Consider the following 103,774-nt stretch of genomic DNA (forward strand, 5'->3'; position numbering starts at 1 on the left):
AGCCCGGATTTGCTGCTGTTTGCTCAGCCTCCCCTTCAGAGTGGATGGCTGATGTTTTGTGCTTCTGACAGCTCCCAGAACAAGGCCAGAGAGATTCTCCGAATTCCCCTTTGATTGTTTTTAATTCCATTACAGCTTGTCCTCGTGTATGAACAAGGTAATCTTGTCTTCCCCTCATTTTACTGTTCTGACCTTTCACGGGAAATGTGATTTTAAAATTGGACACCATCCAAAGATGAGGCCAGCACAACAAAGGATGTTACTGTTGCAGGCAGTGTCATTCCAAAGACACGGTCTGAGCTGGAGGTCTCTGCCTGTCTTTGAAAGGGTGAAACACGGGCCAGCAACATGGTATCCTCTGGGTGCATGTTAGAAATGCAGGATTTGGGGCTCCTCCCGAGACCTGCTCAGCCAGAATCTGCATTGCAACGTTGGCCCACACATTCCTTGAGCTGCCACTGTTTGGTGGAGCTTCTCTTCCCGTGCCCTGAGCCTAGGCTGTACTTGCTGCTCATGGCAGAATACCCAAGACTAAGTGCTTTGTAAAGAAACGGGGTTTGGGTCCTGCTTCTTGTGGCTGGGCAGTCTAACCAGCGTGGCAATAGCATCTTGCAAGGGCTCCCTGGCTGTGTCACAGCAGCAGCTGGCATCACGCGCCAGGACTGCGTGGTGGGAGCGTGTGCGGGAAAACTCAAGAGGCCCAGGAGGAGCCACCTGCTCTCAAGGTGGGAACTAACCCACTCCTGAGAGACCTGCCTTAGCCCCTTCACAAGGGCAGTCATGACCCCATCACCTCCCAGCAGGCCCCAACTCTTACGGGTTCACCACCTTGGGGCTGGCTTGCGGTGCAGCAGGCTAAGCCACCACTTGCCATACCAGCATCCCATATTGGAGCACTGGTTGGAGTCGTGGGCACTCTGCTTCCTATCCAGCTCCCTACTAAAGTGCCTGGGAAGGCAACAGAACATGGCCCAAGTGCTTGGGCCCTGCCACCATGTGGGAGAGCTGAATGGAGTCCCGGGCTCCTGGCTTTGGCCTGGCCCAGTCCTAGTCATTGTAGCCATTTGTAGAGTGAATCAGCATTGGAAGATTCTCTCTTTCTCTGTCTCTGTCTCTCTCTCTCTCAATGCCTTTCAAATAAATAAAAACAAAGCTTAAGAACAAAAGGTTCCACCACCTTTGAACATCATCACACTGGGGACCAAGCTTCTAGCACATGGACCTTTGCAAGGACAAATCACATCCAAGCCGTAAAAGACGATGCAGCATCCACTTTTCCTTCTAAGGTCACTCGGGGAGGCCAGCTGTCATGCGGTGAAAATGTCCAAGTAATCCTCAGAGAGGCTCACAAGGCCGGAGCTGAGGCCTCCTGCCCACTGCCATGTGAGGGCGCCGTCTCAGAGGGGAAGCCTGCAGATGACGGCAACCTCGGGAGAGACCCTACTCCGGAATCTCCTACTGGTGTCATTTCTGAAGTCCCGCCCCTTGGAACTACTGGATAAGAAATGTCTTTTTTTTTTTTTTTTTTTTAAAGATGTATTTATTTGAAAGGCAGAATTACAGAGCAAGAGAAAGGGAGAGACAGAGAGAGAGATCCCCCTCCCGCTGGTTCACTCCCCAAATGGCCACAATGGCCAGAGCTGGGCTGATCTGAAGCCAGGATCCAGGAGCTTCTTCCTGGTCTCCTACATGGGTGCAGGGGCCCAAGGACTTGGACCATCTTCAACTGCTTTCCAGGAACACTAGTAGGTGGCTGGATCGCAAGTGGAGCATCCAGAACTTGAACCGGTCCCCATGTGGGATGCTGGTGCTGCAGGCCGGGCTTAACCAGTTAAGGTTCTGCCACAGCGCCGGCCCCTGAGTGTTTCAGCTAGTGTGCAGCGATAGGTGTCCAGCACACAGCACACAGGTGATCTCGAACACATCAGTCTGAGGCCACAAACTCCTGGAGGGCAGAAGCCAGCTTGCTCACATCTGTGTCCTCAGAACTCAGCACAGGACCTGACACTCAGGAAATCTAAGGTTTTCTAATTTTCATCGTAGAGATCCTTAACATCCTTGGGTTAAGTTTATTCCAAGGTATTTGATTGTTTTGTAGCTATTGTGAATGGGATTGATCTTAGAAGTTCTTCCTCAGCCGTGGCATTGCCTGTGTATACAAAGGCTGTTGATTTTTGTGCATTGATTTTATACCCTGCTACTTTGCCAAAATCTTCTATGAGTTCCAGTAGTCTCTTAGTAGAGTTCTTTGGGTCCCCTAAATAAAGAATCATATCATCTGAAAAGTGGGATAGTTTGAGTTCTTCCTTCCCAATTTGTATCCCTTTAATTTCTTTTTCTTGCCTAATAGCTCTGGCTAGAACTTCCAGAACTATATTGAATAGCAGTGGTGAGAGTGGACATCCCTGTCTGGTACCAGATCTCAGTGGGAATGCTTCCAACTTTTCCCCATTCAATAGGATGTTGGCTGTGGGTTTTTCATAGATTGCTTTGATTGTATTGAGGAATGTTCCTTCCAAACCCAGTTTGCTTTAGTGTTTTCATCATGAAAGGGTGTTGTATTTTATCAAATGCTTTTCTCTGCGTCTATTGAGATAATCATATGTTGTTTTTTTTTTTTCTGCAGTCTGTTAATGTGGTGTATCACATTGATTGTTTTGTGCACATTAAACCATCCCTGCATACCAGGGATAAATCCCACTTGGTCTGGGTGGATGATCTTTCTGATGTGTTGCTGCATTCTATTGGCGAGAATTTTATTGAGGATTTTTGCATCTATGTTCATCAGGGATATTGGTCTGTAATTCTCTTTCAGTGCTGCATCATTTTCCGGCTTAGGAATTAAGGTGATGTTGGCTTCATAGAAAGAATTTGGGAGGACTCCCTCTTTTTCGATTGTTCTGAATAGTTTGAGAAGAATTGGAGTCAGTCTTCTTTAATGTCTGGTAGAATTCAGCAGTGATCCATCTGGGCCTGGGCTTCTCTTTGTTGGGAGAGCCTTTATTACTGTTTCAATTTCTGTCTCAGTTTATGGGTCCTGTTTAGGTTTTCTATGTCTTCCTGGTTCAATTTAGGTAGGTTGCATGTGTCCAGGGAATCTCCATTTCAGATAGGTTTCCTGTTTGCTGGCATACAAGTCCTTGTAGTAATTTCTGATGATTCTTTTTATTTCTGTGGTGTCTGTTGTTACATTTCCTTTTTCATCTCTGATTTTATTGATTTGGGTCTTTTCTCTTCTTTTTTTAGTTAGTTGGGCCAACGGGGTGTCAATTTTGTTTATTTTTTCAAAAAACCAGCTCCTCGTTTGGCTGATTTTTTGTAATATTTTTTTTTGTATTCAATCCTGTTGATTTCTTCTCTGATTTTAATTATTTCTCTTCTCCTACTAGATTTGGGTCTGGTTTGCTGTAGGTTTTCTACGTCCTTGAGGTGAATTGAAAGCTCATCTATTTGGTGCCTTTCCAATTTCTTGATGTAGGCACCTATTGATATAAACTTTCCTCTTAATACTGCTTTTGCTGCGTCCCATAAGTTTTGGTATGTTGTGCTGTTATCCTCATTTACTTGCAGAAAAATTTTGATTTATCTTTTAATTTTCTTCTATGACCCATTGTTCATTCAGGAGCTTGTTGTTCAATCTCCATGTGTTTGCGTATGCTCTAGGATTCCTAAGTTGCTAATTTCCACCTTCATTCCTTTATGGTCTGAGAAGCTGCATGGTATGATTCTAATTCTTTTGAATTTGCTGAGACTTGCTTTATGACCTAGTATGTGGTCATTCCTAGAGAAGGTTCCATGTACTGCTGAGAAGAATGTAAAATCTTTAGTTGTAGGATTGAAAGTTCTGTATTATCTGTTAGATCCATTGGGCTATAGTGTCATTTAAATCTACTGTCTCCTTGTTGATCTTCTGTCCTGTTTGATCCGTCTATTTCTGAGAGTGGAGTATTGAAGTCCCCCAGTACTATTGTATTGGGGTCTAAGTCTCCCTTTAAGTCCCTTAACAAATCTTTTAGATAAACTGGTGCCCTGTAGTTAGGTGCATATACATTGATAATTGTTATATCTTCTTGTTGAATTGATCCCTTAATCATTATATAGTGTCCCTCTTTGTCTCTCTTAACAGTTTTTGTGGTAAAGTTTATGTTGTCCGGATATTAAGATGGCTACACCCGCTCTTTTTTCATTTCTGTTGGCATGGTATATCCTTTTTCCAGCCTTTCACTTTCAGTCCTGTGTGTATCTTTTTTGGAAAGATGTGTTTCTTGTAAGCAGCAAATAGATGGGTTTGTTCCATAATGCCAGTCAGCCAATCGGTGTCTTTTAACTGGACAGTTCAGGCCATTATTGTTCAATGTGACTAATGATAAGTGGTAACTTTGCCCTGCCATTTGCCAAAGATAAGTTCTAATATATGCTTTGAATTCCCTGTGAACTGTTGCTGTGGGGTTTCCTTCCTTTACCTTCTTTCATATTGATGACCGTGTTTCTGTGTTTCTGTGTGTAACACATCTTTAAGCCATCTTTTGCAGGGCTGGACGAGTGGCGACAAATTCTTTCAATTTCTGTTTGCTATGAAAAAGTCTTTTATTTCACCTTAATTTCACAAATGATAGCTTTGCAGGATATAATATTCTGGGCTGGCAGTTTTTCTCTCTTAGTACCTGGGCTATATTCATCATTCCCTCCTAGCTTGTAGGGTTTCTGATGAGAAGTCAGCTGTGAGTCTGATTGGAGATCCTCTGAGAGTAATCTGACATTTCTCTCTTGCACATTTTAGGATCTTTTCTTTCTGTTTCACTGTGGTGAGTTTAATTACAACGTGTTGTGGTGAGGATCTCTTTTGGTCATGTTATTAGGGGTTCTATGAGCTTCCTGTACTAGGATTTCTCTGTGCTTCTCCAAACCTGGGAAATTTTCTGCTAATATCTCACTTAAAAGGCCTTCTAATCCTTTCTCCCTCTCCATGCCTTCAGGAACTCCTAGAACCCGAATGTTGGGTTTTTTAATAGTATCCTGAAGATTCCCGACAATATGTTTTAGATTTCTAATTTCCTCTTCTTTTCTTTGGTCTGACTGTATCCTTTCCTCTTCTCTGTCTTCTAAGTCTGATATTGACTCTTCTGCTTCACTCATTCTGTTGTAAGGCTCTCTAATGTGTTTTTCATTTGATCTATTGAATTCTTCACTTCATTATGATTTCTCGTCACTGTCACAGTTTCATGTTCTACTAGTTGTTTCATTTCATTTTGATTCCTCCTTAATATTTCATTTTCACCAGAGAGATTTTCTATCTTGTCCATTAAGGATTTCTGTAGTTCAAGAATTTGTTTATGAGAACTTCTTAATGTTCTTATCAATTTTTTGAGATCTGCTTCTTGCATTTCTTCTATCTCATCATCTTCATAATCTTGAGTTGGGGTGTCTTTTTCATTTGGGGGCATCATAGTGACTTCCTTGTTTTAGTACCTCGGTTTTTGTGTTTGTTATTTAGCATATTGGAGATATTTGGTTTCTTCACTGTGGTGCTTTTTCTTGGTTATACTATGACTCTAGATTAAGTGGACTGTCTGTTTTTTGATGGAGCCTTAGAGGCTTGAGATGGGTGTGGCCTGAGAGCTCTGTTTGGTGTGCCAAAGGTGACACTCCCAGGTTAGGCGTGGTAGATCTCTTTCTTTATTTTTTTGATTCAAAAGGGAAGTAATTCCGCACAGCTGAACGAAGTTGGAGGTAGTTAGCAGGCAAATTATATACCCACAGGAGCCAGAGATCAGAAGCTCTTTCCCAAGGACCACACAGGGAATCTGTTCTGCCCTCAGAGTGGGCTCAGATTCTCCTTCCCGTCAAAGTTATGGAATTGTAGCATCTCTGGAGAGTACTCACGTGAATTCTGTGATTTCTCTCCCCCACCGTCTCTTTTTTTCACAGTCTCAGTTCAGTAGCACCACAAATTCACTAGGTCCTAATCTCCTGTTAATTCACCCCGCCCAGAGTCAGGGTTTTTCTGCTAGGCTCAGGGCCGATGCAGACCTGAGGTCGCTCTGCTTATGACGTACGTCCAAGTTGGTGCCTGCTTTTTGTCTTGCTCGCCTTTAAGAGGTGAGTGGAGAGAAACCCGTGTCCGTATCGGTCACTTTTTTTTTTCTCTCTCTCTTCTAGTTAGCCTGGTGAACTTTTCCCCCCGGGGTCGTTCCCTCTAGTCTCCTCTTTCCGCTTGCCTGCCGGTGTCTCGGGCTATTGTGGTTCGGCTCACCTCGCATTCCAGCACTGGTGTGTTGAGTGTGCCGCTGGTGTCCCGAACTGTGGGCTCCCACGCTCTCCAGCTCTCCATGCAGGTCCACTGTGAATCACTCGTTCCGGAAGACTTTCTTCTGCTGTTTCTTCCCCTACTCTTCCTTGAACCTGCAGTATCTCCACTTTTATTACACTGTCTCTCCCCGGACTGTCAGTGTGCTCCCTTCCTATTCTGCCATCTTGCCTGCCCGATCTCTTTCCTGGTGATAGCAGAGTGAGAAATTTGAAATTTATGGTGAAAATCTGTTTTAGCCATAACAATTTTACTCATTAGATCTGCTTATCAAATTAACAGATTCGGCTGGTGCCGCAGCTCACTTACCTAATCCTCTGCCTGCAGCGCTGCACCCCAGGTTCTAGTCCCAGTTGGGGAGCCAGATTCTGTCCCGGTTGCTTCTCTTCCAGTCCACCTCTCTGCTGTAGCCCAGGAAGACAGTGAAGGATGGCCCAAGTGCTTGGGCCCTGCACCCGCATGGGAGACCAGGAGGAAGTACCTGGCTCCTGGCTTTGGATCAGCGCAGCGCTCCGGCCTTAGCGGCCATTTGTGAGTGAACCAACGGGAAGGAAGACCTTTCTCTCTGTCTCTCTCTCTCTTTCACTGTCTAAATCTGCCTGTCAAAAAAATGAACAGATTCAAAATAATATTTAATTTTAACATTTAAAAAAATTCCTGGTCAGTCATATAATGAAACATTGATAGTCTGAACAAGGTATTAGAGTGTATAGAAACGATAATGAAAATATATCAAGAGAAACGTTAGTATTAATACTGGTTAGGATGATGACATATACCCTAAGGAGAGTCAATAATACCAGAAAAATACATCCCATCCTTCTTTACACACCAAGTAGCTGTTACTTGCAGAACATAATGACGAGTGTCATTATTTATGTACAAGGACTGATAGAAATCCAGCGCAAGCTTTCAATAGGACATGCTGTATCCTGATCAAGTGAATGAGAAGTGCAATAACGTTAAATTCACTGTTCTCTTACCTTCTCAAACACAGCAATGGCCCAGAGTTCACATGAAGTGCACAAGATACATTACTTATTTAACATATGTGAATATTAATTCAAAGATCTAAAAATGTGATTTCCTGTTGATTTTAAATAATTCACCCTCACCCATCCAAGAAACATCTTAAGATCCCTAGGTTTTAACTTTCTATTTCTGCATCACATTGCAGAAAGAATGTAAAAGTACTAATTAGGATTTTAAAAAAAAAAGTCTAGGATCCTAAAGTTATGCGAAGAACCAAGTTTATGACATTACACTTATTTTATAATAAAGATATCACAGGAAATCCAAGAACTTGGTTGCTTATATACAACTACTTCTGCTCTTACATTTAAAGAAGGCTGGGCTCAAAGCAAAAGACTGGCAAGGAAGAAGTAATGGGAGAAATGTGGCAGTACTGTAAATAAGGAGCAAGTCTCATGCTCAGCACCCCCAGAAGTGGATCATCAAAAAGCTATGCATTTTCCTCATTTCTTGTCAAAGAACAACAAGAACTCTCTATCTGCAAATTTTAAGCTATCATTTTAGGTTTTCCCTCGAGATTGATTACAGTATATAGGCTGATTAGTCAATAAAAGATAAGGGAACTTTATTAAAGACTTGACTGCTCTCTTGTGGCAGAAACGTGTCTTCCTGAATGTTATTAATTTGGCTGCTGCTTCAGCATGCTCCCTTTGCATTAGCACTACCAAGGTTCTGAGAATTCTGCACAATCACTTTCTCAGAGGACAGCCTGCTGCTCTTGTTAGTGGGAAAATCAAGCTCTGCCTCATCATTCAGCTTTTATTGCTAGGAATGAACTTGACAGGTAAGCCAGGTCAAAAATAAAGCGAAGACCTGGATGCCATCAGACTTGTTTCCCTGGGCCTTACATACACACTGAACTCTCATCTTCACCTATGTGTCCTTTCTTCATTTTGACTCTTCAGTAATTCCTACTTGCTCCTGAGCTAGACCCATCATTCAAGTAGATTATTTTATTTATTTGAAAGACAGAGTTGCAGAAGAGATGTAGAGCCAGAGAAAGAAAGGTCTTCCAACCACTGGTTCATTCTCCAAATGGCTGCAATGGCCAGAGCTGAGCTGGTCTGAAGCCAGGAGCCAAAAGCTTCTTCCAGGTCTCCCACACAGATGCAGGTGCCCAAGGATGTCTGTTTTTCCAAGCAATAGCAGAGAGCTGGATCAGAAGTAGAGCAGCCAAGACTCGAACCGGCGTCCATATGGCTTAACTCACTGTACAACATCACCGGCCCCTATGAGTTCTTATTCTTACAATTAAAATATCCATTTTATTTTGCATTTTTAGTCTTTAGTTATGTAGGAGACAAAAAATTCTACCACACTGACTTGATTTCAAGGTAATTCTTCCTGGTGGTCATTTTGTTTCCTGCAGGCATTTCTAGGTTAATGGTGGTTTTATTTATTTATTTTTTTAACAAAGAGAATCAAATCACCCTTTTCAATAAATAAAAATCTGAAGTCTTTATCTTAGCATGGTATTTTTAGACTGATTCAGAAAATTATTGTAATAGTTACAAAACATCTCTTTTTACAGAATCAGTAAAAAATACTCGATTTCTCCATAATTGTCAGACTTATTTATACTTGAAGTGTTGGCTAGATGGAGCTGAAACCAACAAAAAGTCTATTACTGTTGTTTCAGCTATCATCTTAGGAACCCCGCCCTGTTGATCTTGGTCATGCTTAGCTCTCATGAGATGACCCAGTAGCTAAAATGCATCTTTCTTTATTCATTCTTTGAAGGATTGAACTGAATTTTGTAGCATTTATTAAACATCTTCCAGTTCCTGTTATCTACCACTTCCTAAACATCTAGTTCTGACTGCATTAATTTCTTATCTGTTCTATTCTAAGTTGGTTTAGTAATGTTATATCATCCAGGTTCTTTTCTCTGTTTTTGAAGGTTTTTTACTACTTCTGAGGTCTGGGTTATACAGTTTTATATGACTCTGTCTTCAGTGGCATGAACTGACAGAAAAGACTCATAAAGTTGTTTACAGGTTTGGCTGGCATCAATTTTCCCTACAAAGGAAGCTGTTGGAACTATAGTGCTAAATTCATGAACTATTCTGTCATCATTGTCCTCACCACCTTAAGTAATTCTTGGAACTTGGTAAATTCCTCACAATTCACACAGCCAATGGCCACTGGTATTAAATTAAAGTGGTATTAAATTAAAAATCAATGTTCTACTTTTCAAAATTATTTGAAACCCTCCTGCTAGTTTTATTCCCACAAGACAAAGTTGCATGAGAACAGACTTCTAATTGATTATATGTGGCATCCATAGTTCTTTTTTAAAAGGATTTCACTTAAAAGGCAAAGCGACAAAGAGAGGGAGAGACAGGGAGAGAAAGAGATCTTTCACCTCTCTGATTCATCTCCCCCACCCCACCCCACAATCTGCAATAGCCTGAAGTTGGCCAGCATGAAGACAGGAGCCAAGAATTCCATTTAGTTTCTCACATAGGTGGCAGGGTTCCAAGTACTTGGGCCGTATTCTGCTGCTTTCCCAGAACATTAACAGGAAGTGAATGAGAAACAGAGAAGCTAGGACTTGAAACAGTGCTTGTATATGGAGTGTTGGCATTGCCAAGATCCAGAATATGGTTACTGAAAAAATTTGAAATGATTTTATTAGAAGAAAAACACCTTGTGGATCTAGCCTACAAATTTATTTCATTATGCTATTTATTTCTTAATTACAAATAAAGAATCTTCAAATTTATGAAAAACACTTTTATGAAAGTATCTTTGGGTACTACTTTTAATAATTCTAAGAACTCCGGATATTCTCTAAAATGTATATTAGAAATAGTAGAAAATTACAACATTTAATAATCATGATAAGCTACAATTATTTAAATTAATATTTCTCTAAGGAAATGAGCAGAGCATAATTATAAGTTTCACAACGCCCTAGCTCACATGTGACAAACCAAAAAGCAAGACACATAGCAGCTTATTACTCAGAAGGAAATTGAAGCTTGAAGCACATGTATTAAATCTGTGCAGTCTTGGTGAAAATGAGAACTGGTTTTTGCATTACACAATCTGACAACCTTCATCTAAAACCAAATGAGATAATAAAGTAAGAGAAATGAGATATATTTTCTGCATAAAGAACCATATAATCCTCTACCTCATTTAAATAATACATCCATAATTTTATTCCAACTAAACTCTTCTGTGAAACATAAACATACCCAATAATGTGACATGCTCAAAAACATAATTGATATTTCTGTATGAATATTATCTGCACAAGTACTCATTTGTTGTGTAGTCATTTTTGTGGATTTTTTCATGTGCCATTTACTATACACTAAAATAATCTAAAAAGATAATTTTTTCAAAAATAGGATGACAAACTACTTTTAATATAAAAACTGAGCCAACGAAACTGCCATAACAATATTTGATGTACCCAAGGGCATTAAAAATATAGTGTCATCTTTCCTAGAATATTCCATTCATAAATAGGACCTTTTAAAATTGTTTTATTTATTTGACAGGCAGATATAAAGACAGAGAGTGACAGACAGATAGACAGTTTACATGTACTGATTTCACTTTTGAAATACCCAACAGCTGGAGCCAGCCTAGGTCAAAATCAGGAGCCTGGAACTCAGTCTAGGTTTCATAGGTGGGTGACAGGGAAGCAACCACTTGAGCCATTACCTGTAGCTACCCAGGGAGCATGTTAGTAGGAAGCTAGAATCACGAGCTGAGCCAGAAACCTGAACCTAGCTGCTCCAGTATGGGATGTGGGCATCCTAGTTGGTGTCCTAACCACTAGGCTGAACACCCACTCAGAAGCAGCATTTTTAAATTTCTATAGAGAGAGTTAACTAAAAACAGTCAATTAAAATTTGTGAGGTTTTCACAAAAACAGGGCATATAATTGTATATTAAAATGAGTTATTTTGCTTTTTCATGTTTAATTTTTTTTCCAAATTCTGTGTTTATTTATTTAACAAATGGGTACAGCACTCCCTCTGTAGCCATGTGCTGTTCTTTACCAGCTCTACATGCTTTACACACCAACCATTCAGTTGTTGCTACTGTGATGCTATAAATTCTTATCCCTATTTGTAAATGGTGGCAACTGAAGCACAGAGAATCTAAGTCGCCTAACATCACATCCCTGATGAGTTTAAGCAACATCTGTTGCACTAGAAGACAGCACCACGAGAGCATCAGCTCCACCTGCAGCTGCCTTGTTCCCCACTAGTAGCCCTGTCCCCACAAAGGTATGCCACACGTGGCATGATGATGAGAAACGTGCATGGGAGAGCAGATCAGGCCACACAGCAGAAGGAACAGGAAACGGCTTGGAGAAGAGCTGTGAGGAGTTAACAGAAGGCCCAGAAAGACCCCCGAAGATGGAAGAGCTGGTCGGGGGCCAGCAGTGGCAGAGGCAGGAGTGTGGTGGCCTGCAATAGTACCAATAAGAAATGGAACATCTCTCTGACAGAACTAATGAACGAGAAATTGCCCAAAACTCAGCATCGTCACACTTGATGCCTCTTTCCTCTGTGGTATGTATCCAAAGCACCAACAGAACCTGCTGATTTTTCCAAAATACATCCAGAACCCAACTCTCATCAGCTCTCCTCTGCTCTCACTCAGCCCAGGCCTCTATCCTGATTACTCTGGTTCCTGCACTAGCTTCCACCAGAGAGATCTGTCTGCGTTCACCCTGTCCTCTTTGCTCACACGGCAGCAGGGGAATCCTGATAAAATTAAGTCAGTTTATGTTACTCACTGGGGCAAAACCTGCCACCATGTTCCAGAGTGACAAAGAACTCTGTCCTTTTGGCCCTGTTCCCTCCTCAGTTCCTGCCATCCTGGTCTCCCCAAGGCTTTTGCATTTACTACTCCTCTGACTGCAGGGCTTTTCCTGTATCTCCATGAATCACACTTGCTCACTTTCTTCATCTTTTTCTTTAAGATTTTAGCTTCTAACTGGAGTTTGTCCTGGGCCTCCCTACTGAAAATGTAACACTATCTCCTCCTCCAACCTCCTTTCATCCCTTCCCGTTGTTTTTCTACATAACACTTAAAACACACTGTAAACTTAAAACTTTTCATTTTAACTTGGGTGGGTACTAGCAAGTATTTATTACTAGCATTTAGTTTTGCTTATTGTGTTTTCCCCAGAACAGCCCACAACTACACCTAACACATGATTGGATGTTTGATGATATTTGGCCAATTGATAAGTGTTTACCTGTGGCAAAAAGTGATCCACACGAAGGATCTCTGTGAGTGAGATCCCAGTGGAAAGAAGGGGCCATCCAAGAAAGATGTACTTTTCTCTTAACGGAGAAGAGAACTCCCACTTTGATTATGGCCCTGTCTAAATACTGACAGAGTTTGTGGACTCAAAAGGCTTCCATTGTCTTGAGAGCTCATAACAAAAGCCTCAGGTGATCACTGATGTCATAAATAAGAGTGTCAATTCTTAAATCAACAACAGGAGTCACTGTGCACTTGCTCCACATGTAGGATCTGTGTCCTTAATGAGTTGTACTATGAGAATTAACAGTAAAACTTGTCTTCAAACAGTACTTTATATTTTGTGTGTCTGTGTGGGTGAAAACTGTTGAAATCTTTACTCAGTATAGAGTTGATCATCTGTATATAAAAATAATTGAAAATAAATCTTAATGCAAAATGGGAGTGTAGGAGGTGGGACAGGAGTGGGGGTGGGAGGGCAGGTATGGGGGAAGAACAGCTATGTTCCAAAAGCTGTACCTATTAAATTTATATTTATTAAATAAAAGCTTTATAAAAAATGTTTACTATGGTCTAGACACTGGGAAAAATGCACCAAGTACATGAAGATAAATGAGAAGACACAAGGCCCTCCTGGAACTCACAGAGTACAGCACTGATACCAAAGTCACTCATCTGAAGCATGCAAAGCCCAGTGCTATTAAAGCAATTTAATAGGTGAATAGAAATTATAATACTTGCTGGGAGCAGCTGTTGAGAACCTTGATAGGGTGCTATAACATCAAAAATAGCATGCTAACTTGGCAGAGTTGGGTGGAAGAGGGAACAACAGGGGGATCATAGTGAGGGGCCAGCCTAGTTCAAGGAGTAGTCAGTGCACTGCCGTTTGTTGTTGAAGGTGGCAGAAACAAGTGAGGAACAGCTAAAGAGTCAAGCATGAAGCCTCATTTGATAGCCTGCAAGAGTTTTAAATCAGGGAGGGGACTACCAGGTATGCGGATGGACCTGCTGTAGGAACTGCAGTGTCAGAACGGGTGAGAGACAGCTGGGATGCAAGAGGCAGTAGAGACAAGCTACTGGCACAAAGAGTATTTTAACATTTTTTTTCTTTTTTGAGAGACAGCAAGAGAGTGCCTATATGCTGCTTAACTCCCCAAATACCCTTATAGCCAGGACTGAGCCAGGCTAAAGCTGGAAGCCTGTAACTCAATCCAGGTCTCCCACACGGGTGGCAGAGATCCAGGTACTTGAGATACCGCCTGCTGCCTCCCAGGTACACATTAGCAGGAAGCTGGAATCAAGAAGTGCAGCAGGGACTCAAAGCAGACACTCCTGATGTGGTTTGCAGCAGCCTAAAAGACATTTTAACTGTGCACCAAATTCCTGCAGAGCGGTTCTACTCAGATGGTGGTAAAACAAGGACACAGCGGGGCCTCCGAGCTTTCTCACAGACCCTCCCAAACCCAGCATGTGGCTCCTCTGGTCCAGGAACCACACACAGACCCTGGAAGCAAAAGCATCTACTGAGCCTGGGGCCCTCTCGTTTACCCTTTGGCCTCTTCCTGGTGCCTGCTGTCCTGCATTTGGTGCTGGATGGTAAGACCCTACCGTGTCACAGATAGGCCATGGGTGTCACCTACCTCAGACAGCGGTTCCCTTTACCCTTTACATCTAAAGAACTGGGGCTGCTTCTTCCTGTCCAGAGTCTTCACAGCCACCAGCACTTTTGGAACACCAAGAACCTAACAAGCGGAATTCAGGGAAAGCCAGGGCTGGAAGCCAGAGGGCTGGCACCTGGCGGTCACAGGCCAAGGGGCTCTCCTGGGCTGGCACAAATGGTCACAACAATGACTGGGCCCCAAACCCACCACACACTGAAGGTCAGTCCTTGGGCTGCTGAAGAGGAGAAGGTCATAGCCGTGAGAGACAGCTGCAAAGCAAGGGAGGTGGCAGCCATGGTCCAACAAGCCCTGAAGCCCCTGGAGCCTCAGGGACAGAGGGAGTGGGCAGCCATGGACTCTTCTAATTAGGTGGTGGTCACAAGGATGTTCATCATATCATTCTCTAGCTCTGTGCTATTATTGTATTATTGAATTCTTCTCTGTATACTTTAAACACTTTAAAATTTTTCATTCCTCAAATATCAATAAATTTTCTGAAACTTGTAATTTAAAAATGATTATACTTACATATTCAAATATTTAATGTAAAAGGTACAAATTCACACAACACTATAGTAGGCTTAGTATGATATTATACTTTTAAGTACATACAAGTAGACATTTCCCAGCTCAATCAACCTTACCAACTTCTACCTAAGATTTTTCAAAGCAGATGAAAACTGTATCAGTCATCTTTCTAAGACTGAGTGACAAAGCTCCTAGTAGTTTAGTTTTTCCCTATTTCATAAACCCTTTTTGAAGTTATATAACATGAATATCACAATTTATTTCAACAGTGAATAAAGATAGGGATCTTCCTTTAGAACTTCAAATTCTAGTGGATCCAAATTAATATTGTGCCAGCTGATACTATGGAAGTATTTTTATTAAAGTTTATATGTACCAACTCATGTAAAATAGAGTGCACTTGTGGTGAGCTATCAAAAATACCTATCTCCAAATCCAAAGTATGGAGGGAAATGGAGCTCTGGATTTACCAAAAGCTTAGTTGTGACTGTGTGAATTGTAGGCATCAGCAGAGGACAGAAAACACTATCTCCTTTCCTCTTCAAGCTCAGTTGGGACCACTGTAACAATCTGTAAAATAAATTCTTCTGTACTCAAAAATATCTAGTATGATTTCTCTAGCTGGACATTATCTACTGAGGGCATGAATCCATCTGCCTATTACTTTATTTTCAATGTAGTTTTGTAATGGGGTATGTAAATGAGTAGAAAAATATCAAATGCATTACAATTATAGATTATTCTTGTTGTCATTATTTTATGAAACCTTCATGAATATAAATGTAAGATTGAGATGTCAAAAAAGTGAAATCTGGGATAAAAGGCAATTGTACAATATACTATATTCCAAGCAATTTATCTTCATATTCATAACCAGTGGTCTCATCACCTAATGGGTGAAGCGAAAGCAATGAGCTCTGGGGAACTGTTTTCTAAAATGAGTCTTGGATGGAGGTCCACTGAACAGCCCTTTGAGCAAATTTCCTGTCAACCTGAGTAACTGCAAAATACTCAGGACCTCAAAAGCTGATAAATAGCTCTCAGGAGTGAACAAAATAACACATCCAAACATACTAACATATATGTAATAAAATTTCATGATATAAGTAGGAAATAATAAGTAATACTATATTTGAAAGTGAAGTAGGCAAACACTGGCCACATTGCAATTACAAGGGGTCTTCAGAAAATACACAGAAGATCCGTATTAAGAGAACGGTATAGGCTTCAAACATTTTTGCATCAAAATAAATTCATATCAACATGCCATAATATATTTGAACAGATGTAGTTTAAGTTACTAAGAAGGATAAGACATCAGTTTGAAAAGATCCCTTATCAGAGCAACATAAATTTGTCTAGATTTAAAACAAGAACAAAATAATAAATTTATGGTAAAACTTGAGTGGAAGAATGGTAAAATCATTGATTCATTCTGAAAAGTTTGTGAAGAGAATATCTCAAAGGCATCAGTAATTCACAACAGGATACTTCATTCCAGGAAGGACAAGAGGATATAGAAGATAAAGCCTACAGCAGCAGACCACCTTTTTTTTAAGCAAAAAAACTAATTGTATCCATTCACTAATTCAAGAGAGGGGAATCTTTTTTCTGCCAAGGATCATTTGGGTATTTATAACATCATTCATGGGCCATACAAAATTATCAACTTAAAAATCAGCCTGCAATAGATTTCTGGAACTTCAAGTCCCACCTTCGGTTGCATTGGCAGGGCCAAACCAAAAGATTTTGCAGACCTTTATATGGCACAAGCAGGATGTCACCCATCCCTGCAAAACTGCAAAGGACCAGAGATTAACAGCAGAGACAAAAGCCAATACCACAGACATTCCAATTGGTTCAGCTTTTACAATTCTGACTGAAAATTAAAATAAAGCAAATTTTTTTCCCTGGTTAGCATCAACACTGTTGCTGCCATATAAGCTGCAGTACAGGAGCAGAGTTTTCAGTGGACATTTTAATAAAGTGGAATTCTCAGCATTTTTTCGAAAAATTCTTCACAATCCTTTGGTATTAGAATCCTGGAGACAAAGCACAATCCTTTAAAGCAAGGGCTATCATGAGGGGGGAGTGGTTTAGTCAAAAGAAGTGACCTGGTCAAGCAAAAGTCGTGGCAACAATTCTGAGGGATGCAAAAAGGCAGTTTGCTGGTTGCTCTGGAGAGCCCAAAACCGTAACATCTACTTATTATGAGATTCTTCTGAGAAAGCAAAGCTTTAGCAGGAAAATGCTCAGAAAATTTTCACCAGAGACTCCTTCTCTGTCACAACAGTGTTCCTGTTCATTACTGTCATTAAATAAGAGCAACTTTGCAATAGTTTCAGTTGAAAATCCTTAGGTATCTATCTTACAGCCCTGATTTGGTTCTTCTGACTTATTTTTTGATTTGTAATGTTAAAAAATCTTTTGAAGATAATGATTTTTCTCCAGTTAATAATGTAAAAAGACTGCACTGACATGGTTAAATTCCAAAGATCCTCAGTTCTTCAGGGATGGACTAGATGGCTGGAATCATCAATTTAAAAATCATCTTGAACTTGATGAAGCATATGTTGAAAAAGAAAGTTTATGTTTTCAATTTTTATCTTCAAATCCATTTCTCCTTGAATTTTTTCAAGTCCGCTCACAGTCTGAATTTTTTTTTTTTTTTTTTGACAGGCAGAGTGGACAGTGAGAGAGAGAGACAGAGAGAAAGGTCTTCCTTTTCTGTTGGTTCACCCCCCAGTGGCCGCTGTGGCAGGCGCGCTGTGCTGATCCGAAGTCAGGAGCCAGGTGCTTCTCCTGGTCTCCCATGGGGTGCAGGGCCCAAGGACTTGGGCCATCCTCCACTGCACTCCCTGGCCAGAACAGAGAGCTGGACAGGAAGAGGAGCAACCAGGACAGAATCCGGCGCCCCGCCCGGGACTAAAACCCAGTGTGCCGGCACTGCAGGTGGAGGATTAGCCTATTGAGCCATGGTGCCAGCCACAGTCTGAATTTTTTTAAAGATTTATTTTATTTTGGCTGGCACCACGGCTCAATAGGCTAATCCTCCGCCTTGAGGCGCTGACACACCGGGTTCTAGTCCCGGTGGGGGCTCCGGATTCTGTCCCAGTTGCCCCTCTTCCGGGCCAGCTCTCTGCTGTGGCCAGGGTGTGCAGTGGAGGATGGCCCAAGTGCTTGGGCCCTGCACCCCATGGGAGACCAGGATAAGTACCTGGCTCCTGCCATTGGATCAGCGTGGTGCTCCAGCCGCAGTGCACTGGCCGCGGTGGCCATTGGAGGGTGAACCAACAGCAAAGGAAGAGCTTTCTCTCTGTCTCTCTCTCTCACTGTCCACTCTGCCTGCAAAAAATAAAAATAAAAAAAGGTTTAAAAAAGATTTATTTTATTTTAATTACTTAAAAAGCAGAATTATCCAAAGGCAGAGACAGGGAGAGAGCTTCCATACACTGGTTCACTCCCTACATGACTGCAATGAAAAGCGCTGGGACAACCTGAAGCTATAAGTTTGGAATCCCATCTGTGTCTACCTTGTAGATGGTAGTGGACCAACTACTTGGCCAACTTCTACTGCTTTCCCATGTACATTAGCAAGGAGTTGGATTGGAAGTGGAGGAGCTGGGACTCCAGCTGGAGCTCATGTGAGATGTTGGCATCATGGTAGCTTAACCTGCTGCACCACAATGCCAGCAACTAGTTTGAATTTTTGATTGACAGTTCATTAGCTAAGAAATATTAGAATTATATTTTATATTAGTAACATTTTAATACCTTGGAATTCAGTTTTCATTTATTTAACTCAATATTTACTGATTCCTTACCATATACTATAAATTTCAAATATAAAAGCAATGAGAATAATATATTCATCACCTTAAGAATATGAGAATACCACCATTTTACTTTTAAACAATGGTCTCCCCTAGTTATACTTCATTTTTTTTGCAAACTTCATATACTTCATAATTACAGCTTTAGGAACATGGTGATTCTTCCCACTGTGCCTTCCCTCCCATCCATACTCCCATCCTTCTTCCTCCTCCTCCCTCTCTTATTCCCATTCTTATTTTTTACTGAGATCTATTTTCAATAGACTTTATACATATATGATTAACTCTATACAATGTAAAGAGTTCAACAAATAGTATTAGAAAAAAAAACCCTGTTCAGCAACAGTCAAAACAAGGGCTGTTCAAGTCACTGCTTCTTAAAATGTCAATTGCACTTCTACATATTGCCTTTTAGGTGCTCTATTAGTTATCACAGGTCAGGGAGAACATATGGTATTTGTCCCTTTGGGACTGGCTTATTTCACTAAGTATGTTTTCCAGATTCATCCATTTTGTTGCAAATGACTGAATTTACCACTGTGTAGTATTGCATGATGTCAATATCACATAATTTCTTAATCTTGTCTTCAGTTGATGGGCATTTAGGTTGATTCCATGTCTTAGCTATTGTGCATTGAACTGCAATAAACATGGGGTGCAGATAACTCTTTCATATGCTGATTTCATTGCTCTTGGACAACTTCCCAGGAGTGGGAAGGCTGGGTCATACTGTAGGTCCATATTCAGATTTCTGAGGTATCTCCATAATGATTTCTGCAGTGGCTGTACCACTTTACATTCCCAGCAATATTGGATTAGGGTAACTTCTTCCCCACATCATCCCTAGCATTTGTTGTTTGTTGATTTCTGTATGAAAACCATTCTAACCAGGGTGAGGTGAAACCTCATTATGGCTTAGATTTGCATTTTTCTGATGGCTAGTGATCCTGAGCATTTTTTTCATGTGTCTGTTGGCCATTTGGATTTCCTTATTTGGAAAATGTTTGTTTAAGTCCTTTGACCATTTCTTAACTAACTGGGTTGTTGTGGAGTTTCTTAATCTCTTTATATATTCTGATTATTAATCCTTTATCAGTTGTATAGTTTGCAAATAATTTCTCCCATTCTGTTGGTTGCCTCTTCACTTTCCTGAGTGTTTCTTTTGCAGGACAGAAACTTCTCAATTTGATGTAATCCCAATTGTTAATTTTGAGTATGATTGCTTGTGCCTCTGGTGTCTTTTCTAAGAAGTCTCTGCCTATGCCAGGGTCTTTCAGGGTTTCTCCAGTGCTCTCTAATAATTTGATGATATTGCTTCATAGAATGTCTTTAATCCATTTTGAATGGATTTTTGTGTAAGGTGTAAGGTAGGGGTCTTGCTTCGTACTTCTGCAAGTAGAAATCAGTTTTCCCAGTACCATTTGTTGAAGTGACTCCTTGTTCCAGAGATTGGTTTTGACTCCTTTGTCAAATTTAAATTGGTTTTAAATGGTTGGACTGAGTTCTAGTATTTCTGTTCTGTTCCACTGGTCTACCTATCTGTTTTTGGAGCAGTACCAGGCTGTTTTGATTATAACTGCCCTATGGTATGTCTTGAAATCTGGTATTGTGATGCCTTGGCTTCATTTTTCTTGTCTAAGATTGCTTTAGCTATTCTGGGTTTCCTTTGTTTCCACAGGAATTTCAGCATCATTTTTTTCTATATCTGAGAAGAATATTCTTGAAATTTTGATTGGTATAGCATTAAATCTGTAAATTGCTATTGGAAGTATGGAAATTTTGATGATACTGATTCTTCTAACGCATAAACATGGAAGATTTTTCTCATTTTTTTGTATCTTCTTTTTTTGATGTTTTGTAATTCAAATTATAGAGATCTTTGACATTCTTGTTTAAATTTATTCCAAGGTATTTGATTTTTTTGTAGCTATTGTGAATGGGATTGATCTTAGAAGTTCTTTCTCAGCCATGGCATAGTCTGTGTATATGAAAGCTATTGATTTTTGTGTATTGATTTTATATCCTGCTACTTTACCAAATTCTTATAAGAATTCCAATAGTCTCTTAGTGGAGTATTTTGGATCCTCTCTCTATATAGAATCATGTCATCTGCAAATATGGATATTTTGACTTCCTCCTTCCCAATTTTACCCTTTGGTTATTTTACTTGCATAATAGCTCTAGTTAAAAGTTTGAGAACTATATTGAATAGCAATTGTGACAGTGCATCCTTACTAAATCTCAATGAGAATGCTTCCATCTTTTCCCCATTCAATATTATGCTGGCCGTGGGTTTCTCATAAATTGCCTTGATTGTGTTGAGGAATGTTCCTTCTTTTTTTAAATATTAATGTATCTGAAAGTCAGAGTTACACACTGAGAAAAGGAGAGGCAGAGAGAGAGAGGTCTTCCATCTGCTGGTTTACTCCCCAGTTGGCCACAATGGCCAGAGTTTCACTGATCCAAAGGCAGGAGCCAGGAGCTTCTTTCAGGTCTCCCATGTGGGTGCAAGAGCCCAAGGATTTGTGCCATCTTCTACTGCTTTCCCAGGCCATAGCAGATAGCTGGATTGGAAGTGGAGCAGTCAGGACTCGAACCAGTGCCCATATGGGATGCTGACACTGCAGGCAGCAGTTTTACCTGCTACACTATAGCGCCAGCCCTGGAATTTTCCTTCTATACCCAATTTGCTTAGAGTTTTTTTTTTTTTATCATAAAAGGGTGTTGTATTTTGTCAAATGCTTTCTATGCATCTATTGAGATAACCATATGGTTTTTCTTTTGCAGTTTGTTAATGTGGTGTATCACATTGATTGGTTTGCGAATGTTGAACCATCCCTGCATTCCAGGGATAAATTCCACTTGTTCTGGGTAGAGGATCTTTCTGGTGTGTTGTTGGATTCAATTGGCTAGAATTTTGTTGAGGATTTTTGCATCTATGCTAATCAGGGAAATTGTTCTGAGTGTTCTCTTTTTCTGTTGCATCTTTTTCAAGTTTAGGTATTAAGATGATGCTGGCTTCATAGAAAAAAAATCTAGGAGGATTCCCTCCCTGTCAATTGTCTTGAATAGCTTTACCAAAATGGAGTTAGTTCTTCTTTAAATGTCTGGTAGAATTCAGCAATGAATCCATCTGGTCCTGGGCTTTTCTTTTTTGGGAGGATCTTTTTTACTGACTCAATTTCCACCTATGTTATGGGTCTCTTTAGGTTTTCTACATCTTCATTGATCAATATTGTAGGTTGTATATGTCCAGGAATGTATCCATTTCTTCTAGGTTTCCTAATTTGTTGGCATACAGCTTTTTGTAGTAGTTTATAATGATTCTATTTATTTCTCTGGTATCTGTTGTTACATTTCCTTTTTCATCTATAATTTTTTAATTTGGGTCCTCTCCTTTTTTTGGTTAGGCCAATGGTATTTCAATTTTCTTTATTTTTTAAAAAAAACTAGCTCTTCATTCTGCTGAAATTATGTATTTTTTGTTTCAATTTTTTTGGATTTCTTCTCTAATTTTAATCATTTCTTTCCTCCTACTAGTATTGGGTTTGGTTTGCTGTTGTTTCTTGTTGTCCTTGAGATGCACTGATAGCTAATTTATTTGGTGTCTTTCTTCCAATTTCTTGATGTAGGCACCAATTGCTACAAATTTTCCTCTTAACACTAGTTTTGCTGTATCCCATAAGTTTTGATATGTTGTATTTTCATTTGTTTTCAGAAATTTTTTGATTTCTCTTTGATTTCTTCAATGTCCCATTGTTTATTGAGGAACATTTTTTCAATCTCCATGTGTTTGCATATGATCTAGAGATTTCTAAGTTACTGATCTCCAGCTTCATTCCATTGTGGTCTAAGATGATGAATTGTATTATTTCCATGTTTTTGAATTTACTGAGACTTGCTTTATGGCCTAGCATGTGATCAATCCTAGAGAAAGCTTCAGGTACTGGTGAAAAGAATGTGTATTCTGCAGCTGTAGCATGAAATGTTCTGCAGATATCTGCTAGGTCCATTTGCTCTATAGTGTCAGTTAACCCAGTTGTTTCCTTGCTGACTTTCTGTCTGATTGATCTATCCGTTGCTAAAAGTGGGGTATTGAAGTCTTCCATTACTATTATACTAGTTTATGTCCCCCTTTAGAATCCTTAACATTTCTTTTAAATAGCCACGTGTCCTGTAATTAGATGCAAATACATTTATAATAGTTATTTCTTCCTATTGAATTGATCCTGTAATTATGTAATTCTTTTTTTTCTCTTTGTACTGCTTTTGTGCTAAAGTCTATTTTGTCTTAATTAGGATGGCTACATCAGCTCTTGTTAGGTTTCTTTCAGCATGGAATATATTTTGCTTTTTCTTTCTTTTCTTTTCTTTTTTTTTTTTTTACATGCAGACTTAGACAGTGAGAGAGAGAGAGAGAGAGAGAGAGAGAGAGAGAAAGGTCTTCCTTTTTCCATTTGTTCACCCCTCAAATGGCTGCTACAGCCAGAGCACTGCAGCCAGTGCACTGTGCTGATCCAAAGCCAGGAGCCAGGATCTTCCTCCTGGTCTCCTATGCGGGTGCAGGGCCCAAGCACTTGGGCCATCCTCCACTGCCCTCTCTGGCCACAGCAGAGAGCTGAACTGGAAGAGGAGAATCCGGGACAGAATCCGATGCCCCAACCAGTACTAGAACCCAAGGTGCTGGCGCCACAGGGGGAGGATTAGCCAAGTGAGCTGTGGTGCTGGCCCTGGAATATCTTTCTCCATACTTTCACTTTCAATCTGTGTGCATCTTTGTTGATGAGTTGTGTTTCTTGTAGGCAAAAAATAGATGAATTTTCTTTGTAATTCATTCAGCTAGTTTGTGCCTTTTAACTGGATAGTTGACGCCATTTACATTCAAGGTGATTATTGATAACTTTGCCCTACCATTTTCCCATGAATATTCTTATTGTTTACTTTGGATTTCCTTTGTACTTTAACTGGGAAATTTTCTGCCTTTAAATTCTTTTGTAGGGATGACCATGTTTCTGTGTTTCTGTGTGCAGCACATCCTTAAGCATGTTTTACAAGGCTGGATGGGTCGTGACAAATCCTTTTACTTTCTGTTTTTTTTTTTTTAAGGTTTATTTATTTATTTGAAAGTCAGAGTTACACAGAGAGAGGAGAGGCTGAGAGAGATCTTCCATCTGATGGTTCACTCTCCAATTGGCCACAATGGTTGTAGCTGATCCGATCCAAAGCCAGGAGCCAGGAGCTTCTTCCAGGTCTCCCACATGGGTGCAGGGGCCCAAGGACTTGGGCCATCTTCTACTGCTTTCCCAGGCTATAGCAGAGAGCTGGATTGGAAGTGGAGCAGCCGGGTTTCAAACTGGTGCCCAAATGGGATGCTGGCGCTTTAGGCCAAGGCGTTAACCTGTTGCACCACAGTACTGGCTCCTTACTTTCTGTTTTAATGGAAGGTCTTTATTTCACCTTCATTCATAACTGAGAGCCTTGCAGAATACAGTATTTTGTGTTGACAATTTTTTCCTCTTAAGACTTGGAATATATCTCGCCATTCTCTCCTAGCCTGTAGGGTTTCTGATGAGAAGTCCACTGTAAGTCTAATTGGAAAGCCTCTGAAAATTATCTAGTGTTTCTCATGCACATTTTAGAATATTTTCTTCCTGTTTTAGTGTGGAGAGTTTAGTTACCATGTGTTGTAGTGATGATCTTTTCTGGTCATGTCTCTTAGAAGTTCTATGTCTTCTTGTACTTGGATGTCTTTTTCTTTCTCCAAATTATGGAAATTTTCTTGTTATTATTTCAGTAAAAAGGCCTTCTAATCCTTTCTCTTTTTCCACTCCCTCAGGAATATCTAAGACCTGTATGTTAGGCCATTTGATTATGTCCTATAGATTCCCAATAGTGTTTATTAGTTTTCTAATTTCTCTTTCTAGTTTTTGGTCTGACTGTATAATTTCCTACAATTTGTCTTCTAAGTTGGATATTCTCTTTTCTGCTTGTTTCACAGATTGTGTTGCTGAGACTTTCCACTGAATTTTATTTGATCTACTCAATTCTTCATTTTCAAAATTTCATTTTGATTTCTTTTTAAGATCTCAATTTTGTGGGAGTAATTTTCTTTCATGTCATGTCAAGATTTCATTAGTTCATGCATTTGCTTCTGATTACTTCTAAGTAATCCTACGATCAATTTTTTGAATTCCTTTTTGTCATTTCTTCAATCTCTTCATCTTCAAAATCCAGTATTGAAGTGTTGTGTTCTTATGGGGTGTCATTTTGTCTTCCTTATTCTTGTTTTTTTGAATTGGTGCATTTATTATTCTGAATTTGTGGGGATACTCATTGGTTGGTTTCTTTTTTTTTTTTTCTGTGGTGGCTTTTATCTTTGGACTATGTGGATTAGTGGAGTGTCTATTTTTTCAGTAAATACCTAGATACATGTGGTGGGTTTGGCCAGGGAGCTCTGTTAATTGTTCCAGAGTGAAGAGAGTGTCCAAAGTGACACCGAAGTTGGGCGTGGTAAATCTTTTTTTTTTTTCTTCAGTTAGAAGGGAGGTTTGTTCTGCTCTGTTGGTGTACACTCAGCTAACCTCCTCTCCTCAAAGGAGTCTAGTGCCTGGGCTCTATCCCCAGTTGGTATAATATTCATCCAAGGCCACATGAACCACACAAAGGATCTGTGCAGTGCCGGACGCTCGCCCGTGAGAGTCCAGCGTAGTAAAGACACGATCGCTGCTTACTCGGTTCTCATGGAACTTTATTCATCCAGATGCAAGGCTAAAGAAAAGAAGCCAAGCCCTCACTCCTACACAATCCTATCCCCATTATATAGCCTAGGTTCCCCTAGCAGGATGCTCCCAGCCAATGGCAAGTCTGTTCACATGCAGTCCATGCAGGCACAGTCCAATCAAGTTGAAGGGCACATAGTGCCTCAGGACGAAAGTTCATCTTGCTCCATTGGGGTTGTTTGTGTCTTCAGGACATCCTGTGGTTAGCACTTCCTTGACTTGTTTTTCTCAGCAGCCAGCACTTCCTTAACTTGTTTTGCACAAGTTGTTACAACAGGCCATGCAAACAGCAAAGTGAGGAAGTTCCCAAGGGTGGCCAGCCTGCGGTTCCCCACAGTGCAGTCCTCATTGTAAACAGATTCCACAGCTATGTCCCTCACCAGGCAATCAGGGAGCCCGGAGCTTGTGGTGCTTCCCACAGTGACTGACCAAAGTCCCAGCCACACCCTGAGCCCTCCCACACAGTCTCAGTGCTTTCAGTCTTGGCATACATGCCTCTTACAGTCATGAGCACCCAGCCCTCTGTCAGGTCTCACCACCAGACTCAGGAGTCTCTGTTGGGCTGGTTGCTGGGTGTGGACATAAGCTGGTGTAGCTGTTATGTATGTCGAACGTGGTGCCTGCTCTCTTTCGGGTTGTTATAGGATGCTATTGCAGGGTGATCAGGGAGAGAGAAACATGCCCTCCCCACCCCTTATCTTCTATTCCAATTTGGCAGGTACACTAACTCCTACAAGGCCCCAAGCTGGGATTCCCTCCAGGCTCTTCCTGCAGCTTTATTGCCAGTGGTTTGGACTGCTGAAGTCTGGTCTCTTCTCACTCTCCAAAGCTTGTGTGGAGGCTCTCACCTGCTGGGGTCCTGAGTTGTACATGTCCACACCCTTCAGTTAAGGCCTATAGTGTCCGTCTAATTTGCATGGAGTTTACTCTGCTGTTTTTTCTCTAATGCTTCCCTGAGACTGCACGCTCTCCACTTTTTTTAAACTATCTTCTCCTAAGTAGAGCAGTAAACTCCCTCCCTACTCCACCATCTTAATCCAATCCTTCTACTTGATTTTTAAATTATGAAAATTCAACCATCATTTGGGAAGCAAAAGATCGTAATCTGTTTTCTAAAGTGAATACTTCACATGAACCATACAGTTTTTATTTACCCCACCTCTTGGGTTTTTAAACTATGAGTTAGACACTGTATTAGACACAGGAGTACAAAGAACTACAATGTAGCTCTGCTTCCAAGGCACTGATAGCTTATTCTACTTTTATAGGTAAAACCAGTCATTTTAAGGCACTTTAGAAAGAAGAATGCAATATTTTTATTAAAAATGATAATAACTAGAGTGTGTATTTGGTGAAGTGATTAAGTGCCTGCATCCCACAACAGAGTGTCTGGGTTTAATTTCTGGCTCCACTGATGAGGCCTGCTTCCTCTAGCATACCCTGGGAGGCAGAATGTAATGATTCGAATACTTGGGTCCCGTCTACCCATGTGATAGACCCATATTGATTTCCCAGCTTCTGGCTTCAACCTGTTCCAACCTCAGCAATTGAGGTTATTTGGGGGAATGAATCAACAGATGAAGAATATCTTTCTATATCCATCTTTCTCTGGCTCTCTCTCTCTCTCACTCTCCTTCCCTCACTCTTCTTTCTTTCTGTGCCTTCCAAATAAATAAAATGATTTAAAATATTTTAATGATAATGATTTACTACAAGTATTACCATTTCTCACACAAAGCCCATACCTAATATATCTAAAACATTTACATTTGCTATTCTTGTTTTTTTTTTTTTCCATATCATATTTTCAATTTAATGAAAAAATAATGACTCTTTACTCTGGTCATCCATTTTTTTCAACAGATACATATAATGAAACTGATTTTATAAAAATTATAGCCTTTTTATCAGGAAAGGTAAAGAAGAAAAAGAGTAATATAAAAAAAGAACAGAATGTCACCTTGAATTCCTCCCAGTTCTCTATTATTGCCAAATTTTAATTGGCTTCAGTGACAAAAAGAAATAATTTGTCATTTTAATCAGCTGTTTTCAATTACTTTTACCTATACTTATAGCTTCACATAACTAAGTGTTTTCAAATAAAGCAAGTTGCTGGCATTGTGGTACAGTGGGTTAAGCCACAGGCCGGGATGCTAGCATTCCTATATAGGAGTACCAGTTCTAGTCTCACCTGCTCAGTTTCTGTTCCAGCTCCATGATAATGCACCTGAGAAATCAGAAGCAGCTAGTATTGGGTCCTGCAACCTCTATGGGAAGCCCAGGTGGTGTTCCTGGCTCTGGGTAATCATTTTTGAAGTAAACCAACAGATGGATGATCTCTTTCTCTCTGCCTCTCCCTGTCACTCTGCCACTGAAATAAATAAATTGCAAAAATCTGCACACACATTCCTAATACTGATTTTCCATACTTTGTGGCCCTTGACACTTCTTTTATGCACGACTTATTGATTAATCAGCTGTCAAATTTACATGTAAATCCAACCATTGATAAACTGAGTACTAACCACAATGATCAGCTTTACTATAAATTCATTGATCAGCATTTTCTGGATACTACTATGTCTTCAGCAGAAATTGGATTTGGCAAAAAGCCAGACTATCTGCACTTGATTTATTTAACAATGTGAATTACATGGGTTAGAAACAGAGAGCATTTATTGTTTGATGGATTATTCTTCTTTTCAAAATAGAAAATATTTTTGATTTTTCTTTCCCAAGATACCATAAGAGATATTATAATTTATTGTTCTCTTAACTTATTAAAATACATACAGATTCATTTCCAGGAATAGTAAAGTGGCTGACTCTCTTACATATATACTTCTAACCTCGAGACAATAATTGAACAAAAATGAACTCTGTGAGGCACTGAAGAGTGAATAAACCTCACAAAACTAGAGGGAGAGTAAATGTATTAGGTAAAATTTACATATTTATATTTTTTTCTATACTGGTACATTTTAGTTCAAGGATGTAAGAGGACTGCGAATACAGAGGATTGAGTTCAGATTTGAGGAAGAAGAGTGCTACAAAATAAGGGGACTAAGGCAGTGCACTGTGGTGCAGCAGGTTGGCTACTTGGGATGCCCATGTCTCATATCATAGTGTTAAGTTCTAGTCCCAGATACTGCACTTCTGATCTAGCTTCCTGCTAATGTGCCTGGGAAGGTAGTGAATGATGCTCAAATACTTGAGTTTCTGCCACCCATGGCGGGGCCTTGGATGGAGTTCCTAGCTCCTGGCTTCCATGGGCATCTGGAGACTGAACCAGGAGATGGGAGAACACTTTCTTCTTGTTTCTTCCTTTCTCTGTCACTCTTCCTTTCAAGTAAAAATAAATCTTAATAATGAAGGTAATAACAAAGGAAGTTTGCAAATGAGTTTACAAATGCTACCCAAGTACTTGGGAAATCCTTTAACTATTTATACTTCAAGAGTCCAGGTAAGAAAAATAATGGGAAGTTCAAAAAGCTGAGGGAAATTTTCAACTTCTTTCTCACCACAGGTATACCAGAATTAGGGCTGAAATTTAGTTAACTTAACAATCTGCTAGAACAAAGATTCAGGATTTTTCATTAAAGGTAACTAAATCCAGAGCCTCTACAATATACTACACACAAAGTACACTAAACAACAAAAAAAAATTTGTCATTTAAAAAGACAAAGGAATCATCAAAATGTCCATTCTCCCAAAAGCAATTTAGAGATTCAATGCAATGCCAATCATTATACCAAAGACATTCTTCTCAGATCTAGAAAAAATGATGCTGAAATTCATATGGAGACGCAGGAGACTTCGAATAGCTAAAGCAATCTTGTACAACAAAAACAAAGCCAGAGGCATCACAATACCAGATTTCAGGACATACTACAGGGCAGTTGTAATCAAAACAGCATGGTACTGGTACAGAAACAGATGGATAGACCAATGGAACAGAATAGAAACACCAGAAACCAACCCAAACATCTACAGCCAACTTATATTTGATCAAGGATCTAAAACCAATTCCTGGAGCAAGGACAGTCTATTCAATAAATGGTGCTGGGAAAACTGGATTTCCACGTGCATAATCATGAAGCAAGACCCCTACCTTACACCTTACACAAAAATCCACTCAGCATGTGTTAAAGACCTAAATCTACGACCCGACACCATCAAATTATTAGAGAACATTGGAGAAACCCTTCAAGATATTGGCACAGGCAAAGAGTTTCTGGAAAAGACCCTTGAGGCGCAGGCAGTCTAAGCCAAAATCAACTATTGGGATTGCATCAAATTGAGAAGTTTCTGTACTGCAAAAGAAACAGTCAGGAGAGTGAAAAGGCAACCGTCAGAATGGGAAAAAATATTTTCAAACTATACAACAGATAAAGGGTTAATAACCAGAATCTACAAAGAGATCAAGAAACTCCACAACAACAAAACCAACAACCCACTTAAGAGATGGGCCAAGGACCTCAATAGACATTTTTCAAAAGAGGAAATCCAAATGGCCAACAGACACATGAAAAAATGTTCAGCATCACTAGCCATCAGGGAAATGCAAATCAAAAGCACAATGAGGTTTCACCTCACCCCGGTTAGAATGGCTCACATCCAGAAATGTACCAACAATAGATGCTGGAGAGGAGGTGGGGAAAAAGGGACACTAACCCACTGTTGGTGGGAATGCAAACTGGTCAAGCCACTATGGAAGTCAGTCTGGAGATTCCTCAGAAACCTGAATATCACCTTACCATTCAACCCAGCCATCCCACTCCTTGGAATTTACCCAAAGGAAAGTAAATTGGCAAACAAGCAAGCTGTCTGCACCTTAATGTTTATTGCAGCTCAATTCACAATAGCTAAGACCTGGAACCAACCTAAATGCCCATCAACGGTAGACTGGATAAAGAAATTATGGGGTATGTACTCTTTAGAATACTATACTACAGAAAAAAAAAAATGAAATCCGGTCATTTGCAACAAAATGGAGGAATCTGGAACACATCATATGAGTGAAATAAGCCAGTCCCAAAATATCATTTGTTCTCCCTGATCGGTGACAACTGACTGAACACCAAAAAGGAAACCTGTTGAAGTGAAATGGACACTATGAGATACGGTGACTTGATCAGCCATAGCCCTGACTGTTAATGAACAACTTAATACGTTATCCCTCTTAGTATTTTTTTTTTGTCTGTGCCACATAATACTATTGGTTTAATTCTGTAATTATCACACAGTTATTCTTAAGTGTTGAAATTTAACTGAAATGTGATCGCTGTTAAATATAAGAGTGGGAATAAGAGAGGGAAGAGATGTACACAATTTGGGACATGCTCAAGCTGACATGCCCCAAACGGTAGTTAGAAACATACCAGGGGATTCCAATTCAATCCCATCAAGGTGGCATGTACCAATGCCATCTCACTAGTCCAAGTGATCAATTTCTGTTCACAATTGATCATAATGAAAGGACTCAGAGTCAAAGGGATCACATAAACAAGACTAGTGTCTGCTAATACTGATAGAATAAAAAAGGGGATAACGATCCAACATGGGAAGCGAGATAAAGTGACACAAAGGTATTTGATTATTGCAGTTAGCCTCAGTGTAGTGAATACAGGCAGTGCTGTGTGCTGAGTCTGACACTTTTGTACTAAGTAGAACGCAGTTTGTTTCCCAAAAGCAGATACCCTCGCTTTGTTCCTTACTCCTACCTCTATCCAGTGACATTCATCCCACCGTTCCGTGAAGTACTTGCTGCCCAGTCACCAAAAGGAATCAGGAAGACACGGTCGTTTCCGTTTGGGATTAATGGAGGAACGGGTCTAGGGAACTCCATGCATGTTTGCATGGGGTTATTGAGATAGTGGCCGTGTGATTCTGGGCTTAAGAAATGCATGTTTCTGTCTAGGAAGAATGCTCTCTCTTCTGAGCAGGAAGGAGGAGTGCTTGCAATAGATGCTGCAGGCGGGGAGGGTTGTGGGGCGGGGGGAGCCTGGTGCTTATGAGATGACCAGCTTTGTCTGGACTACCGTAAGGTGGAGGAAAAGCCCAGGTGCACTCAGCTGGGTGGAAGGAATGGCTCTTCTGTGCTTTGGCCTGATTTCACTGCTGTGACACCACACGTTCCTGTGTAGGATACTAATGGTCGTGAGGAAACCGACTGTTTTTTAAAGGTTACAACTGAATTGTTGTCTATGCGTTGCTCCCCACCCCACCCCCCAGAGGCATCTATAGAACCACAGAAACCTCAGTCTCATGGGTGTGTGTGTCACACAAATGCAATCATCATGTTCATCTCCTTTTAAATGAGTATATGGTTGCCCCAGAAGAGAACACTTACGTTATATAAAATTCTTTGTCAGGGCTGGCAGTATGGAGGGTAAGCCACCGCTTGTGATGCCAGAATCCCATATCCCACCTCCCGTGCAAAAGTCCTGGGTGCTCAGCGTTCGATCCAGCTCCTTGCTGAATGTGCCTGGAAAGGCAGCAGGTGATGGCCAAGTACTTGGGCCCTTACCTCCTGTATGGGAGACCAGGATGGAGTTCTTGGCTCCAGGCTTTGGCATGGCTCAGACCTGCAGTTGTGGCTATCTGGAGAGTGACCCAGCAGATGAAAATCTGTGCATGTGTGTGTCTGTCACTCTGTCTCAAATAAATATGGGTTTTTAAATTCTTTTTCTAATATATTGGAGCTCTACAAAGTGCTGAAAGAAAAAATAAAATATTGGTTAGAGCAACTTCACATGCTAATGGTGTTAAACTGTGCTTAGTTGAATTTAATTTCCTACTTTAAAAGTGTTCATGTATGAAAGTTGACCAAAAATACATAAAAGGCTACCTGTTCATGTGATGACAGACTCACTTCTCTATCATGTGCTTCCAGATGTAGTTCCTGTTTTCCGTCTCCCCACTTCCCCTAAAAAAGCAAATAAAAAATATAGTAATAGTCTCATTTTTAGTTCTTAAAATTATTAGGGAATTATTTTACAGCATAAAATTATTAGATTGTTATATAAAATGAAATATTCATGTTATTTCTGAAAAGTTGGGTAGTAGGGAAGGCTCATGTGCATGACAACACAGTGCCCTATAATCCTCCTACCCAGAAACAATATCTATCAATATTTCGGTTTTTGTTCTTTGTTTTTTTTTTACTTTGTTTTTCAATGGGTAGCTATTCACTTATATTTTTAAAAAAGCAATCCTACTCTACATTGTTTCATGGTCTGCTCTATATATTATATACATTTTCCATATGAAATATTATGCATTTTAAAAAAGTTGTAGAATATGTATTTCAAAATATACCAAAACTTTTTTTAATAATTATTTAAAAAAAATTTTTTTTGACAGGCATAGTGGACAGTGAGAGAGAGAGACAGAGAGAAAGGTCTTCCTTTTGCCATTGGTTCACCCTCTAATGGCCGCTGCGACTGGCGCCCTGCGGCCGGCGCTCTGCGGCCGGCGCACCGCGCTGATCCGATGGCAGGAGCCAGGTACTTCTCCTGGTCTCCCATGGGGTGCAGGGCCCAAGGACATGGACCATCCTCCACTGCACTCCCTGGCCACAGCAGAGAGCTGGCCTAGAAGAGGGGCAACCGGGACAGAATCCAGCGCCCCGACCGGGACTAGAACCCGGTGTGCCGGCTCGCAGGCGGAGGATTAGCCTAGTGAGCTGCGGCACCGGCCTTAATAATTATTTTTTTGACAGGCAGAGTTAGTAAGAGAGAGAGACAGAGAGAAAGGTTTCCCTTTTTCTGTTGGTTCACCCCCAAAATGGCCGCTATGGCCAGTGCACTGTGTCGATCCAAAGCCAGAAGCCAGGAGCTTCCTCCTGGTCTCCCATGCGGGTTCAGGGCCCAAGGACTTGGGCCATCCTCCACTGCCTTCCCGGGCCACAGCAGAGAGCTGGACTTGAAGAGTAGCAACCAGGACTAGTACCTGGCACCCCAGCTAGGACTAGAACCCAGGGTGCCGGCGCTGCAGGCAGAGGATTAGCCTAATGAGCCCCATCGCCAGTGATATACCAAACCTTTTTTTTTTAATTTTTTTAACTTTATTTAATGAATGTAAATTTCCAAAGTACAGCTTATGGATTACAATGGCTCTCCCCCCCCATAACGTCCCTCCCACCCGCAACCCTCCCCTTTCCCACTCCCTCTTCCCTTCCATTCACATCAAGATTCATTTTCGATTCTCTTTATATACAGAAGATCAGTTTAGCATATATTAAGTAAAGATTTCAACAGTTTGCTCCCACACAGAAACTAAAGTGAAAAATACTGTTTGAGTACTAGTTATAGCATTAAATCACAATGTACAGCACACTAAGGACAGAGATCCTACAGGAAGAGTAAGTGCACAGTGACTCCTGTTGTTGACTTTACAAATTGACACTCTTGCTTATGGCATCAGTAATCACCCTAGGCTCTTGTCATGAGCTGCCAAGGCTATGGAAGCCCCCTGAGTTCACTGACTCTGATCATATTTAGACAAAGTCATGGTCAAAGTGGAAGTTCTCTCCTCCCTTCAGAGAAAGGTACCTCCTTCTTTGATGACCCGTTCTTTCCACTGGGATCTCACTCGCGGAGATCTTTCATTTAGTTTTTGTTTTTCCAGAATGTCTTAGATTTCCATGCCTGAAATACTCTCATGGGATTTTCAGCCAGATCCAAATGCCTTAAGGGCTGATTCTGAGGCCAGAGTGCTGTTTAGGACATCTGCCATTCTATGGGTCTGCTGTGTATCTCACTTCCCATGTTGGATCATTCTCTCTCTTTTTGATTCTATCAGCTAGTATTTGCAGACACTATTCTTGTTTCTGTGATCCCTTTGGTTCTTAGTCCTATCATTATGATCAATTGTGAACAGAAATTGATCACTGGGACTAGTGAGATGACATTGGTACATGCCACCTTGATGGGATTGAATTGGAATCCCCTGGTATGTTTCTAACTCTACCGTTTGAGGTAAGTCAGCTTGAGCATGTCCCGAATTGCACATCTCTTCCCCCTCTTATTCCCACTCTTATATTTAACAGGGATCACTTTTCAGTTAAGTTTCAGCACTTAAGAAGAATTGTGTATTGATTACAGTATTCAACCAAAAGTATTAAGTAGAACAAACAAACAAAAAATACTAAGAGGGATAACATATCATGTTATTCATCAACAGTCAGGGCAAGGGCTGCTCAAGTCACTGTTTCTCATAGTGTTCATTTCACTTTAACAGCTTTCCTTTTTGGTGCTCAGTTAGTTGTCACCGATCAGGGAGAACATATGGTATTTGTCCCTTTGGGATTGGCTTATTTCACTCAGCATAATGTTTTCCAAATTCCTAACAGGGATCACTTTTCAGTTAAAATTTAAACACCTAAGAATAATTGTGTGTTAGTTAGAGAGTTCACCCAATGGTACTAGAACAAAAACAGTACTAAAATGGATAAAGTATTACATTGTACATCAACAGTCAGGACAAGAGCTGATCAAGTCACCGCTTCTCATAGTGTCCATTTCACTTCAACAGGTTTTCCCTTTGGTGCTGAGTTAGTTGTCGCCAATCAGGGAGAACATATGATATTTGTCTGTCTGGGACAGGCTTAATTCACTCAGCATGATGTTTTCCAAATTCCTCCATCTTGTTGCAAATGACCACCTTTCATTGTTTTTGACTGCTGTATAGTATTTTATAAAGTACATGACCCATAATTTCTTTATCCAGTCTACCGTTGATGGGCATTTAGGTTGGTTCCAGGTCTTAGCTATTGTGAATTGAGCTGCAATAAACATTAAGGTGCAGACAGCTTGCTTGTTTGCCAATTTACTTTCCTTTGGGTAAATTCCAAGGAGTGGGATGGCTGGGTTGAATGGTAAGGTGATATTCAGGTTTCTGAGGAATCTCCAGACTGACTTCCATAGTGGCTTGACCAGTTTGCATTCCCACCAACAGTGGGTTAGTGTCCCTTTTTCCCCACCTCCTCTCCAGCATCTATTGTTGGTACATTTCTGGATGTGAGCCATTCTAACCGGGGTGAGGTGAAACCTCATTGTGCTTTTGATTTGCATTTCCCTGATGGCTAGTGATGCTGAACATTTTTTCATGTGTCTGTTGGCCATTTGGATTTCCTCTTTTGATAAATGTCTATTGAGATCCTTGGCCCATTGTGGGGAGCAACCTGGACTAGACTGAGTTACTGGAATTAAGACTTATTCTATGCATCTGCTCTCCCACAATATGGCGCTGGGAGAGAAGTAAACAGCTTCCGCACAGCTGCCTCCAGTTCAACCAATTAACTGTAGGACTTGCTCCTGATTGGAGAGCAGCGTACTCGGCGTGTGGGCAGCCGAGTTGGGATTGGCGGAGGAGGACTATAAAGGAGGAGAGAGACGGCATGCACCAGGAACATCTATGGGGAACATCTAAGGGAACCCGTGCAGCCCCCGAGAAAGCTGGCCGGCGGTGTGCCGCTCCCCTGCGGAAGTGGGGAATGTGGCCAGGGGGAACTGCCCTTCCACGGAGGTGGAAGGGATAGTAGCCAACCCGGGAAGAACCAGCAGCAAACCTGGGGAGGGCCGAGCAGACGAAAGAACAGCGCAGGGTTTAGTGTCGTTCCTCCACGAAGAGGGGGAGCGACATAATGGTGCCGTGACTCGGATAGGAAACCTAGAACGGATAGCAAACTTAGGAGGGAAGAAATGGGAAGAAGTGGGAAATTACCGGAGAGAGAGACTAGCAAACAGCCTAGGGAAAAGCCGGACGAAAAAGGAGCCGGAAGAAGCTATTGAAAGCCTAGGCATAGACTCAGATACGGACTACGGGGGGAAGCTGGGAGAAATCTCTAAGGTCGAAAGCGAAAGTGAAAGCTAGAACAAACAGACTCGGACGCGGACTGTGGGGAGAGGCCAGGAGAAATGAGGGAGGAATATTGTTGGAAGAAAACTTAGGGAAACATACCGAGTAGAGAAAAGTGGTAGGGAAATTGAAGCCGTGGGGGGCAGGCCAAGGCGGACACGAAAGCCACTTTGGGGTTCTCAAGTTAGCCCGGGAATAGGGGGCGAAAAGTTGAAACCAGAAGCTGAAACGTAAGCCAGATTGGGATCCGTCTGATTAGCCCGGGGAGTGAAGGACGGGAAGCCAGATCGTGGGGGCGGAGACGTATGCTGGGTTGAATTCGCCAGGCTAGCCCGGGGAACTTAGATTGAATGCTAGTGGCGGACACGTAAGCTACGCTGTGTTACTCGCGGTAGCCGCCGCGTGCAGAGAGAGCACGGGGCGTGAATAGATAGGGAACGGGGCTGGCGCGAGGCCGTGGTGCAGACGCGAAGGGCGTGGAGACCGCGGAGCGCGCGAAGCCAAGCCGCGCAAAGCCGGGAAGCTGCGCAGATGAAAGAGGCGCGGGCTGAAGCGGCTCAGCCGGGAAGCCGCCGAGAAGTAGCCTCGGGGCGGGCAGCGGGAAGCTGCGGGGATAAGAGAAAAGTGGAGTGAGAGAAATGGGAATGTTGGCAGACAGAAGTAAAATGGGAGAAATAGGAATGCCCGGAGATAGAGAAATAGAGAAATAGAAAGGCCTCCCTACAACACTCCAATGTGAGAGCTTGGATTCGGTCTGCCTGATTAAGTGAGGCGATGAGCACGATGAGCACCTGCGGCGGCTAGCAGCTTATGCGCCGCAGGTCAGCGAAGACAGGCACGAATTAACATCAGTAAGGCCTCCCCACAAAAAGGCAATGAGAAGGCTTGGATTCGGTTTGCCTGATAGGGCTTGTAAGCCCCTGCAGGCAGAGCAGAGCATGTGCTGCAGGGCACCGAACACAGGCACGCATCAGCGCCTAAAAACCTCCTCACAACATGGCGAAGAGAGGACCCGGATTCGGTTTGCCTGATTGATAGGACTTGTAAGAGCCTGTGGCAACTCTAGCAAGTAGAGCAGAGTGTGTGCCGCGGGACACCGAAGACAGGCGCGTATCAACGCCAAAAAATAAAAAGAAAGGGGGATCTGTGGGGAGCAACCCGGACTAGACTGAGTTACTGGAATTAAGACTTATTCTATGCATCTGCTCTCCCACAATATGGCGCTGGGAGAGAAGTAAACAGCTTCCGCACAGCTGCCTCCAGTTCAACCAATTAACTGTAGGACTTGCTCCTGATTGGAGAGCAGCGTACTCGGCGTGTGGGCAGCCGAGTTGGGATTGGCGGAGGAGGACTATAAAGGAGGAGAGAGACGGCATGCACCAGGAACATCTATGGGGAACATCTAAGGGAACCCGTGCAGCCCCCGAGAAAGCCGGCCGGCGGTGTGCCGCTCCCCTGCGGAAGTGGGGAATGTGGCCAGGGGGAACTGCCCTTCCACGGAGGTGGAAGGGATAGTAGCCAACCCGGGAAGAACCAGCAGCAAACCCGGGGAGGGCCGAGCAGACGAAAGAACAGCGCAGGGTTTAGTGTCGTTCCTCCACGAAGAGGGGGAGCGACAGCCCATCTCTTAAGTGGGTTGTTTGTTTTGATGTTGTGGAGTTTCTTGATTTCTTTGTAGATTCTGGTTATCAACCCTTTATCAGTTGCATAGTTTGAAAATATTTTTTCCCATTCTGTTGGTTGCCTTTTCACTCTCCTGACTGTTTCTTTTGCAGTACAGAAACTTCTCAATTTGATGCAATCCCAAATGTTAATTTTGGCTTTGACTGCCTGTGCTTCTGGGGTGTTTTTCAAGAAGTCATTGCCGGTACCTATATCTTGCAGGGTTTTTCCAATGCTCTCTAATAATTTGATGGTGTCAGGTTGTAAATTTAAGTCTTTAATCCATGTTGAGTGAATTTTTGTGTAAGGTGTAAGGTAGGGGTCTTGCTTCATGATTATGCATGTGGAAATCCAATTTTCCCAGCACCATTTATTGAATAGACTGTTCTTACTGCAGGGATTGGTTTTGGATACTTGATCAAATATGAGTTGGCTGTAGATGTTTGGGTTGGTTTCTGGTGTTTCTATTCTGTTCCATTGGTCTATCCATCTGTTTCTGTACCAGTACCATGCTGTTTTGATTACAACTGCCCTGTAGTATATCCTGAAATCTGGTATTGTGATGCCTCCGGCTTTGTTTTTGTTGTACAAGATTGCTTTAGCTATACGAGGTCTCTTGTGCCTCCACATGAATTCCAGCATTGTTTTTTTCCAGATCTGAGAAGAAGGTCCTTGGTATCTTGATTGGTATTGCATTGAATGTATAAATTGCTTTTGGGAGAATGGACATTTTGATGATATTGATTCTTCCAATCCATGAGCATGGAAGATTTTTCCATTTCTTGGTATCCTCTTCTATTTCTTTCTTTAAGATTTTGTAATTTTCATCGTAGAAATCCTTAACGTCGTTGGTTAAGTTTATTCCAAGGTATTTGATTGTTTTTGTAGCTATTGTGAATGGGATTGATCTTAGAAGTTCTTCCTCAGCCATGGCATTGCCTGTGTATACAAAGGCTGTTGATTTTTGTGCATTGATATTATACCCTGCTACTTTGCCAAACTCTTCTATGATTTCCAATAGTCTCTTAGTAGAGTTCTTTGGGTCCCCTAAATAAAGAATCATATCATCTGAAAAGTGGGATAGTTTGAGTTCTTCCTTCCCAATTTGTATCCCTTTAATTTCTTTTTCTTGCCTAATAGCTCTGGCTAGAACTTGCAGAGCTATATTGAATAGCAGTGGTGAGAGTGGGCATCCCTGTCTGGTACCAGATCTCAGTGGAAATGCTTCCAACTTTTCCCCATTCAATAGGATGTTGGCTGTGGGTTTTTCATAAATTGCTTTGATTGTATTGAGGAATGTTCCTTCGAAACCCAGTTTGCTTAGAGTTTTCATCATGAAAGGGTTTTGTATTTTATCAAATGCTTTCTCGGCGTCTGTTGAGATAATCATATGTTGTTTTTTTTTTTTTCTGCAGTCTGTTAATGTGGTGTATCACATTGATTGATTTGTGAATGTTGAACCATCCCTGCATACCAGGGATAAACTCCACTTGTTCTGGATATACCAAACCTTTTAAAATTACTTTCTTCTTGATTAACCATTTGATTGTTTCTTATAATGTAATTTGTAAACAGTGATGTATTTGACATCTTAAAATAACGCTTCTGTACAAAATGACTTATTTCCAGAAAATAATTTCCTGGAGTCAAATTGACTAGATGAAAGGTGTATAAATTTTTAAGAATCTTGATATACAGGGGTACTTCAAAGAACTCATGGGAAGTACATATCATGTAAAAACTGCACATGTATTGCAGAATTTTTGCACCAAAATTAATTTATTTTTATTTTTCCGTGGAATTTTTTTTTTAAATACTCTGGTAGATCACTCCAGAGATTGTGTCCATTTACATTCTCCCAGCAATATCATAAATTCCCAGAATATTGTAAAATTCTTAGGTAAAAATTACTACTTAAAATTTTTGCACATTAAATACTTACAGAAGAGGGCTATATTTAAATTTTGTATTTGATTACCTAATGAAGGGTGCATTTTTCATGTTTATTGACCATTTCTATTCCTTATTTTGAGTTTTATTCATATTTTTGTATTATTCTCTTGCCTTTTTTCTTGGCTTATAAGTATTTATGAGTTAAGAAGTTCCCTCTATTGTCTTTTTTTAGTGTATCAGTTGCCTTTTGGTATATAATATATGGTATTTCAGTTTAAGTTGCTTTTTTCAGGAGTCTACCTTTGTCTGTGTGCTTCAACATACTTTTCTAACCCAATAATAGATAAATTTAATCTGTATTTTTTATTTCACTTGTTATGCTTATCTTTAATTCAGAATGAATTTTCATTTTGTTTCTATATTTTAACTCATTTAATCTACTGAACTTTGGGATAAAAAGAGTATTTTAATTGATCTCATATTTATTTGGGGATATCGTATGAAATAGGAATTTACTTTTTACATATGAATTAAATGTGAATTATATAGTTTTGAATATGAGACTTTTATAAATAATATATTTTAATTAACATTACAGTCGAGGGCTTAATGCCCAACTAAATAAAGATATCAACAAGAAAAAAGCAAAAGACCCTAGTTCAGTGGTGATACAGACAAGGGCCATAAACAATAATCAAATGGAAAGATGATAACTTCACTCATATACACTAAATTTAAAAATAATTCCTGCTTATTAAAACCATAGTAGTATAACATTCTTAACCATTTATGACAAATATATAAAACAAAGTTTGACAAAAATACATTTGTATCACTATTATACATACAGGCATTTCTTTTTTCTTTTATTGTTATTTTTTGATTTTTTTTCTTTTTAATCATAGCTCCCTCATATAAGGGAAAATATGCAGAATTTGTCTTTCTGGGTCAAGGTTATTACATTGAACATGATGCTTTTAGTTACATCCATGAAATGGGGATCTAATTTTATTTTTTGCAGAGATTTTTCCAGTTGGCTCAGTTGCAGAAACCACTATTTCCCATTCTTGATTTGTGGTACTGTTTTGTAGAATATTAAATTTCTACGTATTTTTTTTTGTATCTTGGACCTGTTTCTGAGACACTTTCTAATTTTTTACATGCAGTCAGTAGGTATAGCTTTAATTTATTGTTAATATTTGATAGTACAATTCATTCCTGGTTCTTTTAAATGCTGTGGAATGTAATCTAGAGAAAAGTTTATTAAACTGACACACAATTTCACTGATAAAACAATTATGTAGCCATGAACCAGATGCAGGGAAACTATGCTAGCACTCCAGAAACTCCCTGTGTGTCCCCTCTTGACACTCCTGTCTCTCAGAGGTAGCTACCATCCTCACTTAATTGTGGATTTCCCCTTTTCCCATTAAAATTATTTTACCAGTTATGTATGCAATACTATAGTTTGTTTTGGTCACTTCTATAAAGTGCAATTTTTCTAAAATAAGTATTTGTGTATATATACACATATTTATATACAATATTTTTATAATAATTTTATAAATATGTATTATATAATGGTTTTATAAGTATATATTCACATATAAAATATATATACTTATATATTTATATATTGTACTCATATACTTGTGTAGAAATGTGGCTTGTTACAACTATTTTTTTAAAAGATTTATTTATTTATTTGAAAGTCAGAGTTACACAGAGAGAGAGAGAGAGAGAGAGGCCTTCCATCCAATGGTTTACTCCCCTATTGGCCGCAGCAGCCGGAACTGCGCCCATCTGAAGCCAGGAGCCAGGAGCTTCTTTTGTGTCTTCCAGGCGGGTCCAAGGGCCCAAGCACTTGGGCCATCTTCTGCTGCTTTCCCAGGCCATAGCAGAGAGCTGGATTGGAAGTGGAGCAGCCAGGACTAGAACCGGTGCCCATACGGGATGCCGGTGCTTCAGGTCAGGGCGTTAACCCGCTGAGCCACAGTGCCAGCCCCTTGTTACAACTATTTAGGGAAGCATTATACATGTGTACAAGAGTGTTAATTGCATCTTCACATTGGCCATTTAGTGATAGAGCAAAGTACTCAGTTGCATTTTGAGCATTGCTACTCAGTGTGGTCCATGGATAGTACCATCAACATTAGCTGGCAGTTTGCTAGAAATGAATCAGCTCAAGTCTGCTGAAGAATCTGCATTTAATCTAGATTTCCTGGCTGATTCATATGCACATTTACACCTGGAAAGCAAAGTCCTAAGCTAAATCCATCATGGAAAATTACACAGACTATTATCTGGGCATAGTTATCTGAACTAGGGTGAGCCATCAGAAATTGGTTTTCCAGTGGCAGCTTGGAGAACAATCCTTTGTGAATGGAATTTGAAGGAGTTGGGTGTACCAGGGAAACACAGTAAAAAGGATTTAGGTAGGAGGGCATAGCATCTACTTGCTACAACTTGCCTAGCCTTGCAATTTCTTTCTTTCTTTTTTTTTTATTTATTTTTATTTATTTATTTTTTGACAGGCAGAGTGGACAGTCATAGAGAGAGAGACAGAGAGAAAGGTCTTCCTTTAGCCATTGGTTCAACCTCCAATGACCGCCGCAGCCGGTGCGCTGTGGCCGGCGCACTGCGCTGATCCGATTAGCCTTGCAGTTTCTAGCTGAGCACTAAGGAAAGGGATTTCAAGCCAAAGCTAAAGGTCTACTTCTCAAGAACCTGGGAAACATCGGTTTACAAGCAGTACGGCCTTGGTTCCAAGTGGCCAAATCCTGCGGAATGGAGAAAGATACTCAGTTTTTACACTTTAGCATGGAACACAGTATGATGATGGTAAGCAGGTGACTGCAAGAAAAAATTGTACTTTGGCACCTTGAGAGCAATCATAGGGAAGTGAGGAAGCATTTCCCACACAAGTGCTCCAAAGCGCTACTGGTGCCATAGCTGTCCTGAAGCACCATGAGCAATGTCAGGAAGCCATCAGCAAGAATATGGGGATAGGGTAGTCAGGAAGAACAGAATGAGGTCTTCATGGGAGAGAGAAAGCCGTAGTCCTATCTAGACATCCCTTGGCGATATTGAGTCACTTAAGAAAGAATGGTTCTTTTTTAAGTGGTCCCACTTGTACCCTTAAGCTACCTCATATACACTTGCATGGCTTGGAGATGTGTGAATTATATTATGCAACATTTCTGTGTTTTTTTTTTCTCCCAAAATAACATCTAACATTCTAAAATAATGGTTAGGCCATTATTTCTTTGGACTTCCAAGTTTCTGGGACCAAAGAGTTGCTATATATTCAACTTATTTGTACATTTGAAAGCACAACTGTAGTAGATCAATTCATACTTTGCTAATGGTAATATTTATAGTTAATGAAAGAATCAGCTTTCATTTTTTAAAGTTTATTTTCCTAGACAGCAAAAAAAATATTGCTATATGTTATTGAGATTTTAGACTACATTTTTTTTTTCTTTTTGGTGGTTTCTTTTTGCTGCTGATTCTTTATGGAGCAGATTTTTAAAAATGTTTTAATTGAATTTAATAATTATATGATCATCTTCCCATGAAAAAAGACCAATAAGCACTATATTTTTTCCTAGGCCCTGAATTAAACTTCTGCAATTAAATGGGGGAGAGGCAGGTCAAAAGCATCTATTCACTTATAAGTAAAATAAATTGATCCTTGACTTATTAGGAAATTCAATTTGTGAATAGAAAGATTACTTTCTTCACATAATGGCTTGGCATTTATCATCCTTGCATAAATCTGCTCCTTTAAACCCTTTGCATTTAAGCCTTGGCTGTTCTCATTATATTTAGGGAAATTGTCCTCAATTATGTGACCCTAGACAAGGCCTGTGGCTCTTTACAAATCCATTTCTAATGTGTTGATCTTTATGCTCACCTAAAGGACTCTTATAGCTAAGCCTGAATAGAATTTCACAATGGTAGAGAATTATTTCCATCATTGTGAGCACTGAATGAACAGTCAAGCAAAACAGAATTTTCATGCTATTTAAATTGTCACAGAGGAGGTAAAAACACAAGATTTTCCAGATCTCAAATATCAGTCCAGTTTCTCCTATTACAAAAGGCTTATTGTGTAGTATGTAGCATGTTTTTTAACACTCATTCAACAAAAATTTATTTAAGAGCTACCAGGTGCTAAGAACTGACACATGTACTGTGGTTAGAACATGAACAAGATATGTAGAGTTGTTGATTAAATCTGACTCAATGTCACTTTTAGCTGACTTCAATTCTATTTCTAGATTCCAGAAGGAGATAGTGGCATGCTAAAGTTTTTAAGCCATGAGACATGTTACTAGATGTTATAACATCAGCAACATGCTAACAAGAAGGATGATATACAGAATGAAGTACAGTATTCACAAGAAATTATGTGCCATTCACTTCCTTAGCTTCTACTTTTTCTTAGGCACCCACTTCAGGACAAAAGAAAATTGAGAGAAGTATGCTCATAGATCTTTACTGATTCAATACTAAATCAAAAATCTCAACTTGTGGGCACAGATGTTGTGTCCAAAGGCAGAAAGCAGTGCAATTGGGAGAAACAGCTCTGTTGGACATTGTTAAAAAGCCTTGTCTTATGTACATTTCCTTTTCCTTTCAATGAAAAACAAAATTCTCAATTCAAGGGAAGGTACTCCTATTAAAAAATTAGACATGGGCTTAAATAAGTATACTTGTTGAAGTATGTGCTTTGTAGTAATGTTTGTCAGAGTAGAAATTACTAGCACCCTTGATGTCTAATAGAAGTTCAGATTTGTAAATTCGGTGCAACTGTATTGTAAAGTTTAGAATTGTAATTGTGCTATATTTATATTGTTGTATATTCATTAATTACCTTGATTTTTTATATCACTCCTTTATTAGTACATACCTGTATTGACTTGAGTTTGGCTTTTTGATGCGGTGTATAGGACAGTAGCAAGTTTGAGGGTCACGTAGACTTGCCAAAACTCCTGTATGCTTCTGTGTCAACTCTTGTATCCCTAACTCTAGATGATGAGCTAGACTGATTTAGAGAGGTGGGGGATATATGGAGAAAAGCCAAGTGTTCCAACTGAGGCCATCTTATGCCTGCTAGTTCCTAGCCCACTTGCCAAAAGAACATGGGAAAAAAATTAAAGATCATCCTATATTTGAAGAACTATGGATAACCTACAAACTCATAAGAACGGATAAATAGCTATTGTATAAAGTCATTAACTTTTGGATTTTTTAATACAATATTCTGCTGTTGATAGATAATTGAAATATACTAACATGTAACAATCTCCTAAATGTATCATTGGGTCATAAAAGAAAGCCTCATAGCACTGTTTATAGAATAATTAGATTATGTGACAAATACGCCTGATTCAATATATAGAAAAAAAGATCTAGTCTAGAAGAAGCAATATTTACATTGAAGTTTTAATTTGAATTTCCTCTAACTCATTTTGAATACCTTTTCAAGTGCCTATCTTCTATATTTTTTATATATTTTGGGCCTTTTTTCCTGTTTGGTTTGTCTTACTGAATTTTAATATTTCTTTATGTACTCTCAGACTTGTTATTTTTAAATACATTTTCTCAGATATTTTCATTATGATAACAGCATTTTTAAGTTTTATTTATTAATTAATTAATTAGAAAGGGAGATTGATACAGAGAGAGGGGAGAGAGACAGGGAGTGTTATCTTCTAGGTCACTCTCCAAATGCCCACACAATTGAGGTTGTACCAGGGCCAAACCCTGAAGACCTTAACTCCATCCTGTCTCCCACGTTGGTGGCAGGAACCCAAGTACTTAAACCATCATTTGCTGCCTTCAGAAACAGAGCAGCTGGGACTCCAGCTGTGCACTCCAAAGGGAGATGCAGGTGTCCCAACCAACAGCTTAACCTGCTGCATCACAATGCCCACTCCAACAGTATTTTTCAAAAGCAAACATTTTTAAATTTGTTGAAGTTCAGGTTATCAGTTTGTTGTTCCTGGATCATGTGTTTGACATTGTAACCAAGAAATCTTTACGCAATCAAAGATCATGAAGTGTGTCTATTTACTTTCTTCTCTAAGTTTTATATTTTGTAAAGTGATATTTGGTTTGATGATGCATTTTGAGTTAGTTTTTATAGGTGGAATCAAGTGTTGATTGGATATGAATAGGTAGTTTTTCAAAAAGACTATCCTTTCACTATTGAGATGCCTTTGTATCTTTGTAGAACATCATCTGTCCATGTATGTATGATTCTGTTGCTTGAGTTAATAGTATATTAATGTGTCTAAGTTTTATTTTTTTGTCCTACAAGCAATACATTATTCTAAACAAACTAACCACCATCTGTATCTTCAAATGTATGCCCCATTATAACCATGCCAACCTTTCTGACCCAATAAAACTAAACTATTCATTTCCCGAAAGGGTCATAATTCCAAAGATTTTAACTAAGCAGGATACCTTTTCACTCACATAAATCATATCTATTCAAATTCTGCCACTATGTTGAGACCTAATCCAGTCATCTTTAGCAATGATAACTTTTTTAGAATCTATTAATCTTATGAGTATGCTTTGTATTTGTACTTCATTTATTCAATCAAGTATAATGATTACTTCATGAAAACAGAGATCATACCTGCTGCTTCTCATTATTTTATCATAAGGACATAAGGGGGCTGGCTCTGTGGTGCAGTGGGTTAAAGCCCTGACCTGAAGTGCTGACATCCCTTATGGGTACCGGTTCTAGTCCTGGCTACTCCTCTTCTGATCCAGCTCTCTGCTATGGCCTGGGATAGCAGTAGAAGATGACCTAAGTCCTTGGGCCCCTGCACCCACATGGGAGACCTGGAGGAAGTTCCTCGCTCTTGGCTTCGGATAGGCGCAGCTCCGGCCATTGTAGCCATCTGGGGAGTGAACCAGCAGATGGAAGACCTCTCTCTCTGTCTCTACCTATTTATGTAACTCTGTCTTTCAAATAAATAAAATAAATCTTAAAAAAAAGAACATAAGGTAAGACATGGCAAATAATAAGTGATCAATAAATATTTGCCTCAAAAATATAACCTTTTTGAATTCCTAAGGCATAATACTATAGATGAAATAATGTCAGTTGTCTGTGATAATAATTAGTAATAAAAGAAATAATAGAAGAAAATTGAACATATTAATATAGCAAAAGAAAAGCATAAGTTTGGCAAGGAAATTCAGGGACTGCTTTCTTTCTGACAACATATACTTTTTATTTTACCTCATTAAGATTGTAATAAATTGGCATTGAATTAAATCCTGTTTCATACCAGGTAATATTATATAATTTGTACATACAGTTGAACAAAACATTTAAACTCTCTTCTGTTTATATTTTGCTCTTTATATTTGGAGTTATGGGGCCTAAACTATTTAAAAAAATCCTCAGGAAACTGATCTCAAATCCACAGTTTGTGCTTCCCATTGAGTCAGATTAATGTCAATCTACTGACTGCTGACTGTAGAACAGTAACGTTTAGGTCTGGGGGATAGAAGAGAAATAAGAATGATATTGTCCTTGAGGAAATTTTATTTGTACCATAGATCTGGAAACCTAAGTAGATGAGTCCAATACACTATGCTAAAATACAATGAGATAGAAAGCACAACTTTAAGGACTTGGTATCTCCAGAGTAGGCAAAAGTCTTTTGGATAGATTTCAAATGATCTTGATTTTAAAAATGTGCTACTCTGCCAATGTAAACCCAATATCACAATGTATAAACTACAAGGTAATAGGCCGGCGCCGTGGTTCAATAGGCTAATCCTCCACCTTGCGGCGCCGGCACACCGGGTTCTAGTCCCGGTCGGGGCGCCGGATTCTGTCCCGGTTGCCCCTCTTCCAGGCCAGCTCTCTGCTATGGCCAGGGAGTGCAGTGGAGGATGGCCCAGGTGCTTGGGCCCTGCACCCCATGGGAGACCAGGAAAAGCACCTGGATCCTGGCTCCTGCCATCGGATCAGCGTGGTGCGCCGGCTGCAGCGGCGGCCATTGGAGGGTGAACCAACGGCAAAGGAAGACCTTTCTCTCTGTCTCTCTCTCTCACTGTCCACTCTGCCTGTCAAAAAATAAAAAAATAAAAAAAAAAAATAAACTACAAGGTAAGTGAATTAGAGATAAAATTAGAGACAAAAAATTCATGCAGTTCTTTTGTTATAATCCTGCAGAGTACTGTTTCTGCACAGTGTAAATGGCCCATGCATTCTGTTGATGATATTGAAATGAGATAGAGAAAAAAGCTTTTCTTATTGCCCTAATTAGATTTTCTAGAAAATCAAGATTGTAAATTAAAAATAAATGTTACATGGAGGGAAGGCATTTAGAGTAGCAGTTAAGGCAAAGCTTATAATGCCTGCATCCCATAACCCATTTTAGAGTGCCTGAATTTCAGTCCCAGTTCTGCTTCCAATTCCTGCTTCTTGCTAATTTGCACCCTGAGAGACAGCAGGTGATGGCTCAAGTATTTGGGTCCCTACCATGCAAGTGTTAGATCAGGTTGAGTTCTGTGCTCCTGGCTTCAGCCTGACTAAACCCCAATGGTGCAGGCTTTTCGAGAGTGAACCAGTGATTAAAAGGTATCTTTCTATAGCTTTCTTGAAAGTTTCACAGTCTAGGGAACCAGAATCGAATTTCAAAATGAGCTAAGGAGAGATTGTAATTTTGAGTAGTTTTCCATGATTTCTCTACCTGGTGTGAGACTGTCATATTGTGTTAATTGAATTTGAAGAGAAAGAACCTCAAGGGTAAACATGTCAAAAGACACAGGTGGAAGCTAAGAGGCCTCCTGTCACTTTGTAGTAATGCCACACTTTGTATTATTTGAGTCATAGTGTCAGACAAACTCAAGGGTAGGGAATATATGACACTGTGAATACTGGATGGCATAGTTCTTTAGGGAGGGTGTTTTGGAGATTAATTATCATCCAGGGACTTTTGCAACTCAGTTGATAAGTCTCAGCTGAGTTCCTAGCTGATAATCTGCATCAAATGCCATCCGTATGATCATGTTGTCAAGAGCCTCCTGCCCAGGTAGAAGTCAGAGAGAATGAGAAGATATTGATCAAAAGTATAATGTTTAATTTAGAAAGGATGAATAAATTCTAGAGTTCTATTATATAGTATCGTGACTATATTTAATAATAACATGTTTTACACTTGAAAATTGCTGAGAGTGATTTCAATGTTGTCATCATCATATAAAGTGATGAATATGTCAATTAACTTGATTTAATAATTTATTTTTTAAAAATAGTTATTTATTTTATTTATTTGAAAGTCAGAGTTACACAGAGAGGAGAGGCAGAGAGAGAGGTCTTCCATCCACTGGTTCACTCCCCAGCTGGCTGCAATGGCTGGAGCTGAGCCAATCCAAAGCCAGGAGCCAGGAGTTTCTTCCAGGTCTCCCATGAGAGTGCAGGAACCCAAGTACCTGGGCCATCTTCTACTGCCTGGGAAAGCTAGAGAGCTAGATTAAAGATTTAAAGCAGAGAGCTAGATTGGAAGTGGAGCAGCCAGGACTTGAACTGGCGCCCATGTGGGATGCTGGCATTGCAGGCAGCAGCTTTACCCACTATGCCACAGTGCCAGCCTGTCGCTCCCCGTCTTCATGGAGGAACGACACAGGACCCTGCGCTGTTCTTCTGTCTGCTCGGCCTTCCCCGGATTTGCTGCTGGTTCTTCCCGGGTTGGCTGCCGTCCCTTCCACCTCCGTGGAAGGGCGGTTCCCCCTGGCCACTTTCCCTACTTCCGCGGGGGAGCGGCACACCACCGGCCGGCTCTCTCGGGGGCTGCACAGGTGTTCCCCTTAGATGTTCCTGGTGCATGTTGTCTCTCTCCTCCTTTATAGTCCTCTTCCGCCAATCCCAACTCGGCTGCCCACACGCCGAGTACGCTGCTCTCCTCCAATCAGGAGCAGGATCAGCTCCTGGAGGTCAGCACTCAAGTTGGCAAGAGGCAGCTGCGTAGAAGCTGTTTCTCCCTTCTCAGCGCCATATTGTGGGAGAGCAGATGCATAGAATAAGTCTTAATTCCAGTAACTTAGTCTAGTCCGGGTTGCTCCCCACACCAGCCCTTTTATTTAATAATTTCATAATGAATGCATATTATTAAAGAATTATATTTGGGCCAGCATTTAGCCTTGTGTTTAAGATTCTGCTTGGGATGCCTCTATCTCATACCAGAGTGGATTGGGTTGGACTACTAGATCTCTATCTGAAGGTTCCTTCTAATGTTCACTCTCAAAGACAACCAGTGATGGGTTCAAATAATTCAATCCCTACCACCCATGTGGGAGACTCAGATTGAATTCCCAGCTTCTGGCTTTGGTTTGGCCCAATTCTGGCTATTATAGGCATTTGGGGAGTGAACCAGAACATGACAGCTTTCTGTCTTTGTCTCTTTAATAAGTAAAAATTTTAAAAAAGCATCATGATGGATAGCTCAAGTACAACTAGGTTTTATTAATTGTACTTTTGTAGATCTGGAGCAAAAACAAGGAAAGGTACCTCTGATAACTATCTTTCACAATCAGAAGAGAAAAATGATGTTAATATGCCTAGGAAAAAAGGAAATTTTAAAACATACTATAATGTTAGGAGGATATATCTGTTTACAAGAGACCAGTCCAGCTGAACTTTCAGATGTTTCTAGTGCTAATCATCATCTAATAAGAACTACAAGCAGAATCCAAGTAAGAATTGTCAAGATCAGCCCAGTTGACACAGAAACATGAGGGCATTAAGCTTTGTGTCAGGTTTTTGTGCAAAAATAACAGGAAAACTTTGAATTTCATAGGCAATAATAATAAAATATGTGCTATAATGTTTAAGGAAGCATCTAAAAGAATTTATTATTAGCCATATAACTAAAAAACAAATAGAGGAAAGTTTCTTAATGCCTTAGAAATAAAAACTTATTTCACGTACACTGTCAAATTTCTCTTCAAAACATTTGCCACATTTTGAAGATGTGCAATTTAGGTATATGTATGTCTGGGGCTGGCGCTGTGGCTCAGCAGGTTAAAGCTCTGGCCTGAAGCACTGCCATCCCACATGGGCTCCAGTTCTAGTGCTGGCTGCTCCTTTCCGATCCAGCTCTCTGATATGGCCTGGGATAGTAGTGGAAGATGGCCCAGGTCTGGGTCCCTGTACCCGTGTAGGAGACCTGGAGGAAGCTCTTGGCTCCTGGCTTTGGATCAGTGCAGCTCCAGTCATTGCGGCCAACTGGGGAGTGAACCAGCAGATGGAAAACCTCTCTCTGTCTCTACCTCTCTCTAACTCTTTCAAATAAATAAAATAAATCTTTTTAAAAAACTATGTGTATATGAGTCTCCTGTAGTTAGCACATAATTGAATCTTGTTTCTTAATACATTCAGCCATTCTTCATCTTTTGATTGAAAATTAATCTGTTTACACTAAAGATAATTATTGATAGGTAAGGAATTATTCATATCATTGTACTTGTTCAGTAGTTGTCTTATGGATCATTTATTATTTTCTTACTCTGTTGCTATCTTTCTTTTGTGGTTAGTGAGATACCTAGTAATATTTTGGTTTATAATTTTTTTATTTTTTGTGTATCTCCTATAGGTTATTGTTTAATTGTTACCATGAGACTTACAGAAATTCCTATTTCAGTTTATTTTAAGCTGATAACAACTTAACCTTAAAAAATGAGAAAAACATCACACTTTACTTCCACTCCCACAATACATTTTTAAATTTTGATGCCACAGTTTGCATATTTCATATTCTTTGAGAAATTACTGCATCTATTTTTATTTTAATAATTTTATTTTCAACCTTCATACAAATATATAAGTGAATTATAATCCACTATTACTCTATTAGAGTATTCTGAATTTTTTTACCTTTTTCTCATATTTTTGTTTAATTTTATTTAACATTTACATGTTTCATGTATTTCATATATACAAGTTTAGGAACATAGTGATACGTCCCACACTACTCTCCTTCCCACCCATGTTCCAACCCATCTTCCTGTTCCTTCTCCTATTCCCACTTTTAATTTATACAAATATCTATTTTCAGTTTACCTTATACTCATAAAGTTAACCCAACACAAAGTAAATAGTTCAACAAATAGTATGAAGGGAAAAACACTGTTCCTGAACAGTAGAGAAAAGGTCTATAAACAATCATCAAATCTCAAAATGGTCGTTTCAATTCAGTACATCACATTTTAGGTACTATATTGGTTAGCCCAGATCAGGGAAGGCATATGATGTCTGTCTTTTAGAGACTGGCTTATTTCACTAAATATAATGGCTTCTAGTTGCATAAAGTTTGTTGCAAGAGACAGGATTTCATTTTTCTTTACAGCTGAGAAGTTCTCCACTATATATATATATATATATATATATATATGTTTTATATATATATATATATATATATATATATATATATATAATTTCTTTATCCAGTCATCAGTTGATGGGTATCTGGGTTGATTCCATATCTTAGCTATTGTGAATTGAGCTGCTATAAACATGGGGCTATAGATAACTCCTTCATAAGCTGATTTCTTTTGGTTTGGGTAAATTCCCATGGATGGATCATATAATGGGTCTATATTCAGATTTCTGAGGTGTCTCCATACTGTCTTCCACAGTGTTCATACCAGTTTACATTCCCACCAACAGTGGAACAAGGTACCTTTTCCCCCACATCCTTGCCAGCATTTTTTTAAAAAAAGAAACCTTTTATTTAATGAGTACAAATTTCATAAGTATAAACTTTAGGAATATAGTGATTCTCCCCACCATATCTGCCCTCCCATTCCCACCCCCACTCCCACCCCACCTCTTCTTCCCTCTCTCATTCCCAGTCCCATTCTCCATTATGATTTATTTTCAATTAACTTTATACACAGAAGACCAACTCTATACTAAGTAAAGATTTCACCAACTTGCATTCACACACACATAATTTTAAAAACTGTTTTAGAACAAATTTTATAGTTAATTCTCATAGTACAACTCTTAAGGACAGAGGTCCTGCATGGAGAGTAAGTGCACAGTGACTCCTGTTGTTAATTTAACATTTAACACTCTTAGTATGACGTCGTTGATAACCTAAGGCTCTTGACATGAGCTGCCAAGGCTATGGAAGCCTTTTGAGTCCAGAATCTCTGTCCACAAACTCTGTCAGTATTTAGACAAAGCCCTAAGTGAAGTGGAAATTTTCCTTATATACAATATTTAGAAAAAACATTCTTGTCTTAAAATTATATATTCAACCTATATATAATTATTTAATATAATTTATATTAGGACTTGTTTATATGGGGCAGAATCTAAGTCTGTAGGAAGTGTAAATACTTATTTGATGTTAGAAGAAGGATATTTCTTATAATTTAAAAACCAGGAAGAATATATTAATGCCAATAAGTTGAATTCAGTAATTGAAAAAAGTAGGCAACATTATATACAAAATAAATGAGAATTGTGTTTTCCAATCTTAGATTCTTTTCTGTTCCTTTGGCCTCCATTATTCAAGTTCTCATCTTTCTCTGGATTCCTTTTGTTAACCTATTACTTTTGCTGTCGTTGCTTTTTTTTCCCCAAAGATTGATTTATTTAAAAGTCAGAGAGGGAGAAGGAGACAGACAAAAGAAAGAGGGAGGGAAAGAGGGATAGAGGGGAAGGTGGAAGGAGAGGTAATGAAAGGGGGTGGGGGAGATAGAGAGAGAGAGAGATCTACTGGTTCACTCCCCAGATGGACACAACCAGGACTGATCTAGGCTGAAGCCAGGAGCCAGGGACTTCATCTGAATTGCCCATATCAGTGGTGGGTGCCCCAGTTTCTGGATCATCTTCTGTTCCCTTCCGAGGCACATTGGCAGGAAGATAATTCGAAGTCCAGTAACTAGGATTTGAACTGATATCTGATAGTGGGATGCCAGTATCACAAATGGTGGCTTAATCTGCTGTACTACAATACTGGCCCCACTGTCTGTTCTTTAAGGACCATTGTTCACTTCTTCTTTTCATGTACAAGCAAATAATTATTTTAACTTGGGATTCTGTCATTTCATTTTCCTGTTAATTATCATTTATTTTAGTCTTAGCTCTTTTTCCAAGGTTCAGTAACTAATGTCTTTCCCCTGGTTTTTAATCCATAAATGTATTATTATATTCAAGTCCCACAGGATCCCATTCTTTCTCCTTTCATTTTGTTGATTTCAGGGAAACATTAATTGAAGCAAAGAAAAAAAACCTAATGCTGTGTATACTGCCCAGTCCCTGATAGCTTTGGCCAAAATAGCCTTGTACTAAAAGAAGGCTGTGATCTTCAAAGTCCAAAAATTTTGGGGGGGTTGGATTTTTTCCTTATATTCTGAGCTCTCTTTTGTTGTTGCTTTTGTTTTACTAAAATGATTTCAGTTTTGCCATCAATTTAAGTGTTAGCAACATAGCTGCTCAAGGAATACAGAGTAACAAATATTAATATGAGATACTTCAAATAACTAATGAAAATGGAGGGGTCTGGTGCTGTGGTGTAGTGGTAAAACTTCTGCCTGCAGTGCCAGCATCCCATTTGGGTGCCAGTTCGAGTCCCGGCTGCTCCACTTCTAATTGAGCTCTCTGCTGTGGCCTGGGAAAACAGTGGAGGATGGCCCATGTCCTTGGGCCCCAGCATCCACATGGGAGATCTGGAGAATCTCCTTGTTCCTAGCTTCGGATTAGCTCAGCTCCAGCTGTTGTGGCCATTTGGGGAGTGAGCTAGTGGATGGAAGATTTCTCTCTCTCTGTCTCTGCCTCTCTATAACTCTGTCTTTCAAAAAAATAAATAAGTAAATATTTACAAAAAGAAATGGAAAATTAAAAGATAAGCTTATTTGAGTGAAAATTTGAAATCTATGCACACCTTCTCATGAATTTCCATGAACTTTTTTCTTAAAATTATTTATTTATTTATTTATTTATTTATTTATTTATTTGAGAGGTAGAGTTATAAACAGTGAGAGGGAGAGACGGAGAGAAAGGTTTTCCTTCCACTGGTTCACTCCCCAAATGACTGCAACAGCTGGAGCTGCGCCGATCTGAAGCCAGGAGCCAGGAGCTTCCTCCGGGGCTCCCATGCAGGTGCAGGGGTGCAAGGACTGATGCCATCTCCCACTGCTTTCCCAGGCCATAGCAGAGAGGTGGATCAGAAGAGGAGCAGCTGGTACTAGAACCAGTGCCCACATGGGATGCCAGCGCTTCAGGACAGGGCGTTAACCCGCTTCGCAACAGTGCCGGCCCCCTTAAATTGTTTTTTTTTTTTTTCCCCATCATGAAAATGAAATGATTTAAGCCATGTGAGGTGATAGTCCAGTGATAGTCTACTTTTTTGTATTAATTACCTAAACTTTGTACATCTCAAGTGGACTTTGTGACATAAAATCATGGTTGCTTCTTTGCTTTTTTGTTTGTTTTCTGGGGAGTAACACCATTTCATATAGATAGTCTATTCAGTACTTCTTAAGTGATTTAGAAAAAACTGTCTCCTCTTCTAATGTTGGGCATACACAGGACAGAGTTTAGCAGGTGAATTTTTCCTTTCATCCCGCTTGGCAGGGTTCACCGAGGACACCTGATATACTTTCTTCCTAGGAATCTAGTCAAAATGTATAAAAATAGCTAATGTTCTCAACTGTACTTAAATGAAATAATAAGTAAAGTCCATGCAACATAAATATCATCAGTTACAATGTTCAAGTCATTCTGAGACTAAAATTGGCTGAGGTTTTCACCCCCCTCACATTATGAAAGAGAGAGAACAATATCCATTAGAAAAGTTCTTGGGTATTTTGGAAAAATAACCCAGTTTAAAAAAGAAAAAAAGAAGAAAGTAATTTTTTTATCTATTTTCTATTTTCATGCTCTAGCAATTGTTAGGAAAGTGGCAAAAATATTAATCTCTCTCATCTGAGAATTCTTAAAAAAAACTCATCATATAATAAATGTATTTGAATCACCTAACATTTGAGCTTTATAATTCACTCAAATTTAAATACGCTTGGGATATTGCAGATTTGGAAGTGTGGTGCAATGATTCCTCTCAGTGTAATTTTGTAGTATCTCGGAATCCTGTGGTTGATCTACACAAGCTGCTTAATTTGGACAAGTCTCTTAACACAAGCAATGTTACTAGAGAATATAAACTGGCTGATAGATCATTATCATAAATTTTATGATCATCTTTATTTCATATGAAAAGCCTTTGTTTGATTCAATTTATTGGTATTTATTTCTGAAAGCAAGAGAGGATAAAGTTTTAACTATATTGTTTTCCATTGTATTTAAACAAGTGCCCATCTATTGGTTCAACCAGGGTTAGTATTAAGATTATTTAGGTGTATGGAACAATGCCCCTTGGCAAAATTCAGTCTCCATAATTGATCATTTGTGTGGAATGATAGACTACCTATGCATATTGTAGGTCAGTGGTTTCTAACTGTGCTCCTAGATATTGAAGGGGGTCCCAAAATGTCAATGAAGGACCGCTGGAAATTTATATATATTTAAATTCAGATTCTGTAACACTTCAAAATCTCCAGGAATAAATTTGGGAAACTGTCTTTTTAGTTCAGTTTCTGGATGGTTCAAAAACTTTGTGTCTTGGGATTTCCATGGCAGGAAGTGGGAAAGCTATTGTGGAGAGACAGAGGGTGGCTTTCTCAACCCCTGATTCTAATATGATCATTTTTTTCTAAATCTAGTGAATTTTTTTCTTAGAACAAAACTTTTTCAAAGAAACAAAAATGTTGTGCATAATTACATTTAAAAATGAAATCAATTTTATAGGTTGTGAAGTAACTGCTATAATTGGGAAACGGTTTGGGAGAAAACTCCATAGCCTGAGTTGACCAGAAAACAAAAAGCATTTATTTTCAAGTCATCCATAAGCTTGCTTCATTCATTATATAATATGCAACATTTTCTTCTCAAATCTTTAATCTGTATGTTTTTTTCTCTAGTTCTAATCAGAATTGCATTTTGTTATATCAAAATCAAACAAACGTACCAATCTCGTGATTATCTGGAATTATTTACAGATTTTTGAGAGACTGCCTCATTTCAAATTATCAAGTAGAGAGCAGGCATTGAGCCTAACACTTAAGACCAACCATGTCCCACATTAGAGCGACTGTGTTCAATTCCTGTCTCAGGTTTCTGACTCAAGCTTCCTGCTAGTGCAGACCCTGGAAGACAGTGATGATGGCTCAGGTAATTGGGTTGTTGCCACCCTTGTGGGAGACATAGATTGTGTTCCTAGCTCCTGGCTTCTGCCCAGCTCTGGCCATTGCAGGTTTTGGGGAATGAACTAGCAAACTGCAGCTCTCATTCTCTCCACCTTCTCCTTCCTCCTTCCTTTCTCTGCCCCCTCTCTTTGTCTTTCACCTCCTCCCCTACTTTCTTCTACCCAGGGCTGGAATTGTGGCACAGTGGATAAAGCTACTGCTTTTGACACTGACATCCCGTACTGCAGCACTGATATGAGTCCCATGCTGCCCCAGTTCCCATACAGTTCCCTGCAGTGTGTCTTGGAAAGCAGTGGAAGATGGCCCAAGTATTCAGAGCCCTACAGCTCATTGTGGGAGATCAGGATGGTGTTCTCTGCATCTGGCTTTGGCCTGGCCCAGCCCTGGCTGCGGTAGCCATGTGGGAGTAATCAGTGGATGGAAGATCTCTTTCTTCCTCTGTCTCTTCCTCTCTCTCTGTCACTCTGCCTTTCAAATCTTCAAAAATTGCTAAGCAGATGAGAACAAAATTTCTTAAATCTGCTGTGTATTTCTATTATAGAGGTACCCAGAATTTTTTTTTTCATTTTATTTCTGATCTTTGTCTTTCAGATAGAAATTAGTGGTACCCTGCTGTTTTACATGTAATTATATGCCTAGCTATTTTATACATTTCTACAGAGTTGACATCATTGTAAAATAAAAGCCACATAAATAATTCTAACTGTTTATGTCTGTGTGACAACTCATCTCATTATATACCTAAAGTACTAGTTTTAAATGTGGCTATAAGTTCCAGTAAGCTAGAAATAGTGTAATATTTCCTGCATTGTAACAATAACAATTTTCAAACTTTTAGTGCCTTAGACATTAAATACCAAAATTATTGCCTTCCCAGAGCCTGCTCTGGTAAGAAGATAAGCCTGTATTTTATAGGCCAATTTAGATGCCTAACACTCTCCCAACAAAATTCTAACAGATCTCAATTTTTAATCTAAAATAATGGTTAAACACCAGTCTTTAGAAACAGTTTTACTTCAACAAAAATAAAATTGCTAACAGTCAAAATCTAAATTAACCATAGTAATTTTCTTGTAACTCTTTTAATACTTGTTGGCAAGCATCATTCTGGCAGTATTGCCATAGAATTGAACATAAATCATATTTATATCTCTAAAACACAAGAGTGCTTTTGCTTTAGACTGTCACTGAATTAAAGATCTATTGTTTGCATTTTTATATCAATGTTTATGTGACTCAAATCATTTAAGTTTTCATTTTATTTGAGGATATTTTAGCTTAATAAGTAGTTTCTAAATTTTTTAAAAATATTTATTTATTTATTTGAAAGGCAGAGTTTTAGAGAGGCAGAAGCAGAGAGAGAGAGAGAGAGAGAGAGAGAGAGAGGTCTTCCATCTGGTTCACTCCCCAGATGGCTGCAATGGCTGGAGCTGAGCTGATTTGAAGCCAGAAGCCAATAACTTCCTCCAGGTTTCCTACACAGGTGCAGGGCCCCAAAGACTTGGGCCAGCCTCCACTGCTTTCCCAGGCACATTAGCAGAGAGCTGGATTGGAAGTGGAGCAGCCAGGACTCAAACCAGTGACTGTATGGAATGTCAGCACTGCAGGCAGAGACTTTACCTGCCACACTACAATGCCAGCCTTGTAATTTCTAAAAATTAACTACAGTGGCGTGAAACTTAAGAGAAATCTATAGTGGAAATAATATTTGTAAACCATACTAAAAATAGTGTTCATTATTGTAATATTATATAGATTAGATAACATATTTACTATAAGGTAAAGTTTTAAGAAGATTTTAATAGTAAATTATATGGTTTTATGTTATGTTGCCAAATACAGCAACTTCTGACTATAGAGTGATAAAATAGTAACATTCAAATAATTACAACTCAAAAATTAAGAATTAATTTTCATTGTATCATATTAAGTATGCTTTTCCCAACCCTCCTAAAATGAAATAAATATATTTGCATTCCAACTCTTGTACAGAATCATAATGGTTTTACAAAATTTGAAAGACAAATGTATTTCCTCACCTAAATAAAGGCAAATTTGACTTAATTCTCTTTATTGAGACAGATTTTAAAATATGAACATGTTATATCATATATGAATCATTTTTATAGTATCTGCATTACTCTAATGTAGTGATTTATGCAGACATTTCAATTACTCAAATCAGTTATCTTTGTTGACTGGAAAATTGATTGGTAGTCTTGAGTAGACCCTCAATTCAAATAGGTTTATGTTAGCTCTGACTATGTGAGAACAGAAAACTTAATTAGACAGGGAACCAGCATATGCATGAGCATGTGGGTAAAAACCCAGTAGAAAGGATTACTAGCTAAAAGAGTAGTTTACTCAAATTATGTCTGTCAGGTTTTGGGATGTTCTTTTTGTGAATTTTATTGAATAATACAAAATAATTAAAATAATAGTATGGGTAAAAAACATATACTGATAACTTTAAGGCTTTCTAAACTCTTAGATTATTCAGAGGTCCTTTCCTTTTTTTAAAAAATACATTTATTTATTTACCTGAAAGAGTTACACACAGAGAAGAAAGGCAGAGAGAGAGAGAGAGAGAGAGAGAGAGGTCTTCCATCCAATGGTTCACTCCGTGATTGGATGCAATGGCTGGAGCTGCGCTGATCCGAAGCCAGGAGCCAGGAGTTTCTTCCGGGTCTCCCACATAGGTGCAGAGGCCCAAGGGCTTGGGCTATCTTCTACTGCTTTGCCAGGCCATAGCAGAGAGCTGTATTGGAAGTGGAGTAGCTGGGTTTCTAACCGGCACCCACATGGGATGCCAGTGCCTCAGGCCAGGGCACTAACCCACTGCCCCACAGCGCCCCCCTCCCCCCCCTTTTTTTAAGATTTATTTATTTATTTGAAAGTCAGTTACACAAGAGAGAAGGAGAGGCAGAAAGAGAGAGAGGTCTTCCATCCACTGGTTCACTCCCCCACTGGCTACAATGGCTGGAACTATGCCAATCTGAAGCCAGGAGCCAGGAGCTTCTTCCAGGTGGTCCAAGGACCTGGGCCATCTTCCACTGCTTTCCCAAGCCATAGCAGAGAGCTGGATTGGAAGTGGGGCAGCAGGGACTCGAACCGGCACCCAGATAGGATGCCAGCACTGCAGGCGCTAGCTTTACCCGCTATGCCACAGTGCTGGCCCAGATCCTTTCCTTTTACCCCCAAAGAAGAAATTCATTTTGATTGTAGGAAAATGTTTATAGATAACAATGACATATAGTGGGTCTGGCAATGTGGCACTGTGAGTTAAAGCCCTAGGCTACAGCTCCGGCATCCCCTGTGGGTGCTAGTTTGAGTCTTGGCTGCTCTACTCTATCCAGCTCCCTGCTGGTGCTCCTGGGAAAGAGGCGGAGGTTGGCCTAAGTCCTTGGGCCCTTGTACCCACTTCGGATCAGCTCAGCTATGGCCATTACAGCCATTTGAGGTGTGGGCCAGAGAATGGAAAACCTTTCTCTCTCTCTTTGTTTCTGCCTTTCTCTCTAACTCTGTCTTTCAGGTAAATAAAAATAAATCTTTTAAAGGGGGGGGGGGGCACTGTGGCATAGCGGGTAAAGCCATCGTCTACAGTGCTGGTATCCAATATGGGTGCCAATTCAAGACCTGGCAGCTCGATTTCTGATCCAGCTCTCTGCTATGGCCTGGGAAAGCAGTAGAAGATGGCCCAAGTCCTTAGGCCCCTGCATCTGTGTGGGAGACCCAGAGGAGGCTCCTGGCTCCTGGCTTCGGATCGGTGCAGCTCTGGCCATTGCGGCCAACTGGGGAGTGAACCAGTAGATGAAAGACCTCTTGCTCTCTCTCTCTTTATCCCTCTGCTCTCTCTCTGTCTCTCTCTGTGTAACTCTGAATTTCAAATAAATAAATAAATCTTTAAAAAAAGGCATATAGTGACATCAGCCATTATCCTACCACAATGATATAAGCATTGTATGTACATTTATACTTTTATTTTAAAAAAATCATGCTAACTTTATTGTTTTATGCTTAAATTTTATATATACTCTATAAAGTTATTTTAAAGTTTTGTTTATTTGTTTATCTGAAAGGCAAAGTGACAAAGAGGGAGAGACACAAAAAAATTTTCCATCTGTTTGTTTACTCCCCAAATGGCCACAATGGCCAGGGCTGGGCCAGGTCAAACTAGGGGTCTGGTACTCCATTCAGGTCTCACGGGTGGGTGGAAGGGTGAATGAGGGTCCCAAGGACCTGAGGCATCTTCTGTTGCCTTCCAGGCACATGAGAAGGAAACTGGATTGGAAGCAGAGCATCCAGGATTGCACCTAGTGCTGTGATGTGCGATGCCAGTGTTGCTAGCAGTCGCTTACTTCACTGTGCCACAATGCCAGCCCCACTCATCAACTATTTTCCAATACTTTTAATAGGTTAGTATTATGTCAATAAATGAATGCACTATACACAGTTTACTAATTTACTAATTCAGTTCTTCACGATTCAATTCATGAGTTGCTTTTGGAGACAAACAATTTTGATCAGTCTTCACTGGACAGCATATAGTTTTGTCCTCATCTCATTATAAACTGAGAGGGCAGAAATTGTACAAAGTACAATTTTATGTTAACTATTATTTTAAAGATTTATTTTATTTATTTGAAAGACAGAGTTACAGAGGGAGGTAGAGACAGAGAGAAGTCTTCCATCCGTTGGTTCACTCTCCAGATGGCTGCAATGGCTGGAGCTGCGCTGATGCAAAGCCAGGAACCAGGAGCTTCTTCCAGGTCTCCCCCGTGGGTGCAGAGGCCCAAGACTTGGACCATCCTCTACTGCTATCCTAGGCCATAGCAGAGAGCTGGATCGGAAGAGGAGCAGCTCTGACTAGAACCGGCACCCATATGGGATGCCAGCGCTTCAGGCCGGGGCTTTAACCCGCTGCACCACAACGCTGTCCCCTATCTTAACTATTATCTAAATTTTAAGCCTTTTGCTTTGTAGGTCTGAATTACTCTCTATCAATGAACCCTTTATGCTAGCGGGAAAGGATAATGTCTTCTATTCTATGTGCATGTGAATAGTATTTAAATATATTTTCATTTTGTAGTTCTATAGGTTCAACTAGTATCCAATTGTGTTTTTTTTTTCATTTCTTGATGCTGATGAGGCTCACTTATTTTTTCTTTGTGCACATTCAGCTGTATTTCTGTGTGTGTCTGTATGTGTGTGTATGTGTGTCTCATTTGTGTTACTTGTTTGGTTTGAAGTTTATAGAGCTTGATTTTTCACACAGATTTTTAGGTAATTTTTGTCTGTTTTGAATATTGCAATATTTTCCCTAAATTTTCATTGCCCTTTTGTTATGGTTTATCCTGTTTTCATTAAAATTCTTAGGTTGTGCATATTTAAGTCTGCCAAAGTTATCCCTAGGGTTTATCTTTTTGCTACCTTCAAGAAGGCTTTCTCCACTCCAAGTATATGTGAAAATCAGCTTTGTTTTCTATACTTTCATAGTTGTGGTGCTCTGCAGATATATTTTTTAATTCACTTTGCATTTGAGTTCAATGAATGTGTGGGGAAATAATCTCTTTTTTTAGTTACCCAGTTTATTTAACACATTTTAATAGATGCAAAATTGCTTAATTAACTCTGTCACTGACAGACTTCTGGCTCTAGATGATAGCATCTCCACCCTGATCCCAGAGTCCTTCAGTACTAGCTCTTATCAGTAAGAATGTTGAGTAGATTCAGTCACAAAGTATTGTCATGTGTCCAGTGATCTGTTTTCATGTTGATGTCTCATTAAACTGCCCTCTGCTTGAGGCTGTTTATCCAGCAGTGAATCCTCTTACTGTGTCCATCCAACCTGCCTTACTAGCCAGTGAACTCTCCTTGTGAAGGATTTGCCTTACCACAAGTTCAAGGATCAACTTTTCTTTCAACATGTAACTGCAGGGGCATGACATGAATACTTATGGTTACTTTTTTTTTTTTTTTTTTTTTTTTTGACAGGCAGAGTGGACAGTGAGAGAGAGAGACAGAGAGAAAGGTCTTCCTCTTGCCATTGGTTCACCCTCCAATGGCCGCCGTGGCTGGTGCACCTCGCTGATCCAATGGCAGGAGCCAGGTGCTTCTCCTGGTCCCCCATGGGGTGCAGGGCCCAAGGACTTGGGCCATCCTCCACTGCACTCCCTGGCCACAGCAGAGAGCTGGCCCGGAAGAGGGGCAACCGGGACAGAAGCCAGCACCTTGACCAGGACTAGAACCCGGTGTGCCTGTGCCGCAAGGCGGAGGATTAGCCAAGTCAGCCGTGGCGCCGGCCTACGGTTACTTTTAACTTAAGTCTTCTTTAGGTTTAGATGGATTTCTCTAAGCTGACTCCTACAAACTTGGAAGTAATGCCTTTGAATCCAGTCTTCTTGCTCTGACCCTCATCCCTACTCAAATTGAGTTTGCCTTGAAGATTCTGGGATTTGCCTGTACGTGGCAGTGCAGAGCAGACTTAGAGGGATCTTCGAATCTTCAGAAAGTTCACAGAAAATATCTTTGGGTAAAACTACACGGATTTCAAGGGTTCTTTTGCATCAAAATAAACTTCTTTTAATTCTACTTTCCCTTGACCTTTTTGAGGTACCCTCACAGTAGTTTTCTGTGTTACCAATAACAAATTATCAAAAATTTGCTGGCTTTAAACAAAACAAATGTGTTTTCTTCTAGTTCTGCAGTATCACTAAGTTGAAATCAAGATGTTTGCAGGGCTGCACTCCCTGCAAAGGCAATAAGGCAAAATCTTTTCCTTGACCCTTCCAGCACTCCTTTACTGGTGACAATATCACTCTGATTTTTGTCTTGATAGTCGCATTGCCACATCTTCTCTCTGTGTCAAATGTTCCTGTGCCCTTGTCTTACAATGACACTTGTGATTGCATTTAAGGTTGGTATGGTTGAATATGGTTTGATTGTGGTCTACAAGATTCAGTTGATAGAAGGTTGGTCCCCAAAGCAGTGATAATGAGATGTTGAAACCCTTAAGAGATGGGGCTCACTGGGAGGTAGTTAGATGACAGGAATAGCACCCTTGGGAGGAATTACTGCAGGTCTTATGGTACTGAATGGACTGCTATAAGGGAGCTGATACCTCTCAAGTCCCCTTCCTCCTGGGCTGCTTGCACGTCCATTATCGTGATGCCATCCACCATGAGACTGTCAGCCGAGCAGACATCAGTGCCATACCTTGAACCTCCAGCACTATAAGCTAAATAAATCTGTTTCCTTTATACATTACTCAGCTTTTGATACTTCCTTGTAGCAAATTAAAAGGGACCAAGATAGTGTGTACTGAGATAAAGCAGGATAATTGCCCTATCTCAAAATTGTTAAATCACTCACATCTGCATTGGCTTTGACACTGCTTTCCCAAGCCATAGCAGAGAGCTGAATTGGAAGTGGAGCAGCCAGGTCTCAAACCGGCAGCCATATGGGATGCCAGTGCCTCAGGCTAGGGCTTTAACCTGTTATGCCACAGCACCAGCCCCAAAATATCTTAAACTGAAGAGATTATTTGATGAGTTGTACCGCATGGGAAATATGGTCAAATACATGATTATACATCTTTGAGTTGTATTTTTTTTATTTGAAAAGCATAATGACAGAGAGAAATCTTTCATATGCTGATTCACTCCCTATATGACTGCAGCATTTGGACTAGGTCAGGGTGAAGCTAGGAGCTCTATTTTGTCTCCCACGTGAATAGCAGGAACTTAAGTAGTTGAATCATATTCTGCTGCCTCCCAGATATAGCAGGGAGCTAAATTACAAGTGGGGGAGCTGGGACTCCAGCGGGCTCTCTGATAAACCATGCAAACTCAAGCAGCAGCTTATCCAACGCTTTGAGTTGTATTTCTATTCTTTGATCACTTGATTTTTGGATGGCTGGTTCATGGTGACCCAGACTAAAAAGCTTTTTCCAAACTCTTGGAATTCTCTTAATAGTACAGCATGGAGACTGTTACTATGACTATATTCTCTCAAGCTCTTAAATCACTATGTTGAGACATCTGCTGAATCCTAAATGGTCTATCTTCAGCTTGAATTAAAACTCAAGGAAATGTGGCATCATGAGGTTGCCATAAATTCAAGATGATGTGTGGAGACTGGAAACCCAAGTTGATAATGACTAAGGGTGCCACTTATGTCCTATGTTTTGGGTAAACCTATTGAGATGAGCTTGATCAAAAGGAGGAGAGCATGAAAATTTGTGGGAGGTGGTAGAGTTGTACTGAACACACGAACTGGGCCCATCAGACCAATCCAGTAGAAACACAACAAGAGAGTTATTTGGGTGGTTGCAAATAGCCTTTGTAGCCTGTCAATTGATTAGACTGTAAACAATTACATAGTTAAGCTGTAGCCAGTTAACTGGTTGATTGAATAGGCTGTGAACAATTAAATCAATACCTCATTTCTGTTTTCTTATAAAGGTCAGATCATCATTGTTTGAGTTCTAAGAACTTTCTCTGATTCTGATAGCTGCCTACTTCATGAATCATTTTTGTTTTGCGTTGCTATATGAAAGTAAAATTACTTGGCCTAAGACATTTTCCTTCTAACAATACATGAGCTTCTTCAAAAAGTTCATGAATAATTTAGTTTATTTAGTTTCACTTTTACATAAACTTTGTGAAGCCTTTGTCAGACAGCACCTGGAAAATAGAACTAATATGGTTTTTAAAAGATTTTATTTGTTTATTTTATAAAGAGAGTTACAAAGACAGAGAGGGAGAGACAGAGAGAAAGGTCTTCCATCTGCTGGTTCACTCCCCAGATGGCCGCAATGGACGGATCTGAGTGGATCCAAAGCCAGGAGCAGAGTTTGTTCCAGGTCTCCCACGTAGGTGTAGGGGCCCAAGTACTTGAGCCATCTTCTGCTTTCCGAGGTCATGGCAGAGAGCTGGATCAGAAGAGGAGCAGCTGGGACTCAAACCAGTGCCTGTTTGGGATGCTGGCCCCACAGTGGGAGGCTTAGCCTACTATGCTACAGGGCCAGCCCCAAAAATACATTTTCTTTGTGCAAGATTTTGGAATCTACTCATAGTTTGCATAATACATATATTCTGTAAGCTTTTTGAAGGGCTTTGCTTTTTAATTGTTGGATCTTTTACTTTATGATTTTATACTACATTCTATGCATTTTTGTAAATTGGGCTAATTCCTGAAGTTTAAGAATTAAATATTGAAAATTAAGTGTAAGCAATATTAATGATCTCATTAGAAATATACTAGCACTATGAACTTTGTTTAATTGAAATAATTTATTACCTTCTGCTTTCAATTTTATTAAGTAATTCTAGTTTCTTCATTATTCAGCATTAAATAGAGTTCTTGAAATTATACAATCATAAGTTTAAAAGTGGGAGTATGCATAGGTGATTTATTTAGGTAACTAAATAAAACTTTGACATGAAAATACAGTTAATGCAGCTTCTGAAATAGTGTTTGGTATCAAAGTGTAGATTTTTTTCACAGTATAGAGTTTTGCAGCTATCTTTGCTATTCAGAATTTTCTCCAGAAAACTAGTCATATTTCTTACAGTGACTCCACACAGTCTCATAAATGAATACATTGTAACCTTACTTATATTTCACAAGAAATACTATTTTGAAGGTATGCTAAATGCAGCCTAATAGCCATTTTTACATACTAGTGATGAAAGAGAAGTAATAAAAGGAGATCTTAAAATTTAGATAAGGTAAATAAAATAAAAATCATTTAAAATAGAACATAAGGGACTACAAAGAATGTACAGACTGTATGGGTACAGAAGAGGGAGTTTTGGGGCTGGCGCTGTGGCATAGTGGGTAAAGCCGCTGCCTGCAGTGCCAGCATCCCATATGGGTGCCAGTTTAAGACCCGGCTGCTCCACTTCGATCCAGCTCTCTGCTATGGCCTGGGAAAGCAGTAGAAGATGGCCCAATCCCTTGGGCCCCTGCTCCCACGTGGGAGATCCAGAAGAAGCTTTGGCTCCTGGATTTGGATCGGCGCAGCTCCGGCCATTGCAGCCAATTGGGCAGTGAACCAGTGTATGGAAGATCTCTCTCTCTCTCTCTCAGCTCTCTCTCTGCCTCTACTCTCTCTGTGTAACTCTGACTTTTGAATAAATAAATAAATATTAAAAAGAGGGAGTTTTGATGATTCATAAAATGGAGAGGATGTATTAGGAGAAAGTTGAGGGTTTTGTGGTTTTTATCTGTTTGTTTTAAAGATTTTAATTTTTTTGAGAGGTAGAGTTATAGAGAGAGGGAGACAGCCAGATTGGGCTGATCTAAAGCCAGGAGACAGGAGCTTCCTTCAGGTCCCCAACGTGGGTGCAGGAGCCCAGGCACTTGGGCCATCTTCTACTGCCTTCCCAGGCCACAGCAGAGAGCTGTATGGGAAGAGGAGCAGCTGGGACATGAACTGGAGCCCATATGGGATGCTGGCGCAACCGGTAGAGGCTTAGCCCACTACACCACTGCACCAACACCTGTTTGTTTTTAAAGCTGGCTGTAAAGAACTGCGCAGAATTTTACCAAGCAAAGATAAGAGATGGTTACATTCAGTTTGGAGGAAAGATGCATAATAAGTATTACATTTTCATAAATGAAACTAAGTAATGAAATAGATAATTCCCAGATTCTGTGCCTTGGTGCGCAGAGGAATAGATAGTGACATCAGAAAAAAGAATTTATCAGAAGGACATGATTTGCAAGAAAGCTAAAAGAGAGTCAAGATAAAGGAAGAAAAAGTTGAAGAATTAATTCCATTGTATTGGAAAATACAGACAGAAGTGTGGTTATGCCTGTGTGTGTGTATGTGCCCATAGGGGATCTTTGATGTCAAAGGGGTAATGAATAAGAATAGCATTACCATGGGACCTTGCAAATTATCTTTTTACTGTTAGTAGGACTAAAAGAGAAAAGTAAATGGTGTCAAAGATTTCAGAGTAGCTGAGAGGTTAAGAGTTACAGAATTTGGGTTCACAGGAGTGGGGGATCCTTAAGCCCAACTTTGGTCAGTTCATTCTATATTTGAGTGCTTTGTGCCCTAGTCAACATTCACCACCCAGACCCTCACATTCTCCAGTTTTGCAAACATACAGTGTATTGTGGTGGAGATGAGCAAGAATTATATACTTGTTAAGAGTATTATTCAATAATGGAAAGACATTTTTCAGACAAATAAACAGGATATATAATCAGACTCCCATTTAGGAAATTAGTCAAAAGGAAAATAATCCTAGTGGGAATAAGGAATAAATTAATGAAAATCTAAAAGATACTGTATAAATGAATTTATTTCACTCCTGTCTAGGTTATAATAATATTTATGGCTTTATAAAGCATAAATAACATATACTGAATAACAAACACAAGTGAAGGGGACACTTCACACAGCAGTTACCTCTGGATATTTGCTTTTCCATTTTGATATTTTTTTGCCAGTTTTTAACTTTTCAGAACTTTGGGATTTTAAAGACTTGCAATAATTAAAGAGTGTTCAAGAAAGTTTCTTTTCATTTCACTTGAGCTAGCTCCAACCTTATCTCCTTGGGGCCACAGTTGACTTGAAAGCTAACAACCTTACAGTCATAGTTGTTATACAATTAACAGCAGCTTAGTAGACCCTGGATGTGAAGAAAGAGTTTTGATTTCCCCAATCAACATCCCCAAAGAGTGATCACCATTTGATCTGTCCACTTGCTGAAAAATCCTGTTAAAGTAGAGGAAGAAGACAGAAAAACAAATGTGAGGAAACAAAACCTTGATTCATAGAATAAATGGGCAGCTGGACTGACGAAATAGAGAATACTCCATTTGAAATGAAAAAGGACATTACTACCAACTGTCTAGAAATAAAAAGGATTATAAGGTAATTATCAACAATTGTGTGTCAACAAGACGAAACAGATGAAGTGGATGAATTCATAGAAGTCTCAAACTACTGAATTTCACTCTAACACATAGAAAATCCGAATAGACTTTGTACGAAAACTAAGGTGGTAATTAAAATACTTCCCACAAAAAGATAACCTAGACCTAGAGGACAGTTAGGAATATAGGTGTAAAAGTCTTTAACAAAAAATACTAGAAAATTCCCTAAACTAGAGATAAAAACAATCGTATGTCATAGACAAAAGGAATTTACTATAGGAATATGAAGTTGAATTTAACATAGAAAAAATTGTTATTAGAATTTGCCTTACTAATAAAGGAAAAAAGCCATATGTTCAGTTCAATAGATGCAGAGATAACATTTGTTAAATTGAACAGTGTATTTGTATTAAAACATTTAGCCTTGGAACTGAAGGGAACTTACTTATCCTGATACAGATCAATTATAAAAGCTGTATAGCTAACATATTTAATCATGGATGACTTTCTCTTTTGAGTCATGAATAAGGCAAGGACTTATTCTCTTTTTGCTTCTATTCAGTATTTTCATTGGCATAAGATGTCCAGAACGGACAAACTCATAGATACAGAGAGTCCACTAGTAGTTACTAAGGATAGAAGAGGGTAGAGTATATAGGAAGTTACTTGTTAGGAGTGAATAAAACATCAGTTTAGTGATGGAGTAGCAACATTGTAAATATACTCATCTACTCTTGTTTGTGTGCTTCATGAGTGTGAAGATTATGGTAATTGAGCTGTATATCAATAAGGGTATTTAAAACAAGCAAGATAAATTTTAGATCTCATTGTTTAATAGGTGAGGACGAAGACCTTTTAGACTTAAAGATACATGTTTCTAAAAAGAAGTTAAAAGTTTTTTTTTTAACAAACTAATAAAGTAGAAGGGAAAATTAAGTAAAATTCTTAACTAGCTTCATTTCTCCAACTCATTTATTTATTCTCCAAGTGTGACTGTTTTCATGCTAATGTACCTTAATTCGACAGTCTTCTAATCATCCTTCCAAACTTGATTGGAAGTCATTTCTGTGGGGAGACTGCTTGAGTGTTGTCTGGTCTGGTCCAGTATTTCTTCTCTGGGCTTATGGTGTACAATCCAGATACCACCAGGATGAATTTACTTGCCTGAGTTCTCCATGATTCTCTGAGTGTTTCAAGGGAAGAATACTGACTGATTTCACTTTCTAGTCAACATGTATAATAGTGCTGATTTCATATTAGGTGACTGAAAAAAAAGGGGGGATACCATGAACAATGAGAAAAAAACAAAATAGAAACAGTTATTCCGTGATAAGGAGAAGCTGAAGAGAAAGGCAAGAAAAATTGGTGACAAAAATAACATCTTTGGGATAATGTTAATTCTGTTTTCTAAACTACTGTAGATGTAGTTATAAAAATTTTCCCCAGAAACCTTTTATCTAGGGTATACAAACATCATGTGTTTCATAAATACAACTTTAGGAACATAGTGATTCTTCTCACTATTCACCCTCCGACATGCACTCCCACCCTTCTTCCTCCTCCATCAGCTATTCCCATTCTTATTTTTTACTAAGATCTATTTTCAATTAACTTTATACACATAAGATTAACTCTATACTATGTAAAGAATTCAACAAATAGTATGAAAACCAAAAGTGTTATTCAACAGTGAAGACAAGAGCTGTTCAAAGTCATTGCATCTCAAAGGATCAATTTCACTTTTATAGATTACCTTTTAAGTGCTCCATTAGTTACCAATATTAGGGAGACCATATGGTATTTGTCATTTTGGGACTGGCTTATTTCACTAAGTGTAATGTTTTCTAGTTGCATTCATTTTGTTGCAAATGACAGATTTCATTTTTCTTTTTACTGTTTTGCAGTATTCCATGGTGTACATAACCCATAATTTCTTCATCCAGTCTTCAGTTGATAGACATTTGGGTTGATTTCAGATCTTAGCTGTTGTGAATTGAGGTGCACAAACTCTTTCATATGCCGATTTCATTTCCCTTGGGTAGATTTCCAGGAGTGGGATGGCTGGGACATATGGTAGGTCTATATTCAGATTTCTGAGGTATCTCCATACTGTCTTCCACAGTGGCTGGATAGTCATAAAACTTTAATGAACAGTTCCTCATAAGTTATAATACTAGTTCATATGCATGGATATATTACTTTTATTAATTTTGGCTGTATTTATATCATTTTAATTTTATTATCTTATTAAATTTCTTATTAAAAAGACAGAAATATATTTGAGCTAGAATTTCTTTGGAGAATTATTAGTTTTTAAATTAAATTTTCTCAAATTCTCTTTAGAGATCTAAGTTTGTAGCCAAGGAATATTTTTCATTCTCTTTTAGATTAAATATAAAGATTTCTAGCCAAAAATTGGTTCAGTTATTAGGAATTCAATATATAGTTTTCCAGGGCCGGTGCTGTGGCTCACTTGGTTAATCCTTTGTCTGCGGTGCCAGCATTCCACATGGGCACCGGGTTCTGGTTCCAGTTACTCCTCTTCCAGGCCAGCTCTCTGCTGTGGCCCGGGAAGGCAGTGGAGGATGGCCCAGGTGCTTGGGCCCTGCACCCACATGGGAGACCAGGAGGAAACACCTGGCTCCTGGCTTCAGATCAGCATAACTCCAGCCATTTGGGGGATGAACCAACGGAAGGAAGACCTTTCTCTCTCTCTCTCTCTCTCTCACTGTCTAACTCTGTCAAATAAATAACAATATATGTATGTATATAGTTTTCCCAACATCTAATGTTAATAGACATATCTTAAGATTGTTTTTAAGTAAATTGAATAATTTAATATTTTATTTACAGAGTTTCTAAAACATAAAGACCCTATAGTTTGGTAAATAGAATTAACTTTTCAAAGCCCAGGATAAAATCACACAAAATCTACTCTCCTCTGGAGTTGAGTCTCTTCATTGGTCCTGTTTAAATAAAAAAAAAAAATTTTCCTTTTAACAATGTTTAAATTGTTATTACTTTAACTATTTCCATCTACTTACTAGCATTGCCTTAGAACTTATTCCAGTTGTGATATTTTGTTCTCATATTATTATAAAGCTGGGAATTGTCTGTAAAACATTATGGTTAGCATAACGGGTAAAGCTGCCGCCTGCAGTACCGGCATCCCATATGGGCACTGGTTCAAGTCCTAGCTGCTCCACTTTTAATCCAGCTCTCTGCTATGGCCAGGGAAAGCAGTAGAAGATGGTGCAGGTCCTTGGGCCCCTGCACCCATATGGGAGACCCAGAAGAAGCTCCTGGCTCCTGGATCCAGATCAGTGCAGCCCCAGCCGTTGCAGCCATCTGAGGAAGTAGATGGAAGACTTCTCTCTCTCTCTCTCTCTCTCTCTCTCTCTGCCTCTCCTTCTCTCTGTATAATTGACTTTCAGATAAATAAATAAATCTTTAAAAAAAACAGTATTGTGGTATTTGTTTGCAGGTATAAAATACTTATAATATGATCTACATTTTTTATATATTCAGAACTTACGTTTGCCTTTTCATCACAGGCAGTGTAGCTATGATTAATAACAGCAATTGCTGATGAATAAAGCTGTAGAATAACATAGAGGTTGGGACTGGTGCTGTGGCACAGTAGGTTAATCCTCCACCTGCAGCATCCCATATGGTGCCGGTTCTAGTCCCGGGTGCTCCTCTTCCAATTCAGCTCTCTGCTGTGGCCTGGGGAAGCAGTGGAAAATGTCCCAAGTGCTTGGGCCCTTGCACCCATGTGGGAGACCCAGAAGAGGCTCCAGGCTCCTAGCTTCAGATTGGCCCAGCACCTACCGTTGTGGCCATTTGTGGAGTGAATTGGTACATGGAAGACCTTTCTCCCTGTCTCTTCCTCTCACTGTCTGTAACTCTGCCTGTCAAATAAATAATTTTTAAAAGAATAATCTATGAAGATTTGTAACCAAATAGAGTAGGCCAGTGTGCGGTGTCAGTGGGTTAAACTGCTGCCTGCAAAGCTAGCATTCCATGTAAGCAATGCTTTTGAGTCCCAGCTGCTCTGCTTCTGATCCATCTCCCTGCTAATACACCTTGGAAAGCAGCAAAAAATGGACCCCTGCCACCTATGTGAGTCACCACTGGAGTTCAAGATTCCTGTTTTAAGCTTTTTGAAATCTCAGCTGTTGTGACCATTTGGGGAATAACCACTCAGTGGATGAAAGAACTGTCTCTCTGTCCCTCCCTGTCTATAACTCTGCCTTTCAAATAAATTAATTGTAAAAGAATAATACACAAGGCTTTAAAATACAGATAACTGAATTCTGGTAGCAAAGTACAAAGAAGAAGTGACACAACATGAATTGCCTCATATAGATGTGATTGTGGGCAGTTTAGTAGCTAGATAGCAATGGCTTATCTGTCCTTGTAGCAGATATATAAATCTGAGACTCAGCATTCTGTGTATAAAAAAGTCGTGTATAATTTTAGATGTTAAAGCTGTTATTTATGCTGTCTTACTAAATCTCTAGTTCACAACAGTGCTGTTTTGGTGTGTATGATTTTTTAATGGTATGAAGGTTGAAGTGTTTAAAATCTCAAGGCAGCATAATATGGGAACCACCTAAACTTTGAAAACGAGTCACCTTCCCAGTTTTTCCAGATCCAGACAGTAGCAAAGAATTAACTGAAAAACCTTGACTTGACCATGATTTTCACCTGACAAGTCTGTTACCCTATAGACTGATGTACTCCAAATGTGTGTGTGTATATTTAAAATACATATATAATAAATAAAATACATATAATTTTATTTTATTTGAAAGACAGAGAGACAGGTCTCTCATGCATTGGTTCACTCTCCAGATGCCTGTGAACATCCAGGTTCCTGAGCAAGGCCATACCCGGAGCCAGGAGCTCTGTCCAGGTCTCCCATGAGGGTGGCAGCGATCCAGCCACTTAAGCTATAACCTGTTGCCTCAAGGATGTGTGTTAGAAGGAAGTTAGGATTGGATACAGAGCCAGGACTTGAACACAAACACTCCAAGACTGGATGTGGGCATCCTTCCGCTGCACCAAATGTCCCCGTACCCCATGTACATTTCTCTTGCTCCTTATGCTAGCAGGCTGGGTACTGATTTTAGATTGTAGAGTAAATGAAACTGCCTTTCAAGGTACATAGGAAATACCGTAGTAAGTGAATTAGTTATAGACATGAGTAGAAGTGAAAGGCAAGGAATTATTAATGCCTGAAAGAGAAAACCATGGGAAAGAAGTGGCACAGCACTGAATCATGGTAAATAATGAATATACTATAAGAGATAGAGATCAGGGTAGTCAAAAGGCTACTGTATGCAGAAAGCTGAATATAATAATGCTATCCATCAGTTATCAACTCCTGATTTGAAGAGAGATTTAGAGAAGAAATGAGAAAAAAAAAAAAACAAAAAAACCATGATTGTCACTGAGAACCAGGACTATTGCTATGAACCTAAGAGGAATCCCATAATTAAAAGACAGAAGGAACCAACCCTAGCAGTAGGAGCCCTAGGTTACTTATGGTTTTCTCCTTGAAACAGTAATTTTTCTAGCCTGAAGGAGAATTAGGGGATGTTAATCCTCCCCTACTATATGGCCCAAGAAATAGAAAAACTACATCAGTCATTGTCTCTCCACTCCGATACCTTGTTTTTTGTTTTTTGTTTGTTTGTTTGTTTGTTTGTTTTTTTAAAGATGGAATAGTATACCTGCATTCCCTTTGATTTTAAGTGCCCACGTCCCACGATTAATTTATCTGGCCAATAAATAGGAAAGGAGGCTTGAACATTACAGCGCTTCTCAATATTTTTCATGTTGTGGAACCCATATAAATTGATACTGATTAACACTAGACAAAGTAGAAGGGATTTGCTTGTGTCTGCCAGCAAGTCTTCATTTTTCTGACCAAAATTATAGTTATAAAAGAGGTTACATACTGAATTTAAATGCAATGAATGTTTTTTTTTTTTAAAGAGGAACTTAAATACTACTGCTAAAATAAATCTTTTGGGGTGAGATTCTGATGCTGTGGGTAAGATGCTTGATAGATACCAGCATCCCCATACTGGACTGCCTGGCTTTGAGTGTCCATTTCTAACTCCACCTTCCTGTTAGTATGTATCATGGGAGACAGCAGATTATGGCTCAACTACTTGGGTCTCTGCCATCCATGTGAGAGACCCAGATGGAGTTCCAGGCTCCTGGGTTTTGCCTGGCTCAGCCTGGCTATTACAGGCATTTGGCGAGTGAACCAGTGGATAGAAGATAAATACTGTGTTTGAAAATCTAGAATTCCCCAAAATCTGTTCCCTGTCTCAATATTTTCTTCAAACTTTTGTTCAAGCTTTAAACAAGGCACTTATATAAATACCTTTCAACATGAGGAATTCTGGGGCTATCACTGTAGTATAGTAGGCTAGGTCTCTGCCTGCAGTGCCAGTATCTCATTTGGATGCTGGTTCATGTCCTAGCTGCTCCTCTTCTGATCCAGCTCTCTGCTTATGACCTGGAAAAGCAGTGGAAGATGGCACAAGGGCTTGGACCCCCGTACCCACATGGGAGACTAGGAAGAAGCTCCTGGCTCCTGGCTTCCGATCCACCCAGCTCCAACTATTGCAGCCAGTTAGGTAGTGTACCAGCAAGTGGTAGATCTCTGTAACTCTGCCTTTCAAATAAATAAATAAAATCTTTTTAAAAATGAAAATGAAAGACTTTCATACTGGAGAATAAATGTTGCTTTCTTTTTTTCTTAGAGATTGACTTATTTTATTTGAAAGTCAGAGTTAGACAGAGAGAAGGAGAGGCAGAGAGAGAGAGGGAGAGAGGTCTTCCATCCGCTAGTTCACTCGCCAATTGGCCACAATGGCCGGACCTGTGCCAATCTGAAGCCAGGAACCGGGAGCTTCCTCCAGTCTCCCATGTAGATGCAGGGGCCCAAACCCTGGGGCCATCTTCTATAGATTTCCCAGGCCATAGCAGAAAGCCTAATGGCAAGTGGATCAGCTGGGAATTGAACCAGCGACCATATGGGATGCCAGCACTGGAGGCAGTGGCTTTACCTGCTAAGCCATAGCTCCAGCCCAATAACAATCTTTTTTTTTTTTTTAAAGAATCTATCATTTTAAGTATTGCAGTATTGAGCATCAAAAGGGGTTCAAGTTCAAATATCTTGCAAAGGCATTCATTTGACTGCAAGTAATATTGCATCCTCTGATCCAAGAACCTCCTTAAAGTTATCATAGATGTGTTTTTTGACACATCTCCCAATATACATGCAGTTTCTATGGAAAAATCCCATTCCTCTACAGCCCTTAGGTTGTCTGAAATCCTACTCCTACTTTGCCTTCTCCATCTTGGCTCAGTGTTTATTTTCATCTGTGGCCAATGCCCTAAGCATCTGAGGCAGACTCCAAGTGAGTGCAGTGGAGGATGGCCCAAGTCCTTGGGCCCTGCACCCACAAGGGAGACCAGGATAAGTACCTGGCTCCTGGCTTCAGATCAGCGCAGTGCACCGGCCGCAGCAGCCATTGGGGGGTGAACCAACAGAAAAAGGAAGACCTTTCTCTCTGTCTCTCTCTCTCACTGTCCACTCAGCCTGTCAAAAAACAAACAAACAAACCAAAAAAGTTAGCCTCAATCGCTCTGGCCAATTCAAAGAGAAGTGCCAAAGAATCACCAGTATCACAGGAGCAGGTTTGGAAGCTTATGGAAATGCATTTTTTCTTGACTTCTCTTATTGGGCATAAGGTCAGTAACAATCTGCAGGTGAGAAGTGAGCTGATAGGAAGCACTGTGTCAGGGCCACAAATAACATTATCATCTTTCCTTTGAGAGAGGATACGGTGAAGATACTTATTTTCCAAACATTCTAGGGTTAACTGCAACTTGGTAATGTCATCTGTGACAATCAAATGGCAAACACCAAAGCAAGTCACATAGGTTTACCTCTCCTGGACACTAGCTGTCCAATCAAAAACTATTTTCTTTAGAACTGGTCCAAGAATTAAAAAAAAAAATCTCTTTACTTTCAGGGCCCAAGTGACTACAAAGAACAGATGCTAATGCTGTAGCTGCACTTTGCTCCTCAATCTTCCCTTTTTTTCAGAGCATGTTCATTGCTATCAATAAAAATTATTCTTGTTTCCAGAATAAATTTATACAGCAATTTTGAAGCCAGCACATTTTTAATATCTTCAAAAGCTGCTTGCCTTGTCTTTGTACTCTTATCCAGGGTTAGGTCAATTAATTCCTTCAACTTGTACTCTGAGTCATCTTGAGGTCCTTCCTCATGAAGGACTTCTTGTCCGTCTTCAGCGACACTGGAAGGATCCTTTGAACCACCGCTCATAGTTTCTGTCAATGCATCGGCATCCCTAAAAGATTGACTGTTTCAATGCTGGCCACTTGCTGCTGTTACATTCACTGCCGCTGCTCTTGAGCCTCTGTCATCACTGCTGCCGTGGTGGGAATTGTGAAATTATGTAACCTCAAAATGGCAGACAGACTTTAAAGACAGGCAGCCATCCGTAGTCCAAATAGTCTACTGGATGCTTGCTATATTTCCTGACAAATATTATAAAAATATTTGACCCTGATTTTGTTCTACTTGAAAAAAAGATGCACCATATTTTTAAAAAATTAATCATGTTCAGTATTGAAGTACATGGAATCCCAACGAACATTCTATGGAGCATTAAGATAGGAGTGGCAATTTGATCATTTGGACATGACAGGTGGCTAAGTTTGTGCTTATAGGATAGCAAACAGTTCAGTGAAACAGTCTTGAGTCAAGTAGTGAGACTATCCAGTAGTAGAATATCTTGTCCGTGTATGTAACATTTTTTTTCTCGAAGACTAATTTATCTTGTAAGAAAGTCATGATCCTCTATTTTTTCTAGTATCACATCTTTATTACTTCCAAGTACTTCATCTTCTTACAAATTTATTTATTTTTCAGCTCATCTGCTGTAAAGAATGATTTATTTCTTTTATGTAAATTCAACATATAAAAACATTTTTTAGATAATGTGAGTGGCATAATTTTACTCTATGCTGTCACTTTAAAAGTAATGAACCCTAATTCATAGTAGCACAACAGTGTACCTCATCTGAAGGAAAATGCAAAATTCCTTCTTTCACCAAAAATAATTATTTAGAATTGATCAAATGGTATTTTGGAACTTGGTAGTAGTAAATATTTTATATGAAATCATTGAGGTAAATCTGTACCTTTCTTATATTTCTTTAAAGTATATCAATATTAATTATTTATATACCTATATAGATTGTAATGGAATACAGAGACACTGAATTAATTTCACTTAGAAATATGAATCAAAATAATGAAACTTCTTATGCTCTGTTGGAATGGTGTTTACTGTTATTCCAAGTGGTGGTATCATTCAAACTAAAACAGTTTTTTAAAAAACTTCTGCAAATCTGATTATTTTGTATCACTTCTACCAAAGTCCATGTTAGTGGGAAACTGTGGTCAGACAGGATGTGTGAGGATTCTCTTTACCATCATCAAAATCATTTCAATTCCAAAAATTTGCCCCCCCACAAAAAATCTCATGGTATTTAAGTTTAATAGCTTTTAGCTTTCAAATCATTGGGGTGGGCATGGAACTGAAGAATAAAAACAAAACAAAATAAAACAAAAAAACAGAGAAATAAAGGATGTCCTTGTACCTTTTTCCTGTCTCTACATCAACTGATTGAGGTACCTCTATGTGTGATGAAGTTCTACAGAGTGAACAAGTCTTGTTTTGGGTCTAGAACTAGCACAGCCAACAGTAGTGGTTTGGAGACTCCTGCTGATTTTCTTACCCCTGTATCTTAAAAATCTAGACATTGAGGCAGTTGTGTTGCCACTCTCATTGTTGAGAATGGTGCACAACTTAGACCCTTACGTTTCCTTGATGATCTTGATAATTAGTGTTTGTTCTAAGTTTTGAACTTCTTGATTGACAGCTTCACCTATAATAGACTTTTCCATTTTTTTCTTAGATTGTTTTCAGGACAAAATGTGGCATTAGCTCTATAGACAGTATAGCAGTGGATGATATTTCCTTTCTAGACTGTTCCCCCTTTCTTAACCCAGACAGAAAGTACACTGCTCAAGAATTCATGTATGCTAACAAGCACTGCATTACAGAGGATGGACTGTGAATGACCGTGCTGATAATAGATTACTTTCATTTGCAGTAAGTGGAAGTGTCCTGCTCCCTCACTGTTGTCTTTATCTCCAACAAACTTATGCAATATGGTGTGTTCATTTTTGAAGCATACAGGATTCGTATATCTCAGTAACAGAGGAAGGTGAGATGATTGGACTATTTAATTACATTCCTTTATGCTTATCAATACTTAGGACCATAATTCATTTAAAACTAGCTGATGGCTTTGGTATTTGTGAAGTAATTGGAAAACAAGTGTCTTCAAAGATAGAATGGAAACAAGTATTTACGACATGGAAACATTTTTCTAAAGATCAACAAAATGTTGATCAAAGTTGATTTATGTGGGTCTGGCGAGCCTCCATCTGAGAGGGTTGATTTTACTTTGTGTAAATAATCATGTGACAAGCAGCTAAAAGAGAAAAACAAAAAAAAAAAGTTTGATAAAACATCAAGTAAAGTGATCTTCCAAGGAAAATAAACATCATGGATGTAAAATTGTTTAGGAGATCAATTCATAAAAACAGCACCTATTAAAACATCCTTAGCTTAATGAGCCATGTGTGGTCATTTGGGTAAACTTTTAAAATTACACAACATGGTTCAATTGTTGCCTCATTTCACTGTAAATGAGGTGAATATAAATTGTCAGGATAAAGTCTGACAAATTGTAAACCTTAGCATAGTTTCAGAGCTACAGTATTATGGTTGGATATTATTTGTTTCTTGAAACCAAACTTGTAATATCAAGAACAGTTTTCCATAAGAAAATTTTAAGTGCTCATATTTGAGAACCTCTGACTTTCAAAACTATTTTTATTTACTAATTTCCATTTTTAAAGATTTGTTTATTTACTTGAAAGTCAGAGTTTACACAGAGAGAGAAGGAGAGGCAGAGAGAGAGAGAGAGAGAGAGAGAGATCTTCCATCTTCCATCTGCTGGTTCACTCACCAGTTGGTCACAATGGCTGGAGCTGGGCCAATCCAAAGCCAAGAGGAGCTTCTTTTGGCTCTCCCACAAAGGTGCAGGGGCCCAAGCACTTGGGCCATTTTTTACTGCTTTCCTAGGCCATAACAGGGAGCTGCATTGGAAGTGGAGCAGCCAGGACTCGAACCAGCACCTATATGGGATGCTAGCAATGCAGGCAGAGGCTTTATCCACTAAGCCACTGCACCAGCCCCCTACTAATTTCCATTTGCTCCTCACTGAAACCCTGAGAGGTAAGTATGCTGGGACAGATACTGTTAGTGCTTTCCCTGTTTGAAACTATCAGCAAGAGTGGCTAAGATTTTGTCTAAGTTCATGAAAGTATTACTGACATAGTTGGTCTTAGAATCCAGTAACATTCATTTATGATCTGTTGCTTTGCCCAAGCTACAGTTACACTTATATGTGAAACTGAATTTTAACAAAGGTTGTAGAAGTCTTCTATTACATGTTTCTTTGTTGTTTTATGGATTATTTCCAATGATATCCATTTTAATCGCAGAGGTCAAACAAAGATAATTGGCTAATATTGAAATTGTGTTTATTATTTATCTTTACCTTATGAATATTTTTGCTACATTTTTAGTTATATTTTTCATTAAATATTTGCACAGTTTCTTCATTGGTACTTTCATTTGAATATTACATAAATATGTCAGGTTATCAGTTAAATAAGGCATTATAGTTTTGAATTTTATTTTTTACATTAAAAATGTATCTTTTTCTAACTCATGCCAGGGGATCCCAATACAATCCCATCAAGGTGGCATGTACCAATGCCATCTCACTAGTCCAAGTGATCAATTTCAGTTCACAATTGATCACACTGATAGGTCTAAGAGTCAAAGGGATCACACAAACAAGACTAGTGTCTGCTAACAGTAGCTGATAGAATCAAAAAGGGAAGGAACGATCCATCATGGGAAGCGGGATACACAGTAGACTCATAGAATGGCAGATGTCCTAAATAGCACTCTGGCCTCAGAATCGGCCTTAAGGCATTGGATATGGCTGCAGAGCCCCTCAGAGTATTTTAGGCATGGAAAGCCAAGACACCCTGTAAAAAAAAAAAAAAAAAGACCTAAATGGAAGATCTCTGTGAGTGAGATCCCAGTGGAAAGAACGGGGCCATCAAAGAAGGAGGTACCTTTCTCTGAAGGGAGGAGAGAACTTCCACTTTGACTATGACCCTGTCTGAATAAGATCGAAGTCGGCGAACTCAAAAGGCTTCCATAGCCTTGGCAACTCATGACTAGAGCCTAGGGTGATTACTGATGCCATAAACAAGAGTGTCAAATTGTTAAGTCAACAACAGGAGTCACTGTGTACTTACTTCTCATGTGGGATCTGTCCTTAGTGTGTTGTCCAATGTGAAGTAATGCTATAACTAGTACTGAAACAGTGTTTTACACTTTGTGTTTCTGTGTGGGTGCAAACTGTTGAAATCTTTACTTAATATATACTGAATTGATCTTCTGTATATAAAGATAATTGAAAATGAATCTTGATGTGAATGGAATTGGAGAGGGAAAGGGAGATGGGAAGGGTGTGAGTGGGAGGGAAATTATGGGGAGGGGAAGCCATTGTAATCCATTAACTGTACTTTGAAAATTTATATTTACTAAATAAAAAATAAAAAATGTATCTTTTCTCAGAAACAAATATTTCATGTATTTTTAGGACATGGACATCTATTTCTAGGTAAATTTTTCCTGAACACTTTGTATGCAGGCTCTAAGTTGCTGAATGTTTGCATGACTTCCTTTCTGTGTTTAGGAAAAGATGCTGATATATTAAAGGGGGGTCAGAAATACATTGGAAATTTAGAGCCTTGATATTTATTTTAGCATAAAGCTCATCGACCTTTGGGAGAGTGAGTGGTAGTAGAGGGTGCTTTTTGGTGATTTGATTGCCAGATTTCTCTTAAGTTTTGAGTGTCCTCTCTGAGTCAGTAACACTATAGCTAGAAGGCCAGATTAGTTCCAGATATTACATATAGAAAAGAAAACAATTTCTGCTGCTTCGAATGAATACCCAACCAAAAAATCTTGGATTAAGCCCTAAATGTAACCTGCATTTTGACATTGGTTCTAATTACATAAAAACGAATTGTTTTAATATGTCATTGTATATTTTTATTATGCATGTTAAGAAATTCAGCTGTATTCAGATTTCAAATGGTATGTTTTAATTATAGAGTGGCTAGAATATTCTCTATGAATTATGAGTGGTGCTATTATGTTGCATATTATAAACTTTAATTTAGTTTTATCTAGACTGAGAAGAATAGGAAGAAAAAAATTAAGGTAATCACCTTAGCAACTGATTTCAGTAGTTTGGCTGGCAAATAACCAAGTCTACAGGGTTATTGTTTTAATTTTTTGAAAAATACTAGTTGAACATGTATTACAACTATAGAAACCTTTGAATTTTATTATGTAAAAAAGCACCTTCCAGGAGTAGCAGAAATAATGAAAAAAAGCAAATATTTTTAAAGCCATGGGCCTCTCCTAATGGAAAACATCTATTAAAGCACAGATTCCTACTGTTTTACTCTAAAAGACTAATCTACCAGAAAAATGACAATTTTATTGTCTTTATAATTTGAATATTATTACTAATATATAGGGAATAGTAAAAGTGATTTGAATATTTAAGCACTAAAAAACCTTGCTTGAACATAATTTGATATTCAGGCTCCTTAGGGAAACAATATTTTTGTTTCTCTATACTTTCTAATTATTGTTATTTATGAGTATTGTTGACACACAATTGAGAATATCTGAGGGCCTCTCCCATAATTTCATTCTGCACTGTAATTAAAGATACAGAATATTTGATCAACATAATTAGACAATACCTTGAACCTAAAGAATATATGTAACAGCAGTTACCTACCGCAGGTGTCTTCTCTTCAAGTACACAGAGAACAGTTTTTAAAAAATACAGTTTTAAACATAAGCAAAATTCAAAGTTTTTAATGTGTTAAAGTCTCAGGGTATGTCTTCTTATTAGGCTAGAAATTAATCACAAGCCAATACTTAGAAAATGCCTATTGATTATGACAAATATAATTTTAATATTTTTGCCTTCTGTCCCCAAATATATAAGTTAAAAAATGTTTTGAACCAAAAAGTATTATAATACCACATAGCAAAACTTTGAGATCTCTGTTAAACCAATACTTAAAGAATAATTTATAGTTTAAATCTTAATGAAGTAATTAAGAGTGTAAATTAATGATAGAGCACGAATCTTAGAGATGATTTGGAAGACGTAAAAATTTCAAAATATTCTATCAACAGAAATGGATAAGGCAGAAATATTAATTTAACACATGTTCATTGAACAATTATGTCAGACAATGTTTGAAACATGTATACATCATGAAATGAAACAATCTCATTTCTATTGAGAATATATCATATACTTCTGTGTTAAACTGAAAATATCACTTCTCCATGTGTCCTCTCTCTCATATATATATGGAGAGATACACATATATAAGAGTACTTTAAAAGTTCGTGGAAAATGGAATGAAAATATAAGCTTATTTTGGTGCAAGATTTCTGAAGCCAATCATTGGTTTTCATATTTTCCATGGAGTTTTGGAACATGCATCATGTGGGTATGTCTGTATATGTGTATATACACACAGCTGTATATAAAGAAGTATGTGTTTGTAAGTAAATTACAGTTTTCTTAAAGGTGGTAGTGATAGGAAAAAAATACAAAAGACAATCATAGGTGAAAGTCAAATTGAAATATTACTTAGCAAGGCAAGGATAGACCTAAAAGAAAGCTTATTTAAGCAACTAATTACAGAGAGTCTGAGGCTTGTTATTTTCCCTTTTAATTTTTTAATTATAGCCATCTTAGGGGTATGAATTGAAATATCGCTATTTCGATTAACATTTCCCTAGTGACTAATGATGTTGAGCATCTATTCTTGAACTTATTGGCCATTTGTGTGTCCTCCTGGGAGAAATACCTGTTGAAGTCTTTTGCCTTTTTTTTTTTTTTTAAATAGGGCTGTGTGTTTTATGTTATTATAGGAGTTCTTTATTCTGGATATTAAATCTTTATCAAATAAATGATTTGAAAATATACTTATGCTCTAGGTTTTCTTTAAAAATTTTGTTTTAAGACTTTATATTACATAAATATTTTAAATTCATGATAAAACTGAGTGGAAAATACTGAGTGTTTCTATATACCCCTTTCCCTTAAACAGACACACAGCCTGCCCTGCCATCAGCGTCACATGCCAGAGTGACTTGCTACATTTGCAGCTCATTATCACCCAGTGTCCAGTGTAAGTTTCATTCCTGGTGCTAATCATTCTATGAGTGTTGACAGATGTACACATTAGTACAGTATAATGCAGCATAGTTTCATTCTCTTAAATATTTGGTTTTTTCCTACCCATTCTTCCTTCCCCTGAGACCCTGTCAGCTAATTTTTTTTCTTTTACTGTGCTCATAATTTGTCTTTTCAGAATGTCATGTGGTCAGAGTCAGGGAGTATGTAGTCCTTTCAGATTGCCTTCTTTTACTTATTAATAGGCATTTAAGTTTCCTCCTTGTATTTTCTTGTCTCAACAGTTCATTACTTTTTAGAACTGAATGATACTCTGTTTTATGAACATACCACAGTATGCTTACCCATTCACCCACTGAAGAGCATCGCGCCTGATTCTGAATTTGGCGATCAAAAAAGCTGGTATAAACTGAAAGTGCAGGGTGTGTGTGTGTGTGTGTGAGAGAGAGAGAGAGAGAGTCTGTCTGTGTGTGTTTTTTCTTATAGCCTTTCAACTCCTTTAGGTATATAGTAGAGCATGACTTCTTGGTTTAGATCAGTAAAAACTACCTGGCTATCTTCCAAGGTGACTACCAACTGTACCCACACTAGTAATGAATCAAACTTATTATTAATTCACATCCATACCACCATTTGATGTTTGCAATATTTGAATTCTAGCATCTTAATATATATCCTATGGTAATTCTTCCTTTTTTAAGATTTCCAATTTCTGATAACATGTGATCTTGAACTTTTTTTTGTATGCTTACTCTCCATCTGTATATCTTCCTTGAATAGGCATCTGTTTAGATCTTTTCTTATCTTAAGTGAGTTGTTTTCTTCTTTTTGAGATTTAACAGTTCTCTCACATTCCAAGTAACAGTCTTTCTCAAATGTCCTTGCCAATATTTCATGATTTGTCTTCTAATTCATTTTACAGTCTCTTACAAATCATCAATTTTTTAATTTGAAGAAGTCTAGATGATTGGTTATTTCTTTCATGGAGTGTGCCTGTAGTGTTGTGTTCAAGTTTTCATGATAACTAAAGGTCATCTAGATTTTCTCATGTTATTTTCTAGTTTTTTTTTAATATGATTTGGTATTTTACATTTAGCTGTAAGATCTGTTATTGTGTTATTGAGTTAATTTTTGTTATAGATACAAAGTCTGTGACTAGATAGGTTAACTTATATGTAAATGTCCTTTTTTTTTTCAGCCCTGACTAGTAAAAAGTCTTGTGGTGGGCATTTGACATGACATTTCTGCCACTTGGGACACTGGCATCCTGTATCACAGCGCCTGTGTTCAGAGTCCTGACTCTACTTCCAATTCCAGCTTTCTCCTAATGTGCATGCTGAGAGGGAGCAGGCGAAAGCTCAAGAGCTGGGTACCTGCAACACAGGCAAATGGCACATTGACATCTGGGTTCGTGGCTGTAGCCCTAGGTGTCATGGGTACTTAGGGAACAAATCACTGGATAGAGATTGATCTCTTTCTCCCACTCTCCCTCTCTGGCTTTCTGATGATCTGCCGCAATACAAAAGATAAAATTGGGAAGAATTGCTATCCTGACAACACTGATTATCGCTGACCATGAATGTGGAATGCCTCTTCATTTTTTAAAAAAATTTTTATCATAGCTTTGTAGTTTTCCTCATATAATTTTGTAGGTGTTTTGTTAGACATTTTGGTGGATTGCTAGTTGAAGTGGTGTTATGTTTTAATTTAAAAAAGACATTTGTCCCCTTCTGTAACATCGGAAATTCGTAGGCTTCTATGTATTGATCTTGTATCCTAGATTCTTCCTACAACTACTCATTAGTTCTAGGATGTTTTCTTTTTATAGTTTTTTCACTCTGATTTCTACATAGGCAATTCTATCCTATATTACCATAAGCAGTTTTATTTCTCCTTTCTCCATCAGTGTAATGTTTACGTCTTTTTCTTGGTTTATTGAACTACTTAGAACTACCAGTATGGTATTTAAAAGGTGCTGGGAAAGCATATAGTGTTTCCATCTTAAGAACGATGTTACCTGTGGGGCCGGCGCTGTGGCTCAGTGGGTTAATGCCCTGGCCTGAAGCCCCGGCATCCCATATGAGCACTGGTTCAAGTCCCACCTGCTACTCTTCCAATTCAGCTCTCAACTATGGCCTAGGATAGCAGTAGAAGATGGCCCAAGTCCTTGGGCCCCTGCACCCGTGTGGAAGACCCGGAAGAAGCTCCTGTCTCCTGGCTCCTGGATTTGGATTGGCACAGTTCCGGCTGTTGTGGCCAATTGGGGAGTAAACCAGCAGATGGAAGACCTCTCTCTCTCTCTCTCTCTGTGTGTGTAACTCTGACTCTCAAGTAAAAAATAAATAAATCTTAAAAAAAAATGATGTTCCTGTTGGTGGTTTGTAGCCATTCTTTATTATTTATTTATTTATTCATTTGACAGGCAGAGTTATAGACTGAGAGAGAGAGACAGAGAGAAAGGTCTTCCTTCCATTGGTTCACCCCCCAAATGGCTGCCATGGCCAGAGCTGCACCAATCCAAAGCCAGAAGCCAGGTGCTTCCTCCCAGTCTCCCATGCAGGTACAGGAGCCCAAGCACTTGGGCCATCCTCCACTGTCCTCCTGGGCCACAGCAGAGAGCTGGAGTGGAAGAGGAGCAACAGGACTAGAACCGGTACCCACCCATATGGGCGGAGGATTAGCCAAATGAGCCACAACGCCCGCCTGTAGCCATTCTTTATAAAGTTAAGGAAGTTCTCTTCTATTTATAATTCACCGAAAGATTTTATTGTGAGTGTGTGCTGGATTTTATCAAATGTTTTTTCTCTAAATCTTAATGTAGTTATAGGATATTTCTCTTTTAACTTGGATTATAACAGATTACATTATTTGATTTTTAAAAGGTTTTTTATTTATTTGAAAGAGTTACACAGAGAGAGAAGGAGAGATAGAGAGAGAGAGAGAGAGAGAGAGAGAGAGAGGTCTTCCATCCACTGGTTCACTCCCCAATCGGCCACAATGGCCGGAGCTGCACTGATCCAAAGCCGGGAGCCAGGAGTTTCTTCCAGGTCTCCCACACAGGTACAGGGGTCCAAGGACTTGGGCCATCTTCTACTGCTTTCCCAGGCCATAGCAGAGAGCTGGATTGGAAGTGGAGCAGTGGGTGTCGAACCGGCATCCATATGGGATGCTGGCACTGCAGGCAGTGTCTTAACCCACTACGCTGCATCGCTGGCCCCACATTATTTGATCTTTAAATGTCTGACCAGCCCTGCAAACCTAGAATCAGTCCCATTTGGTAATGTTACATAATTATGTTTGCATGTCATTTAGTTTTGTTTGCTAATATTTCATTGAGGGTATTTTATATTTATAGTCATGAAAGATACTGGTCTTTGGTATTTGTTTTGTAATAGTTTTGTTTGGTTTTCTTATTAGAGATAATGCTGAGCTCATAGAATGAGGAAGTGCTTTCTCTGCTTTTGCCTTTGGGAAGAGATTGGAAAGAATCTTCCTACCATTTTTAGGTTGCTGTTTTCTTGGTTCAGCTTTTGCTTGCTGGTTGTGAATTTTTGACTGCCTTCCTGAGTTTTGATGACCTTGATTCTGAATTTTATGTTTTTATTTTGATGTCTCTGTGTCTGAGCATGGAGCTGCTTACTTCCCATTTTATTGAGGCCATTGCTGATTTTGTAGAAGACTCCCAACCTACAGGTCTGCCATCCATGATGCCCCTCAACCACTCTAAAATTGGTTTGTGACACGTATTTCCTAAACGTAGCTACAGGTCTTTTGAGTGTATCAGGCATTTTTTAAGCCATAAATGTATCCTTTCTGGGAAGATGTTTTTCCTGTCACAGCCTTCAGAAAGGATTTAAAGCTTTACCCTTGGAGTCAGCTTTACCCTAAGGGCCTACCTTTGTGATGTAGCCTTGGGATTGGCATTTTCTTGAAATTATGTTTTAATATTCATTACTTTGAAGTGATAAAATAATTTCTTCTTCCAAATTTGTAACTCAGAATTTCTGAGCTCTTTTTGTCTTCTTAAATGCATTTATTAACTAGTCAGTTCTTTTATCAGGTTAGATTTTTTCATGTGTGTTTAATTAGATATATCAACAACCAATTCATTGTTCAAAATTTTGCCCAGAAATCTACTCACACAAATTTGCAGTTTAATTCTATGCATTTTATGATTCATACAATTTTTTAAAGATTTATTGATTTACTTGAAAGTCAGAGTTACACAGAGAGTAAGAGAGGCAGAGAGAGAGAGAGGTCCTCTATCTGCTGGTTTACTCCTCAGTTGGCCACAACGGCCAGAGCTGTGCCCATCCAAAGCCAGGAGCCAGGAGCCTTTTTCAGGTCTCCCATGCAGGTACAGGGGCCCAAGGACTTGGGCCATCTTCTGCTTTCACAGGCCATAGGAGAGAGCTGGATTGGAAGTGAAGCAGCCGGGACAAACCGGCACCCATATGGGATGCTGGCACTGCAGGCGGCTGCTTTACCTGCAACGCCACTGTGCCAGCCCCAATTTATACAATTTTGAAGATAACACATTTATCAAATATTTTAATGTTATATTTGCATTAATCTACAACTTTATCACCTATGACAGTTACCTGTGTTCTATCATCCAGGCCCAGAGCTATTGCCACAAATGGTAGGTGATTTTTATTCTAGTATACTGCTATAGCTACTACTTTCTTTGTAAATGGGCCTTTCTACAAGAATGTTAGAAATTATTGTAAAATTCAGTGTCAATTTACAAAATATATTTGTCAGTCCATAAGTGGCCAATTCACATAATTTGGGTTTAGCTTAGTAGAACTTAGCTCTAATGTTTGGGTCAAGCCTAGGTCTACATCTCATATTTCTGACCTAGCTTGGGCCAGTGGCTACCCAAGGCTTTTCTTCTTAGAGCAGAAAATAGGAACACGGGGTCACAAACCCAAACTATGCATGCCTTTCAAATTATTTTTGCAGCAACATAAAGTTAGTTTTTAACTTTATTTTCCATACACTTAAAAATTTTTCTACATATTTCCAGTCCCTATCAAGGACATGCATTCAGATATCCCCTTGGATATAACAAGTCATGTAACCATTCATCAATCAGTGGAGTGAGGATGCCTATATTAGGAGGAGAAGCAATGTTTGATAAGCAGTAAATTGAACTCTTTATCAGTTACTACAGAGCAGCATGATTAGAGTTACAGCAATATATTCAACATATTTTGTTTTCCTACTGGATGAAATGTCTTCAAAATGATTTCACATTTTCAAGAGATTCTTGTTTATTTGAAAGGCAAAATGGGCCAGCGCTGAGGCTCACTAGGCTAATCCTCTACCTGTGGCACCGGTACCCTGGGTTCTAGTCCCTGTCAGGGCACCGGATTCTGTCCCGGTTGCTCCTCTTCCAGGCCAGCTCTCTGCTGTGGCCCGGGAGTGCAGTGGAGGATGGCCCGAGTGCTTGGGCCCTGCACCCCATGGGAGACCAGGAGAAGTACCTGGCTCCTGGCTTTGGATCAGCACAATGCGCCGGCAGCAGTGGCCATTGGAGGGTGAACCAATGGCAAAAGGAAGACCTTTCTCTCTCTCTCTCTCTCTCTCTCTCTCTCTGTCTCTCTCTCTCACTGTCCACTCTGCCTGAAAAAAAAGAAAGAAAAAAGAAAAAGCTTTCTGTTGAGAAGATTGAGCTTTTATTGCATTAATTATTTCCTAGTCAGCATACCTGGATTTTAATAATGAGCATAATTTGTGTTTTCATTGTTTAAATTATTTGAGAGGAAGAGAGAAAGAGACAGAGAAGAGAGACAGAACTCCCATTTCCTGGTACATTTCCTAACTACCCACAACAACCAGGTTGAAGCCAAGGGCCAGGAACTTAATCCAGGTCTCCCACATGTTTGGGAAGGATCCAAGTACTCTGGCTGTCACCCCTAGCCTCCCAGGGTGTATGTACATTAGCAGGAAGCTGGAATCAGTTGAGAGCAAGACTGAAGAAACTAGGCATTCTGATACAGAATGGCTTAACTGCTAGGACTTCCCCATGTTTTGGTTTTAAAAATCTTTCTGTATATGTTTCCTTGATGAATTTAATTGATTCTAATATTTCAGATCAAGATTTACTAGGTGTGTGTTTGGGGGCCTAATAGAATTTATTGGAGATTATCAGAAGATATTAAAAAATGGCCATTTGTGTAAGGGATGACTGACCTTTTCTCTAATAATGCCTGGCCACAGGGCCCCAAACAACATAACCAAAAAAAAAAATTAAACTATAAAATAATGTGACAACTAGATCAATTTTTCAGTGTACGCAGTAAATGGGCAGAACTCCCCTTTTAAACCAAACTAAAAAAAATAGATAAAAAGTTAAACTAACGACCTCAAAGTATACAAACAGGTCACCACAGTTGATCTTACCTAAAGGGCCATAGTTCTCCTCATGGGCACGGTCTTAATTCGCAGGAAAATACTAAGTGTCAGAATTTGCCCATGACCATAATTTTTCTAGCTCACCCTGATATTAAAAAAATCTCCAAAAATCAGGGTTGGGTTGGGCACCCCCTTGACTGGCATCATAGAGGCTGCCTCCATGGTCCACTTTATTAGAGACCAGGGGAATGAGGAGCAAGCTAGCAGCAGGAGCAATGTAGGGATGGGCAACAGGCCAATCAATGGCTGCTTTACACGGTGATCTGCCATCAAGGAGACCCAGCAAGGCCAGTGCACCCCAAACCTGTGCACCTGTTGCTGATATAAGAAGCCAGGGCGTCGGGCAAGCAGCTGTCGTAACAGCAAATGCCTTCTGTCAGCCGTGCCAAGAGCACAGCCACTGGACACGGAACTGCCCTGGGTGTTGAAGGACTCCTTGTTCAGAACTACAGACCCTGTGGCCCCCGAGCTAAAAAGCCTTTGGCTCTGCCCCCAGCTTCCAGCTCCAGCCACTGCTATTGGGGATGGCTTAGGGTCAGTAAAACATAAGTTGCCTATTTCTATCAGTCTCCTATTTAACTCTCCTAGTCCAGCCATGTAATGCGAGTCAACAGGGTGCCTCCCTTAAAGGAGATTTGCATCTCTTACAATTTTCTTAACAGCACCCCATGGATAGGTCTGGGCCTCACACACCCTGCCAGGCCTTAAAAGTCTATCCAATAGTATTAAACTTAAAAAGCCCTCCCTGCCAGTTCCAGGGGAACGTGGTCCCCTCCACTCCTGTACTGAGACTATAGATGCTTCTGTTTACACCATGTGTTTTTAATGCCCTTATTCATTTTGTCTCTAACAGACTAAAGCTGTTAACTCCAAATGGTCGTCAGACAAGGCTTCCAGCCCATTCCACTGGACAACCTGAGCAGCCTTCTGGACCGAGCAGCACAGTCTTTCCAAGGCCACTGTTACACACCATAAGACAGGTAGCAAGAGGAAATACCCAAATCCCCCTTGACGCCCACATGCCAGCTTTGAAGAAGTTACAGAAAATGGAACTCCATCCATAATCCCAAAGAAGAATTTTGGGTATACCTCTTGAGGAGAAAATGTTAGGTAGAAAGTCAGTTATGAGCTTATGTGTGTGTAACATAAAGGCCTACAGAAAAGACATCTATGTCCAGCCTCCGGATCTCCATTCTCCAGGGAGTCTTGCTCACCCTTCCTCTAAACTCTGGATGGCGCCAGCTAGGCTTCCTCCACCCAGATGTCGGTCAGCTGGCTGCAGGGGTGGATACCTGGGACCTGCCTGACTTAGATGTAGGGAACCCTATCCCCATGGCTGACTACACTACTCTCCTTGCTAGCAGGTCCCCTGGTCATTCTGCTCCTAATTGTTACCATTGGACCTTGCATTTTAAATAGACTTGTAACCTTTTTTAGGGAACAAATTGGAAATGTTAAACAATGTTAAATTTATGCTAATTCAGCAGCAGTATGCCACTCTCCAGAATTCTGAAACTGATAATCTCTAGGATTAGAGATTGTGCCAACAGGAAGTGGGGAATGAAGTAGCACCTTGACAGTAGGGACTCCATTTTGGAGCACTTGAGACTCCATTCTGGGAAAGTAAATTCTGGGAAAGTAACCCCCCCCCCCCCACCGTGAGACTCTGGTCTGAAACTATGATCTCAAATAGTCAGACATTAGCAGTGCACTACATCGCCCTTGACAGAGCACAGAAAACCCCTAGCATGATTGCTCAAGCTTGAAAATAGAAAGGTTGCACCTGGGTTAATGATAAAGACATGATTTGTCTATGTCTTACATATAATTTGGATTAATGTCAAGATCATAAATGATAATTGTATGATTGTAACTGGTATTGTCAAGATTATGATGGATATTAATTTCACCTAGGTCTTAGGTTATGTTGACCCCAGTAACTATGTACTCTCTTTTTGATCTTAGCAACCATGTATAGCAACCATGCATCCCCCCCCTCCCGATTTTGCGGTTTTTGCCTTTATAAACCCTATGCTGTAGTTCCTCAGGGCTGCTCTGTTCTGGTTTGATCAGAGAGCCCCAGCATGCTGGAAAAAAAAAAAAAAAAAAAAAACCCTTAAAAAAATGACCATTTGTTCTTTCAAATACTTTAGCCAGCTTCTGTTCTAGTTACTTAAGATAATGCCAGGATAAACATGAGAATACTTGAAAAAGTTCATGCCAAGACAGAATTGTAATTTTTTTTAAAGATCTATTTATTTATTTGAAAGAGTTACACGGAGAGAGGAGAGGCGGAGAGAGAGAGGTCTTCCATCTCATGGTTCACTCCCCAGTTGGCCGCAACGGCCGGAGCTGCGCTGATCTGAAGCCAGGAGCCAGGAGCTTCCTCCGGGTCTCCCACACAGGTGCAGGGCCCCAAGGACTTGGGCCATCTTCTACTGCTTTCCCAGTCCATAGCAGAGAGCTGGACTGGAAGTGGAACAGCCGGGACTTGAACCAGTGCCCATATGGGATGCTGGCACTGCAGGCCAGGGTGTTAACTTGCTGTGCCGCAGTGCCTGTGCCACCAAGTTAGAATTGTAAACTTGGTTTGGTATAAGAAAATTTTTATAATCCATGCTCAGTTTTTTCATGATATACGTGTTCCATAAACTTTTTGGCAGCTCCACATATATACAGATTTTCTACTTTAATTCTGATTGGCGGTTGGGGAATGGGAAGGAGGGTTACAAACATATAATAAATAACATAATCTATACATTTACTTATTTCCTGGTTATAAAGTCTCTAGCAAGAAGGTAAAATAGGAAACAGAAAGAAAATGCTTGATAGCCCTGACTGCTAATGGACAACTTAATATATTATCCCTCATAGTATTTTTTTTTGTCTGTTCTACTTAATATGACTGGTTTAATTCTGTAATTATCACACAGTTATTCTTAAGTGTTGAAAATTAACTGAAATGTGATCCCTGTTAAACATAAAAGTGGGAATAAGAGAGGGAAGAGATGTATAATTTGGGGCATGCTCGGGCTGACTTGCCCCAATTGGTAGAGTTGGAAACATACCAGGGGATTCCAATTCAATCCCATCAAGGTGGCATGTGCCAATGCCATCTCACTATTCCAAGTGATCAATTTCAGTTCACAATTGATCATAATGAAAGGACTAAGAGTCAAAGGGAGCACATAAACAAGTCTAGTATCTGCTAACACTAACCAATAGAATAAATAAAGGGGAGAGTGATCCAACATGGGAAGTGAGATACTCAGCAGACTCATAGAATGGCAGATGTCCTAAATAGCACTCTGGCCTCAGAATCAGCCCTAAAGGCACTCGGATCTGGCTGAAAAACCCATGAGAGTATTTCAGGCATGGAAAGCCAAGGCACTCTGGCAAAAAGATCTCTGTGAGTGAGATCCCAGTGGAAAGAACAGGTCTTCAAAGAGGGAGGTGCCTTTCTCTGAAGGGAGGAGAGAACCTCCACTTTGACTATGACCTTGTCTAAACAAGATAAGAGTCGGAGAACTCAAGGGGCTTCCATAGCCTTGGAAACTCATGACTGGTGCATAGGGAGATTATTGATGCCATAAACAGGAGTGTCAATTTGTAAAGTCAACAACAGGAGTCACTGTGCACTTACTCCTCATGTAGGATTTCTGTCCTTAATGTGCTGTACACTGAGGCTTAATGCTATAACGAGTACTCAAACAGTATATTTCACTTTGTGTTTCTATGGGGGTGCAAACGATTGAAATCTTTACTTAATGTACACTAAACTGATCTTCTGTAAAAAAAAAAAAAAAAAAAAAAAGAAATTATCAATTCCCAACTTGACTCTCACTGGGATTAAACATGACAATAGGTCTGATCTGATTTCATCATGATTTAAAAAAAAAAATCATCTATTATTTTTCACTTTATGTTTCTGTGTGGGAACAAACTGTTGAAATCCTTACTTAAGGTATACTAAGCTGATCTTCTGTATATTAAGATAATCGAAAATGAATCTTGATGTGAATGGAAGGGGAGAGGGAGTGGGAAAGGGGAGGGTTGTGGGTGGGTGGGACGGTATGGGGGGGAAAGCCATTGTAACCCATGAGTCGTACTTTGGAAATTTATATTCATTAAATAAAAAAAAAAAAACACTTCCTTGCTCAAAAATAAAAAAAAAGAAAGAAAGAAAGAAAGAAAATGCTTGAAAATGTAACAGAGAGAGGGGGAGATTCTCCATCTGCTGATTCACTCCCAGATTTCCAGAGTGACCTGGGTCCAAAGCCAGGAACTAGAAACTCCATCCTTGTCTTCCTCCTGATCGGCAGGTGACCAAATACTGGGCCATCTTCATTTTCAAGATAACAGGCGTATTTTTTTTTTGGACAGGCAGAGTGGACAGTGAGAGAGAGAGAGACAGAGAGAAAGGTCTTCCTTGTCCGTTGGTTCACCCTCCAATGACTGCTGCAGCCGGTGTGCTGCGGCCGGTGCACCACGCTGATCTGAAGGCTGGAGCCAGGTGCTTCTCCTGGTCTCCTATGCGGGTGCAGGGCCCAAGCGCTTGGGCCATCCTCCACTGCACTCCTGGGCCACAGCAGAGAGCTGGCCTGGAAGAGGGGCAACCGGGACAGAATCCGGTGCCCCGACAAGGACTAGAACCCGGTGTGCCGGCGCCGCAGGCAGAGGATTAGCCTAGTGAGCCGTGGCGCCGGCCACAGGTGTATTATGCTAGAAAAAAGGCTATGAGCTGATGTTACATTTTACTTACAATAAGATTATATTATGCAGTGTTATATTGACTTCAGTGTTCCATATTGAACTTTTTATCACGTTAGAATTTATGCTCAGTTATGACAAAAATTCAGTTGACATTGTGGAATGCTGCATAGGAGTGCCACCATACCTTCATGAGCATTGGGTACTGAAAAGCACTAATACAGTTCATTACAAAGGCTTTTCATATAGCAATGTGATTATTTTGCAATAGCACACTGTGTAGAAAACAACACTGTCAGTTGAAATGCATATGATACACTTAATCTACTGAACATCATAGTTCAGCAACACAGTCCACTGTCAGTTTCGTTAACCTTTTTGCAGTGCTCCCTGCAAGCTGTGTCTCCCTTCCACTGCCCAGCATCAGGAAAGAGCATCATGCTGAATATCGCTTGCCTGGAAAAAGATCAAAATCCAGAATTTCAAATATTGTCTTCTAAATGTGAATCATTTTGCACCATTGTGAAGTTGAAAAATAGAAAGTCAAAATATCCTCATTTAGGGACTGTGTATTTCACTCTTAGTCAATAATCATTTTAATTCCAAGCAAACTTTTAACACACATGTTACCAATATATCACTTTTCATTTATTTGGTAAACACTGGGTATGTCCAATATAAGTGACTCTAGAGGAAAAACAAACAAAAAAAAAAAAAAAAAAAAAGACATGACCCGAGTAATTTCAGAGCTCTGTGTCTAGTTAAAGAGACAGGAACATAAACATTTGCATTTGAAGTGAGAGTTTGGAGTAAGTGTAAAGTATTTTGGCAGAGGAGAAGAGAAGAGAATTTATAACTGAATTAATAACTAAATAAATTTATAACTAAATCAATACTAATCTCATCATGGGCTTGCGTTAAGAAGGTATCACCTTAAAGTTAAGTAGGATTTTTTTTGGAAAGCCTTTATTTAATAAATATAAATTTCATAGGTACAGCTTTTGAAATATAGCTGTTCCCGCATATCCTCCCCAACCCCCACTCCCCTCCCACCTCCTACTCCCTTTCCCATCCCATTCTTCATTAAGATTCATTTTTAATTATCTTTTTATACAGAAGACCAACTCTATACTAAGTAAAGATTTCAACAGTTTGCACCCACACAGATACACAAAGTATAAAGTACTCTTGGAAGACAAGTTTTACTGTTAATTCTTATAGTACAACTCATTAAGGACAGAGGTCCTACACGTGAAGCAAGTGCACAATGACTCCTGATGTTGACTTAACAATTGACACTCTTATGTATGATGTAAGTGATCACAACTAGGGTGTTTTTAAGAAAATTATTAACCCTGGACTGTGAAAAGCTTTTTTTTTCTCTGTGTGATAATGTGAGAAAGTAGGTCAGCTATCATCCTGTTAACAAGTCGGTCTTCCTGTGAAGGATCAGCTGTCCTAAGCTTCAAGAACTCTTTACTGCAGTTTGCTGCTAAGTGGGGCTCAGAGACTTCCATTATCTTTCAAGAATTAGCAACGGTGATCTCTGCTCTCTTCCACTGTTTTAAGTGAAATATGTAATCATATCAGATATTCATCAGGATAGAAAAAGTTCTGTATAAAAAACTCTGGATACCCTTGTTAATAAATGATATTTTCCAGATGTTTTGTGTGTATCAGTGTGAATTTTCAAAAGGTTGATATTAGATATTTAGGTTTTCCAAATTGCTTACCCATAAAACCTTTTTGTTTTGGAAATAAATATATTCTGCATAGAACAGTTTTTCTGTGGAAAAGATCTTTGAAATGTTGGTTTTTTTTCATTACTTTGTAGAAACAACAAAGAAATACAAGAGAAATAACTACTATCTTTCCAATTCCTAATTATAATCACTCAAGGATAAATGAAAAAATGATTTCTTAAAAACCTTCGATTGTCAAATAATAAAGATTCAGAGAAAGTCGCACGTATAGCACAAAGAAACACTGTATGCCCTTTGTGTGGTGTTTTTCAGTGAATTTATGCCTCGAGTACAGTATCAAAACTATGAAACTGACATAGGTTCCATATATGTAGATAGTTTCAGCATTTTATTGCTTATGTAAATTTGTGTAAACATCACCTCAATGGAGATTTTCTATCTGCACAAAGATCTGCAGAGTATACTCACTCTCATCTCTAACCTTGAAGAAAACACTTTATTTTCCATTTCTGTATTTTGTCATTTTTTTAACTTTTATTTAATGAATATAAATTTCCAAAGTACAGCTTATGGATTACAATGGCTTCCCCCCCATAATGTCCCTCCCACCCGCAACCCTCCCCTTTTCCACTCCCTCTCTCCTTCCATTCACATCAAGATTCATTTTCGATTCTCTTTACATACAGAAGATCAGTTTAGCATACATTAAGTAAAGATTTCAACAGTTTGCTCCCACACAGAAACATAAAGTGAAAAATACTGTTTGAGTACTAGTTATAGCATTAAATCTCAATGTACAGCACTATTTTGTCATTTTAAGAAAGTTGTATAAATGGAACCATATAGTATAAGATATTTTAGGGCTTTTTTTTTCTCTCAGCATAATCCACTTAAAATTGATCCAACTTGTGTGTATAAATGCTCCTTGTTTCTGCTGAGCAAGCTCCGTGGATTGAATGTAACCTGCACGGTACTCTTTTCCAGAGGAAGTGGATATTTTTCCATTACCACCAACAAACTAGAAGGTCCAGCTTCTCTGTGGGGAGCAACTCGGACTAGACTAGGTTACTCGAATTAAGACTTATTCTATGCATCTGCTCTCCCACAATATGGCGCTGAGAAGGGAGAAACAGCTTCTACGCAGCTGCCTCTCGCCAATTTGACAAGCTACAGGAGCTGCTCCTGATTGGAGGAGAGCAGCGTACTCGGCGTGTGGGTAGCAGAGTTGGGATTGGTGGAAGAGGACTATAAAGGAGGAGAGAGACAACATGCACCAGGAACATCTAAGGGGAACACCTGAGGAACATCTGAGCAGCCCCCGAGAGAGCCGGCCGGCGGTGTGCCGCTCCCCCGGGGAAGTGGGGAAAGTGGCAGGGGGAACCGCCCTTCCACGGAGGTGGAAGGATTGGTAGCCAACGCGGGAAGAACCAGCAGCAAACCCGGGGAGGGCCGAGCAGACGAAAGAACAGCGCAGGGTTCAGTGTCGCTCCTCTGCGAAGAGGGGGAGCGACACTTCTCCACGAATTTTTGAGCACTTTGGTGTTGTAACTATTAGTTTTTTTTTTTTTTTTATGAAGTTCTTAATAGGTATAGATCAATATCTGATTATGATCTTAATTTGCATTTCCCTGATGTCTAGTCATGTAAACTGTTTTCTGTTTTTTTTTTTTTTTTTTTTAGATTTATTTATTTGAAAGTCAGAGTTACACAGAGAGAGGAGAGGCAGAGAGAGAGAGAGAGGTTTTCCATCCGATGGTTCACTCCCCAGTTGGCCGCAACAGCTGGAACTGCGCCCATCCGAAGGCAGGAGCCAGGAGCTTCTTCTGGGTCTCCCACATGGGTGCAGGGGTCCAAGCACTTGGGCCATCTCCTACTGCTCTCCCAGGCCATAACAGAGAGCTGGATAGGAAGTGGAGCAGCAGGGATGCCTGCGCTTCAGGCCAGAGTATTAACTCACTGCACCACAGCGCCGGGCCCATGTAAACTGTTTTCATCTGTGTGTTTACAATGATATATTCTTTGTTGCATTGTTTCTTCATGTCTATTACCTGTTTTATAATAGTTTTATAACAGGGTTTGTTTTTTTTTAAGATTGTTTTGGGGGTTCTATATGCATTATAGATAATAAGTCTCTGGAAGATAGGTGAAGAGAAACACATTTCCTTCCAGGCTTCAGATTGTCTTTTTATTCTGTTAACAGGATTCTAATTTGGAGAGTACATATGTAATTTCCATGAAGTCCAGTGTACTACTCTTTTAGGGATCTTACTTTGTTACCATGTTTAATAAAACTTGGCCAAGTTCAAAGTCCCAGGCTTTTATGTTTTCTTCTAAAACTTGTATAGCATTGCATTTTATGTTTAAGTCTTTGATCTGTTCAGTCAACTTTTGTATAAGATGTAAGGGCAGGTCAAGATTCTTCTTCTGTTCTTCAGCTGCTCCAATTCTATCAAAATCTTGCCCATCTTTCATGTAATTGCTTTTGCATTTTTGTCAGCATTTATTGGTTGTATTGCCTGGAATTGTTTTGCAGTTTTCTATTCTCTTCTGCAGAAGACTGTAATCATAAAGTAATGACAATTAGAGAGAAATATGAATTATCCTGATTTGATCAGAACATGTTGTATACAGTTATTAAAATGCCACCTCCACTCCATAAATATGTACAATTATTGAGTGTTAATCATAATTTAAAAGAATTATTTAAGGTGATGGAAGTGCTAATTAACTTGATTTGGTCTTCACATATTGAACACATGTATTGACTAATCACATCAGACTTTGTAAGCTGGGACAATTAAAATAATTTTAAAATGAGAATAATGATAAGAAAAAAGAGAACTTGTGCTGGAGAGAAGATCCAGGGGTCAAAGATGAAGCTTGCAAATGCACACCTTCAGAAGATTTTGTTGGCATACTGTTCTGCATCATGGAGTTTGGTCTGTGTTTCTTTTAAGATTTATTTATTTATTTGAAAAAGTTCCAGAGAGGGTTCAGAGATCTTCCATCTACTGGTTCACTCCCCAGATGACTGCAATGGTCTAAGCCAGGAGCCTGGAGCTTCCTGCAGTTCTCCCTTACAGGCGGCAGGAACCCAAACATTTGAGTCATCTTTCATTGATAATCCCAAGCCTTTAACAGGGAGCTGGATCTAGAGTGGAAGAGTATTAAATATTCAGACAATATAAATTTCTTATGATTGTGCCATTTCAGTGTCTGTTTTTCTTTACCTAACATAACAAATTCATATAGCCCAAGAATTTTAGTAGTTTAGTTTTTATTTTATTTAGTCTATGGTGATAATTTCCAACAAGTGTGCAGAGACAGTTGAAGATTCTGGTGATGGGAATTACAGTGGTCATAGTTAAGACCTAGAGGCAAGAGCTGGGGGATGAAGCAGGTGATGTTGTGGTTAGTTCACCTGGAACATTGGGTTTAAGAGCAGGAGAGAGTTAGAAATGAGTCCAGAGACAAGCAGAGTACATGGAAGTCCATGTTAAGAAATTTGTGCTTTAATTGTAAAGTAACAGGGAGTTACTTTAAAATTAAATGGAAGCATTTTCAACTTTAGAATAGTAGCACAACCAAATCAAGGTTTTAGGAAAATTCCCCAACAGCAGTGTGGAGGTGAGCAGCTCTGAAGGAAGAGGGACCACGAGGAGCCACCTCAGTCTTCCCCTCAGGAGGCAGTGGTCTGAAGTTGCTTTCAATGGAGAAAGAAGTGAGTAAGCACTTGGGAGGGAAAACTACATATCTGATAATTGATCAGCTGTGGAGGATTTCTGTGTTGGGCAAATAAATAACTGGCAGTTTTATTCCGTCTTCCTAATATGAAGCAAGGAGGTTCCACTTTTTGATTCACAGAATGTCGGGATTTATTTAGTAAATGGAGAAACGTCTAATAGCTGGTCAGACAGATTTTAAACTTCAAGGGACATTTGTGTGGCAGACATAAAATTAGGAACAATCAATATGTAGTGGCAATCAAATACATTGAGTAGATGAAACACATGGAAAGGATATATACAATGGGAAGAAACATAGTGTAAGACAGAATCCTAAATAATATCAACATATGAGGAAGATGATTACCAAGGAAACAGTAAATAGAAAAGGGAGAAAGTTCTTGGTATCATATAAGATAAGAAAAATTGTAATTCTAAAAGGAAAAAGCTAGTTTTTGAAAAATGTGCAAACCATTAAATAATATAGACACTCAGAAACCTCTATTAGACTTAATAGTAAGGAGAAATTGACAAGTGTGGATTTTAGGAAGAGATAGAATTAAGTTTGGAGATTAGTTTTCACACGCAATGATGTCAAATCTATCTCATATTTTAGTAACCCTAGCATAAAATTGAAAGGAATGATTTATGATTTATTCATACTATGGTTCTCTTGTTAGGATTTCTACCATTCTCTGAACCTAATGTAATCAGTGTAAACAGTCTCCTTGCAGGGTAACATACCTTCCAGCTATCTTTAAATATTTAAAAAAATCAAATGTGATTTCTCTGCTGGTACATAAGGGAAAATGGTAGTTATACTGAACATGTACACATAGCTTTTGAATTTCACTGATAGATATAAATATTTATTAAAATTTATCCTTACCAATATAAACTAACAACTTAGGAATAGATTTTCTTCTTAAGATTTTAACAGAAGACCAGTTTCCATTTCTCCTTTATCCCAAATGATGGATTCCCTGAAATAAGAAACATTATAGTGAATAAGACAAGAGGCTGTGTTTTGACTGTCACAGGAATGGTGAGGACTGGCATTGTCAGTTGAAGAAGAGCAATGGGATGGTGGGATAGTCAAAAAGATCTTATGAATTGATCCAAGATGATAAGTGAAAATTTTCTGCACTTTTAGTATTGTGATTCCTAAGAAATAGTTCCACCTAATTATAAAAGGTCACAATCATTTCATTGGAAATTGGTCTATGCACAGCATGTGATTTCCAGGTATACCTATGAGAAGGTTTCCACAAACATGTAATGTTGAATGAGGCAAAGTCAAATATTCTGTTGGCAAAAATGAACTCTGTTATATCAAAAAAGACTAGTAAAACAAAAATTGTGAATTTTTGTGAAGCATAATTATTACAGTTTCTCGGATAAGCCAAATATAAATGCTGTGTGTTCAGTGGATAAGAAATTTCAGTGTATTCATCCTGATTAGAGGCTGTAAGTGAGCAGAGGATAAGAAGCATGAAGATGGGAGTTTGATAAGACAGGAATCAAATCTACGCAAAACAACCATCTACCTAAATGAAAATTTTAGCAGAAATATGATGGAAGTGAATCATTTACAAAGAGTACAGATTTTAGGACAAAGAATAAAAGTTTAAGGAGATAAAAATAATACTCATATAAATAACTGGATGAAAATTCTATGCATAATCTGTGATGATAAATGATAATGGGGCCTGTGTAATGTAAATGTGTATTAAAAAAAGCATTCATAAAATTAAAAGTGTTTAAACTATTTAAATAGAAGTAAATGAAAATTAAGAACATAGTCATATAAAAGGACTGTTAATGAACCTCAAATAGTATAGTATATAAGCAGATTAAAAAGATGAACAGAGATTTATGTTGCAATGAGAGTCAATTCCACATTACCTTCTGAATCAAAATAAGAGTGGTTAAAGGTGGAATCTGGAATGAAGATAGAATTTTGTGACTTTTTGACTCTGATAATATAGTCAAAATATATTTTTGAAAGTTAAGAGTATATAATGAAAATCTACTCATTGATATTTCAAATTATTTCTATCTAGTTTGTTTATCAGAATAAGAAAAGTAAATGTAGGTAGTATTTGAAAAAATATAATTAGGATTAATTATACAGATGTTGAACATGAGCTTCAAAAATGAAAGTATTTCAACTAAATATGATACATATACAAGTATATCAAAACTGAGAAAGAATTTATGAATTTCAAATAGCATTTGTGTAGGTCATATTCACAAAATCTAAAAAAACTAAAATTGAAGCTAAAATACTGAGACAAGCACATGTATATATTTACATAAATATTGAATAAAAGAGTAATTTAGCACCACAAAAAGTATATTTAAAAGATGATTGAGAAAATGAGAAGTTTACATATCAGAACATGAAACTGAAATATTTTTACATAAGAGAGGGTGTAAAAAGTGTGTATTTATATATCATAAATGCTTTTGTGAATCATGTATCTTAATTTTTTTTAATTTTCATTTTTTAAAAGGAGAAAGAGATTGATCCACTGGTCTGTTCTCCAAGTGCCTGCTACAGCCAGGGATGGGCAAGTCTGAAGTAGGAGCCCAGAAATGGGTCTTTCACATAGGTGGCAGTGGGTCCCAGTCCTTGGGGCCATCATCTGCTTCCTTGTATGATGCATTAGCAGGAAGCTACCCAGATCAGAAACAG

General features: G+C 39.2%; 2 pseudogenes; both read right to left on the reverse strand.

The window, feature by feature from the left end:
* Positions 1–9,062: 9,062 nt before the first annotated feature.
* On the reverse strand, positions 9,063–64,270 carry LOC100344753 (protein MIX23 pseudogene; annotated as a pseudogene).
* Positions 64,271–76,621: 12,351 nt separating this feature from the next.
* LOC100342821 (interferon-related developmental regulator 1 pseudogene) lies at positions 76,622–77,379 on the reverse strand (annotated as a pseudogene).
* Between the last annotated feature and the right edge of the window lie 26,395 nt (positions 77,380–103,774).

This window comes from Oryctolagus cuniculus, chromosome 13 (assembly GCF_964237555.1).
Source record: "Oryctolagus cuniculus chromosome 13, mOryCun1.1, whole genome shotgun sequence".
Lineage (NCBI taxonomy): Eukaryota > Metazoa > Chordata > Mammalia > Lagomorpha > Leporidae > Oryctolagus > Oryctolagus cuniculus.